The sequence below is a fragment of the Cupressus sempervirens genome, chromosome 9, assembly GCF_028749045.1.
Source record: "Cupressus sempervirens isolate cs-2001-9-10 chromosome 9, ASM2874904v1, whole genome shotgun sequence".
Lineage (NCBI taxonomy): Eukaryota > Viridiplantae > Streptophyta > Pinopsida > Cupressales > Cupressaceae > Cupressus > Cupressus sempervirens.
In genome coordinates this window covers 459,088,197-459,232,375 of record NC_143126.1, presented here as the reverse complement: position 1 = coordinate 459,232,375, position 144,179 = coordinate 459,088,197, and the positions used below count along the sequence as shown (strand labels likewise).

The 144,179-nt window shown below is 34.2% G+C and overlaps 1 protein-coding gene across 1 annotated transcript; it reads left to right on the top strand.

Moving 5' to 3' along the window:
• Window positions 1–64,222: 64,222 nt before the first annotated feature.
• Window positions 64,223–117,275, top strand: LOC149539315 (histone-lysine N-methyltransferase family member SUVH9-like). Its single transcript, XM_089800620.1, has 3 exons — window positions 64,223–64,488; window positions 64,981–67,905; window positions 116,909–117,275. The coding sequence occupies exon 2, from the start codon at window positions 65,105–65,107 to the stop codon at window positions 67,841–67,843; it is 2,739 nt and encodes a 912-aa protein (XP_089656746.1). The 5' UTR covers window positions 64,223–64,488; window positions 64,981–65,104; the 3' UTR covers window positions 67,844–67,905; window positions 116,909–117,275.
• The last annotated feature ends 26,904 nt before the right edge of the window (window positions 117,276–144,179 follow it).

The following is a 144,179-nucleotide window of genomic DNA, read 5'->3' as shown; positions in this document are numbered from 1 at the left end:
AATGCAAGCTTCATATTGAATGAGTTCAATAATATTAAGAAAAATTAGAATGAGTCAACATTTGATTTTATTGTAAGATTCCAGAAAGGAATATATAGATTATTTCAAGTTATGAGACTAAGTGAGAATGTGTGTCTCACTACTTGTTTCAATGCCTTTGATAGCAAAATGGCTTATATTCTAAGAGATAAAGATCCCAGAACATTAAAGGATGCTTTCAAGATAGTTGTCAATGTTGAAAATAATGGAAAAGCCTTTAGTAAATTAGGAAGGAAAGATGACCTAAATTGTTCAATCCTAGGGAAAATAAGTAAGAAGGTGACAAGTCTGTTACAACCAAAAAGCCTAAGGATACCAAGCTAGATCAGGTTTTAAATTTGCTAAAAAAAATTAATCCTTTTCCAAACTATGCAAATAATCCTAGTTCTGTTGAGAAACCACAATTCAATAATAATTATAATAGGCAGACAAAATTGCAAAAATATCCATACAACACACAATGGAAGGGTAGTATACCCATTCCTAACCCTACGCAGGCACAGAGGACAAGAACACACCAAATCCATTATAGAGGAATTCTATAAATATGATGGAGGAGATGCCTTGGTGTATTATTTACCAATCTCCTCATTCCTTTGACTACTATGTTATTGCCCAATCATTTTCTACACATCAACAAACATAGTCTAAAGAGGGTGAGGAAGAAAAGAGCCATGATGTTGTGGCATGTAATATGGTTAGTTTATGTGATTGTGGTGAATAATTTGATCCAGAAGAGTTTGAGATTGATGTTATTCAATAGAGGTATCAGTTACATCATCAACAAGTTTTTCAGATAATGAAGATCAGGATGAAGATAAGATCTATAACATGATATTAGATGTTGAACATATGAATTTGAGAAAGCCATCCAAGGAAGAAATTGATAGAATAATTGTAGCAATGGTGGCCCAAGTTCATAGCACATATAATCTATGAAACAAAATTGTCAATAATACTATTGGAAAAGCAACACATGTTTTAATTAAAGACATAACCCATAATATGAGTGATGGCCATAAAGAAGAGAATCTAATAGTTGTCAAAATCAAGGACAATAAGACCAAAAAGTGAGAACCTAAGAAAAAGGTGCAATTTCAAGGTGCAAAGACAGTAGAGACAAACACAAAAGAAAAGAAATTAAATCTTGATGTTGTCAAACAAGTGGAGGAGCTTGTTGTTCAAGTACAAGAGAATAGAGGTAATCCATGGAAATCTCTTATTTATGATCTTGCTGACATGATTTCCATGTTATCACAAATTATTGTTAAAGTCCCTTTATCTAAAATGTTTAGGATAGAGAAACATAAGAGTAAAGCCCTTTCTTGGTTAGGGGGAATTGGGAACAATGATATTGTTGAAAGGGAGTTATCAATAGGGCAAGAGGCGCCACTTGTAGTAAAAAAGAAGGAAGACAAAAGAGTCATGTTCCAAATACCTCAAATGTATTTGGATAATTTATTTTATTCCTATATAGAAAATATTGACCCTTTCTTCCTTAGCCTAATCATAAATGGAAAGACCTTGAAGAATTACAGGATTGATTTGGGAGCCTCAAATATTGTTATGCCATTTAAGATCATGGAAGCCCTTGGTTTAGAGGTAGATACAAAACATGGTAGGTTTAGAGCTATAGATGCTAGAGAGATCCCTATTATAGGTATAATTAATGCACTGCCATTTAGACTAGTTGTCTATCCTGATGTTGATCTGACTATGATTGTCCTAGTAATTGATATTCCTCCACAATATGGAATGCTACTCTCTAGAAAATGGAGTATTGCAATGGGAGGTAGTCTACAATGTGATTTGTATTTTTCCACTTTTCACATAGGGGAAAAGCCATCAAGGTTGAAAGAGAGCCAAGGGTTATTTACATGATTAAGGATAATATTGATACGGATAGCACATGTTTTCTAGATACATAAGTGAATGTTTTTATAGCTGAGATTACCATTCAAGAAGTTGAAAAGATAGCCCGATTACTTTCACACGAAGCAACAAAATTCATAGATTCTCATAATCGACAATGTATTTTGATGGGGGGGCTGGAGTAGTTTTTATTTCTCTAGAGAAAAATACTTTCAAATACTCATTTACCCTAAACTTAACTTGTACTAATAACATAGCAGAGTATGAAGCACTTTTACTTGGGTTAAAAGTTGCTGCAAACCATGGTATAAAGAAGTTGCATGTTATTGGTGATTCAAAATTAGTCGTGTCTCATATTAAGGAGACATGTGCATCCAAGAACAAGAGTTTGAAATAGTACAGGAATGCTATATTTGATCATATTGAAGCATTTGGAATTTCTTTGATGGATAGAAGCAACAACAAAATGGCTGATTTGTTGGCTAATGTAGCCATTAAGCCTAATGATATATCATTTGTTGGTGTTTCCAAGATTGAAGTGCATAATAGACCATCAGTTCCAAACAACATAGAGAACTGGCAAGTATTTGAGGATGATAAAAATATTTTGAATTTTCTTTTAAATGAAGATAAATACAATGGCTAGAAGATGGATTGCAGCACTTTAGTTGAGAATATAGATGGGAAGGGAACCATCTTTGACCAAGAAATTATACAGTTGAAAACAAAAAAAGTACCCAAAGGGCTAGTGGTGTTAGAGAGTGTTTTTGGCAATCAGGACAGGATTTACTTTGAAGTCAAGGACAAGAAACCACAAGAACTAGAAGAAATAAATATAGGGACTAGTGAGTCTCCCAAAAAGGTATATATAGGTAAGTCTCTCTCTCCTGCAATAAGAAAGTCCCTAGTTGATCTATTGAGGAAAATTAGGTGTATTTTTTCATGGTTATATGATGACCTTAGGGCTTATAGGGAAGATTTGTTTCAGCATTTTATGCCACTAAAAGGGAATGTCAAGCCTTTCAAACAAAAGCAAAGACCTGTCAACCCCACATTAGCCCTCAAGATGCAAGAAGAACTTATGAAGCTAAGGGATGGGGGGATTATTAAGCCCATAAAACATTCTTCATGGGTGTCTAACTCAATGCCAATTAGAAAGAAGAATAGTGGCATTAGGTTGTGTGTAGACTTTAGGAATTTGAATGTTGCTTCCTTGAAAGATAACTATGGCTTGCCAAACATGGAAGGTATGCTACAACAAGTTACTAGTTCTAAACTAATGTCCATGATGGATGGCTTTTCTGGATACAATCAAGTGTTGATTGATGAGAAGGAATAGTTTAAGACAACCTTTATTATTCCATGCGGGATATTTTTATATGTTCAAATGCCTTTTGGTTTGATCAATGCAGGAGCTACTTTTAAGAGAACCATGGATGTTTCTTTTAAAGAGTATATACATAAATTCATTCATGGTTGTCTACCAAGATTATTTAATAGCTTATTCCAAGAAAGTTGTAGGCATCTAGAAAAAAATCTTTGTAAAAGCTTTGGAATACAGAGTTTCATTGAACCCAAAGAAGTGTAACTTTGGAGTAATAGAGGGGAAATTTCTTGGTCATATAGTATCCAAGGATGGAGTTAACATTGATCTAGAAAGGGTGGAAGCAATAGATAAGGTCACTAAACCAAAAAATGTAAAAGTTATACAATCCTTATTTGACCAAGTCAATTTTTTAAGGAGGTTTGTGACATGTTTTGCTAAAATTAGTAGACCTATTTCCAAAATGCGTAAGAAAGGGGCATTGATAAATTGGGAGGGTGAACCATCAATAGCATTTTAGGAAATCAAGGATACAGTAAAAAATGCTCCAATACTGAGGACACCAGATTATGCGAAACCTATGCATATCTTTTCATTTGCATCTTTTCATATTGTTGCAGCAGTCCTCCTCCAAAAGAATGAGAGGGTTTTGAACAACCCATTTCCTTTTTTAGTAAGTCACTCCAGTATGCAAAGTTGAAGTATGAAATTAATGAAAAATAGGCATACACTCTTGTAAAAGTTGTCAATGCTTTTAGGTGCTATTTACTAGGTGCTACTATTATAGCTTTTGTGCCTAGTGCAACTATAAAAGATATATTTTCCCAACAAGAAGTATATGGTAGGAGGTCTAGATGGATTAATAGAATCCAAGAGTTTAACATTGAAATTCAAATTACAAAACTAGTAAGGGCTAGGGTTAGCAGAAATTGATGGCTCAATCAAATTTGGATGCTAACCAGATAGATATTGTAGATGAGGACCATAGGTCAAACATATGTGATATGGATGGTTGTGGTTGGTATAGAAATGTTATTTACTATTTTCAACATATGGAAGCTCCATCTCATTTGACTGATAATGAAAGAAGCTCTGTGAAGTTGCAGGCAATTAGATATATTATTGTTAGTGGGACTTTGTGTTGGAGAAATTTTAAAGGTGATGAGAGCTAGCTTTTGGTGGCCAAGCTTATTTAAGGATGCACATTCCCTAGTCAGGAAATGTGATCCTTGCCAAAGGTTTTCTAGAAAGTCAAAATTCTCTAGAAATACCCCTTTAAAATTAGTGGAAGTGCAAGAACCTTTCTAGCAATAGGGGATGGACTTCATAAGTGAAATATTAAATAAGTTAAACACAGGTTATTCATGGATTCTAGTAACAATAGATTATTTTACAAAATGGGTAGAGGCCATTCCTACTAGAAAAGCTACTAGCAAAGTGGTGAATAATTTTCTGTCAAATAATATAATAACCAGATTTGGATGTCCTAAAACAATAGTAATAGATAATTCTATGGGCTTTAGGTTAGAAGAATTTATAAAATTTTGTGACAAGTATGTCATTATAAGGTCAACATCATCTCCTTATCAGCCATAAGGGAATGGGAAGGCTAAATCTACTAACAAAAGTCTTCTAAAAATTATCAAGAGATCCTTGGATGATAAGAAGAAGGCATGGAATTCTAAGCTTCATCTAGTAGTATGGATTGATAGAGTGATAGCTAAGAAAGAAATAGGTGTTTCACCTTTTGATCTAGTGTATGCAATTCAAGCTAGAATGCCTTAGAATAACCTGATAGGCCTCTATAATTACATCCAAATGTATGATGATGACAATATAATAGATGACATGCAGGAGAGAATGGATGAATTGGTAGGATTGACTGAACATAGGAAGGAAGCCTCTGCCAAGAATGCCAAGTTGTAGTTGCAGGCAAAACATTTATATGACAAGAAGGAAATGGCAAGGAAATTTGAGCTTGAAGATATAATCATGATGTGGAATGCAAGGATTGAAGACAAAGGCAAACATGGAAAGTTTGGTCCCATTTGGCTTGGCCTATACTTGATAAAATCCACATGGGGTGAAGATTCATATAATTTGAAGGAATTATCAGGAAATATTCTTGAGTTGCATGTTTATGGACAATTTTTGAAGAAGTACTTCTGCTGAAGATACTTGTATTTCCATGAATAGTAGTTTAGGTCTGTGTATATTTTGTAAATCCTTGTATATATGTGTTTTTTCTTTGTATATATGGGTTGTGTTGCTCTTGTTCTACATAGCTCTTTGTAAAGTTTGTCATTTGCCAAGTATGTGGTCTGCTTCTACATGATATTCTAAGCCCTCATATGAATATGGATTATTCATTGTCCCCAAATAGACTCATTGTTAGCCCTTGTATTTGTGCCCCATTATTTCAAAAATGTTCTACAATTTTTTTAATTTTTAAGCAGTTGTATCCTTTGATCAGGGCAGGAATTTTGAATTAAACCCCAAATAAAAGAGTGAAATACCTTGACAAACTCTAGTATTATTTTATTTTATTTTTGGGACAATTTTTTTCATGTAAATTTTCTAAATCTACGTAGAATAGGGTATTTTTATTAAGTCATGTCTCTATTCAACCCATAGTTTCATCCTAGTTAGCCCACATCCTATATAAATTGCCCTTGTTTAACCCAAGTGATGAGTTATTTGTATAACCATTGATCTTCCTATAGATCTATAACTATCTCATCCCTTCAATTTGAAGATGTAGTGTGTTTAACCAAAATGAGAATGCTAGGAGCTAACACCTATTATTTTCAACCAAAAGAAACACAACAATTAGCAATTTTAACAATCCTTAGATCTTGCTAAGATTAATGATTCTCATTTTCTCACAAAGTAAAGATGTTCAAAGCTTAACTAATGTAACATAGCAAGGGTTTGATACATGGACAATGTGGGCCTGTAAAAGACTCCTCCAAATGCTTTGTCATCATATGCAATTGTCATACCACGATTGGTTCTCAAGTCAAACTAAGTCTTCTTTCCTTGTTATTTCTTGATCATTGATTAGATTGAAAATCAAGGGTTGTTACATCCTTGCAAAATAAAAATAATCAACTTTTAAGAAATGAAAGAATGCAAAGGATCACCATGTGTCTGTGTGGGTCCCCGAAGACGGACTAATGTGCAATGTTTGCAACTGTTGATCAAAGAGAGGATCAACAATTCTCGTATCGTCACAAAGTGAAGAAGCAAGCTATTTAGAAAGTGCAAAAAAATGAGAAGCTGACAAGTATCCTAGTTGGCCCACATTACATTGAACAAATCAACAAAATGAGCACTTTTCTCAGTCGTGAATTTAGATGAAGATCTACGATGGTCATATTATCACAAAAGAAACATGAAGGTTGTTTAACCAAAGTGAGAATGCAAGGGAATGACATGTGGATTTCTAGGTTTAGTTTGTGTTACAAGTTGCAAAAGGGATGATGTTAGCATAAAGTATTATGTATAACAACATTAATATCTTTTTTCAACCATCAGATCAAAACGTGATCTATGTTTCTCGCTTTCTCACAATATCAAGGTGTTCAAAGTTTAACTAAAGCAAGAATATGAGCGAATGGCACATGTCTTAGTGGGCCCATTTTCTAAGAAGGATGTTAAGAAGATGTTGATGCTTCCTAATCATTTGATGTAGGATGGATCAAGGGTTGTCATAATCTCACAAAATGAAAGTGTTTGAGTTTTAACCAAAGCGACAATATGAGAAATTGACATGTGTCCCACTAAATAAAAGGTGATGCAGTATTAGGTTTGAATCATAGCCACCAGATTTTCCCATATCAATGATCATTTTTCAAATTCTTTGTGTAACATGCACAGTTCGATTGTTAGAGCATTAATGGTGTTTTAAGGCAACCTTGTGCGAGAAAATTTTGTATAAAGTTTGTAACTCATTCCATGATCTAGTACAATGTAAAATAGAACTGAAGCAAAGTAAATAGAGCTCAGATTTTCAGCCTCCATACTTTAAACTATGGTGAAAAAATTGTCTTGTTGAGATTAGAAGAATTTTGAGTAAGTGTTTGAACATTTGATGTGGAAAATTTTCAATTTCAAATATTTTTTGAATTAATAAGATGCCTCCCTGAACAGATTTTTCTAGGAAGACAGATTATCAACATAGGAATGCACATGATGATTACCCCGAACAATTGTCCCTTTCTAAAAATGAGACAATGAAAGGAAAGGAATTGGTTCCAAAAAACCCTAGACTGAGAATTAATAAGGGTTTCTACAACAAGGAAAACTGGTTGAGAGATGCGAAGACATTGATGGAGGGTTTGGAGTTATTTAGGAAGTGATTTTTGTAGAGGAACCATGACACACTAATGAGAAATGTTTGGGAGTTCGACATTGGGAAGCTGGTCATGCTAGGAGTCTTCATGGATAATGATTTGCTAATAATGTTGGCGAAGAGGTATAACCCTATGTTGCAGGTCATAAAGAACCATGCTGGAGACAATTTGTTTAGGATAATTGCTGAGGTAATTAGACAGGTTTTTATTCTAAACACTAGCCTTTCTCTATATGAGAAGATTGATTTGGATGATTTGCAGTCAAGGTATGATGCTTAGAGAATATACCTTTGAGGGTGACCACTGAAAGAGAATTTTACAAAGGTAGGGCAACTAACACTTGTAACACCTTCCACCCCAGAGCCCTTGTTAAAGTATTTCAACCCTAGGGCACGGGCCCTCTATATTTCCCCTTGTAATATTTTTGGCATTAATGAGCAGGATCACATCCCAGGGTCATTAATGTTCATGATGGCCCAAATTCTACAGTATGGAATGAGCTCCATCTTTTATTTTGCATCCCATTTAGCTAAAGAGATACACAATGAGTTGATTGGCACAAGCAAGGGTAAGGTTGATAAACCTTTTTGTTGGTATTCTTTTTTGATGCATATGTGCCTCTATAAAGGTATTTTTACCTTTGCTAGAGACATGAAACTAGAGCAAGAAAAGGATGGAGAGAAGTTACCAGTTCAGCTCTAGAGTGTAGATATGACTTGGGAAGTCACATATGCCAGTTTTCTCCACTTTTACAAGTAGTTTGCATCAAAGATGAGGATATTGTTAAGTGGAGACAACCCTCAAATTCCCCAATCCTTACTGGAGTTGATCAAGCCTAAGGATCATGCTAAGGGTTTGAAGGTTAGTCACAACTGGGGAGATGTTATCTCTTATTCAATTTCTACTATTTTTCAAGTGTATGTTTCCAAGGGAAGCCTCATGTCATGCCATACCAAATTCCTTTAAAGGTAGGAATTGTTGAGTTCTTATGGCAGATTGGAGGACTTGAAGAGATGGAATTGGTGGGAAGATATAAGGAAACAATCTTTCCAAGTTTTATAGTTATCCATAATTGTGTGCTAACCAAAGGGGGATGGAGGTATTTGGGTAAGTTTCTTGATAACTATCATATGACCCAATCCCATTCTTGTTTTATTGATTCAAAAGGATTGTATAAGAGGTTTAAAGATAGAACTAAAGGTAAATCCTATGAAGAAATACTTTACTTTCCTGAAGAGGTGATTAGAAATGATTTTTCTCTACAAGAACATGAAGTAGAGAAAGAAAAATGGAGGGTTTATAGTAGGGTTTTGGAGTTTATTAAATCTTTAGATAGAAAGTATGACTACTTGGCTGATATTAAGTTTTGGGGAGACAAGGTCAATAAATTGATGGCACAGTTTGCTGGGATCAGGCAAATCTTAAATAAAAAGAAGGAATCTTTGATAAAAGCATATCCAGATGAAACCAAGAAGGTAGAGAGGACAATGATGAATAGGATTATTACCAGTCCATGATAGTATACCCTCTAGAGGAAGGCCAAATATGTAGTTGTCATGAATGTAAGGGTACATCCTATGCCAGTTTATAAAAGACAAAATTCAAAGAGCCCACCCTCAAAGCCAGCAACAAAAAGGAAGAAAATGGAAGAGGGATCCTCATCAAAGGTAGAAGATTATTCTCCCTCCCAAACTCCTATTCATTTTGACATTGAAGACTCCTTCAGGGAGCAACTGAAATGAATAGGGAGTCAAGATGATGTTCTGATAACAACACTAGAAGTGGAGGAAGGAATGACTAAAGAACCCCTAATGCCACTCTTAGCCCTCACTATTGAATATTTTGAAGGAAAGAGATGGATCCTATTGTAGAACATGCTACAAAGAAAGTTTTGGATGATAACTTTTAAAATTCTAAGGCTTTTGTCCAATTTTTGTGGAGAAGCAACATATCCAATTTTGAGGCAAAATGTAAAAAGGAAAAGGTAGAGCAACCTGATAAACAAGATTCTGAGATAGAGGAAGAAATAAAAGAAAATTTGATGCAGGAGTTCAAGCAAATAACCCTTGGAAGGCAGTTGTTAAAGGATTCAGGTGTATTTATACTTTCGGAGTGGGACATTGCGAATGTAATGGTTTTTTATGCCATTAGCAAAGAGAAAGAGACAAGGTTTAATATTGAAGAAGAAGTTAAGGAAGCCCATAAAGGGTTGAAATACATCAATGATCACAAAGCCCTAGCAATATGGTCTATTTAAAAGAGAGAAAAGTCAAGACTCTAGAAAGCTTCAGATGCAGAGCATACATGAAGCCTTGTTGTATATAAAGTGGGAGATGTAGACAATGAAAAAGTTGCCCACATGAATAAGGAAGTAGCAAATTTTGGTGTAGAGACAGTAGTAAAATATAAGAATAAGTTTATTGAGCTCAATGCCAAGTTTGAAAAGGTATTAGAAGCTTATAATGAGAGGGGAAGAAAAATCTATGAAATAGAAAATATCATTGCAAGAGTACAGAAGTAGAAAGGGAAGAGAAAAGTGGAGGAGAGATCCAGCCATCTCATGATTGTAACTTCTCTTGCTCCACATCCTTCCACTTGGCCAATTATCAAAATACCTAACACACCTCAGCATCAAGAATTTTAGACTATAGATGAGGTAAGTGAGGAAAAAGCCAAACTTAGAGCAACACTAGTAGAAGTGAAAATTTAGTATGAAGACAGGAGTAGATACACAATTTTGTTGTTGGTAGATAGAATAAATTGGCCTCTTTTCTATTTGGAGATGTCAAGGTTAGTAGATTTTTGGAGAGAATTAGAAAGTAATAATACTACCTTGAGGGAAATTTTGAATAAATGGATTAGTAGGGAGGATGATATCACTACTTTATGTTTTACTATTATTGACACGATTGATGATCAGATTAAGAAAACATATAATCAAGCAAGTGATCTACTGGATTTTGATAAAAAAAAGAGGTGTGTTACAAAGAAAGATGAGAATGTATTTCTCTAAATATCCCAATAGAAATTTTGATCTTTTTCCTTACATGTTAAAGGGAATTGGCATTATTAAGGATAAAGAGGAATGGGGAAATGAATTGAAAGAACTAATGAGCATTAGGATGAATATTGTTGTTAACAAGGAAAATTATATTTGGTTTGTAAGAACTATTAAGGAAGTAGTCAGTGTCCAACTATTTTTTAATTCTTTCAAATGAGATCTTGAACAAATAAAGAAGTTCAGAAAGGATATTTTAAAGAAGGAAAAAGAAATCCTCAATTTTAGCTGGCCAGATGCCACTATTTTTCAACAAGTGGATGGTAGAATATTCCTTAGCCTTAAAGGTATTGCAAGTGGCATATGAGGATAAACTTATAGATAAATCTACTACTACTGTGGAGAGAGAAGTGTCTAACAAGGAAATTTAGGTAACTATGCTAGAGCTGGATGAGATGAGCACACAATCAACACAAGAAATTGAAGACAAGGCATTAGAAAGGGTTGAAGAAAAGGAAATCTAGTTACCCGCTACAGACACTACAAAATCAAATCAGTGAAAAATTGAAGAAGAAAAAGTGTCCCTACAACTTGAATAAGAGTAGAAAAATAAAGACCAATCATCCAATATTGTGGAGGAACAAGAAACAGACAAAATAGAACATTACCCACCACCAAGTAGTGAATGAAGGAGCTATTTTGTTATCAAGAAAAAATACATTAACTTTTTCAGTTTTCTCATACAATGAAGAAAGTGATTTTTTGTCTTGTGTGTAATCTTTTATTTTAAGGATAGTTGTCCCTTTCTCTCTAGACCTGAAGTTTGTTGCAACTCATGCTATATAAGTGAGTTCCAAAGGCTACGAGAGCAGTCCCAATTTTCTAATTGGAACAAAGTATTGTTTATTTTTGTGTCGATCCATGCATACTATGTAATTTTATTCTAGAGTTTGAACAAAAAGTTAACTGGGCTTGTCTAATATGTCTAATAGAGTTTTTTTTTGATAGGAATGATCATTGAATTGTATACAATTTCAAATAAGTTAATGCAAAATGTAGAAAGCTAGTTTTTCATCCTAGATCTTATCTATTCTTTTATCTCCATCTTGTTCTCTAAGAATTAATGGAAAAGATTATTAAATTTGTGTTGTAATTCATTTTGAATTATATTTTAGTTTACTTTTTCTAATAATCTAATGGATTATGTAAAGGCTTAATGTAAATTGGAAGAACTTTATGGTTTTCATTGAAGATTTTGATAAGTATGAGGTCTAGAAATGAATACTGATACTATTTCCACAAAGTGTTAAGGTCGATCAAAAAATAGATATCTAATTCCTATGAGTTATAGCCCAATAGATAAGGCATTGATCATCCTCTAAGGTTGATCTAGTTGGAATATCTTATACTGTTAAAAAATTCATATAAACCAATCATTTTAATGTTCTGTTATTGAAGTTTTAAAATATCATCATGTACTTGATTCATGGAGTTCTATATTTTTATAAAATAGCCATTTATCATCTCTTTTACTATCCAAGAGTTATGAGGATTAGGGCTAAATCATCTATTATTTTGGAATTCACGTTGAGTTTGGATTTTAATGGAGTGAATTCCTAGGTATACCTACTTGAATCTTGCAAAATTCATGGTGGAGAAGACATCATAGTCTTGTTAGTTTGTCCTTTAGGTTTATATTTTAGAATGCCCATCATGATCTCTAGCTAATTCCTAGGTTTTTTCATTATCTAAAAGGTTTTTTTTAATTCTATAAAATCATAAGCCAACACTTATGAGGAAACATTCCATGCATTATGATCCTTAGTTTACTATCAATTATGGAGTATTTATTACAATTCTCAATAAGATTAAATCAATACACATGAGTCTAAGAGTCAAATAAAAATCAATGTTCACACAAACAATAGAGTCTATCCTACTATCTTAACAAGAAAACCCCCAAGTAAGCTAAGCAATTAAAAAAGATAAAATGTACAACTATAAACAAGAGTCTGAAAATTCAAGTGTTACAAATCCAAGTTTCATAGTTCAAAAGTTCTACTATCTTCAATTTTATTGTTCATATTTTCTATTAATAAGTCTTGTTATTTAATCTTTTTACAAGTTTTACTACTTGATAACTAATGGTGCACAATATGCCATAGTTCCTAGTATAGAAACTCAGGCTCTGATACTAGATGTAAGGCCTCGCTTAGGAGTCCAAGAGAAATTAACCTACTATGTTACAATGTTTTACCAAACATTTTCATTTTAAAGTTTAATCAACATTAAAGTAATAATACAGAAGCAATATACATATACACATCAAATACACATAAGCAATTACAGATATAGTTTCCATTCCTCAAGGGTTCCTTCACGTTGAATCACATTTAAGAATATTTTATTAATTAGTTTCAATCTTAAGTACAATGTCCATGATAATAAATGAATAATAGATACATAACCTCATAAAAAAATACATAAATATAACTGATATGATAAAGAACATCCAAATACAACATCTATTGTACATGTTACAGGGTTTGCACTAATAAATACAAGTACATCAAAATACAATACTACATCCTATTGGATCTCAAAATACAAGATACATGATATATACATGCATCAACTAAATAGAAGTCTCCAAGATAAGAACACGAATAGTAACATGGTACAACTGCATCAAAGAACATCCAACATTGGTGTCAATCTATGTGGGACCCAAATAGTAAGAAGTCACTACCTCCCAATCGCGTGGTCACCTAATCAAGCTCTCACTCCCACCATGTAGGGGAGATAATGTATGATCCACATATGGATATCAAATATAAAATCAATCCTAGGCAAGGAATCTTGATAGCCCATTCTACCTCAACGATAACACAAACTACTGATAAAGAAAACATAACCAGAGTTAAAAGATCACTCATTCAATACCAACATCACATACCAATTCATCATCCAAATACCAAATCCAATAAAGTATCAAAACAAAAATGATACAGTCACCTAAAGAATACAAACTTATGAATTAATTTCAAATATCAAAAGTACAATAACCAATAGATAAACTACTTCTGTAAATAAGAGTAAATTAGGAACAATAACACCATTGATAAGAAAAACTTGCAATAAAAACACCACCAAAAGTGACATCTAGGAAAATATAAAATTCATCAAAGAGACTCAAGATACATATTAGGGAGTGTCATCACATGGTCAAACTACTTGAGTTACCTTGGACTGGTCTTTCAGTAGACCCTAGACCCTCAAGGGTTGAGTTACCTTGGACTAGTCACTCTCGGCCTAGGACTCTCAACGTAATACATGCAGAACTAGAATGCCCTCTCATGATGATAAGGAAAACTAGTCATGCCTCTCACTATCGCCCCATTCTAATCCTTAAAATGTACAAGCACTCGAGGCATGGGTGGGGCAAAGTCTCTATCTTATCTTTTTAATGTGTGTCTAAATATTTTAAATTACTATGTTATCACTTATTATACAACTTACAATGAGTTACTCTGACATGCACTTTGGGCTTTGACCCCCCATTGCAAGCCACTCCCATTGGATGCACCTAGACTACCTTCCCAAAAACTCACAAATCACAATTATGTCACCTACCACAAAAGTACTGATAATCAAATTTGGTTACATGAAATGCAATTTGAAATGCATTGGTTCTCAAGACTTAAGTCATCATAAAAGCTCATAAATATGAATCTCCTAATCATGAATCACAATTTGAATTATAAAATACATCAAGACATCTAGTTAAATAATCATAAAAGAAATCCCAAAAGCCTCTGGTGCACATCCTAATTGGCCAGCTAAACATTACACAACTCACATAAAAGCATCACAAAATAAATATCATAATATTGTAAATAAAATATAAATGTTAGAGTAAAGGATTAATTTAATTTAATTTATTAAATTACCTTTACTCCCTACTTAATATTTCAGTTTATGCACATGCATTTCCATTTAATAATTAAATATTAATTATTAAATATCCTTTACCTCTTATGGTTTTGCGATCTCCTTTATTATGACTTATCTATCATATTCTCATTCATTCTTTCATTTTGATAATATATTCTTGCATATTTTTAGAGCCAAACGCTTGCCTTCTCTTGTCTTTTTCTTCTCTGTGATAGGTTCTTGCATGCATGAGTTCTATTGGATCTGTGGATTTGTTCTCATCAAATGCTTCATAGTATCAGAGTCAGATCTAATGTAGCTTGTTCTTATTTGGAGAAAAAGAGGAACAAGGGTTTGGCGGACGAAATTTGGGATTTTTTAGCTAATTTGAGAGTTTTTGGTTGTAGTTTTTTTAAGATTTGGTATTCTTTGCATAGCATTATTTTTTGTTTCCAAAAAGAAAAAAGAAAAAAGAAAAAAAAGAGCACCTTTTTATAGGCACATGCATGTGAATAAGCATTTTTTGGGGGAAGGAAATTGATTGTTTTGGAAGGCATATTGAAGATGAGTGTATCTGCAATTCACAGTGGTGTCCTTCTCGATGTCATTTACCAGACCTACACCTTATTCTGTCGACTGTCATACATGAGCCAACATCTGCGTTGGCAAATTTGAAAAGGCAAAAATTCAAATCCCCTATGGGTGCCATACTTTGACTTGCAATATTTTTTACCTATGATTTCTATCTAATTCTATGGTTATTTTCATTAGTATTTTTCAAAAGGTACACGTAATTCTAAACTGAAGCTTTTATGCTCTTTTCTTGTATACGCATTCTTTCTAGCATGTGGGGTTCCATTTTTTCCATTGTGGGGGGTGTTTTATATTATTGTTTCTATCATTTACATTAGTAAACCAGAACTCTTTAGAAACAAACACCTTCTAAAAAAATGGTTGAGACCTCTTCTTGTAGTTCCTCTAAACCCACATAATGATGACACATGGACAACTTCTATGACACGACTTCTCTGTTCAAAGGGTTTGTGTTCGTGTTAAGATGAAGTACAACCAATTTTATAGAGACCTCTTGAGGTCATGCAGCATAGGAATAAGATGGATGAGGCCATGGGTTTGATTTCTTTGAATGTTTTAGACAACTTGTAGTTTCATCTTGATGGGTTAAATTCCCCTCAAGAAATGTGGGCCAAGTTCAAGGACTTGTTTGGTACCATTAATGAGTTCAAGGCACTTCAAATTGAGGTAAAGCTTCCATCACTTGTACCAAACACTTTTCCCTCTATTCAGGAATTTTTGATGAGATTTAAACAACAGGGATCTTCAGTTGCATGATTGTGGAAAAGTGAAGACTAATAAAGAGTGCATTTATCTAATTCTGTCAGAGTTTCACAAAATATTTTAGATTTTCTCTTCTACCTTCCATTCCACTGTGGATGCTTTGGGTCCTAGATTTACCGTGCCCACCTCTGAGGTATTATTTGATCATTTGACTAGAGAGAATTCCAAGCTTACATAGTTGGATACTCTCACAAGATCAAAGAATAAAGCATTGGTTTCTTAGACATCTATAGGGAAGCCAAAGCATAAATTGAAGCCCAAATTAGATTTAGTGAGAAGTAAGAGTTCCTCCAAGCCTTCTCCTAAATCATATGCTTGAAAACCCACTCTAAAGGGTAAACCTTCTAAGTCTAGTGAGTCTTCCTCCAAGACTAAGGAGTTTACAGGTGATCCTTACAGTTTTTGTGGTAAGGAAAGACATCCAGTTTCTAGGTGTTGTAAACATCTTGGGGATTTAGAGGAGGTTATGCAGGAGCATAGTATTGCTTCTCCAAAGTGACCACCTCCTCCTTTAGGGAAAGGACATGCTCTTTCTGCATGGTCATTGTCTTCTTTAGCTACTTGGATTATTGATTTAGGTGCTTCCCACCATATGACATACTCACTTGATTCAGTTACCTCACTTCCTCAAAGTGTTACTACATAGATTATAGTTGGTAACTCCACACATCTTTTAGTTTTAGGTCCAAGCACTATCTCTTTAGAGGGTGGTTCCCAACAGGATTTCTCTTGGTTTTGGCCATTTCTATGAACCTCCTATTTGTCTTTCAGATTTGTCATTCTGGCTTTAGTAAGATAGTTGATATCTCACCACATGATGTGGTTATTTAAGATCTCCATGATCTCACTTAGTTGTTGCTACTAGGAGTGTTGATTTATATTCTCACTTATATCAGTTTGATGGCTTCAAGAGCTTATATTCTACATTTGTTTCTCTTATTGTACATGTAGATAAAGTAAGCAAGCTTTGGCATGAGCATTTTGGCCATGTCAACTATAGATATCTACATCATATGAGTACATAGGAGCTAGTGATTGGGCTACCTCAGATCTCTTGTACTAACAATGTTTGTCAAGGTTATACAATTGGAAAACATCACTGAGATCCATTTCCAATAACTAGATCCAAACGTGCTAAGACACCATTAGCATTGATACATAGTGATCTTATGTCATTCCCCACTCCATCTTTTTCAGGTGCTTGATATGTACTTACCTTCATAGGTGACTTCTCTAGATGCACATGGGTGTACTTTTTTAAGTACAAGTCTAATGTCTTTGATTCATTTCAAATCTTTAAACATTTGTGGAGAAGCCGGTTGGTATTTTTGTCAGATGTATATGCACTGACAATGGTAGAGAATATGTGAATCAATCTTTTAGAGATTTTTGCATTGAGCATGGTTTACAGCATTATTTTACAGTTCCCCATACCCCTCAATAGAATGGGGTTGCAAAGAGAAAGAATAAGAGATTACAAGAGATGGAAAATTGTATGATACAGTCTCAAGCTATGAGTTCCTCATTTTGGGTTGAGGCTATCAATTGTGCCAACTATATTCCAAATCAGATGCCTCACAAAGTATTGCAACATTTGACTCCTAGGAGGATTGGACTGATGTCAAGCCCAATGTTTCTGCATTTTGCAATTTTGGTAGTGAAGCTTGGGCATTTATTCCAGATGCTCAGAGGAAATCCATGGAGAGGAAGATCTAGCCACTCATCTTTATTGGATACTATGAGGATGTGAAGGCATACAAGTTGTTTGATCCTAATTCTAGAGAGGTCTTGTTTCGGTGAAATATCCAATTTGATGAGTGTTATTTTCAAATGGAGCCTCCATCACTAGTTTCTCCTTCACTACCTAGTACTTCTTCTTCTCATCTATAGGATTATGTATCCTCTGAGGATGATCTCGATGTTGATCTACCTTCTCCACCTTAACTAGATTTCAAATATTTCCCAAGTGGGCTCATGATAATGTTGATGTAGCTAGACCTATGGCAGGAGATCCTTCATATTCTCATTGCACTTGTACTTAGACATTTGGTATTGGACTATTGAGTCATCCCATTTCAACTGATCCATAGAGTAGTTCATAGGTGACAAGATGCTCAAAGTGGGATAGGGCTATGGATGAGGAGTACTCTTCTTTGATGAAGAATCACACTTGTGATCTTTGTCCTCTTCCAAAAGAAAGAAATTTGGTTTGGTGTTGGTGGGTGTATCATACTAAGTATGTTGTAGATGGTTTTATTGATAGGTACAAGACACATCTTGTTGCGAAGGTCTTTTCACAAGTCAAGAGCATTGATTACTCTCAGACCTTTGCTCATGTTGTCAAGATGAATTCTATTCACCTTGTACTCTCTCTTGCAGCTTCTCAAGGATGGAAAATATTTCAAATGGATGTGAATAGTAATTTTTTGCATGGATACCTACATGAGGAGATCTATATGGAGAAGTCTCATGGTTTTGTGCAAGACTCTTCTATGGTATGCAGACTTTGAAGGTCTTTATATGGTCTCAAACAAGCCCCTCGGGCTTGGTATGAGAAGATGGATTCCTTTTTGCTTACTTCACACTTCATTTGTTTCTATTTTGATCCTATAGTGTACATTTAGTGTCATGGGGCTGATTTATTGATACTTGTGCTATATGTTGATGACCATATTATTATAGGTATCTCATCCTCTATGATTCAAAGTGTTCAACAAGCTTTGAGAGAGCAATTTGAGATGACAGACCTTATACTTCTACACTATTTTTTTGGCCTACAAGTTGTTCAATGTTAGGATGGGATAGCCATACTCCAGTAGAAGTATGCTCTTGATATGCTTCAAAGATTCAACATGCTTGATTGCAATCCTACTCCCACACCTTTTCAGTCAGGTGTTATTTTATCTACCACTTTAGCTACTCCTAGAATGGGTTCCACTTTATACAGACAACTTGTGGATAGTTTGTTGTACCTCACACATAGGCACACACACACACACATCCTGATATATCATTTATGGTTGGATGTGTCTTTAGATTCTCACATGATCCACATGAGAGTCATTGGAAAGCTTCCAAACATATCTTGAGGTACATATGGGGTACTACATGTTATAACATTCACTACACATTAGGGGATCCTCAGATTGTTGTTTATACAAACTCAAATTGAGATGGTGGTATTGATGATCAGAGGTTTTATGTCTTGGTTAACATGGTCTTGCAAGAATTAGCATGCTCACACATTATCATATATAAAGGTAGAATATAGGGCAGTTGTGCTAGCTAGTCAAAAGGTTTTACGGCTTTGACAGTTGATGAAAAAGTTTGGATTTCCTTCTGATAGTTCCACCTTTCTTTGGTGTGACAATCAGAGTGCTATACATATTTCTTGCAACCCAGTTGAGCATCAGAGGACCAAGCTCATTGAACTTCACATTCACCTCATTAGGCATTTTATTTAGGATGACTCTCTTAACTTAGAGTATATTTCCACTATTGATTAGGTTGCAAACATCTTCATTAAGCCTTTTACATCCCTATGGTATCTTCAATTGTGTTCTATGCTTGGGGTGAAGGAAGTTGTCCTTGGGGGGTCTCATTGATTAGTCCTTCCTTCTTTTTTTATTTTTTAGCTTCTTCTATCTCTTTTTGGAGTAGAATTTTTCCCATGTGGTTTTCCCTATTTCTCTATTTTTCAAAGATTTGGTTGTGTTGGGTACCTCATCAAGCCATGTTTCTAGGACCTATTTTTGCTTTCAGCATTGTAGTTTCCTTGTTTTTTATGCATTGTTGTTCATCTTAAGTGGGGGTGTGTTAGAAATACTTTAGAATAACTGAGAGGGGGGGTGAATCAGTTATTCAAGGTTCAGATATCCTATTCAAACTTTTCACTAAGTATAGTGAGCCCATTAAATCATTTATTCATCCAAGCTTTAACTTTCTAATCAACAAGTTACTATAAATCAACATGCAAGCATAACACACAAGAAATCAACACATAACATAGTGATTTATGTAGAAACCCAATTTGGGAAAAACCACCAGTAACATGCTACTCAATTCTCACTCTTCTGAAGTGATGCCCTATGAAAGGCCTACCTTGTTAAAGGCTTACAACACACTGCTAAATGTGACTTTGTTAGAGGATTTAACCACCCTGTTAGAAGTGGGTCTGGTTAAAGGACTTTAGAACATTCACTTGGAATGCCTCCCTATTAAAGGATTTACAAATGGCTATTAAACCAACCTAAGTCCATAGGATTTTCATATTGTCATGCCCAAACTACGAGGGAAAAACACACAATTTTTTTTTTTTTTAAATGATTAGAATGCTCAAGTTGATAAGTTTGCAATCCCATTTCAAGAAAAGATTACTTCATTTCAACATAAGTTTATAACTCTTGTGGAGGAAAAACATCGATGAGATTGAATTTTCATTGTTAACATGTTGTCAACATAAAACACGTAATTTTATTAACTACACAACAAGATATGAAGGTTATTTAAATAACATCCTATAAGAGTTCGGTTTTAGATTAACCTGAAAACATCTGACCAAATAAAATCTATATTTAACTTAATTTAGATAGCCAATTAACCTTAAAAATTAAAACTACTTAATACTCAAAATTTAAATTTTATTAATTAATGTAAGACTAATTTAGAACTATATTAATTTAACTATCATCACAACTTGCAAAATTCTAACTAATAAAATTTAAAACTAACTTAGTAGTAAACAATCCTGACTAATTATATGTGTTAAAATTTGAAACAATTAACCATAACAAATAACAATTAAACAACACAATGGATAACTAACTTGACAAAACAAAATGAAAATCGAAATAACTTAAATAATTACTTACTAACTCATAACGTTAACTAAATTTAACTAATCATTAAATTAGAACTTTCTAAAATAATTAAGCCATTAAAATTTATTTACATGACATGAAATAAATAAGTAATTCAAAACAACCAACTAACTTATCTAGAAATAAACTAACTAACTAAATTATGCTAAAAACTAAAACTACTAATATATATAAAGTTTTAAAACAAAAACTGATTTGAACTAACTAAATTATAATTTAACATATTACTAAATTATACTAACCCATCCCCAAACAATACTATCCAAAACCTAAACTCTATACCTATTCTAGGCCTGCGCTCACCTTTCCAAACCCTAAGGTGGCGTCCAACACATAAACCAATACCCTATCATCTGGTTGTAGCGCTTCCCAAGCGTTTTTGAATCTGCACACCCTGCCCGAGGTGATATGGACGCTGACCCAGGGTGGAGTGTTGTGGGCGGCCCAAGAGGATGGTCTTTACAAAAAGAATTTAAATTTTAAATGCAATCCCAACATGCAACGTGACTCAGCGCTTTGCAAGGACGCATGACCCAAAGTTGAGATGAGGGGACAGGGTGACGTCCCCCCTCCTAACCACTTGCAAACAAAGATAAAATTTAATAACAAAAGGTCTTATCAAATCATCTAGCAGAGCTACGTCCAGCAAGGAAAGGAAGAAACGCATTTAAGGCAAAAGTAATATAGGTAAGGTTTAGGATATTTTGTATATATATATATATATATATATTCAAATGTAATATATTCTATTTTGTTTAATTCTACAATTTTAAATAAAAAGAATCATCTTGGAATATTCTCTATTGTTAAATCCATTTAATCTCTACTCCCATACAAAGGGCAGAGAGTTTTACTCTCTTACCCCACACATTTTTTTTTTGAAATTTTCTTAAAAGTAAAGAATTACAAGGCAAGTATAAGTTTTTTTTTTTTGTCTAAATTTTTGAATAGAATTAAAAAATGGGCACAATAGTTTGAGGTATAATAATACCATATTTAGCATGATCCTCTATGAATTTTAAATTGCAATGTATCAACCCTAGATGTTATTTTCCTTCCTGAACTTGATTATCATTATTAACATATAAAGAACATGTAAAGAACTTGAAAATTTGCTCAATCAATTTGAATCTACATCCATGATATAATTTTCATTTTCAACATAGAGGTAAACTTGAAATTTTACCAAATTGAACATCCTCAATTCCATCCTATTTTTGAGATTCATCCATCTAAATTTAAATCATGAACAAATCACATGACAAACAATTATACTCAAAATACCAATTTTATTGGCATACTTGATTCAAGGCTCAACCGGGAAAGAATCAGGAAGAAAACTCGGCTTCGTTGCCATTTACAATAAGGTTTAAAAATACAATTTACAATAAGATCTCAATCCCAAATTTCAAAAATTAAATCAAATTTTCTTCATGATCATAATCAAGGAGTTTGTACTATTTTCTGAATCTAATTTCAAGAACCATGGAGGAAGCAAATATCTGATCGGGTGACAACCAAGCATAACCAAGAGAAAATCAAACATGCATAATCACACATGGTTTACACAATAGGATTCACAATGAATCAAAACTAGGGAAAGGTGGATTCTTCCTACAGGAGAAGTCAAGCACAACACCAATTCAGATGCCCAATCGGGGCTAATAACCAAGAACTTTCGTTCTTCCATTTAAACATGCCATATTCATACCAAGTTTGTGCTGACGGGTAGGGGCCCATAACACCCTACCCTTTATCCCTCTTCTCATCCTGAGAAGAGACTCTACACTGGTTGGAGTCCAACTAAACAGACCTTTTTCAAAATTGGTCACTTCTGCCCTCTCCAAGGGTGAGTAATACCAAAACTCCCATGCAAGGAAAAATCAAAAAAAAAAAATTGCAAACATAACCATGAAAAGAAAACAACCAAAATAGCATGGTTATCAAATCTTCCCAACATACCCACAACCATACAAACAGTGAAACAACAACAAAGTAGCATGAGCATGAAACAAAACATAAAAACTGAATAAGGGAGATGAGAATTTCCTACCTTCACAAGAGGTAATGGCAATGAACAAGTTTGAGTAGAGTATCCCTTTTCCTTCCTTCAACCTTCAAGAATTCCTCTCCAAATGTAGAGATTGGGTAACAACCAACTAGTCCAAGGAAGGCCTCTAAATAAGCCTCCAACTCAACCACCCAAAAGGAGCAATAACTATTTCCACCCACTAGCAACTCTAGAAACTCCTAACCCAACCTACACTATGGTTAAACCCTAAGTGGAGATGAGGTGAGGTAACACAAGATACCCATGGTCAATTTTCGCACAAAGGCAAAAACGGACTTTTTGAGTGACCTCAAAAGTCAAAAAAAGGGGCTTAGGGGTTGGAAAAGACCCCTAACCCATACCCATACCCTTTGGTTAGAATAATAACATGTTGAAAAGCCTTAGGAAGGAGGTTTAGAGCCGAATAAAAATCTAGGAATAAAATAGGACCATCTAACTATTCTAATACTGCGGATTAAGCACTAATCTGGATTAGGGATGACTAACCTTAATTAAGAACCTAATAGTAAACTGACACTAACTTAAACCAACTTGGTCCAAAGGTTAAACAATTAACCCTAAACAGCACACCGAAGCACATAAACATTTTACGAGTGTCAAGCGACACTGAAAGAACATAATTACGAACATTAACATTCACTGAACAAAGAAGATACATACATATATCTCACAATACAATACGTGAATTACGAACAACAAGGCTTCCAAAAATTAGCACAAAGAGATCAAGTTATGTTCCTCCGTAGGGTTTCTCGGCTAAATATTTGCACACTCATTGCACACATCAGTAGTCTCGTAAAATCACATGTACATAAATGTATACGTATTCAAAAATTCACATAAATTAAAACATACATCAATAAGTGTTTCTTTATCCTACTTAATTCTTAATCATTTAAAATCTCTTAAATCAAAGTCTCAATCCTACATTTACTGATTTCATCAACATACATATACATGAAACATTAAATGACAATCATCAAATATATCTGAAAATAACATCACACAACATGAAATAATAAAATATGTTCTAAGCATCAGATAATGTCTCGACATCTCGAGTCGTGAATATCAAAAAATAATAGTAATGCATCACTATGCTATGATGGGTCGGGGCGAGGCCTCACACATATCTAATACAATTGCTAGAGAGTATTAGAAAATCTTGACCTGACTACAACATACAACTTAACTTGCAGATCTCAGATCACTTCTTAGCTCATACCATTGCCTAGCCTTCAATCACTACAACTCTAACAGCTTGCCCTCCTTTCAAGCTTAGTCTCCTTGAGTCTACATGCTCAATGTACCAGTGCAATCATCTCTTCATGACCACTTGTAGAAGTAGAGCTTTTGTGCTCTTCCTTCTCCTAGATGTCTTCTCCTTAACACCCTTCTAACCACTTCGCAAATTTGGCTTTTTAGTAGCAACAGTATCAACATCATTTGCTTCTTGGTCTATGACTCCTTAAATAGAAGTCTTGGAGTCCTTTTCCCGCTCAATTCTTCCATTCTTTAATTTTAATTCGGATGGATTAGGTAGGATTCATTGCATCTAACCCATATTTTGTTTCCTCTAGAAACTTCTTGAATAATCCTTTAGAATTTGCCCAAAAATAGTTTACATAGAATTATGTGCCACCAGTTCATCATCCTTATCTTCCAACTTGTTCACAAAATTCAAGCTAATCACTTTGTTGGCTCAGATTTGGTGAATCTTCGTCATTTGAAATAATGCAGCAGCTTAACACTATTGAAATATTGGTGCTCGACACATACTGTGTTACTCGGCATCAACTATGTTTTCCCTGACGCTCGACACCTGAAGATCACTCGGCACCAACTAGGATTTTCTGATGCTCGACACCTAATCTTTACTCGACACCTGAAGATCACTCGGTACACACTAGAATTTCCTATTACTTGGCTCCAACTGAGAATTTGCTTGGCTTCAACTAACTTGCTCGGCACACGCTAAAGATCTTAGTTTAAGCTTTGCAGTCACCCTTGTTACAACTTCTTTCTCCAATGTTTCTAAGTGTGACCAACCTTTGTATCTTTGAGTATGTTATCAATACATTATTTGACCATTGTCTTAATTGATCCTTGCACTTCATTACAAAATTATAACTCAACCTTTCCCTTAGGCGTTCTTGTTATATCTTGTTGATCAAATCCTCTTCATCAATCAACTAAGTGATAGTACTTGGATCTTATAAGAAAATATCATCCCTACAAATAGCAGGTTTGACATCAATGACAAAACAATGATTGAAAACATTCTTTTAACAACAATCTTCTTTCTTTGCAACAATCTCCCTCTTTGATCTTCAGCAATGTGCTTTTCAATCAGATTTCCAACAGGGTGTTAGAGTAAAGGATTAATTTAATTTAATTATTAAATTATCTTTACTCCCTACTTAAGATTTTACTTTATGCACATGCATTTTCATTTAATAATTAAATGTTCTTTACCTCTTAGGGTTTCCCTTTTGGGGTTTTATGATCTCTTTTATTAAGATTGATCTATTATATTTCCATTCATTATTTTAGTCTATAATATATTCTTGCATATTTTCAAAGCCAAACCCTTGCCTTGCCTTGTCTTTTCCTTCTTTGTGATAGGTTCTTGCATGCATGTGTTCGACTGGATCTGTGGATTTGTTCTCATCAAATCCTTCATAAACAAATAGTTTCAACTATATGATGTAGTTCCATAAGTTTCTATTGTTTAGTTTGAGCCATAAAGGTGTGTTTAACAATAAAGTAAGAGTATACATATTTATATAAATTATTTTGTTAATTTACTTATTTCAATTAATAAATAATTAAATATCAAATCTCTTTGTGCATATAAAATATCATGTTATTAATTTAAATAATCTTAAATCATAAATGACTTATATTGTTAGATCAAAAATTAATATCAATTTCATTTTTTTAAATATTAATTTGATTTCAATTTAAGTCCAATATTAAGATTTACTTTTCTTTTAATTCACAATGCAACTGCAAATAACTCAAACTTGAAATTGTAATTAAATTAAGTTATTTATAATATCTCACATAATACTAAATATTCTTAACTATATGATTACATAGTGAACTCCACCATAATTTCTCTTAGAATATAACAAAATAACAAATATTCATTTATTAACTTTCCACTTGCATTAATAAATATATAATCCCTTATATGCAACTAATAGTTTTACTAGACTTAAGAAATCATTAATAGGAACATCCACTTTACAAATAAATGAGTAATATTTATTTAATTTTTGAAATTAATAAATAATATTTTTTTATAATTATTTTTAATTATTTTTAAAAAAATTGAAACTAATAAAATTATAATTATAATTGATTTTTTATTTTTTCAAAAATCTAAAAAATTAAATTGTATATTTTCCAAGTAATAATAATAAGCATGCAATTATTATTTTCACATGTCTGTGATTTTCTCAAACATGCAAGTATAATATACTTAATTTTCTATCTTGAATGTATATATTTTTCATAAAGATTTCCAACCAATAATTATGTTTGAATCTAAGGCAAATGTACGTTTTGTTTGATAAATATTTACAGGGTTTTCTGTAGAAATTTTCAAATGGTTTCTTTCATCAAACTCTAGTAGATAATATTCATTTTACTCTAAAATTTAATGTTGAATTTTCACTGGTTGCTCAAATCTAGATTTCCTAAATCAATTTTCAGTAGCATAATCCTACAGTTCACATTTGACAGTTGTTTCCAAACAATGCATAAATCAAATTTCATTTTCTATTTGCAAATCAAAATTATTCTACATTTTTCATTCTATAAATTTAAACAAATATATTTCAACAACATCACAGACATGAGGTAGACAGATATTCTAAAATAATTTCTACAAAGGAGTTCTCAAACCCTAACTGAATCTAATAGCTAAAATTCTAAACAATATGGTGAAATCATACAATCCAAATACTCTTAAACTTTTAACAATTCATTAACTTCAATTCTCAAATTGCTATCCCAAAACCTATGTGTCAAAAAATGAACTACAAACCCTCTAATAAAGAGTTATAACCCTAACTAGGGTTTCTATTATCTAAATTACAAAAAGCAACTCATATTTAATTAAATATTAAATTAATCAATTTACTAATTATTTCATGCACACTTATGCATCTTTTAGTTAAAATATTTTTTATTTTATCTTCTCTACTAAATTATTTATTGAAAGCACTTTTAAAAGCATAATTTATTATTTTTAATTAATAATAATAATTCATTATTTAAATGCAACTCTAATTTAATCATTTTTAATTAAATAATTATAACAAACCAGTATTAACTATTTAATATTTTAATTCATTTTATCCAATTTCTCAAATTAGAGTTTTTAATTTAATCTTTTAAATTAGAGCATGTATTTAATTAATTAAATATCATAATATTTTTTTTTAAAAATTATTCAAATGATATTGAATAATTCTAATATCATAAGATTAATCCAAAAGTCTTTAATTAAATTATTTACCAAATAAATCACATAGCCTAAACTACAGAAAAACACATAAGAAAAATTGACCAAAGTCAAAGTCAAATAACACACATAAAAAAAGACTTGTAGGTTTAAAAAGCGTAGGTAGTTAGATACATGTCCTCCTTCTCAAGACAAATACTTCAGCTTTGGCTAGGATTGGACTCATTATCTCTCCATTTTTACCATTGAGTTATTATGATAGGACACACTCATCCTGGCAATTTAGGAAAGTCAATGTTCGATACCTACAAACCTGTATAAAAAATGAGTGCATATATATGTGTATATATATCTGAGATAAACAAGAAATGGTAAGGAGCAATACACTGTGTATATCCTAACTAGCAAATGACTACGACTTCCTCCCCTAACCATATCAGACACGTCAAACATATATGTACACCATACACATGCAAGAATGGAGTAAGTACCATAAATAAGTCATGAATACAAATAACATCAAATTTCACTATAACAACTCATCATCATGAAACTATAATAATCTTCATTTAAAGACATCATATGACATCATCAAGAAACTAATTACATTTACATATTGAAGTATTTACATTCATATATCACTTAAGGGCTAACACATTCATCAGAGATTCAAATAAAGGTTGACAGAGAATACACAATGATAGCAAAAGGGATGGGTATTACAACATACTCGACAAGGACAACTTCCTAAGGTAGGAGAAAGGTCATCCCGAGCTCAACCAAGTACACACATCTCTCACAAGTAATCTCTCTCTAGTTTTAGGCAAGCTATGTAGTTAAAACATATTTTAGAGACCTTTCCTCTTACTTGCTTGATTTTATTTGCTATCGGGTGTGCAATAGTTGATAATGGAAATGTTGGACTAGAGGGAACTGAAGTTGAAGCAATGGATATTGAAGAATGTCCATCACAAGGTCAAAGAAGTGTGTGCATAGAAATCTTTAGTTCATCAAAAGTTAAGTTTATAATATTTACATGTTGGAATCTATAAAAATATAGAATATTTCTTTACATGTAAATGTCCCCTTAATGTCTTATATCTTAAGACATAAAAAAAAAAAATTATTGCTTGTTCATCTAGCTCAAAGATTAAAGATAAAAATTAATCATTTAATTAAAATGGATGTGGGAAAATTGAGGTATTATGCTACTCAACCTACACATACTACGAAGAGGACATTGAATACAAAGTCCAAGGAAATAATTACACAATTTGACAATCTTGATACAATGGAGAAAACTCAATTGTTATCAATTTTACTTCTTAAGATGAATTTAAAAAGCCATTAAAATTGTTGGATATAGATACAAGTATGAAAAAGAGGAGGACTTCTAACCTACAAAAATATATTGTTGAAAGTGTTAAGGAAGGATTACATTCCATTAGTAAAACAACTAGATCTTCAGATAGATCCATTTCATGAATAGTGATACTGGCATCTATTTTAAATAAACAAGTATCACAAAAAAGATAAATCTCTTCACTTTCATCTCATACCAAGTATAGTCAAAAGATAGTATCACATTATCTAGAAAGGAGAAACAATTTAAATGATACTACATTAGAAGGCAATTGGGCACTAATATGTAGAGATCCTCAATCTAATAGGATTGGGGAAATAGTTAAGAACTTGGTTATTCAATTTTAGATTGATAATAATCAACCTTCACCAAATATAAGAGATATCATCAAGTAGAGGATTTGACCTAAGGAATATATGCAACACACAAAATATTGGTTGGATTTCACACAATATGAATTGTATCTCTCATTTTGTAATATAAATCCTATCATTAAGATAGGACAAACAATTTTTGAAAGATTGAAGCCCTATTTTGTGAAGATAAATAAATTTTTTGAATTATTTTTTTTGTCGATATCATGTTGAATTTGATCTATACTATCGAGGGTTCCAAAAGATGATAGAAGAAAGTGGTGGTTCTCAAAAATCTTTTCCTAAATGACCAAGCCAATTCATAACATCAATCTTATGTGACAAATAAGATAATCGTGCAATAGGTGAAATAGATTGCATAAGAGGAACTTGTGAAACATGTGGTAATTTTAATAAATTTCCTTTGAGAGATGAAGATATTGATATGACGAAGATACTAAAATTTAAGAGATATAAGTACATAAAGTTTGAAAAAAAAGATGGGAAAGAATCAACAAGGTTGGAATATGTAGAGGACGAGATACCTATTAGAGAATTTATGTCAATTTTTCTGCAAATTGATTCAACCTTATATATGTCATGCCTTTTTTTTCTAAGTGACAATCTTTCAAACACTGGGAGAAAATTTTCCACTTGGAACAATTTTACCGATTGTTGACTTTGCAACAAATTACTCTTTCATCTCTCAAAAAAACTTCAAGTAGAATAGTACTTTATAGAGTGGTTCACTATTAGGTCCAAGTGTCTTATCAATATGCACAAATATATTTGGATGGTGTAGAAAAAATAGATCAAGCACGAGTCATTAAAAAAGAGTATCACTTTTACATTAGCGATGATAAAAAGCATGACACACATTTTATGAACCATTATTTTAAGACAATTTTTTGAATATGCGGAAAACAAAGGCATAAAAATAGAAAAAAAAGTTGTCTGGTCATATGGATGTGCAACATAATGTAAATCAGTCAGGCGATTTTATGCATTATGCAGATATCATTGATACCAAAATATACCACACATTTGGAATTTTTTCAAGAGTGGACATGGAAAGCGGGAGAATGATGGTGCAAGAGCTTGTATCAAATGTGCTTTAAGACATTATCAAATAGACTATCAAGGATATCATATTAATAATGCTCATGATGTAGTTGAGAGGTGCAAAACACACTGTATGGTGGCAAATATGGATAACACATCATCACAAGTGGATTGAGTCATATCCACTTTCAATTTATGGATTTGATTGTGTATAGTTTTTTATCATCAACATTTTAGATCATACTACATGATCCATCATCTTATGTTCTTTTCTCTCTAGCATCCAAATGATGGATCATGTAGTATGATCTAAAACATTGATGATTAAAAACTATACACAATCAAATCTAGAAATTAAAAGTGTATTATCATGGATTGTGGAAATCTATTAGATCTCATTGAGTCATGTCATTGAGAATGTTTTGGAAGGTATCAAGTATAGACACATAGCACGTGTTAAATTAATTTAAAATAAATTGAACAAAATTTATATTTAATATATTTGGTGAATAAATTATTTTGAATATCCATATATATTATATATGTGTTTAACTCATTTTTTATACATGTGGACCTTAAATTCAAGTGTTGATAGAAGTTCAATGTATGTATGCAAGAGGGTAGACAAGATTTGATGTTTGAATTCAATTATGAGTACATATAGTAATGTGTGGTCATTGTACACTAGAGATTACTCATGTTTTTGTTCTGATTGCATTGATCAAAACTATGGTGATTGCATTAATCAAGAACATGGATATGTGGGTGAGTGGACTTTGGTACCACCAAATGTTACTAATACAAATGTACATGAGGATGAAAACTTAGATAATATTCTATTGATTTCTACCGATTATGACCATATTTCAGGATTGATTAGAGTTGTTATGTACATATAATTTTGTGTTTCATAATTTTGCTTGATTTATAATTTAAATTAGTGATCATGTTTATTCATGTGTATATTTACTCATGTACATGGAATTTATACATATACTCTATGCAAGCAATGTTTTTGCAGCCATGACAAAATTTGAGAATGTAGAAGATGTTAGCTATTATTTATTGTATTGCACCATGGAAAGAGAGAAGCTAAGAAATACATAAGTAAGTGATGGAATTATGTTTCCCATGGGTTAGTATAGTTGAACATACATCTATGTTTTTTATGAATTCAAATTTATTGACTTATATGATTGATGTACATGGATATGTGTACATATATTTATTAAGTAATTAATCTATGGTATTTTTTGAATGTGTATGTAGGTTACATTGTTGTATAGGCAACATATCTAAAGCAAAAGAGAGTAATTAAAAATGGAATTTATTTCATTGATTGCCAACCTAACAAGAAGGTTTATCACTATAGAAACCATGCAATTGTCACAGCTCTATCTCTTCGTCTAGTCAAAGGACATGGGATACATAAGTGGAGGCTTGATATTGATGATCATGAGAGAATATTACATGTTATCCAACAACAAGCTGGCCCACTTGACACAAGATAGAAATAATTTGTAATATATATTACACGTTTTCTTGAACTATGCACAAATTTTGGTTGAACTATTTGAAATTTGGCCAAGAACTAGTGCAATTAGGACATGCGTCTTAAGGGGATGAAATTAGAGCATGTGTATTAAGGGGATGAAATTAGGACTTTTATTAAGGGGATGAAATTAGAACATGTCTCTTAAGGGGATGAAATTAGGATGTCTTAAGGGGATGAACTATATTGCAATACATGTTTTATTCTTTCATTTAACTACTCAAGTTCAAATTATGATTTGTAACTAATTATAACATGTGTCTTAAGGGGAGGAAATTAGGGCATGTGTCTTAAGGGGATGAAATTGGGATGTTTCTTAAGGGGTGAACTATAATGTCATACTATTTTTACTCTTTCATTTAACTATTCAAGTTCAAATTGTGATTTTGTAACTAATAATCTAAATTAGGATAGTAACTAATTAGTACCTGTGTCTTAAGGGGAATAAATTAGGACTTGTGTGTTAAGGGGATGAAATTAGGATGTGTCTTTTAGGGGGTGAACTATATTGTAATACAAGTTTTATTCTTTCATTTAACTACTCATGTTCAAATAATTATTTGGAACTATTAGACTAATAAGGTGTTTTCTTATTAACTCTATTTTACTTAAGCTAAACTTTAGGCATATAATAATTAACTCTTTTATTAGTTATTATCATACAACCTAGGTTAGATACCTTTAGGATTTTAATCTCCTGGATAAGGATGATCTCTCTTTGTGATCTATTTATTCATTTTTTACGGCACCTTTTTATTAATAGCAATTTCTCTTTTTGCTCATCAAATATGTTTCACAGTAAAATTTAAATGACATACAAAAAAAGAAACATTTAGAGAGTGTAACTAATTAGGACACACATTTGAAGGAAATGAAACTAAATTAACTACTTTTTCAAATTCCAATATGGGGTCACTTATTCAAATTCTAGGACATAAATCACATGGTATATTTGAATATCTAAACTAGTTGTTTGAATTAGGACATAAATTGCATTATCAAACATGTATTTAACTTAAAATAAAACAAACATATATAATTTTTAAAGATTGTCTTGAACATGTTTTACAAAAAACACCATCATGCATACACATGTACATGTATGATAAATTTTAGATCAAATGTCATTTAATCATATCTAAATATTGTGTGTGAGAAATGTGAATCTCGTATCTGCAAAACCAACACACTTCAATAAGACATTAGATCATAGGGTTAGCACATATAATGAATCAAAATTGAGCATAAAACCTATGAAACCGTCATATTGCTCTCTAACTAAGGAATGAGTATGTAAATGGAATTAATTGCTCTCAGAATTATGACCAAATTAGTGACAATAACAACCCTAGAATGAGATATTCAAACTAGCATGAATGCAAGATTCAAACTTAGAATTGAAATGAAATTAAGCTAGCATGGAGTAGAATCAAGCTAAGAAACAAAGTAATTAAGCTAGAATTGAATTAGAATAGAAATGAAATGAATTAGAATTGAAAGATAGAATGCTTAATCTAACAGAGTTTCTTTGCTCTAAAATTGCCTCTCTTAGCTCTTAGAATGCCTTGTATTTATAGATTTTTCCAAGGGCTTGGGGTAGAATTGAGAATTTACCATGGTGAAGGTGAAAATGAATTAAAAATCATTTTAAGGGAATCCATTTTGAATTAAAAATTCATAAACAAAGGTTTCATTTTAGATTGTTTTATTCAAAATGGAGAACCCATTTTGATTAAAATAATGAGTATTTTGAATAGAAAACACTTGAAAAGCATAATCCTCGATTTCTGACCAAGACCCTGCAATTCATGGCATGTGCTCTGGGTTATCAACTAACAGAGGAGGTGAAAAAAGTTGCATTTGCTATGATTGACATTTTGGGTATGCAAATCTTTGATGTACGAGAAAAAGCTGCAAAGGTGAAGACACCTTTGGCTACTCCAACACATCTAGTTAGTGAACCAAGTGCTTGGTCGTTCTTGGCTTTTAATGTTCCTGAATTTGTCCATCATGTCTTAGATGAGACTTCTCGGCTTCCCCACTCAGATGTCACCAAACCAAGTGTTTGGGGTATGCCATCTTCTATTGGCATTTCTACTGGTACTTCAAATGTTGTTGCTAAGGGTTCAAGCTTGGGTTAGGATGTTGCTCCCCTATCATGTCCAAATTTTGGATGGAAATTCTCTTTGAGTCCCAGCATGACATTCACCCCTGCTTTCGGTGCTTCAAGAGAGGATATGGAAGAAAGATAGCTTAGCAGTTTCTTCCTGCCTTCTTGGATTATTTTTCCACACTTCAGGCATGTTTTACAAATTGCATCGTGCATTTTAACTTATTTTCGACCCAGAATTCTGGTAGGACCACCTTGAGAGTGATAATTTCCAACCTTGATGTAGATTGGAGGAGATCCATGGTGTTAGAAATTAAAATAGAAACCAAAGTTGAAGGATATAACACATTTCTTATGGATGCAAAGAAGAGATCCTCCCCAATTATGGTTCAAATTGCACAACGAATGTTGTGAGAATGCACGATGAACATAATGTCCAGAACTGCATCATCAAGAGGATGAGAAAGGGCATCTTCATCCAATGTCGGATGAAGCTTAATTCTGAGATTTTTTGGGAGAATGTTACAATGGAATTGGTGACAAAAGCCACATTTTACTTATGGTTCTTGGGGAAGCGACATTGCAGAGGCAAATTAGATGGCAAGCACAACAAGCTGTAAAGATGAAGACTTGAGTAGAGGTCCATTCTACACATTTAAATAAATCCCTCAGCATATGCACACAGTAAGTGGAGTACCTGCAAATGCAAAAGACATTTGAAAAGCATAATCCTCAGTTTCTGATCAAGATCCTACAATTCATGGCATGTGCTCTAGGTTATCAGCTGACAGAGGAGGTGAAGAAAGTTTCATTTGCTATGATTAACATTTTGGGTATGCAAATCTATGATGCACAGGCAAAAGCTGCCCAGGTGAAGATACCTTTGGCTACTCCAACACATTCGGTTAGTGAACCAGGTGCTTGGTCGTTCTTGGCTTTTAGTGTTCCTGAATTTTTCAATCATGTCTCAGATGAGACTTCTCAGCTTCCCCACTCAGATGTCACCAAACCAAGTGTTTGGGGTATGTCATCTTCTACTGGCATTTCTATTAGTACTTCTGATGTTGTTGCTAAGGGTTTGAGCTCGGGTTGGGATGTTGCTCTCCTATCATGTCCAAATTTTGGATGGGGATTCTGTGTAAATCCTAGCATGACATTCACCCCTGCTTTCAGTGCTTCAAGCGAGGATATGGAAGAAAGATAGCTTAGTGGTTTCTTCCTACCTTCTTGGATTATTTTTCCACACTTCAAGCATGTTTTACAAATTGTTGAAAATCTTGTTTTGACTGATTTCGAGTCCTATCCTTTATGCCTAATGTGTGATGTCATTGTAAAATTCTACAAACTTCAAATTTTGATGGTGTTAGTGTTTTTCACTGATTTAGCAAGATTGTAAATATTGATGTTAGTTAATTGTAAATATTGCGACGATACTAGGTTTTCTTTCCAGTTCTTTCCCAGTTGAGCTCTTGAACCAATTTTTTATTTAATATATATATCTAGTGGCTCGTCCACTTTTGCCAAAAAAAAATTAAAATGATTTATGAGTCCACCTCGAATAAAATATGATTATGCACCCATTATGAATAAAATATGAATTTCCATCCATTATGGATAAAATATTAATATCCATCCATTACGCATAAAATATTAACTTTCGTCCATTATGAATAACATATTAATTTCCATCCATTATGAATAAAATATTAATTTCCATCCATAATGAATAAACTAGCAGTTGTGTGTTTATGTACACTCAACGATCAGCTGATAAGAGTCATTTGTTCATATGAATGTGAAAGAAGAAGATTTCTACTAAGACCTTTAGATTATATATAGCAATAAGTAATATATTTAAATATTTTTAATTGTTAAATCTTGGAAAATTTATATAATAGTTTACAAATTCTATTAATAAAAAAATATGATCAAATTCTACATTGGAAACGTAATGTGAATGATCTATCAACCCTAATAAATAACAATCAAATTGCCACATAAATAAATGATAATGACAATCCATACATAAATGAAGTTCTTGTAAAAGAAGAAGTTAATTTTCAAAATTAGAATATATTTTTTGTGAATACATATAATTTTTTTAATTGTAGATAATAAAATAAATTTTGATATTTATTTATTTTTAAAGAGTCTTTATGACATAAATATTTTTTCGTGGGTATGGTTAATAGAATTGATTTTTTTCTATAAAGTTGAAATTATAATTATTAATGTTCATATATAAAATTTAGCATTTGACCTAAAAAATAGGAGAATTTTAATTGTCACAAACAATAGCACTATAAATACTAAGATTTATACATAATTACTTGGAATAGATATTAAAAACACCATCTAATTAAAAATAAATAATAAATAAAAAGTATTTGTTACACGATTTAAAAAATTATTTTTCTTTAAAAACATGTGAATAATTTTATATTGATATTAATTTTCTATCAATTATTAAAGAAATAATAATTATTTTTGAAATTAAATTAATTGAAATTAAAAAATATTTATATTAGTGTACTATTGTCTATTTAACAAAAAATAGATTTTGTTGATATTTTATGATGCATATTCTACATTACATGAATATCAAATTGAAGTAATTAATAGTAATTTACAATGTTGTTTACATGTTCAAAATATAAATGAAATTGAATGAACAAATATATATAATAGAAAGTAGACGTGAATCTATGAACTACGAGATCTACAAGAAATCAAAATAGAAACTTGTCAAAACATTAAAACTAAGATTGAGAAGAATAAAATTTCATTTGTGAAAATTATAAAAATATCATTTTGTAAATATTTGATCGAAAAATCAACTGGAAAGAGGTCTTACAACATTTTTGGAAAAATAGTAATTTTTGGAAGCAAAAACTCCCACGATAAGCCTATCGGCTTAAATATTAATTTCCATCCATTATGAATAAAATATTAATTTCTATCCATAATAAATAAAATATTCATTTTTGGAGATAAATGTTAAATTTCAATTTATTTGAAATGAATATTCATGTGTATTTTTCAAATGGGTTGTAATAGTTGATTTGAATTAATTCATTTTATTCTTTCATTCAATTAATTCAATTTGAACCTTCACCATGAGATATAATTATGCATTAAAGGATTGACCAATTTTGGATGATTACAAATATCACTTGCATAGAACAAAAGTAATCACATATGTATACATTAATCAACAAATGTATATATACTAGAACATAATCCAACATGTAAAAGAAATGTCTATAATGTGTATATGTAGATCAATCATCAAATGTATATGAACTAGAACATAGTTACATGTGTCAAACATCATTCTCAAGTCTAGAATATGCCAATCATTGAATATATGACAAAAAAGTATCTATGGATCTCAAAAGATAATGTTAAAATAAATAACATGCATATGCATTTGTAGATCAAATAAAATATAAATAAATTGAATATAAAGTGTTTATCTAGTTTGTGAATGTCTCTCTAGATGCAAGTATATTAGATAATCTATAAAAAAAAAAAAACTATGGATTGTCACCATGAGTCTCATCGTGACGTCTCCTCACTACACAGTCGAAAGAGTGACTATCAAGTTGCTCTGAAGGATGTGTTGACCCTTTATATTATAGACAAAGTGATATAAAGGTCTATTCATAAATAAAATAAATATGTACAACTTGTGCATTTTATAAATGTATCTATGTCTAATGAAACATTTAAAACTCACCTCTCCACTGCCGATATCATCATCCAATAAGTCTTGACGACGTACACAATGAGGCATCAAAGATGGAGCAAAAAGAGGCATGTCCCCCTATAATACATATACATGTTAATAAGATATTTTTTAAATGTATACTTACACATGGTAGATATAACTTATTTTAAAAAATTGTAAATTTAATTTACAAAAATATAATATTTACTTGTGTAGATGTTGGCATTTGATAATACTTAGATTCCTAGCATTGATCATATCCACCAATATATCTAGATTTTGTTGGGCCTCATCTAGCCCCACCTCTCCAAATGTAGCATAACTGGTGACTGCCACATATCCTAATAATAATGACCCAAGTGGACTGACTAGATGACATGACATGAAAGTAGAATCCTCGTGATTCAAGAAGTTCATCCACCCTATGGTCAACAAGCTAAAATCAACATTATCAAGGTCCATATCTAATTTTTAACCATACCCTCAATGGATTAAAAGGTCTATAATATATATCTCTCCCTCTACAATAATAAAGTGTTCAGTAGGTGGATCATGACGTGCATTACCACTATGAACACCACCTAAGCAATGAGAAGAATGTGGTTGGGGATGTGACCTAGTACTACATGTACATGAGTTCAAACATCTAATATGGATATACCAAGCTCTGAGCTACTATGAATGTATATGCATCTAGTAGATTTTTAGCCAAACCAGTCAATATGTCTCATTTCACCTCTCTGATTAGACCCTCTAAGTTGGTTAGTGAAGGGATGCCTATTGCACTGTACATATTCATTGATGATGAGGCATCCAATGATCTAGAACATTGATGATACATCAAGTACCGACCAACCTTGTTACTAGATATGGATATGACATCTACTGCAATGTCCCCAACTCCCTTAATCACCACCCCTCCTAACTAGATGTTATGCATAGCCTCATCGACCAAGGGACCCACTATAGGGGTAATAGCAAGTTCCCTCTCTCCAACAATCACCTTGTGTGTGAGTGCTTGATGAACCGCCTACCCAAAAACATCCATGTCAGCTAGTTTACCACTCCCCATCCTAAATGCTATGGTAAATAAGTGTAATTTAAAAGCCTTCCTAAATGAACCTTGACAAAAAGATGTGAAAAATAAAGTAGAGTTTGGTTGTTATTTGGATAATGACCATGAGCAATGAGGAAGCTTGGGTATATTAATGTAGTCATATGTGGATCTATACACCTCATCACCTGACACCCCTTCACAAAATTTTAATCCACATAATGAGGGAAATATTCCCTCTTTAGGGTCTCTTTGGGCACTAATCCCTATACCTCATGCAAAGAAAGACTCGAAGAGACCTCTTGTATACTCTCAAATATTAACTGTATGTTAGTAGAAATATAAGGAGCAACACCATGAATCTCATCTTGAATGTGCACCAGGCTACCTAAAATAGTTTGGCATGTACTACAATATACAATGGAGCATGTGTCACTAATCAGGGAGTCCTAAAACCTATTGATCTCCTTATTAGTGCGATCATATAGTTGTTGAGGTGGAATAGGAGCCTAATGTGGGGATAGATTGATGACATGGAATAGGTTGATCCATCATTTTATGAGTAGGATGTTGAGCTAGTCTATAAATGTATGTATGTGTGTATGTGTAATTTATTAAAATGACATTCAAATAACTACATAACAACATGTATGTATATCTAATAGTCCTAAACATGAAATGAGCATACACATATCATTTATATGAAGATTTTAAATAAAAATACAAATATAAGTCATATACATGTGAAATGAATGTTCACATATATAAGTACTAAACATGAAATGAACATACAATTATAACTCCTAAACATAAAATGAACATACACATGTAGATCATTAATATTCAATGAACATATACATATCAAATTTATATGAACATGAAATAAGCATGCACATATAAGTGCTAAACATGAAATGAACATACACATAGATTTTTTATATGAACATTAAATTGACATATGTACATATAAGCCCTATACATATATGAAATGAACATATGCATATAAGTCCTAACCATGAAATTAACATGCATGAAAGGGGTCATTAAAGGATGGATTAAGGGGGAAAAATAAAATAAAACATCAATTGAGATAATAATTTTCCAAACTAGGTACGATGATCTCTAGTTTATACATGTGCATGGAAAGTAAGGCTCAAATCAAACCTAAAGTCAAACCTTAATTGACATCATAATTTTCTAAATGAGGTCATCTAGATAGTCCATACGTGTGTGCATACATGTATAAAGGGTCCCTATAGGATGACTTAAGGAGTGAATGAAAATGGAACTTTAATAAATTTCCAAACTAAGCCCTATAATTTTCCAAATTGGGCACAATGATTTGTAAGAATTTGCCTTAGGGAAAATCACCCAAGATCAAGGAACTCAAGCACAAGCAAAAAATAGACCAACATAGTATGATCAAAATAACAATATGATATTCAATTGATGTACATACACACTAGGAGTGCCTGTATATAAAGGCCTCTGGAATGCCTCTAGAATGTCTAGGAGTCAGCACACTGATAAGTCTTACAACCAAGCACATGTCCACCAGGAGTGGATTATCCTCCATTAAGCACAAGAGTAAGTGCGATGATGAGAGGATAAGCTTACAAAGGTGTAGCATGTAAAATTATGTTGTAGACACCATGTGCTTAATTAAGAGTGCAAACTACTGTGTTGTCTACATGACAACTCGGTTAATTATGCAAACTCTAGTGTTGTAGACACCATGTGTTGAATTAGAGTTGCTTACTCTAGTGTTATCAACATGACAACTCATAAGATTAGGCAAACTCCTAAGTGTAAAACTAATAAATAATAAAATAATGCATTAATCTAAGTAAACTTAAGTAAAGTGTAATAAATAAATACTTATTTACACCAACACCCCCCCCCCCCCCCCCTTAAGTGCAACTTAGGGGAATACACTTAAGCTTACGAAAGCTAGAATGAAAATGCATGATGGGTGCCGGCTACTAGGCCATGTTAGGTTCCCATGTACAAAATGCAATGAAATCTCTCATAAAATAGAGAAAGAGGGAAAACCTCATAGGAAAAACCCTCCCCCAAAAAGAGAGATGAAAAGACAAGATGCATGGATGGATGGAGTAATAAAGACATCCCCCCCCCCCCCCACCCCCCCCCCCCCCCCCCCCCCCCCATTACGACATACATCAAGTATATACAATAGAGAAGTATGAGAAGAACACAATCCCAAAAGAGGAAAAGGTCCCCCTCCCCCCCCAACCAAAAGAAGAAGAAGAAATGAGACAAGGTAGTCCCCCCCAATGTAGAATGTTGATCAGTGATAGTTGATCCATGACTGTTGAATAATGTTCCTCCCCTTTGGAAGAAACAATATCATAGGTACATATGAGATGCTTCCCCAATGTGTAAAGAGAATCTTGATGATTAATGGTGTCTCTGAAACCTGCTCAACTGTCCTTGTGTCAATACTAACTGTCACCCTTTCCAATACTGCTGAAAAGAACAATGTTGGATCTAGCAAGGATGGATGTAGAACATATTCCAAAGAACCATGTGTCTCCTCAAATGATAAAGAGACCTCCTGCAACTATTGTACATAAGGATCCATAATCATACCAACCTCGTAAGACTGATCATGTAGAGAATAAATAGGAGGTTCAGAGTGAGCCCTCATAAAAACTGAAGAAGGATCTTCTTCATCAAAGGGAAGATGAATATCATCAAGAATGTCTCCCAAATCTGCTATGTATGACTCCACAAACAAACCTAAGATATCTGCTATGCAGTCATCCACTGATGGTGGAGCTAGAAGACAAGGTGTACCCAACTATACTGATTTGCATGGACCTACCACTGTAGCTATGTATGCATGTGGAATGTGCTTATGCGGTGACATTGTGTTATATGTGTCAATAGGATCCCACATATCTAAATTTGTTGAATCACTACCACTGTTGTCACTATTAGTTTCCACTATGTATGAAGTGCAGAGAGGTTTAGAGGATAAGCTAGGTGAACTTTCCTCAAAGTGAACATTCCTCTCTATAAAGATCTCAAGATTCTCAGGATCCATAAGTCTATATGCCTTAACATTGTCTTCATATCCAATAAAAGTACAAGACCTTAGTGGTGGTGCCTTGCATTCCCTGGAAGATATGTTTGCCCATGCTAGACAACCAAAGACTCTAAAGTGTTTCACAACTTGTTTTCTACTGCACCATGCCTCAAAAGGAGTCTTTCTATCTAAGACATTAAGAGGAGACCTATTAAGTATGTGATTGGCACTGATTATAGCTTCAACTTCAAGTGATGGATCAAGAGACTTGGCTTGTATCATGCAACTTTCCATAGACTTAAGAGTTCTAATCCTTATTTCTACAACACTTGTCTTTTGTGGACTAAATGCTACTGGATTTCGAAGATCAATACCCTCAAGTTCACAAAAGTCTCTAAGTCTTGAGTTCACATATCTACTTTCATTGTCCATACGAAGAACCTTGATTGCTTTTCAACATGACTCTTGAAGGCTAGAAACTTTTCAAACACTTCATTCTTGTGATCAAGAAAGTAGACACATGTGTAGCATGAAAATTCATCAACAAAAGTGAGAATATAGCGACCCTTGCTAACTGATGTCACTACAAAAAGACCTACTAGAACCATGTGAACCAATTGAAGAACAATTGATGCTCTTGAAGACTTCCCTTTATCAAAATTCTCTAGATGCATATCCACTAAACAAGTTGAATATTCACCCTTAGAAAAGTTGATTGTAGGTAGACCTTTGACCATGTTGTTAGAGAAAAGTTGATGAAGATAGCAGAAGGCAAGATGACCATATCACTCATGCCATAATGCACTTTTTGATTGAGATTGAGTCAACAAGGCATGTGAAGGAGACTTAGGCACAAAGTGGGAGAAAGAATAAAGCCTCTTGTCATGATTGACTTTACCTACTGAAAGAATAAAGCCTCTTGTCATGATTGACTTTACCTACTGAAAGAATAAAGCCTCTTGTCATGATTGACTTTACCTACTGCAACCAATGAATCATCTTTAAGATTGTGCACCATTATTGAATCAAGAAGGAACTCAACTTAATTGCCATCTCCATAGTGAGTGATTTGGTCGATTGAAAGGAGATTGGTGCTAAGGTTGGGAACATAGAGAACTTCTTTGAACTCTTCATTTTCCATCTCAATTTGTCCTTTCCATTCAACTTCCATTTTTTTATCATCTCCTACAAAGATGTGTGGTACCTTAGACTCTTCAATGAAGAAAAGTCTCCTTTTGAAGAACCCATATGATATGAGGCACCTGAGTCAAGAATCCATTCCACTGAAGAACTTGAACCTACCATAAGTGCTTGCCCTTTTCCCTTTAAAGTGGGTGGATTTGAATCCTTGGAAGCATTTGGCACATTGATTTTGTTCTTCCTAAGTAGGTTTTCCAACTCATCGATTCTCTTAGTCTTGCAATGATGCTCATCATGATTCGATTTCTTGCAATATGCACAAAATGATTTATCCTTCTTATCATTGTTTCCCTTCTTGTTGGAAGAAGAATTGCCTTGCTGTGAGGAGGTAGATTATTGTGTCTTTGATTGTGATTTTTGCTTCCACTGCTTTTTCTTGCTATTGGTAGAACTTTTTCCACTTTCATTTGATTGGTTCTCATTAGTAGCCACCAATGATTTGGTCTTTGATGACTTGAGAATTACCATATCTATCAACTTGGGTTGTTCCAACATCAACATTTTTGTAAATGCATCAAATGTAGGCTTAGTGAGGGCACTTCCCATGGTCAACCTGTGAGTGTTGTAACTCGAAACATAAGATGCATACTCTGAAGGTAGCCTCTTCAAAATGTGATGAATCAATCGATCATCCTTCATGGGAATACCCCAATCTTTAAGTAGTGCTCTCAATTCATTGGCTTTATTGATATAGTCTTGAATTGTGTCAAAATTCTTAAGATCCAATAGAAGTAGGTCATCCTCAATCTAGTATCATTTTCCTCATCCACCTTACCATACAACCCTTCAAGTTTGTCCTAAGCACCCTTGGCTTCCTTAAAGCTAGAAATGTGGAAGAAGAGATCTCTACGAATACAACTCCTAATAATTCCTAAAGCCTAATTGTCTTTAATTTGTCAATCAACTAGTGTTGTAGCATCAACGAGTTTGATAATTGTATCATCATCATATAGATTTAAACCTTTTTCCATTAATCTATTCCATACAATATTTTTCCATGTAGTATAATTGTGTGAAGTTAGAAGTGGAATTTTAGGTAAACCCATGATGCATAAAATTAAAAGAGCACAAAAGAGAGACACAAAAATAAAACAAACACCCTCCCTATTCACTCAATCAAAGAACACCCCCAAAAAAGATGCTTTTGGCACTTTATATGTAGTGCGTGTACAATAGGCCACTTGTCAAAATGTACAAAGTGGACTTCTGATTTTGCTATTTACAACTACCTTTTAAGGTTCAAATCTGGCATTAAGTACTATAGCTCAGATGTAAAACAATTTTGAAGAGTAATCAAAGCAATACAATGTAGAAAAGGGCCTAATTATAAAAGTGATATTTTTGTCCACACAACCCTATAATCTGATTGTAGATCTGGAAAGTAGACAAAAAAATTAAGCACTTCCAAAAAAAAGAACTTGAAAATGTGTCCATATGAGCCCGTATGGAGCATTTGAAGTTGCAAATGTAGGATTGGATAAGTACAGTCACCAAAAAATGTAATTTTTGACAAATTCATGCACCAAAACTAGAAAAAAAATAATGCCATTGAAAAGTTCAGGAAATTCTACCCAAAATCAAAAAAATTGCACCTGATTTGAAGTTTGGATGACTATGTTATGGCCTCCCAAAGTTGGATTGTCAAATCAAAACTGAATCTGGAGAGGGGTCTAGATAGCAAACTGTGAGGTTAAATTTGAAGGTCAAATAACCATCGTAGTAGTGTTATTTTGCCTGGAAATGATAGTCAAACGATCGTCAAATTTAGCATAATAGAATGCTAATGTCAACAAAAAATGTGCCCTCTGATGACATGGAAGGCGACATCAAGATGATGTTAACAATTGTACGACACTATATGGATCTTCTCACATGTCATACAATCTATCTTGCATGGTAGTGTGACTCCAACTGTCCACGTATTAGCTGCTAACTGGGTGCATCTTACCGAGCTGTCTACTATGTCACCATTGCGACGTGGTGTTGTCAGGACGCCATGTGGCAGCCAAGGTGGTAGTCTTTTTTGTGGTGGATATGTCAGACTATTCAGCTGACATGTACTCGAGAGGGGTGACAAAGCACTATAGGTGGAGATGTGTGTCAAACACATGGGCATTGAGAGTGCGGCTTTGTATACAGTCTCCACATGGGTTGCTTAGATTGCACTAAGGTGTCACCGAAAAGGATTTAAAAAATGTCGACGTTAGAAATTGGAGGATCAGTGTCAAAAACCGGTTTGGTGGGAGGAGAATTTCATTGGCGATCGGGAAAGTTCATTGTCGTAGGTACCACCAGAGAAAGGGTTTGTGAAAGAAAGGATGCCACCAGGGAGATGCCGCAGACTTACCAGAGCAGGTAAATGTAGTCACACAGAGGTCGATGTGGTGTTTAAGTCACCGACAAGAACTTGTGAAGCACTGATAGTCGGGAAAAAATGGCAGGTGGTGTGGGTATTATCACACATGCACCCTTCCCTCAACCAAACTTGGTTTAAATACCAAGGTCCGCAATGTTAAACTAAAACAAGCCATCGTGATGTTGGTTGGTTGTGGATGGGGGATAGTGCAGTGCCAGAAATAGTGGTTGAAACTGTCGGTTAAAAAGGAATATTTTGTGGAATATGCTACAGGGGCTGAGATTTCATTGCCCGATTCCTACAAAAAAAAATTCTCTGCAGGCCCAATAGGCCTAAAAAAAAATTCAAAAAATTCCTTCCAAAATAATCCAAAAAATTACAGATGGAAATTATAGAGAATAAATTTAGATCTAAAAATAAATTTATAGATTTAATAAATGATCATACCGGATTTGCAAATCGGGGCCTTCGGGTGCCGATTTGCAAAAAAATTTGCCTCAAATTTGACTATGGGCCAGGGTAGGTGAATTTATAGTCGAATTTCACCGAATCGATGTTCTAGATGCAATGGCAAGGTTTGTTTTAGCTCTAGACGCTCCCAATGAATGCAATACTCCAGATTTGGGTCAAGGTCCTCCAAGAGGTGAAGCAAGAAAATGGTCTCAAATGACTATGTGAAGAGAAATTCCCTCAAATCTAATACCATGTAAGAATTTTCCTTAGGGAAAAATCACCCAAGATCAAGGAACTCAAGCACAAGCACATAATAGACCAACAGAGTATGATCATAATAACAATATGATATTCAATTGATGTACATATACACTAGGAGTACCTATATATAAAGGCCTCTGGAATGCTTCTAGAATGTTTAGGAATCATCATACTGATAAGTCTTACAACCAAGCACATGTCCATCAAGAGTGAATTATCCTCCATTAAGCACAGGAGTAAGTGTGATGATGAGAGGATAAGCCTACAAAGGTGTAGCATGTAAAATTATGTTGTAGACACCATGTGCTTAATTAAGAGTGCAAACTATTGCATTGTCTACATGACAACTCAGTTAATTATGCAAACTCCAGTGTTGCAGACACCATGTGCTAAATTAGAGTTGTTTACTCTAGTGTTGTCAACATGACAACTCATAAGTGTATGCAAACTCCTAAGTGTCAAACTAATAAATAATAAAATAATGCATTGACCTAAGTAAACTTAAGTAAAATGTAATAAGTAAATATTTATTCACACCAAAATGATCTCTATTTTATACACGTGCATGGAAAGTAAGGCTCAAATCAAATCTAAAATCAAACCTTAATGGAATCACAGCTTTCTAAACTAGGTAATCTAAATAGTTCATACATGTATAAAGGGGCCCTGGTACGATAGCTTAAGGAGTGAATGTAAAATGGAACATTAATAAATAATAATGTTGAAAGGGGTGCTAAAAGGAATGATCTAAAATTAATTATGTTTGCATGTTCAAAATCCGACATCAATCCAGATGTGATTCTCTAAACTTGGTTACGATCTCTCTAGTTCATGCATGTATATGTGCATAAAGGGGTCCTAATTTAGGACATTTCTAAAGGAAAAAAAACTAAAATAGAAATTAAATATAAAATAATGTTGAGAGGGATCATTAAAGGATGGATTAAGGCGAACAATAAAATCAGACATCAATCTAGATCATAATTTTCCAAACTAGACACGATGATGTCTAGTTTAAAAGGGGTCTTAACAAGATGACTTAAGGGGATAATCTAAATTTTAACATGTAATAAGACAAATCATAATAATTTATAAGGGGTCCTAATAAAATATCTTAAAATGGGATAACCTAAAATCAAACCTTAATCCATCATAATTTTCTAAACTAGGTCATCTAGATAGTTCATACATGTGTACATGCACATAGAGGGGCCCTAATAGGATGGTTTAAGTGAATGTAAAATAGAATTTTTTTTTTTAAAATGTTGAAAGGGGTGCTAAAATAATTGGCTTAAAGGGATGCATGTTTATAGGTGTCCTAATTGTTGGAAATATAAGAGGAGTAACTGAGAGGGGAGGGGTGAATCAGTTACCACTAAAACAATTCCAAATCACTTAGATGTCAATACAAACTTCCTTTAAACTCACACCTTGGTTAGAACTAGATATTCACTCTAACTCAATTAACAAAGCAATTTGATATATTAATGTGTATTAACCTTTAGTAACTTATTTGTAGAAAGATAAAGCAGTAAGCAAATAACATGGACACATGAGACACCAAGATTTAACATGTAAACCCAATTTGGGAAAACCACCAAAGCAACTAGTTACAACTTTCCACTCTTCTAAAGTGAGCCTTGTTAGGAGCCAACCCTGTTAAAGGTTACAAAACACACTGTTAGGTGTGACCCTATTAAAGGATTTAAATCACCCTATTAGGAGTGGCCTTGTTAGAGATCTTAGGACACTTCAATCTAGAAATACCGCTTGGTTAGAGGATTTATAAAATGATTGTTAAATCAACTCTGTTAAGAGATTTCTTCACTGCTACAATTGTTAGAGAGTAACAATGATTGACTTGATTTATGAAGCAATTGAATTGCGGATTCATATCACTATTCTAGCTTATTCTTTGGATCCTCCCTGATCAAAATATTCTTTCCATCTCCTTGGATACTCTGCTCTTAATTAGATATCCTTCTCTATTTGCATCTTATCTTCTTCACCACTTTCTCATTTTTCAATCCACAACTTGTCCTTTCATATATATGAAACACAATGTCAAGTCAACTTGAATACCCTTTAAAATAAACAAATAACATCCATTGAGTCATCTTGCACAAACCAACTAATAGATAAAACTAATCTGTTGAAGTCTGGCTAAAACTAGGTCACTTGGTTACCACTGAGTTCCTTGGTAACTGACTTGACTTGGTTTACACATGAATCCTTGAACTTATCTTCTTCTGAACTCGATTCCAACTGGCAATGCTCGGTTAGAGTATAAAATCAATTACAATATACAATTGAATAATTGTTATCAACATTAATATGATGGCTTAAGGACAGAATGTGAAATCAAACATATGAAATCTAGATCATAATTTTCTTAGATAGGTCACATGGTTTCCAGTGAACACGCAAACATGTTTAGTAGGGTCTTAGCTAGGATGTCTTAAGGGGGTTATCTAAAGTTTCAAAAGTTAGTTATAATCATGTGGTAATTGAGGTAATGATCTAGATATACTCCATATGTGTATTTATAAGGGTCTACATAATAATTAAATTGGTCCTAATTTAGGATGGCATGTGTATGCTCAAAATTAAACATCAATCCATCATGAATTTCTAAACTACTTGTCATGGTCTCTAGTTCATACATGCATGTATTTAAAGGAATCCTATAGGATTTAACTTAAAGGAGTATCTAATTGTTTAGATGAATATATCACATATCAACCTAGGACATGATCTACACAGAGATCTATGAACATGTGTGCATGTTTTAATCACACTAAATGGTGACTTATGGTTCTAATAGGATATTTTTATGACATCAATAGATATCAATCTAAATCTATATATGCGCACATGTGTATTTAAAGCATGCATGTCTAACTAATTATGACATACATAGGTTATAGGTTATTGTTGGTGTAAATAAGTATTTTCTTATTACACTTACTTAAGTTTACTTAGGTTTATGCATTATTTTATTTGTGAGACACTTAGGAGTTTGTGCACTCTTGTGAGTTGTCTTGATGACATCACAGGGGTCTGCACCTCTTTTAGGCACATGTTATCTACAACACAGGAATATTCTACACACATATAACACTTTGTCATTCTTATCCATTCATCTAGAATGTTGGATAAGGTGCTTAGTTGTCTTATCTTCTGGTTGTTTCTAGATACATTCTAGGTGCTTCTTGAGAGGCCTTTCTATACAGGCACTCCTAGTGTGTTTGAACACCACATTCTGAACAAAGCAATGTATTCAAACATACTCTGATTAATTGATCATATCCATTTTTGGTCTACAATTATGCTTGTGTTTGAGTTCTTAGTTCCTAGGTGAATTTTGCCCTTAGGCAAATTCTTACATGGTATCAGAGCAACTTGGAGATTTTCTCATCACATAGCCGTTTGAGACCATCATCTTGCTTCATCACCTCAGCCTGAATCTAGAGTGCTACAGAAATTGGGAGCATCTAGAGCTAGATCTGACCTCGCCATTACGTACAGAACGCCGAATCGGTGAATATCGGCTACAAAGCTGTCTACCCTAGGCCAAAGTCGATTGTGAGGCAAAAAAAATTTGCAAACCGGCACCTGAAGGATCGATTTGCAAAATTGGTATGATCATTTCAGATCTGTACATTTAATTCTCAGACCTTATTTTTTTCATTTGCATCTCTGCTATTTTTTCAAATCTGCATTATTTTTTGGAATTTTTTTGGCCATAAGGCCATAGGAGAGATTTTTGTAGGTGAAGATTGAAGCTTGTTGGTGCAAATCTGATATTTGCATCATATTCAGAAGGTCCAAAAACCCCTCGATCAGATTTTGTTTCATCCAAATCAGACATCTGAGGCAAAATCTAGAGCCATTTGTTTTTTGGAGGCGTGTCGGCGATTCAGAAAAAATAATAGCAGCATCGATTTTCAAATAGCGATATCTTCCTCATACGGACTCCTTTTTGTGAGCAATTTTTTTGTTTTGGGGTAGGATTTCACGATCTACACATTGGTGCAAGTGGTTTGAGATCTTTGTTTCTGAATTTTTCTATAACTCCAAAATCTCAAATTTTGCCACTTAAAATGCTTGGTACAGGCTCATCTGGACTCCAAATCAAGTTTCATTTTTTTTGAAAGTGCATTTTTTTTGTCTACTTTCTAGATTTGCAATCACATTATAGGTTTTGTAGACAGAAATACTACTTTCAGAAATATGCCCTAAATTGGCAAGTGGCTTTCAAGTGCCAACAACATCTTTTTCAGGGGGGATTCTTTGATTTTTTTGGAGGTTTCTTTAATTGGTCCATCATGGAAGAGTCAGATTTGATCTACTTTTACACCAGATACCTATCAGGAATGGAGTCAACTTATGGTTAGATATCTATCTCAGCATAATGCACTGCCATATGTGCCAAATCTTGAGTATCATCCTGACAAGAGTCTCATTATTTGGCATACTCTCTTTCTCTTTATGGTTGATGACATTTTGGATACAATGTCTGACACTAAGTCATCTAATCTATATGTTTTTTGGATGTATCTTTGGGAGACTTATGGAGATCCAAACATTCCTCCATTCCCACAAGATCTCATTCCTCCAGTTGCAGCTGACTCCTCTTCAGATGAGATCACACCTCCAGCTCCTGTTGCTCCTACTGATCCTATTTTAGCCACAAATGCTTCGAAATCAGTGTAGCAAGATACTTTATGTCTTCCTACTCTACCTTCATATGAAGACTCCCTTTCAGACATTGCACAGTTGTTCGTGGAGTCTCACATTGAAGATGTGAGAGACATTCTTGGTGACATTTGTCTTCTATTTAAGGCGGATACTTCATCCTTTGCCACAGTGATAGATTCATGTACTTCTGCACTGGAGGGTACACATGGTCTTCTAGGTGATGATTTCTTGCTAGACATTTCAGCTCTGTTCTTGGAGTCACACACAGTAGATATGGGAGACTTTTATGATGATTTCTTGCTTCTCTTTGTTGAGGAGTCTTCTACAGTGGTTGCGAGGGCCCACTCTAACCCTCAACTCCATGCTCTACATGATCAATCCTTCCAGATTGTCGTGATTGTGGATTCTTCTTTATAGCATCTGCAGGAGGTCTCTTCATCAGTTAAGAAGACTGTTGGTTTCCTGAGATAGGTTCTACCTCCTTCCTTGTTCGATATGCTCTTCTCTTCAGCAGTTTTGGAGGAAGCCATCATCAGTATCGACACAGGGATTTTTGAACAGGTTTTAGAGACATCGATCATCATAGAGATTCCTTGTCCATATAGGGGACATATCTCACAGGTACCCTTGCCTTTGTTTCTTCTAAAAGGGAAGAACATCATACAGAGGTCATGGATCAGCTTCTACATCAAAGCATTTCTCACTGATCAACACACTACTTTTAAGGGTGGGGGGACTACCTTGTCTCCTTCTTCTCTTTTTTGGGGGGGACTTTTTCCTCATAGGAGGTTTTGTCCTTCTCCATTCTTTCTTGTATATACATGGATGTATGTTGTAATGGGGGGTCTTGATTACTCCATCCATCCATGCATCCCTTTTATCTCTCTTTTTGAGGGAGGGTTTTTCCCATGAGGTTTTCCCTCTTTCCCCGCTTTATAAGAGATTTGCATCTTCATTATGCACATGGGTACCTAACATGGCCTAGTAGCCGAGACCCATTCTGCATCTTCATACTAATTTTGTGAACTTAAGTGCATTCCCCTAAGTTGCACTTAATGGGGGGTGTTGGTGTAAATAAGTATTTACTTATTACACTTACTTAAGTTTACTTAGGTTTATGCATTATTTTATTTGTGAGACACTTAGGAGTTTGTGCACTCTTGTGAGTTGTCTTGATGACATCACAGGGGTCCGCACCTCTTTTAAGAACATGTTATCTACAACACAGGAATCTTCTACACACATATGACACTTTGTCATTCTTATCCATTCATCTAGAATGTTGGATAAGGTGCTTAGTTGTCTTATATTCTGGTTGTTTCTAGATACATTCTAGGTGCTTCTTGAGAGGCCTTTATATACAGGCACTCCTAGTGTGTTTGAACATCACATTCTGAATAGAGCAATGTATTCCGACATACTCTGATTAATTGATCATATCCATTTTTGGTCTACAATTGTGCTTGTGTTTGAGTTCTTAGTTCCTGGGTGAATTTTTCCCTTAGGCAAATTCTTACAGTTATACATCATGGAAAGGGTTTAGGTTTGGGTAATAGTTAGGGAAATGCTTAGAATTATTCATTAGAGTTAGGACATAGTTTTGGATTATTGTTAGGGACACCTTGTTTAGGATTATTATTAGGGTTAGTATTTTAGGGTTTAGGTAAATGTTAGGGAAATGCTTAGAATTATTCATTAGAGTTAGGACATAGTTTTGGATTATTGTTAGGGACACCTTGTTTAGGATTATTATTATTAGGGTTAGTATATTAGGGTTTAGGTAAATAAAGTGTTGTGATTAGGGTAGATAAGGATATGAGTTTTCTTAGAGCAAGGCTTCACAATATGTATCTAGTATTACATGATGAGGTTTGTTAACCCCAATTGATAATGTTAATATTATATGTAAAAGAGTCATATCAGTTGTTATGTTGTCATTGATGCCAAGAATTAGCTGATTAGGCATTATGCTAATTCAATAGAGTACGAGATTATTTGATTGATGAAGAGGATTTGAAGAAAGTTTGATGATGAAAGAGTTTATAAGAGTATAGTTTTCAAAGGGTACTTGAATGAATTGGACTATGATAATATAATGTTGATTTGATTATTTTACAATCATATAATGTTGTGATTAAGTGATGCAGATCATGTATATGAAAGAGAGTTTACATGGTGAAAGAAGGAATCTGGTATTAACCGAGCTACTACAGTTGTCACTGAGTGATTGACATAGAAAAGTTAAAAGTTTAACATTAATTGAGTGATGTATTGCTCGTGTAAAGTTGTAATGTTCACTAGGAAAAGAACAAAAGAAAAGATTAATCTAAGGCTGACATTTGATGAAAATAAAGAAAGTTTGAGAAGTTCAAAGAATGAAGTCAAAGTTAGTTAAAAGATCTACAACTAGAGAAATGTAAAGAAGATCTAATGAAGGACATTTAACAAGATAAGAACGAGCACAAATTTTAAGGATGAGTATATGTCGAGTGTCTAAATAATTGAATCTGAGTTCTACAATTGTGATTAAGAGACAAAATCTAGAAGAATTAGGAAGGAAAAGGTTTCCTATTAAAGGAGACAAACACAACAATTTTTGGTTATCAATTATTGTTGATGACGTGTTAAGTATCTGAGTTGAAGGAGACAATGAAGACATAAGGTGAACCAAGCCAAACAACAAAAGTACAAAGATCAAGCAAGAGGAAGTGTTAAGTCAAAGTGCGAATGTGTGAATCAACCAAATAGATATCAAAAGGAAGAGACAAAGCAAATAAGAGATCTGAAAAAGCAAGGTAGTGCTAAACCTAGCAGATCACTTGACTATTACTTTCTTACCATTTAGTAGATAACATCTCTTAATTAAGTAGACCTAACTAGTCTATGAAATCCTATATGGTATCATCAATTAGTGATGTTTGTAAGTCCTTTAGAGGAGGTTAGTCTTTAAATTTGTTAAGGATTGATAAGGCATGTATGATCTTTAGTTAAAATCCTCTAAATATGTCACACTAAAAATGTGCACGTAACCTTTAATAAGGTTGGCTCCTAGCAGAGCTCATTTTAGAAGAGTGAAATATTTGGTTTGCTAGTTCCCATGTGGTTTTTTCCTTTATGATATTTCCTTGTTAAATATCTATGTCAAATGTGTGATTCATTATGTGTTGTAAAGTTTTTTTTCATGTTACTTATCTAATGCTAAAACTCGGTATATATACTAAGTGAATACTCTGATGCTTGGTATAGTTAAGTATATTGAGATAACAATTTGAAGTAAAGTGTTTATAAGTCTGATTTGAAAAGTTGGATGTAGTCACCAAGTTATTGATTTGAAAGTTTATGAAGTTGAATTGGTACTAAATTATTTCAAAGGCCAATAGGATAACTGGATACAATTGATTCAACCCCCCCCTCTAGTTATCTAACAATTGGTATCAGAGCTGAGTGCTTGAATGTTGAAGTTTAAAGGGACTCGAGCTAAAGATCTGAAGATGTATAAGAGAGAGAGGTACCAAAGTTGAACAAGGAGAACTTTTCTTCATGGAAAAATAGGATGAGGTTACATTTATCTAAAAATTGGAGACAATGCTATATTCTAGCTAGATAATGCATATATCACTCCTACCCATCCTATGATTATGGAAGATATGACATAGAAGAAAGAGCATAATAGTTTGTTGATTGAGATTACATCTGCCCTGAATGATGTTGAGTTTGATGATATCAAGAACTGTACTAATGCTAAAGAGATGTGGGACAAGTTGACACTTGTATATGGTGGAGATGAGAATGTATAGAGAGCAAGAGTAGAAAGTATTCGAGAAAAATATGATGGCATGAGAATGAAAGAAGGTGAAAATGTTGTACAGTATGTGAACCGAATCAAGGAAGTTGTGAGTACAATCAAAGTTATTGGAGGAGTCATTAGTGATACTTAAGTTGTAAGTAAGGTTATCATAACTCTTTTTCCTATATGTGCTATAAAAGTATCTGTAATTCAAGAAGACATAGCTATGCCTGGTAATGTCCTTAAACTTGATGGTTTAGTTGGTCATGTGACTACATTTGAATTAAGTAATTTTGACAATAGTGTGTGTACAATTGGTAATACTTTAAAAACTTCACTAACCATTGGTGGTTCAAAGAGATATAACAACAATAAAGATGAAAGTGAGTTAGAATCAGAAGATGATATGGATGACATTGAAGCATTGCTTGTAAGGAGGTTACCAAGAGGTAAATGTAAATTCAAAGGTAAATTACCATTGATATGTTTCAAATCTAATGAAGTTGGTCACTTTTCTACTAGATGTCCTAACAAGTACATGAATGTTAAGAAAGATATAAATGATAAGAAGGATCACAAATACAAAGATAACAAATACTATAAGGAGAAAGGGAAGAAATCATGTTACATTGTTGAGGAAGAGAACACTAAGTCAAACACTAAATATAAGAAAGAAGGGGTTGAAGTGGTGTATGTTACTATGAATGAAGACCCTAACGAGGAAAGGTATGAGGATGATAAAGCTCTTATTTCACATATTAGTAGTAATGATAGTTGGATCATTGATAGTGGATGTTCACATTACATGACCGAAGACATTAGTAAGTTTGATAAATCTAAAGAATATGATGGTGAAATTGTTAAGCTAGGGAATGATGTTCCATGTCCAGTGAAAGGTAGAGATTCATTGATGCTTAATGATAAGATCAAATGTGATGATGGATATTGGGTACACGGACTATAATATAATATGTTGAGTGTTGCTCAATTGAATAATATAGGTCACAAGCTAGAATTTTAGAATAAGAAAGTCAATATCTATGATGATGATGGAAATTTAATTGATACTAGAGAGCAAACAAAAGGTAATATATTTTGTCTTGATCCTACAGTTGATATATGTTTGTTTACAAGAGTTGAAGATGTGTGGTTATGGCATAAGAGGTTATGTCATGTTAATTTTGAGAATATTGTCAAAGTCAGTAGAAATACAAGACTTAGAGGCTTACTAAATTTGCATAAACCTTAGAATGCTATGTGCAAACAATGTCAACTTAGTAAGTTGACCTTGTTTTTCAAGTAAGACACATACTTAGTCAGGATCCACACGATGCACCACTCCCCGCCATTGCCTATTTAGATTATATATATATTATATACATGTACATGCTCGTCTTTTATGCAGAATGCAGGTACCAAGCATCGACTTCCCTGAATTGCCAAGATGAGCGTGCCTAATTAAATATACTCAAATGGTGAGAATGAGAAGATAATGATTAGGTCCAATCCTAGCCATAGCCTATAATACTTGTCCTGCAAGGAGGACTCGTGACAGACTGTCTACCCTTTTTAAAAAACCCATGAGTCTTTTGTGCGTATGTTGTTTTATGAGTTTTTGATGAATTTTCTATTAATTAAGTCTAATTAAAGGATTAAATTAATGATTTAATTTAATGGAAAATTATTATGACATCTTAAAATTTAATTATATTTAATTAATTGAGAAATTAATTAAATATAAAGAATTGAATTTGGAGATAAAAGTTTTAAGAATAAATTTAGAACGTGGTAATATTTATTTAATTTAATAATAATATATTTAGAGTTCATTTTTAAATAAATGCTAAATATTATTGTTATTTAAGTTAATAAATATTTATCAAATTAAATATTCAAAAATAAATTAAGAAATAAAAGATATTAAATTATGAAAAAGTTTTAAGTTCGCATGATGCGTGTATGAGTTTAAAATATAAGAAATTAATTACAAGATAAAATATGTGAAATTAGTAAAGATATTTTAAAAGTGCGCATGAGATTTAAAAGTTAATAAATTAATTTAAAAGCTATGTCAAGTGGAAATTAAATAAAGTAATTAAATAATTCATTTGTCTAAATTAAAAGCAAATTAATTGTGCATGAAAGAATTAATTAAATAAAATAATTATAATTTTAGAGTTGTGGAGACAGAAACCCTAAAAAGGTAATTAGATTCTATATTAGAGGGTTTTGGGTCATTATTGCATACACATGTTTTGGAGAGCAACTCGAAGGGTTTGGAAAAGAAGGAAACTTTTCGTGGCTTGAAGAATTTTGCTTAGGAATTTTCATCTAGCTGTCAAAGTTTAGCATCAATATGAGGTAGGATTCGAAATCCTTTGAATGCATTTTTTCAGTTGGAAAATATTTGTTTGCTCCATGTTTGTTTGGGTGGTTGAAGTTATGTTTGTCGTCTTGATTGTTTTTCCATATCTGATTGATTGAAATTAGTCTCTCATTATTTATATTTACAGAAGAAAATCATAGAGAAATTAATTTAAATGACGTAGGGTTTGAAAGAAAAGAAAATTCTAATATAGAAAAATTCGATCATTGCCCATATTCGTCCTATCAGATCAAGATGGCAATTGTTTATTAAAAAAAAAAGTAAATTAATTAATTAAAATATAATAAAAATTATTTATTTGTTAACATTGTGTTGGTTATTTTTATTATTATTAATTATGGAATTAATATAAATAAATTATTTTTGTTTAAAAAATAAAAAGGGGAAAGGAAAAACGTTTAAAAGTTTAGGTGATTTTTTTTTATTAAAAAGGGAAATTTATATATATTAAAAAATATATATAATATAAAGTTTATAAGAGGCGGGGGCCACAACCCCCCCACCCCCCTTGGCATGCATGCCACCGGCAGTCAATGCTGGCGCAAGGATTGTGTCAACAAGCTGTCACAGGCCCTGCGATAGCTGGCCTGCCGCGTACGACAGTCAGCTTTTTTAAAGGCTTGCGAATGGAGTTAAATCATTCGCTTGTTTTTTTTTAAATATATATACAATGCAATTTTAATAAATTTTAACTCGGTTGAAATTGTAATAAATTTATATTATTATTTAAAAACAATTTTATTATTAAAATTATATTATTAATAATTTTACTATTAATAAATTTGCAATATTGTTTAATAACAATTTTATGATTAAATTATATTGTTATTTATTAATAATTTTACTATTAATTTATATTAATGTTTTGTAATTAAATAAATTAATAATGAATGTAATATGGCTTTATTAATTACTAATTAATCTAATTAAATTTTGATTTAATTAAGATTTCTTACTAATGAAAGTTAATTAATGAAGTTGTAATTTATCGTTGTTAATAAAATTGAGTTTAATAAAATTATAATTATTTTACTTAAAACTCAATGAATTGTCATTGCTGTAACTTAATAAGATTATCTTGAGATTATGCTGTTAGGGGAATGAATTTTATTAGTGAAGGGTAACTTTATATGTTTGAGTCAAATAAACGAATGGATTATTGGATGGTATAAACTGAGAATCTTCTATACTTAAAATGTACATTAAAACGTAAACTGAAATTTTACTTGTAATCCAATTGTGTATTTTCAAACCAAACCCAGACTATGAAACTGTATTGTTTTGCTTGTATTGTCTGTGCTTTGGATTTTGGTGTTGATTAGATGTCGACCAATCTAGGATGTACACCAGAGGTTTTGTGAGATTTCTGTTATACCATTTATGTGGCTGGATGTCATGATTTGTCTTGTGATTCAGATTGAAAATTATGATTATGAGGTTTACTTTATGGAGCATTTATGTGTACTTGGATGGGAGAACCATCTTATTATCAAGTTGCCTGTTAAGGAACCAAGTTTGATCTTTATGAGTGTTGTGGTATGGGACACAACTGTGTTTTATGTTCTCAGGAGAGGTTGTCTAGGTACATGTGTTTGGGAGTGGCTTGCAATAAGGGTCCGGGACCCAAAGTAGTCAGTGCCAGGGTAACCTAATGCAAGTTATGTAATAAGTGATAATCTAGTAATTAAAACTTTTGGGGGGATAACACACTAAAAAGATAAGTTAGAGACATTTGATCCACCCATGCCTTGAGTGCTTGTATAGACTGAGGATAGGAATGAAATGATTGCCTCGTCTTCTTGAGAGGGCTTTCTGATTTCCACATGTGTCATGTTGAGGGTCCGGGGTTCAGAGTAACTAGTCCAGGGTAACTCAATGCTTGAGGGTCCGGGGTCTATTTAGAGACCAGTCCAGGGTAACTCAAGCAGCCATGTGATAACACTCCCTAGTATGTAGCCTGAGTCTCCTCTGTAGATTTTGTGTACCTCTGGCGGTGTACTTATTGTTGGATGTGTTTATTGTGGTTATTTACTTTCATTGATGATGATTGGTGATTCATGGATGATGTACTTTTGACATGTGGCTTTTGACTTGAGGTGATTATCTTTCGTTGATTTTATCTTATGATCTTGGTATTTGGTTTATACTTGGTTCGTGTATGATGTTTGGTTATGTGGTGCCGGTATTGGATTGAGTGTTCTTTCTTTTTGGATTATTTTATCTTCTTGAGTAGCATGTGTTACCTTTGAGGTAGTTTTGGCTATTAGGGATTCCTTTGCCTAGGAATGTTTTATGTTTGATTTGCCGTATGAGGATCGTCCATTATCTTCCCTGCACGGTGGGAGTGGAAGCCTGATTAGGTAACCACGCGGTAGGGAGGTAGTGTCTTCTTACCATTTGGGTTCCCCTCACATTGCCAGCTGTTGGATGCTCGTTGCAAAAGATGTACCTTTATCATTCTTATTTCTTATCTTAGAGACTTATTTTCAGTTGATGTATATATGTTATCATGTATTCTGATGTATTGTATCTGTTCTCACATACCCTGCGACATGTGTAGTGGATGTTATTAATTGGATGGATGTACTTTCATTGTATTAGTTATACTTATGCTTTGCTTATGCAATTATGTATCTATTATTTCTTTATGATCATGAGGCATTGTACTTGAAACTTAAACTAATTAATTTAAAATTATTAAATGTGACTCAACGTAAAGGAACCCTTGAGGAATTGAAACTATATCTGTAATTGATTTTGTGTATGTTCATGTTGCTTCCACATTAATGTTATCTTGACGTTGTTTAAACTTTAAAAAAAAAAAAAAGTTCAATAAACATTGTAACATGTTAGGTTTATTTCTCTTGGGTTCCCGAGTAGGGCGTTACAATGAACATGATGGTGAGCCCCAATCAAGTGAAGATAATGATGAAAATCAAAGAACAAAACCTATGCTAGAAAATTATGTGAGAAGGAACCATTCATTTGAACAAATCGTTGGAGATAAAAGTACTAGAGTTATGACAAGAAGAAAGTTGAAAGACAATACTTATTTAATTATTGAATTTGAACCAAGAATTGTGAAAGTTTTACTTGACAATGAAGACTACATTAATGCTATGAATGAAGAGATAGATCAAATTGAGAAAAACAACACATGGATGCTAGTACCGAGACCTTCAGATAAGAATATAATTGAAACGAAGTAGATTTTTAGAAAATAAATTGAATGAGAATGGTAAAGTTGTGAGGAACAAGGCCATATTAGTTTGCAAAGGTTATACCCAAGAAGAAGGAATTGACTATGGTGAGAGATTTTCCCCTGTTGCTAGATTGGAAGGAGTCAAAACTTTATTAGCATATGCTACTTACAAGAAATTCAAGGTATATTAAAAGGATGTTAAGTCAACATTTTTGAATGGAATACTTGAAGAGGAAGTCTACATAGAACAACCTGAAGGATTTTTGTTGAACCTAATTAGAGGCACCTGGTTTGCAAGTTGAACAAAGATTTGTTTGGATTGAAGCAAGCACTGAGAACATGGTATGAAAGGTTTCATTCATACTAGATTAAGATTAGATTTGTGAGAATGAGTGAAATTAGTATTCCATATATGAAGAATGAAGTTGAAAACATGGCATTGATTGCTGAAATATATGTGAATGATAATATATTTGGTGGTAATGAATTGTTGTGCAAATCATTTGTTAATCAATTGAGCAACGAATTTGAAATATCTATGTTTGGTGAGATCAAATTTTTCATAGGATTACAAGTTCATCAAACAAAAGATGGTATTTATGTGAATCAATCTAAGTATGTTAAGGAGATTTTGAAGACATCTGGGATGGAGAGTTAAGGCCAGGCAACACAACTATAGTGATTGGATGCAAATTATCTAAGGAGGATACTACTGCTAAGGTAAATGAGACACTATATAGATTAATGATTAGAAAGTTGCAATATGTTGTGCATAGTAAACCTGATATTGCATATGCAATTGGAATCATTGTAAGGTTTTCTTCTAATCCCAAGGAAAAATACATGACTGTTGTAAAAAGGATATCCATATATATGAAAGGAACTAAAGAATTTAGATTATGGTATAAACAAGATGGTGACTTTGAACTCAAAGTCTACTCTAATGCAGATTGGACTAGAAATGTGGATGATAGAAAAAAGTACAAGTGGTGGAGCTTTCTTCTTACGAAAAAAACTGATTGCACGATTAAGCAAGAAATAATAAATTGTTGAAGTTGAGTATGTTGTTGCTAAAATTAATTGTTCAAATATTATTTGGATTGAGCAATTATTGGAAGGAATGCAAGAAAAGGTTACTAAGTCTATCACTATCTACTGTGATAACACTAGAGCAATACATATGCCTATGAATCCAGTGATGCATGCAAAAACCAACCATATACCTATCAAGTTTCACTACTTGGAAGAGAAAGTACAAGAGAAGTAAGTGAGGCTTGAATATACAAAATCTAAGGAACAAATTGTAGACATATTTACCAAGCCATTGCCTAAGGATGCTTTGAGTATCTAAGACGTAAGTTAGGGGTCTTTCCTCTATCTAAGATTAACTAAGAAAAGTTGCATGTTGCATCAATTCATGGATGATTAGATACATCTTTTTGGAGTTGATGTAAGAGTTCACTTTTAAGGAACTATTTTTTGAAGATTTGTAAGTGAGTGTAATGAAATTGATGTAAACAACACATGTAAGGTACATGGTATTACTACAAGGTTTTATAAGTTTCACATTAGAACTTATATTTACCTTTTGCATTGTGGTCAAAAGGGGAGAGAATGACTAAAACGAGAGAGAATCTATAAGAAGAAAAGGAAGTGACTAAAGTGATTGGGATAGAGAAGTAATAAGGAGAGAATCTTATATGGAGAAGTTAGTAAAGATGAATGGATAAATATACCCAAAGGGGGAGAAATTGTGAACATGAAGTTGTTGAAGATACATAACAAGTGAACTTGATGTTGAAATCTATTGGAGAGAAATTGACTGAAGTCAGAGAGCTAAAAAAATGTATTTTTGTCAATGCATACATTTGATTATCTTATGTGTAATGTTTTGTGATGTACAATCTTATGGTTTATGTTTCAATCAATGCCAAATGGGGATATTTTTAGCCCCAATCGATAATGTTGTTATTGTATGTAAAAGTCATAACAATTGTTATATTGTGATTGATGTCAAGCCTTAGTTGGTTAGACATTATGCCAATTCAATAGAGTACTAGATCATTTGATTAACGATAAGGATTTGAAGAAAGCATGATGATGAAAACATTGATAAGAGTATGGTACTCAATGGGTATTTGAATGAATTGGACTATGATAGTATAATGTTGATTTGATTGTTTTACAATCATGTAATGTTGTGATTAAGTGATGAAGATCATGTATGTGCAAGATGATTTACACAATGAAAGAAGGAATTCAATATTAACCGAGCTACTATAGCTTTCACCAAGCAACCTCACATAGAATAGTTAAAGTTTAGTGTTAACTGAGTAATTTTAGTGTTAACCAAGTGATGTATCGTTGGAGTAAAGTTGTAATGTTCACCGAGAAAAGAACAAAATAAAAGATTAATCTGAGGCCGAAATTTGATACAAATAAGGAATATTTGAGAAGTTCAAAGAATAAAGTCAAAGTTAGTTATAAGATCGACGACTGGAGAAATGTAATGAAGATTTGATGAAGAAGGTTTAACAAGATAAGGATGAGCACAAAGTTCAAGGAGAATAAGTATACGCTGAGTGTCTAAATACATTGAATTTGAGATCTACAATCACGATTAAGTGACAAAATATGGAAGAATTTGGAAGACATAACTATTGAAGAAGATGAACAAGACCATTTTTGGTTGTTGATTATTGCTAATGATGTGTTGAGTATGCAAATTGAAGGAGACAAAGAAGACATAAGGTGAACCAAGTAGAACAAAAGTGCGAAGATCGAGCAAGAGGAAGTGCAGAAAGAGACAGACAAAGACTAGAAGGAAGAGATAGAATGAATCAAATATATGAACAAGAAAGGTACTGTTAAACCTAGAAGATCACTTGACTATTACTTCCTTACCATTGTAGCAGATAAAATCTCTTAAATGAGTGGACTTAATCAGGCTATGAAATCCTATATGGTAGCATTGATTAGTGGTGTTTGTAAGTCCTTTAGAAAAGACCACTCTTTAGAAATTTCAAGGAGTGGTAAGATCTAAATGATCTTTCATTAAAATCCTCTAAACATGTCACACTAAAAATGAACATGTAATCTTTAACAATGTTGGCTCCTAGCAGAGCTCATTTTAATAGAGTGAAATATTTGGGTTGTCGGTTCCCAGGTGGTTTTTCCCTTACAAGGTTTTCATGTTAAACATCTGTGTCAAATGTGTGATTGCTTATGTCTTACAAAGTTTATTTTCATGTTATTATGATACTTAGTATGGTAAATAATAGTATGATAATAGTTTGAAGTAAAGTGTTTATAGGTTTGATTTGACAAGTTCTATGTAGTTATCGAGCTATTGATTTGAAAGTTTATGAAGTTGAATTGGTACTAAATTGTTTCAAAGGCCTCTAGGATTACTGGATATAACTGATTTACCCCCACCCCCACTTCTCCTCTCAGTTATCTAACAAGGTTCAAGGTTTTTGATAATGGTTAAGGGACCTAGGTTCAAGTTATTTGTTATAGATACATTTTAGGGTTAGAGGTAGGTTTATGGTACATGCATATATATGGGTGCATATATGCATACACATATATATACAAATATGCATTCAGTATATGTGTGTACATGCATAATTATATATGCAAGCACACACACACACACACACATATAATTAATCAAAATCGTAAAGGTATCTAACCTAGGTTGCATGATAATTACTAATGAAAGAATTAACTATTATATGCCTAAAGCTTAGTTTAAGTAAAATAGAGTTGATAAGAAAACACCTTATTACTGTAACAAATACAAATCATTATTTGAACATAAATAGTTAAATGGAAGAATAAAACTTGTATTGTAATATAGTTCATACATTTTGAGTGAACCAAATATTTTATTAGCTATACAACTATTTTATTTACTCAAATATATTTATATTTTTTTGATCGGTAAAAGGTCGAAGCATAGATTAATTATTATTATTAGTTGGAATTAATTATTATTATATGTTAAGCGAAGGTAGATTCAAACTCAAGACCTCCCGCATGAGAGGCTCTCAAGTTCTCGTTGCGTTGTAGGCTTTTACCTATTTACTCAAATATTTTATTAGCTATACAACTTTTTTGTTTTTTGTTTTTTCGGCTATACAACTATTTATTTGAGTAAATAAAATAGTTGTATAGCTAATAAAAAATTAGGTTCACCCGAAATGTATGAAAATTTATTATTTTTCACATTTATTGTAGTAATTAATACAAACCGACACTATCCTCATATTATGTTGACGAGCCGTGTAATTTCACTTGTGTCTGATCAGTCTGTATTTATTTGACTGGAGATGGAGAGAGCATTTCTTGCTATTTCGTTCCAATCAAACGTAATAATCACAGTTTGCTAAAATTTATCAGAACAATTATTTAGCGAAGGCCAACATAGCGAAATGGTAGATACTTTGACTCGAAAATAAATCAATCAGTAGCCTGCCAAATGACTTTGTGGTGAAATTAAGGAGTCTGTAAACTAGCACTTAAGAGGACCTCACATTGATTTTGCTGTCAGCTTTGGATGCAGGTATTCTATGTTGTTCCTCAGATGTTTATATGATTTTGTAGTGGAACGGATTTTTTTCCCCATTTCTTCCAGTTTTTTACGTGAAATGTTTCTCGAATATTTCACAGTAAAGGTTTTTGTTAAAAAGCTGGCTTTAAATTTTAAGATATTATTGTTATTATTGGTATAGTGGAAATGAAAAGGATCTGTGGACATTTCGTAGTTGTTCATAGTAATTGGGAAATTAGGTTTTCAAAAAGCTTTGTGAAAGCTCTGAACAGGCTTTTTTTGTACAATTTTTTCCAGAAATCTGTTGTCTGTAATTGTTACAGTTTAATTTGTTTTGAACGAATAACTTTGGATCTCCATTTTGTGGAAAAATTAATGTGAAGTTAGGAGGTCTTCAGCGAAGTGTCGGGGCAGGCGTAGCAATTTTGTAGCTAGAGGGTTTATGCTAGATTTGGCTGTTTTGTCTGTTGATGCAAATGATTTTTTGGATCGGATGGCTTTCAGGAATTCTCAAAACACTGAAAATTTTAGGGTTTTAAGGTTGAGACATTTGGTATGAAGGTTTCTGTCGAAAGTTCTGGAGAAAACATTTTAAGGTTTGCTACAATATAGAACAGGGGATAAACAAATGGCGTCGACAACATTGAAGAAAAAGCCTTCTGCTATTCGAGACTTCCCCTTAGGATGTGGGAGGTTTGCACCGCGGATGACAAGAGAAGAGTTGTCTGCAATTCGTAATTTTCCCGAAGGAAGTGGAAGGAATGCATCCGTTATAACTAAGAAAGGTTTGGAAGAATCGACAAAGGTTAATAAAACACGGCAGGAAGGAGATGCTGATGCAAGAACTACAGGTTTTGGAGATAATTCGGTGCTGTCTGAGGCAGCTCTAAAGGTTGCTGAATTAGACGACACTGTAGAAAAGTTGACAAGTCTGAACATGGAGGTCTGCAATGAGAAAATTAACGCCATGGCTTTGGAATCAGAAGCACAATTAAATGCAGCAAAGGAAAATATTGATAAATTAGAAGACAATCAACTTTTGCCAGATGTAAATGTTAATGATAACACTGTACCGTCAAAATTGGTTGCGTCCACAATAAAAAATGACAGAAACAAAGACAGTGAAGAGGATATTAAACCATCTAAGAAGACTTTATCCAAATCAAAAATTGACACGAGTAAAGATTCTAGAAAGGACAGTATGCAAATAAAGACAATGCCCAAACAACCTGCATCAAAGGCGAAGATTGACAAGAAAAGAGATGATATGGATATTGTAACATTGAAGTCTCAAGCTAAACAACCTGCCACAAAGAAGAAAGTTGCGAGCAATAGTGATAATGACGAGAACATCATAGCATCAAAGCAGTCAGCATCCAAAACAAGAATTGAGAAGAAAAGAGATGGCAAAGGTAATGCTAAATCTTTGAAACAAGAAGCTAATCAAACAGGCAAGGAGAAAAAGAGTGTTAAAAGAGGAGATGCAGTTGGGGATATTAGTCCTTTGGAAATCAAGGAAGCGAAGGAGAAGTTTGGCAGGGAAAATGCTGACAAAGATGATGATGTTGGTGATGGCGCAGAGCCAGATTATGCGGACTCAGAGAGTACTCCCACAAAGCTTAACATCAAGGAGGGGGACAATCCTGAGTCAGAGAACAATAAAAATACAACTGCCAGTGCTGAAAAAAGTAGTATAAAACGCAAGAAGACTCCTCCAAGCAAGCGTAAATCCAGAAACAAGAAATCCAAGGTTTTCCGTTCTGGTGATGGAGATGATAATGTGGATGCAGGCTCCAGTAGGAATGAAGTTAGAAAGACTCTTATGATGTACGATGCTTTACGTCGACACTTTGTGCTAGAAGATGAAGCAAGCAAGCAAGGAGGTAAACGTGTAAGTGGTGGGTTTAAAAGACCAGACATGGAAGCAGGTACTAACCTGATGGAAAAGGGCCTCTGGCTTAATCGAGATCGAAAGGTCGTGGGACATCTTCCAGGGGTGCAACCTGGTGATATTTTTTATTTCAGATTTGAAATGTGTGCGATTGGGCTTCATCCACAGGTACAGGCTGGTATAGATTACATTGGTGCAAACAACAGTGAGTGGAAGGACTCAGTAGCTGTCAGTATTATTGCATCTGGGGGGTACGAAGATGATGAAGATGATGGTGGGGAAACATTGGTTTATACTGGACAAGGGGGAAATAGCAAGATGGATGGCAAACAGAATGATGACCAGAAATTAGAGAGGGGAAATCTTGCCCTTGAGCGAAGTATGCATCATGGCGTTGAAGTCAGGGTGATTCGGGGTAAGAAGGACAATGGGAGTCCTTCTGGAAAGATATACACTTATGATGGCCTGTACAAGGTTGAGGACCATTGGATGGACAAAGGGAAGTCTGGATTTGGTGTTTTCAAATACAGATTGCAGAGGTTATCTGGTCAACCTGAGTTATCATCTGATAGACTAAAGGCTGCTATTAAATGGAAATTGAATCCATCTTTAAGGCAAGGACTTATTTCTGCAGACATATCTTTAAAAAGAGAGAACACACCTGTTTATCTTGTGAACACAGTTGATGATGATAAAGAGCCAGAACACTTTGAGTATATAAGTGAAGTGAAGGCTCCAAAATCTGTTCTTGATTGTGTACCATCTAAGAGTTGTGATTGTAAAGTGAGCTGTGCTCCTGGTGGAAAATGCTCATGTTATTCATTAAATGGAGGGCAGATGCCCTATACTCATAATGGGTTTCTTGTTAAGTGGAGGCCAATGATCTATGAATGCAGCGAGCTTTGCAGCTGCCCCACAAGTTGCCGTAACAGATTGACTCAAAAGCGACTCAAGTTCCATTTGGAAGTATTCAAAACTGAAAATAGAGGATGGGGTGTGCGTTCATGGGACCCTATTCCAGCTGGTTCTTTTATCTGTGAATATGTGGGTGAAGTTCTCTCAAGTAAGGATATAGATCAGCAGGTTGAGGAAAATGAATATCTGCTTTATGTGAAGCGTGCCCTGGAACATTCAACTGACTGGGGGGATGTTTCTAATATCCTTCCTGAAAAGAAGCAAGATGACACTGTTCAAGCACCCCCTTCATTGATGTTTGCCATAAATGCGAAGAACTTGGGAAATGTTTCTCGCTTCATCAATCATAGTTGCTCCCCAAATGTTCTACTTCAAAGTGTCCTTTATGATCACCATAATACTCAGTTTCCACATATCATGCTTTTTGCCATGGAACATATTCCTCCATTGACTGAATTGACATTTGACTATGGAGTGGTTGATGGTGGAGAGGGTAAGAGTTATGTCAAAAAAAAGGTCTGTTTGTGCGGATCATTGAACTGCAGAGGAGAATATCCTTAAAAGTACATGGACTTCAATCAGCTAAAAAACTGAAGCATGTATTCAGCAGCTTCTATGCAGAGGTGAGGCCAATTTAAGCATATTTGGAATCAGATTGGTTTAGGGATTATTTTCTAGCGTGGTATAAGACAATTATTCAGTCAGTGGAAATTATTGTTGTCTTAGTCATTGCTTTGCATTTAGACTTTGTAAATGAAGTTCAGTTCAATTTTTCTAAATATGCTTGATACACTTTCGCTGTTACCAGCTCAATCTGAATACATTTTTCAAACAAATTTTAGTATTGCAGACGTAGATGTCTTATGAAGGAAGAGGAATGTCCTTGTTAAAAGAATGTTGAATTGTTTGCCACTTATTTTGCATCCCTTTGTCTTTTAATAAACTGCAAAGCTCAGCAGTTTGCAAATTTCTGGAGTATATGATCTTTGTTGTGGGGATCTGTTTGTGTTAAAAATTCTATCTGAGAGTTTATTGAGGTTGGAGATTTTCTTAAGTTCTTTATTGGTATGCCAATTGTCAGTGAGTATAGTAAATGTTTTAATTACTATTTTCAAGGGGCTTTCAATACCTTAACATTTTAAGCAGCAGAAAAATAACAATGAGGTGTCTAACAAAATTGGTCGAAGCTGTGGTTGGCTACAGACAACAAATAATGCATTCAGGGAGCAGTGTTCATGTTCTTTATTGTTACAGATCAGCTTCCCCTGGATGTTACATGCTAAACCTGGTGTAGGAAGTAAGTGTGCAATGTATCTATTTGTTCTAAGTGGATTGTGGTGGTTATGGCAGTACTAGGTACCATTGAAGAGGTGAGAGATTATGGCTGTCAACAATTACTTATTGACAATTTACCCATGCTTAGCACCACTTGATATTCACCATCAATTGGGTGTGGGGTTATCCATGTATATCTAGCTTGATGCATCCATGCATGTGCCCTGCACACAAATTTGCTGCTGGTTTCCCAATCACCATCTTCCAGCTTGGAAAAGTTAAATAGTGGTGAAACAGGCTTACACACCCAGCTAAAATGACTTCTCTAAATCAAGTGCTTCAAGCTGTGAGAAAAAATGAATGAACCTGTAAAAACGAGAACCATAGAAGCTAAATAGGTGAAAATGATAAAGTGGCTTGCTTTTAGACTTTTGATGAATAAGATTGCCGACAGGTTTATTTGTGGATTTGACGAAGGTAAATAATTTTTGTAAAACAGCAACATTGTACATATCAAGTGTAGTATAACAATTAGAGATTATCCAGCCTGGTTGTCTCTTGAAAGGACAACATCTTGATCCCAGAAAAGATTTCTGTCCTCTTTTTCAATATGTTGGGAAGTTTGGATTACACCATACCACCATTTTATATTTAATAGAATTGTTGATATAGATAATTATCAAGGTGGGGTCATAGTTAATAGGTTTACGTAATATTCTATGTAAACCTATTCCAGTAAAAATAAATTAAAGTCTGTCACTCTGTTGCGTGATTAGTTTTACACCTACATAGAGTTGGATTTTTTGAGGAATAAGAAGAATCAGGTAGTTGTGCATCCCATTTACTTGGATCACAAACTAACCTACGGAGTGTAGAAATTCCTAGATGTTTGAATAGTAGTGAATATCAATACTTGCATGCAATTTTCGCTATCATTTTGTATCAGAGCATGTCTTATTCAACCCTTGTGATGGGAGATTGATTGTTCCGAAGGGGATATCCCCTGTTTTACTCATGCATAGTGTTATATTCTAATTATTGTGTATAGCAATAGTTAGCAATTAGACTAAAGAAATTTGTTAGTTTATTTGTTGAATTGTCCGAGTTATTTGTTTGCTTAGAAGTGAAGAGCTTGAATGGTGGAAAGACTTTTTTTTTTTTTTGTGGGAGAGAAGATAGTATCTTGTTCGGGCCCCTTTTATTGCCCTCACTGATGGAGATTTATTTATTTATTTTACATGGCTATAGTAAGTTATTAGTTTTAAGAAATTTGTTAGTTTATTCTTTGATTTGCTTGAGTTAGTTTGGGGATTTGGAAGTGAAAAACTTGAATGGCAGAGAAACAGGATTTCTTTTTTGAGAGGAAAGAAGAGATCTTGTGCTTTGAAATGTGTTGTTATTTGCATTTTAGTGGTTCTTTAGTACAGTTTGAGACAATGTTACTAAAACTGTAATATCTTTTTCTAATTCTCAAGTACATGGAGTAATTTAAACTGCTCTGGAAAGCTAAGATAGCAGAGAACAAATCTACATTGAGCAATTTAAACTGCTCTGGAAAGCCAAGACAGCAGAGAACAAATCGCAGAGATATTTTAAAAAGATTGTTTGATTTGAATTAGCAGTTCACTGCAGAAAAGAGAGGATAATTACCAATCTTGAGCTTGCTACTATCTTGGGGACTGGTCCAGTGGTTTAGTAGCAGTCCACCTAAAAGAATATATGAGGTGAGCTTAAGTCACACCTGAGCACTTGATGTTCAGTAAGGTGCAAACTGACAGACACACAGTGGTGTTGTTCCTTGAGGTAGTGCTCACATGAGGAACAGCTGACAAATGAAGTTTGGTGTGCTCCTATTGAACAAAGTTGAAACTTGATTCTACCCGATTCTGCATACTGTGTTGTAAGCTCTATTAACCTGAGAATTTTAGGAAATTTGCATTACATCATAGTAGCCAAAAATTTTTGGTGATCTAAAGAATTATTAAGGTGGGGTGATGGTAATATTTTAAGTAATAGTTTATGTGAACCTATCCTGGTCAATGATAATTAAACTACTATAATTTATGTTGTTTAGCATTTAGTTTTACACATTTGTAGAATATGTTTGTTGGACAAATAAGAAGGATAATGTAGATTGTGCTTTCTGTTTTCTTGAATCAGAAACGTGAATAGCATACATTTTGATACCTGGATGCAGTTTTCTCTATATTTAAGTTGTTGCCCAAGGAGAGGAGTCTTATGGTGGAATACTCAAAATTAAGAGCAGTGCTTACTTACAGTGAAGGATGATTGCCAACCATAATGAACATAAAATTAATGGGACACAATTTGATGGAGAAAATGCATAGGTTTTGGTGATATAAATAATTATTAAGGTGGGGTCATAGTAAATATGTATTTTATGTAAACCTATCTAGTGAAAGATAATTAAATTATTATAGTTGAAGTTGTTTAGGGATTTGTTAGCTATGTTGAGTAGGTTTGTTTGAGGAATAAGAGGGACTAGGTCGACTGTACTTCTTACTTTCTTGAATCACAAACTAACCTATGCAATATACAATTCCTATGATGTTTGAATAACATAAACCTGGACATTTTCTTGCAATTTTTTAATCCATAAGTGCTGTTCAAGGAGACAAGTCTTAAGATTAAATATCCAAAACTAAGAGCATTGTGATAGATTACAAAGCAACACTTCTAAACCAATTTAACTATTTACTGTTGAAGATTGTAGCTGCGATAGAGATCTTTATCTCTAATTTTATGAAATAGATACATGTCAGCTATGATCATTATGGTCATCTTCTACTGAAGAAGATATTTGTAATAATATTTAATAACATGTGTCATGCGAAGAGGCATGTTAATGGAAATACAAAGTGTTGAATATTTGGAAATAGGAAGAGGCTTGTATTTGGAATTTGAAGATACCTTTGTGTGTAATATGAAGAGTCTCATTTCAATCTATTTATGTGATCGCTTAAGTGTATTGTAAAGCAGTCAAGTGAAAGCTTTGTGGCTGGGTTTTTCTTTTCAAGTGGAAGAGTTTTCCCAGGATAAAGTTACTGTGTCTTCTTGTGCTCTGTTGATGAGCATTGATCTTTCAAATTCATTATTTTATTCTTCCAAGCTCCTGGATGTAGTTGCAACATGTTTTTCTTTTGTGCTCAGCGCTAAATCTTTCCTCAAAGTTTACTGTTCTCATTTTCAAAAGTTTTTTTTGCCTTCGAACTTTATGAAGGAAATTGTCAGCATTTTTTTGTCGACTTCCAATTTGCCTGTTTGTGAAGACTGAATCATCATTGGGCATCATATTCATTTTTTTTTGCAAGCACGGCTCTTTGTGTTTTGGATGTTATGACTCAGAAATTATCTGAGTACTGTCTAGCAAAATTATTATAATTCTGAACCTGACAGAACACATTTGTATCGGGTATTATATCAAAGATAGGCTTTGGACGATCATAGAAATAATCTCTGTCATTAATTTCAAATTCAGAAACTCTGACTTGCTAGGAGTTCTACTGCCGCTGCTTGTGCTAATGTTCTGATCATTTTCAAGCATTCTATTATACCCTTCTGGGAATATTTTATACCCATATGTCCTAAGGGTAAAGTGCCCCCCCCCATCTGCTGCAAATACATTAGCAGAAATTAGTATTGTACCCAGTTTGATTTTTATACACCATTGATGTTGGACTGTTGAAAGTCTTTCTGAGTCATCAGAAGTGTATCATGGTCTGAGATAAGTAATTTCTAACATTGTAATGATTTCTGAAGACCTCTTTTAGTAAAATTCCTCTCTTCTGGGTTTTCTCGTTTGGGTGTTTTATCCCTGAGATATTGCTCAATTTTCTATGTTATTTTCGATTATCTATTCTATCTGCAATAGTGTTTCAGATTTATGTTAATGGTCTGTGTAAAGGTCTCAATGTTCAGATATCACTATTTATTCATCATATCTTTTACAATATTTCTGTGTGAACATGAATCTGAGAAAAGCATGTGAACTTAGAGCAAATTGATGCGAAAGTGAACAGTGCAGTTAATCACATCATTTTCAACACAAAACATTACATGGTATCAGAGCCACTAGAGGCATAAAAGTCTGAAACTACTGGAGGCATAAGGGTTAGAAACTAAATTAATTTTTTTGTTGATTAGTTTTCTTCCGAGAAGTCTTGACAGTCATGACTTCTTCTGGACTTAGGTATGATGAGTGGGGCAGAAAATTGGAGTGCTTGGAAGGCTAGAATTGTCCTACTCTTGGAGGAGAGTGAACTGTGGGATAGCGTGGAGAATTCTGTAACAATACTGCAGGATCCAGCTTTACTTGCAGATTTCAAGAAGAAGAATGTTGAAGTTAAAAGGCAAATTTTAGGTGCTGTAAAAGACCAAATCATACCTTATGCAAGTATCAAGGCTTATGCATTTGACATGTGGGAGGCCTTGAAAGGTATTAACTATAGTACATGGCAGAATGGGAAAATGTTTGTTAGGGAGGATTTGAAAGAGCTAAAATGCCAAATTTTAATAGTCACTTCATGTCTCACCAAGATACTCAAGCTACAGTATGAGTTAACTGCTGTTGGTGAGAGTGTTGATTCAGCTGAGCCAGTTAGGACAGCTTTGAATGGCTTTTCGAAGTCATGGGAGAGCTTTGGGAGAATCATTGTAGCATGTGAAAACATTCCTAGTTGAGAGAGACTTTCGGATGATTTTTTGATGTAGGCGACTCTTGGAGGAGTTTGAAACATGTTTAGTTAGAGTTTTAGGTGACTCTACAACAACCTAAGATCAAATGAAAGACCAAGATAACTTCCACAAGAGATTGGCAAGACAATTGCATTAAGATGCAAGAATGATATTATTGATAATGAACATCAATGGATTACATGGACATAATGAAAATGTACATAATAGGCCTCCTTACATAGGAAAGGTGATAAGAGACAATGATAAGGAGAACATAACCTATCACCTACACAAGGTGGAATCACATCTGCCAAAGGTTGATCATCCTCCATTATGCAATGACGTATGTGCAATGATGAGGATGATAATGTGATATTTGGACTAAAGGTGGATTGAGATAACAACTTTTGCTACCTAGACTAGAATTCTCCTACACTATGTGCTTAATTGAGGTGCAAAATCCTTGGTGTCTCAATGACAAACTACTATGCAATGCATTATCCTAAGTAAACTTAAGTGTAAGTAGTGAATATTTAATTACACCAACAGATTTAGTTTTGGATCTTCAAGACAACAATGTGGTGGGGATGAGGAGGAGAATGTGGATCTTGTAGCCAAGGGCAAGAAGAACACCAAGGGAAATGGCTTAGACGGTGGAGCCAAGCAACAAAAAGGTTATGAACAACCAAAGGGAACTTAAATAAACTAAAATGCTTTGCTTGTAGGAAGATGGGATACTATGTTAGTCAATGTCTTAGCGAGAAGAAGGGTGTGGCAGCTTTAATTGATGTGAATGAGTTTGCCTCAAAGTTTGAGAATATGATCTCACTAATTGTATGCCTATCTACGCGTGCCATATTGTTGAGTGTGTGGTATATAGACAATGGAGTGTCTTCTCATATTTTAGTTGTCAGAGATTGTTTTCTTTAGATCTCACAAAGGTAGGAAATGACATTGAGATTATACTTGGAGATGATACTAGTGTCGGGGCAATATGACATGGTACTATATCCTTCTGGATGGAGACTATCTCCTACACCATGTGCTTAATCGAGGTACAAAATCCTAGGTGTCTCAATGACAAACTACTATGTAATGTATTATCCTAAGTAAACTCAAGTGTAATTAGTGAATATTTAATTTCACCAACAGATCTAGTTTCGGATCTTCTAGACAACAATGTGGTGGGGATGAGGAGGAGAATGTGGATCTTGTAGCCAAGGGCAAGAAGAACACCAAGGGAAATGATTTAGACGGTGGAGCCAAGCAACAAAAAGGGTATGAACAACCAAAGGGAACTCAAGAAAAATAAAATGCTTTGCTTGTAGGAAGATGGGACACTGTGTTAGTCAATGTCTTAGCGAGAAGAAGGGTGTGGTAGCTTCAATTGATGTGAATGAGTTCGCCTCAAAGTTTGAGAATATGTTCTCACTAATTGTATGCCTATGTACAAGTGCCATATTGTTGAGTGTGTGGTATATAGATAATGGAGCATCTTCCCATATTTCAGGTGTCAGAGATTGTTTTCTTTAGATCTCACAAAGGTAGGAAATGACATTGAGATTATACTTGGAGATGATACTAGTGTCGGGGCAATATTACATGGTACTATATCCTTTTAGATGGAGACTATCTCCTATGGTACTATGGGATGTCATTTGGAATAGGTGAGTTGAGGTGATTGTTGAAAGAGGACAAATACTTATTTAATCCCAACGAATCCATTGTCACTTCAGCTAATGTGATTGAGACTCAATATGGGGCTTTGTTGGCTTTTTTTCTAGCCTATACATGCCTTGACCAGTAGTACTAGCGATTATCACTTAGGGCATTGGAGGATGTTTCACTTGCATCATGGAGCTTGGAAGGTGTTGAGGGAGATAGTATTAGTATTGCCACAGTGTAGTACCGAGGACTAGGTGTTACATCCCAAATTTTGACCTAATTAAAAATGTTCATATAGTTGTTGAGGTGTCACATGAAGTCAGTTGATAGTTGAAATTTGTTATAATCATGTGAAATGGTAAGATGGTTAATCGTTATAATTTCATATGAAGATGACATGCTAGTTAATCGCTATGATGCTATTTTATTGTTATCTTGAAATCTTAGAAAATTGGTTATTCATCATGGGAAGTGGGGTGGTGGTTTGCCATTATGGTGGTTTATGAATAATAATTTGTTATGGTAAATTGTTATTATATTGAGGAATATAATATAATCATAGAGAATTCCCTTGCAGGAGCATGTCGAAGGGGGGAAGCATTGCCAGAAAGGAATTGGGCATGGAGGGGCACCGCCATCACTGAGCAAATAGGTATAAGCCTTGAACCACCAGGGCTAAGGATAATGACTGGGCAAACAAGAGTGTACGTTGGACGATCATGAGTTAACTTGTTAAATCACATGTCATTTAATAGTAAAAAGAGATGACTAAGCATGAATTGGAAATTGAGTGAGTTTGTAGCTTTGTAATTGTGTTGTTGGTTGGAGCCTTCTAATGTATAATCATGTCGACATCATGATACCTACATATCCATACATTTACATACATGTACATGTGTACATACGTAAACCAACTTTATATATATAAAGACGTATACGCATATTTGATATTTGGCGTATACGTAGGATATATATTGTTGGAGCTTATACATGTATGCATATATGCATACATACATATATAGGTATCTATAGATACCATGATGCTATATACTAAGACATTATTATTTCTTTCACCTTTGATTTGGGGTCTTGATTATTATTTTGTTTGCCTTGAGCGGCTCTCTATGTTTCTTTCTTCTTTCATTGGGCTTATTATTGGGAAGATAATGTGTCAAATATTTGAATCGGTGGCTTCAATTTCTTGGAGCGTTGGCTTTGTAACTCTTTGCCACCCACTTCTTGATAACCAATGGAGCACGCGAGAGTTATATACACTTTTTGCTGCCTTTAGTTTTTGGCTCTTGGAAGTTCAATTTCAAAATAGCAGCTTATTCCAATTTTGTGACCTTGATGTATTTGTGTTCGAATTTTGCTTGCAAGGGTTGGAGATTCATATTTGTACTGGAGTAAATATTAACTGCTGGCAATATTGCTAAGGTCACCATCATGTATAATCATTGCTGTCTTGCATATTGTTGCTGTAAACAAAAATTGATACGAACCAACAAGTGTATAGAGATTTTATGCGGTATGTGTATGTCATGAAATATGTTTAATCAGTCCCCATTATACGCTCTCAACTTGCAGGTAGTCGAAAAGATATATTTTCACTAGGAGTACACAAGGGGTGTACTTTCGGGAAGCACACCAAGACAACTTTTCCAACTAGTGATAGTGGCTCAAATGAGTTTTCTAGATTTGATACATTCTGACGTATGTGGGCCCATGTCTACAATTTTCTTGAGTGGTTATGAGTACCATGTGACCTTCATTGATGACTACTTGAGGTCCTAGATCTTCTTCCTCAAGATCAAAGACAAGGTTTCAAATGGTTTCAAGAGTTCAAATTGCTTGTAGAGAACTAGATAAGGAAGAATATCAAAGCCCTAAACTCAAATAATTGAGGAGAGTATACCTCAAATGAGTTTGTAGGCAATTGCAAACAAGAGGGCTCAGATGGGAGTTAACAATACCTTATATCCCTCAAGAAAATAGGGTTATAAAGAGAAAAACATGGCAATTGATGGGGCAACACGAGCTTTGATACATGGTTAGGGTTTTCCACTTTTCTTGTGGGTAGAAGCTTGAACATGACAATTTACCTTCAAAATAGGAGTCACATAAGGCATTTAGTAGCAAGACTTTAAGGAGGCCAGATATTAGACATATTTGCATCTTTGGTGCGTGACATACTCACATGTCCTTTTAGAGAAGAGGGTGAAGTTGGAGCCCATTGTAGAGAAGGGCATTCTTGTAGGCTATAGCGAGACCTCAAAGGCCTATGAGACCAATGTTCTAGCACAGACAATGATTGTTGTGAGAAGGGATGTTAGATTTGAGGAGCAAGCTTTAAGAGGTTATGTGAGTTGAGAGATAGTGATGATTAGGCTCCACAGGTACAAGATGGTACATCATTTGTGATAGTTTAGTTTCAAGGACATAGAGTTTAGGGGTTATAGTTCTAGTACAGTTACTCTAAGTATACAAGGTATAAGTGTTCGGGTATACATGTGACGCAAGGATGGTTGGCAAATTAGGGCCAGAGGCACACCTAACAGTTCAAACACACTGCAAAGTAAACACAACGAAAGCAACTAACAGGGAACAACACCAAGGAGAGAAGAAACATTAGTATCTTTATTGATTCATCAAATTATCCGTAGACATGCCGATTGTGAGGCCTTCCGAGTTGCAACCAATATAAGAAGATTACAAATTACAACTTCGGGATCCATGATCTCTACAAAAGCTAACTCTAGACTCACTCCCCTATGATCATCTGCTCTTTTCCAAAACTCTCTAAGCATTGCTTAACCTAAGCCTAGACACCTCTACTTATACTTGCCAAAAGGACTTACAGAAGATTCTAGATCTTTGCATAAGAGAAGACCGACCTCATAACAGTTTGCACACATTCCAATGCACAATCCTTTCATTAAATTCATGATTCAAATTGAATAAATAAGTCAGCTCATACTAGGAACCAATCGTAGACAAACTTAGTCAAAGAAGGAACCGAGCATCAGTAAGCCAACAAGCTCACTCTGCACATGAAGGAACTCGATAGCAATAGAACTTGGCCAAAGTAGGAACTCTACCATCACAAGAAACTCAATCATCACTGCAACTCGACAATAATTGTGCTCGGCTAATACGGGAACTTGACAATAATTGCAACTCAACAATGACTGACAGAATGCACAAAGATGAGCAAGATAGCTCAGTGGTTGAAAGAAATGATTCTCTTGAATCATTGAGATGTCACAGCCAGAGCTGAATCCAACTTGAATTGAGAAATCGATTTAGCATCTTCAACTGGTTTATTCTTCCACTTTACCAAATATTCACAGTAATATTTTCTTCTTGTTCTTTTACCAACACTTTGCTCTAATATCTGTTCAACCTCTTCAATCTACTTCTTAGGATAGTCATCTGGTACAATCATGTCATCCTCTGACTCATGATATAGCTCAGTGGTTGAAAGAAATGATTCTCTTAAATCATTGAGATATCGCAACTAGAGCTAAATCCAACTTGAATTGAGAAATCCATTTAGCATCTTCAGCTGGTTTATTCTTCCACTTTACCAAATATTCATAGTAATATTTTTCTCTTGTTCTTTTACCAACACTCTGCTCTAATATTTGTTCAACCTCTTCAATCTGCTTCTTAGGATAGTCATCTGGTACAACAACGTCATCCTCTGACTCATGGTACTTATACAAATCAGCAACATTGAATAGAGGAGATATATCCATGTCATCAGGGAACTCAACTTCATAAGCATTACCATTGTCAAACTTCATCAAGATTTTACAAGTTCTAAACTTCTTCATTTTCAGCATACTGTATGTTCCAACAAGAAATCTAACTTTCTTGAAATGAACTATTAGCTTATCTCCAACTTCAAAAACATGATGTCTTCTAGACTTGTTTGGATTCTCCTTATACTTTTGATTACTTTGTTCCAACCTCAACTTCACTTCCTAATGCAAAGACTTCATATAATTAGCAAATACTTCCCCTTAACACTTTTCTTCTCTTCACTAGCAACATCCCTCAAATCTGATATGCCTCTAGGCCGCATTCCCGTAATAATCTAAAAAGGTGTTTTTCCATTTGTCTGTGGATGGACCCTAGAACTACACTTCAACTTAGTATCCATCTTCTTCTACAAAGTCTTTAAAAAATAACCAACAAACTTGCTATCTTTGTTAGAGATAATACTTTTTGGTAATCCATGCAATCAAACAATCTCTATGAAGAAAAGCTCTACAAAATGCACTGCATCAGATGTCTTGTTACACGGTATGAAATGCGCCATCTTAGAAAATCTATCCCCAACAACAAATATGGAATCATACCCCCTTGCTGTCTTAGGTAATTTTAAGAACAATATCCATACTGATGTCACTCCAAGGTTTCTCAAGAACAAAAATAGGTGTAAACAATCCAGTATTCTGACTTATGCCTTTTGCAACTTGACAAATTTCACAACTTTTGAACATCCTTATACATCTGCGGCCAATAATACTTAAGCAAACTCAATGCCTTATTAATTCCAAAATGTCTAGCCAATCCAACACAATGCTTTTCCTTAATCAAATTAACTCGCATAGAACTTGGTATACACAACTAGATTCCTTTGAACAACATACTTTCTTGAATGAAATTCTCATCATACTTAGTTGATTTTGATAGTTCGATGCTCTGCACTCTCTCTACACCTCAGAAAAATCAGGGTCAGTATTATACAACTCCATCTCATCAAAGCCAAGAACTTCAACCTTCATCTTGATCAACAAATAACGTCTTCTGCTCAATGCATCTGCAACTCGGTTAGTGACTCCACTTTTATGCTTTATAAGTGTGAAACTTTGCAAGTACTCAACCCACTTCATATGTTTTTGATTCAACTTATGTTGACTTCCCAAATACTATAAAGCTTTATGATCAGTATACAACACGAACTCTATAGGAATCAAATAATGTCTCTACTTCTTCAAGGCTTGAACAATAGCATAGAATTCTTGATCATACACAAATTACATCCTTTTAGCATCATTCAACTTCTCATAAAAAAAGCAACATGTTTACCTTCTTGATTCAACACAACTCTTATTGCACTACCACTTGCATCACATTCTACTTGAAATACTTTATTGAAATTAGGTAAAGCCAATACAAGTAACTCAACAACCTTTTGTTTCAAAGTCTCAAAACTCTTATTAGCTCCATGTGTCCATTTAAAATCCTTTTTATCTCCTCTCATAGTCTCAGTCATAGCATTACAAACAAAACTGAAATTCCTTATAAACTTTTTGTAGAAACTAGCCAAACCATGAAATGATCTTACCTAATCGACATTTTCAGGTGTAGGCCACCCCAGGATTGCTTTAACCTTCTCAGGATCCATTATCAAACCATCAACTGAAACCACAAATCCCAAATACACAATCTCCTCTTGCATAAATGAATATTTTTTCAAATTAATCAACAACTTTTCCTCTTTCAATCCTTGTAATACTTGTCTAATGTGCTCAAGATGTTCTTCCTTAGTCTTACCGAATATCCTAATATCATCCAAATAAACAATCACAAACTTACCCAAAAATTGTTTGAGAACTTCATTCATAAACCTCATGAAAGTACTTGGTGCATTAGTCAAACCAAAAGGCATAACCAACCACCCATACAAACCATCTTTTGTCTTGAAAGCAATCTTCCACTCATCACCTTATTTGGTTTTGATATGATGATAATCACTCTTCAAATCAATCTTGGTAAAACATTTTGCTTCACACAAACAATCCATTATGTTATCCATCCTCTGCATAGGAAACCTATACTTTACTGTTATCTTGTTAATAGCTCTAGGATCAGTACATATTCTCCATTCTCCATTCTTCTTAAGTGCCAATACAACAAGTACAATACATGGACTCAAGCTTTCCTTGATCAAACCTTTCGGCAACAACTCCAACACTTGTCTGTTAAGTTCTTCATTCTTAGTAGGTGTTAATCTATATGGTGCTTTATTTTGCAAACTGGCTCCAGGAATAAGATCCATACAATGACTTATACTCGTTATTGGCGGTAAACTATCAAGGATATCTTCTGCAACAATCTCCTTGTACTCATTTAACAAGTTTTCAATTTTTGCTGCTACTTCTTGTGGTTTCGCAATGCACACCCCATTTCTAGGCGAAATGGGGACCCCCTAGTATAATTTTTAGCTTTCTAGATCCCTAGTCCGGGGTTTGAGTCTTTTTTAGGGTTTTACCTAGTGTTTTTGCCTAATTTGGGTCTCTTTTTGAAAACCCAGTTTTTAGAAACCATGTTGTTGAAGGAGAAAGTCAAATTTGCATATAAAAGGTGCACTAGCGCACCTAGCACACCTCACCAGGTGTGCTAGTGTGCTAGTCATAAGGTAAAGCGCATTCCTCTTGGAAATGCGTACATAGCTGCACACCTCCAAGAGGTGCGCTAAATCTCGGGACCCTCGTCCCTCTCCTCATCATTCTTTCCTCCTCGCTCTACTCTCCTGCACCTTCGCAGCTCCTGAGGTGCGCTACTCCATCCTTGCACCTGTACACAACACGCCAAAAACAATTTTAAGCATATCTAAAAACCTTGTATTTATAAAAACTTGTTTTCATTAACCAAACTAATAAAACTAAAAAACCCTAAGCTAAACTTTCCCCTAGTATAACTGCGCAACTATCCAAGGTGCACTGCTGTGCACTTTATACTAAGATTAAACACCACCTTTGCAAAATAAGGGTGTGCATCTAGTGCACCCCATGAGGTGCGCTAGATGCACATCCTTATTTTTAAGAGCTTTGTTAAAGAAAAGCGTACCTAGTGCACCTCTAAGGTGCGCCAGGTACACTCTTTTTTGCTTATCAGAGGCTAAAATGAGATTTTTGCGTGTTTTGCAATGTTTTTGTGTTCTCGGTCTTTTTTGTTGTAATTAGGGTTTGTTTAAGGTTTATTTTTCAACTCTCTGGGCTAATGTTTGCTTCTTTGTGCAGATAAAAAGACATCCTTAACTTGTTGGGGTCATAACTTTTGACCTAGGGCTCGGAATTCAAAACCGTTTAAACCGTTGGAAAGAAGAATTATAAATCTAATTTCAGTCCGTAAAATAGTGAGCCTTTGGTTGCCTAGTTTTAGAGACCGACAAAGGTTTCAACTTGAAATTTTGAGCCAAAGACCTCCGAAAAAGCTAGTTAAAAAGACCTAGGAAAAACTTGTAAAAAAGTATGAAAAAGATTCAAACATTTGATCGTTTTGGATAAATCTAGAGCACTTGGTCTCTGACCAGGAAGGATCGGGCAATCGGAGAGAAGAAAGAATCAAGCAATTTATACCAATGATCAAAGATATAGAGGTTGGATACATGAACCAGAATAGGTTCATCTTATGCAACTATTTATGACAAGATTTAATAGGTGCCTTGGGATTTTAGAAGTAGGAGTTCAGGACTATGAACATTTTTGGCTATAAAGAGGGTATAAATCATCAAAATGATCAAAGAAAGTATACAAAGCAATCTAAAACCCCATTTGAGCAAAACCCAGAAACCATTTTTAAAACTGAGAACTTTGATTTTTTGGAGAATTGAGCTTTTGAGGTGCGCAAGTCTGCAGGTGCACTAAAAGTTTTTGAAGAATTTAGAGGTGCGTCGATAGTTAATTGCTAGTTCCAAATTTAGAGCTTTCCATGCATCGAAAATGCATTTAGATGACAGTTTAACTCCTACAAACATCTAGTAAAGATGGAGCTTTTATTTTTGACACTTCCAAAACACTCCATCCTCTAAAGGATTTCTTCTTCTTATTTTCTCATGCTTTCTTTGTTTTAAGATATGTAAAGGCTCATGCATCCATTTAATAATATAAATAAGGATGGAGTCCTACTTAGCACTTGTTAAGGAGTTAGTTTGTATATAAATAGATTTATTTTATTAGTTTAGAAGCATATGTTTGCATGAAGAGATCCTTCACTCTCAACACAAATTGAGGAGATGATTTCTTATAAATTCAGGAATGTAATATGTATTCCAGGCGGCCATTATTTTGATGCAATAATATATGCTATTGGTGTTTGCATTTGGAGTGTAGTGATTCTTGCCTAAGTGTGTTATATTTTGTGAATGTATGTTCATGAAGTGTCATTGAGCCAATAGTTTTATTGCGTTGTTCTAGTTGTGTGATCTTTTAATTTTGGTGTTTGCTATGGGTCTACAAATTCCACTGACGTACTTAGTTCGAGAAGAGATCACCATATTGTTCCTGCATAGCTTTTCGCCTTGCATGAGTGCACTTTCCGTGGCCTTGCGATTTGATAAAAAGTGAAACATCTTACGGTTACTAAATTCCCATCGACGATTGCATCAATGGAATTAAGGAAGTGCTGCTCCTATTTTCATTGGTTACCCATTGATCTTTTCAAAGGCTTAACTCGCAAACGCATTATTTCCGTGGCTTATGTTCGTTAGGATTTTACTTTCATGTTATTTGCTTAAACTTCTTGATGCCCTACATTTTTTATTTGCTTTACTAACCCCTTGATTAAATTAGGAATTCATATAGTTGCATTGTTAGATTGCATTTATTAAAAAATAGAAATACCAAGAAACATATCTCTTTTGTGGTTAATTTTGAAACAGCAAGTAGATTGATCATTTGATCCGAAATTGGTTCGAACCAGCAAAGGCCTCCTTGTGAACAAACACATTTATCTTCAATTGAGCGGATTCTAGTAGGTCGCAAGATCGCCTGGAGCCTTGGAGGTGATCCTAGATCAACTTTTCAAGAGAGGAGTTCGAAAGGATTCTTGCCGTTAGGTATCGTGCAAAACGATAGCTCAACAGTACTCGGCCAACACTGTCAGCTTTGGCACTCGGCCTCTATTGTCTTCTATTGCTCGACCGTTACTGTTGTCTATCATTCAACTATTACTATTGTCTATTACTCGGCCATTACTATCACAACTCGGCCCTCTAGGAATTACAACAAAACAAACTTGGTTCTCTTTCGTAGATTGTTTCCCTTTAACCATACAAACTCTAACAGTAGTACAATTTTTCTCATCTAGAACTTCAATTAAAGGCAACGATGTTTTCTTTACTTCATTCACCCAAAGAGTATATTGATTCAATCTACCATCATGCACAACATGTCTATCATACTACCAAGGTCTACCCAACAAAATATGACAATCCATAGGCATAATATCACATAGAACTTCATCAAAGTAGTTTCCAATCTTGGATTTTGCAACACATTGCTCGCTTACCACCAACTTATTCTCATCCTTGATCCATGAAACATGATAGGGTTCAGGGTGTCTTAACCTTTGCAACTGGAACTTTGTAACTAGCTCTTTTGATGCCAAATTTGCTGAACTACAACTGTCAACGATGACTTTGCAACATTTTCCTACCATCTTACATCTGGTTTGAAAAGACTTCTCCTCAGGATAGGTTCTTCATCAATTCTCTCACTACACAAATTTCTCCTTACTATCAGGTTCTCTCCAACCTCAAGTCCACTTGGTGAACACTCAAGATCCCCTTGAATCACAACATTCCTGTTATCATTTTCATTCTCACTAGAGTATTTACACTCAAAGGATCTATGCCCTTCTTTACCACATCTGAAACAATTACCATGAAAACCACCCCTAGGGTAAGAGTTACCTCTTCCTCGGTAAGAATTAGTACCTCCTCGGTAAGAATTACTACCTTTCCACTTGCTCTTTCTCACTCTTCCATTCACATTTACCTTTATCTGGCGCAAAATTGTTAGATCTGCCACTTTCTCCATAAGATTTGCCTCTTCCTCTCTGGAATCTACCACCTCTACCTCTCTGTCTTTGCTCATGCTTCTTTGTCAAGATCTCTTTAGCTTTTAAGGCATATTGATATGCTTCTTCCACACTATCCAATTTCACAAAACTTATTTCATCTTGAATTCCAGATCTCAATCAATTCAGGTACCTTGCAACTTTCTCAACCTCATCATCCACATGTCCAAATCTGATGTATAATCTATAGAATTCCTTACTGTACTCCTTTACGATCATGTCCTTTTGTCTCAAATTTTGCATCTTCTTCAACAAGCTAACTTGGTAATCAACATGAAGGAACTTTTTTACCTTGTTCACCATTTTCAATTAGGTTTTGATCTTTTCTTTTCCTCTTCTTTGTCTATCAGTTAAGATAGAGAAGAGGAAAAGACATGACCTTTCAACCTAGTGACTGCAATCTTCACCTTCCTATTATCAGGGATGCTTTTAAACTCAAAGAACTTTTCCATATCAGAGATCCAATCCAACACAATATTGGTATCCAACTTTCCATCATAAGGAACAACTTCCACAATAGGCTTTGAATGTGCCCTAGACAACACACTCAATAGTCTTTCCTCATCTTGAACCCTAGGTTTAGGATTAGAGTCTGGTGTCATTGCTTCATCATCACTCACATCATCAAGATGCACTCCTCTCCTCTGGGTTGTCTCCACAACATCTAATCTAGCTACAATTTGTTTTAACGTGTCCAATATGGCATTATCAACATTTCCTCTACCTCAAACCATTTCCCCTACTCGCAAGATCGTAACCCTCTGCCAGTTATAGGCCAAATCCGCAACTTTGCCACCCTACAACCAAAATCAATTAGGGTTCTACACGATCCAATCTTCAGTAGGTCAAACTACAACTAATAGTCCAAACACCCCGCATGGTAAACACAATGGAAGCAACTAACAGGGAACAACACCAAGGAGAGAAGAATCAACAATATCTTTATTGATTCATCAAATTATCTACAAACATGCCCGATTGTGAAGCCTTCCAGGTTGCGACCAATACTACAACTCTAAACTCACTCCCCTAAGATCATCTGCTCTTTTCCAGAACTCCCTAAGCACTACTTAACCTAAGCCTAGACACCTCTACTTATACTTGCCAATACAGATTACAAAAGATTCTAGATCTTTACCGACCTTATAATAGTCTTTACACATCCCAATGCACAATCCTTACATTAAATTCATGATTCAAATTAAATAAACAAGTTGGCTCATACTAGGAACCAATCACAAACAAACTTGGCCAAAGAAGGAACTGAGCATCAACAAACCTGCGAGCTCACTCGACATATGAAGGAACTTGGCAGCAACACTCAGCCAAAGTAGGAACTTGACCATCACAGGAAACTTGATCATCACTGCAACTCAACAATAACTGCGCTCGAGCAATATAGGAACTCGACAATAGCCGCAACTCAGCAATGGTTGATAGAATGTACAAAGATGAGCAGGATAGCAACGAAACCTAGGATGCTCCTGCATCAACATGGTGCAGGTCTTGGCACAAGTTCTAGAGATACATTTGCTATGACTAGACTCACACAAGAGACTAGGGGGCATGAGGATGTTCCTCCATAAGAGACCACTTTAGGGAAGAGCAAGTCAAGAATATGAGATGATTTCATGACACCCTGAAAGGGGCCAAGGAGTTAGTGGGTGAGCCTCAAAGGATGGTAAGAGAGAGTTGGGAAACTGAGAGGTTTTTTAGTTATCTGGCCATAGTGATAGATATCAAAGACTTCGAGCCTTCCACTTTTGAGGACGCAACAAATCAGAGTTTTTGGAGGGATATCACGGTGGAGAGGAATGACTCCATCACAACAAATGATGTTTGAGTGGTGTACTTAGACTAGAGGGGAAGTCAATAGTAACTTCCAAATGGTTGTATAAGATCAAGTATGATGTATATGGACAAGGGAGTCTTTGAGATGGAGGAAATTGATTACGATGAGACTTGTAGTTTTTTGTTGTTACAACATACAAAATCAAATACTCAATGCTTTGAGATGAAACGCCAAACATTTAATCCTCTCTTGAATAAGGTCATCTCATGCTAAGCTTGCAAAGTAACATCATGAAATGACTTCAAGGTTCCTCCTATTGTGGATTCTTGCTTAGTGAAATAATATAATATGCTAGTAATCACCTAGGGGGCTTATGCTTATTCATTCAATGGATATCAACTACACAAACTCCTTAAGATTCAATTTCACAATGCATTGAAAAATATAGTTTTGATTTTCCAACTTCAATTCAACTTCTACTGCTGCTACTTCCAACTATGAATGCAAGCAAGTATGAATGAACTTGAACTCTACTAGATGTAGCTTTATTAGTGACTCCACTCATCTAGTGTAAGCTTCTAAGAACTACTTAAATAGTTTCAGACCAATATCTCCTCATCTATCCCATCAAATGAATGCAATCTAAAGATTAAATAATAGTTGAAGTTAAGTGCTTTCAATCATCGGCTAGCCACACAAGTCACACCTACAATCAGCAAGAGGCTAGTGGCTCAATTTTGTTTGAGTCAAGCAAGTAAATATCCATAATTACTTTCATTCAACTAAACTATTTGAACATGAAATGCTGTCTACCGCAATTGAAAGATTGAGGAAACTTGCTACACTTCAAAGTAACATTAAGTAATTCACCATAAAGAACCATCAAGGAATTATCAATTCTGTTGACAACATCATAACAACTATTTGATAAAGTCTAGCCCTTAGCTAGCCTACTCTACTCCTACTATTATTTGTGTAGCTTCAACTCCACTACTAACTCCAATCAAATGAATTACAAATGAGAAGGCCCCACCTTTATAGTTGTTTAGTTACAATGAAGGGCTTCATGCTCCCAAATAACTTCATCTTTCAGATCTTCTTCATCTTTTGAAATTTTCTCATTGCTTGACTTGAATTTGCGGCTTAAACTTGTAAACTTGACTTGAATTTGCTTGTATTTGTGAACTTGATGATATCTTCATGTGGTGGGATTTTACAAAGCAATTTTTCCGAAAATTTGAATTTGATGAAAATTTCTCCCACTTGTGGATTTTGATTTATCTTGAACCATTTTGATCTTGAACTTCAAATTTGTCTCTTGATGAGTTGATTTGAATCTATCATCTCCTTTGGATTCACCGAGCTTGTGAGAAGCCAACTTTCCTATAGCATCCACTTGCAATCTTAGAGTCTTGAGCATCTCCTTGCCTTTCAATTCCTCGAATGATTTTCCTTGCAAAACAACAGGAAAGAGAGAATGCATTAAGATTATGAAATGACGAGATGAACCAAAATGAAGAAAAAAATTTGAATTTTCATGATTTTTTTCCTTATAGATTCCAATTTTCTCTAATTGCAATCATGAGTTTTCTCTAATTTGAGATTTAACTTTTCTTTTCGTGTTATGATTCCTAAATTTAATCCTTTCGATAAAATGATCTCCTTGTTGCAATCTGAAATGAATTTTATTAAATCGGGAGTTTTAATGAGTTTTGGGCTGTAATAACATGCCCACATTTTGTTTTTACTACATCAGATTCTCATGATTTAAAATCTTCTAATGCACTCTTAACTTCCTTTTATATGAGATATTGATCATATTAGCATGGGGATTCAGAGATTTGATAATTTGGGTCTGTATTGCAAGATCAAAATCTGGGAAATGATAAATGATCTATAACATCATAACACATCTACATTTCATTTCCCACCCTCCTCCAAACTGACTTCTAAGGGTGAATCCACTTAGGACTTCAAAGATTATGATGATTTTCTAATCGTGCAGCAATCCACCACCTTCTAAGATACCTGGATGTCCTATGGAGGATGTAGCTCGCTGCCAAATTAGGAGATAAAAATATGCTGGTAGTCTGATGGAAATTGGTTGTCAATGCAGAGCTTAATTTTCTTGTTTTAGATGTTGAAATGAATCTCCCTCTTTCTCCTTAAATAGGTGATGAGGTGCCTAGAAGAATATGCTTCAAATAAAGGCTGATATGGCCCTGATTGGCCGATGAAATTGATTTTATTTAATTGTTTCCTAGCCATCTAGGTGACTTGTTAAGGGAATTAATAATTATTTAAATTATTTGATTTTTCCCTTAACAAATTGTTGTTTAGGCAACTCACACTCTTGGGCCGAATTTTGCAATGCTAGAGGATTTTCAGGAATCCTCACTGACTGGCGGAATCTGCCTAGCCTAAAAGATTCTCATCTTGTTGCACACTTTATCACCACAACTTGCTTCTCTATCAAATCCCAACTTTCAAATTTCACCAGCTTTTTCATGGAATTCGTTTTCTTCTTGGCTATCAACATTGTTTTCACTTCTAGATACCTCATTGCTTGCGTCACATAGTCTATGTTTGGCGATTAAAATGTTTTTTTCTTTGCCTTGAAACGCAAGGTGGATACCAATAGGTTGGCAAAATCTGCCCAGCCTAGAGGTTTTTTCGTCTTAGCATTTCACCCCCTATGATTCGCTCCTTGACTCTTCTAATCAACCAAATCGATCACCCCTCCTAGCCTTCAATATTGCTCACCATACTCTAAATGTTAATTGCTTCATTTTGAGGAGGCTGAATTCTTGTCTTCATAGCCGTTGTAGCAAGTTGGATATTCACTTGCAGCGAAGACTATCTCCTTGGGGGATGGCATATTTTGCTATCTCTTGAGGAATTCTCCACCTCTTTACCTCTACATGTTCGACTGTTTACTCGATTGTTTACCATCTTAGACAAGTAGGCCTCCTTCCATGTTCTTTCTATTCCCGATTCATGCTAAGGTGGAACTAAGGAAGCCTTGAGGATTACCTCCACTAGCTGTGCAAAAACTTCATGCTCGTTTAGATTTTGTACTTTGCCTCCTTGTTCACTCTCACCATCTTACTCGCCTGTGCATTAGTTTGGCTTATCATCTACTTAGTTGATCTTTTCTTGACTCATGATTCCAAATCCTTGCAAGTTTTGGCCTTCATGCAAAGTGGGACTATGCTTTTTCGAGAAGATGAAGGATTCCTCATTGGGTGATGGAATTCATCACCCTTTAAGGACAAATTCTTGATGCCACTCCAATCCCCGCCATGATACTCCATGTTAAAATTTGCCTAGTCACTGTAGTTTACTTTTTTTTGGATCACTTATGCAATTCGGTGGGGAAATAACTCATGTCTTAGGCCTTGGGTGTAGGGTAGATTCTAGCATGGTAAGACAATTTTTCTCTCATCTCTCCGTTTTTTGTCAACCTACATTGCCTTCAAGCTTGCTTGATTTAACTCCAACTTTGCAATGATTTGGTCCGAACCTATTAACTTACCCCTCAACAACAAACTTTGTTTCAATCCACATCGTGCCTCTGAAGGTTGAACTGTCAAGCCCAAAGGTTGAATTGCAGAAATCAGGTATATGCCAAGATTCATATAGAAGGGAGGGCAAAAATATTGCGTTGTTCAGGATAATGAATCTTGGGTGAGAGGTGGATTTCGTCCTATCCAGGATTCATATAGAAGCGAGGGTGGAAATCTTGGGTGAGACGGATTTTGTCTTGTCTCTAGGATATGCCCTATTCTTTTCCACGAACTCTTTTGGGCTTCCTCTAGACCTACTAAAGCTCATCAACATGGGTCAAAAGGGAGTTCTCTTGTCACTTGCACTTAGCCTAAAGTTGATGTCATCTCTAAGTTCATCAAACTCATTTTTACCCCCAAACAAGGCTTGAAGATTTTTGCTAGCTAAGTCCCCTAAGGGCAACACTCCTATAGCAGAAGAAAAAAGAGGGGCCCATTTGCAATGGGGCGATGGTGTGAAACCTCACAACAAGACCTTCACTCTAGTAGCAAGATATGCTCTCATAGGGAGTATCATAGCTATTGGTGTAATTAAGTATTAACTAATTATACTTCACTTAAGTTTACTGAGGATAATGCATTTACATGTTACTTGTCATGTAGACACTTAGGAGTTTGCACTTTATTTGAGCACATGTTGTCTCACACCTCTTTTTGTGTGATACACCTTTGTCTTCTTATCCTCTCATTGTTGCACACACTTCCATGCACAATAGAGGAGGATACTCCACCTTTGGTGAATGTGTGCTTGGTTGTTATGCATATCACTTCATTACTCCTAGTAATCTTGCATTGCCTATATATTGAGGCACTCCTACATACGTTGTATCTAAACATTGATTGGGCATCCATTGTCATTTGATCATATCATTTTGTCTCTCTTGTGCTATCAATTGAGCTTATTTTCATTGTTTTCCTTAAGCAAATTCTTACATGGTATAAGAGCTGAAGGAGTTTCATTGGTTTACCATTGGAGAGCATCTTTGTCTCACATTTTGAAGGGCCACTATTTAAATCCGGAGGAGCAACAACTATTGAGAGTGTCTACAACAAAATCTAATCCCGCCATGGCATCTGGATGGCTGTTTCCATGAATTTTGACTATAGATTTGCCTATATTAGGTGAAATTCAAAATTGAAGCAAATGTTTTTTGTGAACTGGACTTGGAAGTACGATTTGCAATTTGGTATGAAATTTTGGAAATTATTTTTAAGATCTATGCTTTAATTTTTGGATCTATGCCTTTCTATGAATTTTGTCAATTATTTTTGTTTGGCAAAGATATGTTTTTTTGGCCCAATGTGTACTGTAGTTACTGCAAGCTAAAAAAGACAGGGAGTCAAAATTGTACAAGTTGAGGACACGTTGGGCCCTCTAATGATGCACCACACACGGAATTAACTTTGCAAGTAAGGGTGGCACATTCTATTTAAAGAGCATTATATTCCCCTTTACAACAAATATGGGACAAAACCCACTATAGCTTCAACATCAACACCTGTTGCCTACCTCTCGAGTCACAGTCACCATTTCAACAATGATCCAACCCTCGATCCCACGCTCAATCATGTGAGCCGAAGTGATTTGAGCCCTTGATCCGATAGTTATTCCTTTGACATGAGCTCGCCACCCCTTTCATTTTTCAAATCAAACATTTTGATTTTGCTATAAGGCGAAGTTCAACAATTAGATCTGATTTGCATGGCATGAGCCACTACATGCAATCACAATTGCTCATCAACAATGAGCTCGTTATTCAGCCATTTCTCTGGAGAACCCGAGCCAATTGCTCATCCAACGTGGGCTTCCTTCTTTGGTTTGATCCGACTTGCGAGACATTCAAACAAAAACCATTCTGCCAAACTTGGCCAAGTTTGGATCCTGTAACATACCATTTTTACTAAGCTGAAAGTAGAGAACATATTCTAGGATTACAACTGAATATCATAATGGAATGACATAAAGTAATTGAAAACCCATTGCATCATATAGAAATGAAACTATGAACTGAATTTTTTATACAAGATATAATCAGAATTTAAGTAACAACTCTATCCATTTCATATGAAAGACAACTAATTTAACTTCCATAACTAACTTCTATGATTACATTTTGAAAGAAACAAAACAATTTAACTATATTTGCAATTATACATTTCAAGTAACATAAAAGTAAGTACACGTGAAGGATTTAGAACTCATACATGAACTAAAATAACTGTTGATGTCTTGTGCAAACCTTGACATCTGGCAAAGAGGAGAACCATTGACATAAGCTTAACCTCCCAATTGCGGACCTTATCATATCCCCACACAATCTCTTATGAGAAAGGCCCTTCCTACCCCTTGTTAGGCTTGGGGCACTACAGTCCTGCCATCCGAGCATTCCGGTGTTAGAGTGTCAGCTAAGCAGCAGACAAGGCTAAGGAATTCCTCCATCAACCTTCCCTCTGTCAGCTAGCACTCTTGACCTCTAGTGATCATTCGTGGCAAGCACGCCTCTAATCTACCTTGGCCAAGGATTTAGATGGGCAATTAAACAACCCGATCACCACTGCTTGACTTGACAACTAAATATACTTTGGACAATCATGAGCTGACTTGGACTAAACAGTTTTCCCTTTTTCTTTAGATATTCATGCTCTTTGGTTACTAATTTTCAGTTTATATCTTGTAGGGATACCTCTCTTCTTCACCCATTTATACTCGACCCAACTGGTCTTGGGTGCATCCTGCGCAATATGCTGGTATCTATGTATTGTTTTATCAATCAGAATTTATGAACATGAATCTGATTATTATCTCAACTGGTATATGGATAATACCATTGTATAAGTCATATATATATTCTTTGTGAAATATAAAGAAATATTCTCAACATTAAGCATTGCACAACAGATAAAATAGAGTCTCTTCGGGTTTGACTCTGCGAACTCTCAACATTAAGCATTGCACAATAGATAAAATAGAGTCTCTTCGGGTTTGACTCTGCGAGCCTAGACTAGCACCTGACATGTATGGAACAAGAATGATTACATAAAATAGAAAGCAGAGTTGATGTTTATCAGAGTTCTTTATACTCTTGAGCCTTGGTATCAGCTACAATACTTATTCAAATCATGAATGCATATAACATAATGTTTCATCATTCCTTGCAGAATTTATCTAAAATAATGCAACATAAGAGACATACATATAAAATAAGAAATAAGACCAGTCGAATGATTTCATGACTTGTTATTGAGTTATCTAAATGTGAACCTCCAATAGTGATGTTCTAAAAAAAAAAGGTGCAAAGGCAATAGAGGAAGTTTTGCTTCAAAGCAATCGCGTGAGGAAGGAAATGAATTTCGAATGTCTCACTCTTGCTGTGGGGAGAGTAAGTAATGTCTCTTGTGGCTTCAGTTACAAGAAGGAAATCGATGAAACCCAATATCAGTTACAAGAAACTTTCATAATATTGAATCTTTTAAAAGAAACAAGAAGGCCGATATGAAGGTGGTAGCGCTCATCGATATGAAGCCAAAACTAAGACATAAAGATTACACTTTCTCATGATTTAAATATCAAGTATATATATATATATATATATATATATATACTGTCATCATGCCTATTGGAATTTTACCTATAATTGTACATACATATACACGTCTATGTGTATAATTTTGAGAGTATGCATAATTCCTTTTTATCATTATATTCTCATGATACTAAATGTTAATGTTTCCTCTTGTTTTAAGAACTGACCAAGTAGCTCATTATTGTCCAAGGTGTACTCTGTTGCCTAGCCGTTAAATCCTTTACCAAGGTAGTTAGAGCCCATACCTGATGTTTTGATGATGGACTGAATTGGTGCCCCATTCCTTGAATCGCCTTTAGCAATGCTTCCCTTCCTTCGTCTGCTCTGCAACCAAAAATGCATATTTCCACCATAATAATATGTTCCTCCATTTAAATTGAAAGAACAAGGAAATATAATAAGTGATAACTGTCACAATGGCTAACCACCACTAATATTTATCTTAAAATATAAGCATTCATTTATAGTTGAAATACAATAATCAACTTGCAAGTCATTTACACATGAATCAATTGGGTTAATCATAACTTCCATTTCACAAGAGCATGATAGCCGAGAGTTTTAACTAACCATTACAACAACTACAATATTATTTTTTAAAAAGTAAAAAATTTGGGATGTAACATACCCTCCCCATTGTTTCATCGTCCCCGATGAATTTTACAAAGAGAGAATCCAAAATTCTACTTGAGTAAACAAAATCAAGTTTTTAATGATAGTCACAAAAATTATGCTTCGGTCTTGGATTAGAGATGGGGAAATTTCTGGAAGATTTCATCATAATCTTCCCAGATGACATTTTCCTCAGTATAGTGGTCCCACTAAACTTTGCACTAGGTTATGTCTTGATTTCGTATGTGGAGCTTTTGCACCTCTAGTGTTTTGAGTGGCTCTATTTCCACCACCCTTGAGTCTCATATCTGCAAAAGGTTCCAATCAGTTACATGCTCATGTTGGATGAATACATCATGCATCTTGGCAAGGGCTGGGGGTAGTGCGATCCTATAGGCAACTAGGTTTATTACTTCAACACCTCAAAGGGTTCCACGTATCTTGGGGCTAGTTTGACATTCTTTCTGAACTTCATAGTACTCTTTTGTGGTTTTACCTTTAACAAAACCTTTTCCCCCATCGAGGATTCTCTAGGTATTCTTTTTGCATCTACATAACTCTTCTGTCTATCATTTACCACTTTCAGCCTCAGACGGCTTTGAACTACCTGTTCGTTCTTCCATCTCTAATAGCATTTCTAGCCAAATGATAATTCTGTTCTCAATTTGGTTCCAACTTACTGGAGTTCTGCATTTACGACCATACAGGGCCTTGAAGGGTGCCATCTTGATAGCGGATTGATAGGAGTTATTATAAGCAAATTCTACTAAGGGAAGGTATATTTCCCACTGGTATTGTTGATCCATACAGTACACTCTTAAGAGGTCTTCCAAAACCTGATTTACTCTCTCTATTTGACCATTAGTTTTTCTGGATGGTAAGCGGAACTAATATTTAGCTTGGTTCCCGAGGCCAAAAATAGAGTTTGCCAAAACTTGGATGTAATCCTAGCATCCCTGCCAGATATAATCTTTTCGGGAATTCCATGAAGTCTGAAATTTTTTTGAACAAACTTGTGAGCAACCTCAGGTGCTCCATCTGTTAAGTTACCTGGTATGAAGTGAGCCACTTTGGCTACTCTATCTACCTCTACTAAAATGGTATTGTGCCTAGTTCGGGTCATGGGTAACCCTTGAACGAAATCCATGGTAATTATCTACCACTTCCGTTTGGGAACCTTGTTCGGGTATAGTAGGCTTGTTGAGCAATGGTGTTATGCCTTGACTCTCTGATACTCAAGGCTTCCAACTACGTACTCTGTTATTTTTCTTTTCATTCCCTTCCAAAAATACAAGGGTTTTATATCTGCCATCATCTTGGTTACCCCAGGATGTCTAGAATAGGGATATGTGTGGAATTCTTCTAAAATCATCCTTCAGACTTCCAATACCTTGGGTATATACATTCTACCTCTGTATCTTAACAATCCATCCTCTTCTAATTGATAATCTCCATACCTAGGATCTTGAGGGTCTTTGTGAATGGCTTGGCTAACCTATCTATAGAACTCGTCTCTGGTTTAGGTGTTGCAACATTTGCTTCCTAAGCCTGATAGTTATGGCTACCATAGCTGACACAGGCCTTCGTTGGCTTAAAACATCTGCTACCTTGGTTTCCTTGCTCTTAATGTAGCTGATCTCAAAGTCATAATCTGCTAGAAATTCCAACCATCTCCTCTATCGAGCATTAAGGTTAGGTTGAGTGAATATATATTTCAGACTGTGATCATCTGATTGGAGCTCAAAGGGTTTTCCTATCAAATAGTGCCTCCACATTTGGAGGGCATGAACTATGGCAACTAATTCTAGATCATGTGGAGCATAATTTTGTTCACAAATTTTCAGCTTCTTACACTGGTAGGCAATAACTCCATCTTCTCATATTAGTACACCTCCTAACCCCTCCCCAGATGCATCCATTATAACCACAAATTGGCCTTGGTGGTCAGGTACTCTAAGTATTGGGGCAATAGTTAACTTCTCCTTAAAGTATTTAAAAGCCACTTGACACTTTTCGTTCCAAATGAACTTCTTCCCTTTTCTTGAAGTGAGGTGATGGGGTAAGCTATCATGGAGAAATCTTTGACAGATTTTCTATAAAATTTTGCTAGACCCATGAAGCTTTTGATCTCTGTCACGTTCCTAGGTACAAACCAATCTCTAATTGCCTTGATCTTAGTGGGGTCTAAGACTATCCCTTGGGCTGATATAATGTGCGCGAAGTAATGGATCTCTTTTTGATAAAATGAACATTTGGATAATTTTCCGTATAGTTTGTGTTCCCATAACCTCTGCAAAACCATTTTTAAGTGCCTTCGATGTTCTTCCTCATTTTGAGAGCATATGAGAATGTCATCGATAAAAAACAACACAAATTTATTTAGATAGTCTTGGAAAATGCTATTCATAGGATTCATGAAAGCTGCTGGAGCATTGATCCGAATGGTAGTACAGTAAACTCATAATGACTGTATCGAGTTTTGAAAGCAGTCTTGTGAATGTCTTCATCTTTAATGCGAAGTAGATGATAACCAGACCTCAGGTCGATCTTAGAAAACATAGTTGCATCTCTCATTTGATCAAATAAGTCACCAATTCTAGGAATGGGATACCTATTCTTAATTGTGACCTTGTTAAGCATCCTATAGTCCATTCACAGCCTCATGGTCCCATCCTTCTTTTTGATACACAACATCGGAGCTCCCCAAGGTGAGACACTGGGTCGAATGAGTTTCTTATCTAATAAATCTTGCAACTGTACTTGTAACACCATTAACTCGGTAGTGGCCATTCGATAAGGTGCTCTTGATATAGGCTCTGCCCTAGGTACCAAATTTATGGAGAAATCAAATACTCTAGATGGAGGTAATGTAAGGAGTTCTTCTAGAAACACATCCTGAAACTTCTTAAGATATGGATACCTTTTCTCAAAGGGTTCCCTCAGTTTTCCTCTAATTTATCCATCTTCGTAAGTGTAGTCATCTCCATAAGCAGTATCTACAGGTTCTCTCAAATCTTCAATCTTTATCGTGAAAATTTCACACCCCTTCCTTCTGCATCTTTTAAGTTGCATGGCCGATATCTAGTGTGATTTGATCTCATGTATGGTCCCCTAGATGGTCACAAGATTGCCTTGGTCATCTAAACATTCCACTGTCTTGGCAAGGCAATCAACCTTAGCCTTATTTTCACTAAGCCAATTTCTACCCACAATGGTGTCACAGGACCCAAGAGGTGCTACATAAAGATTCAACTTTGTTGAAAAATTTGGAAAGTCAACTAGAGCCTTGAACATACACTGCTCTACCCTAGCCTTTGATTGGTTTGCATACTCAACAGTTCATGGGTTTTCCATAAAACTAGTTCTTCTAGCAAATCTACTCAATAACTTTGGGAACATAAAACATTTTGTTGCCCCTGTATCAATTAATATAGAGATAGGGTATTTGTAGATTCTTCCTGAAGTTTCTATTGGGCCCAGTTGCTATTCTGCTTGTCGATTGTCCAGTGCTGCATGAATCCTTTGCTGGTAGACAGTTTGGTGTGGTGGCAATGAGGGTGGAGGTAGCTGATTGGTATTTGGCTTGTTAGGGCACTTTTTTGCATAATGATCCCCATTACAAGTGAAACATCTTAACGGTGGTCCTTTATTTTCATTTCCTTTACTACCTTCGTTTAAGTTGGAGTTACCCTTGCATTCTTTACCACCATTTCCTCTAGGTTCTAGTTTATTGGGCTTGAAATTTTTGAAATGCCTTTTGTGGGATCCTGAATCTGATCATTTCGTGTTCCAGCTAGTTTTCCTTCTGTTATGTCGGATAGAGTCATCCCTTTTTACCTTGCGCTCCTCACAGACAACTCTCTCTCTCTCTCTCTCTCGCTTCCTCCATAGTTCTGAGAGCGAGAACATCCACTACTCCCCTGATCCTATTGTTCAGTCCCATAATGAACTTCCTAATTTTAGGTTCTTGTCTTGCTGATACGGGGGTACATACTTAAGCAATTGAGTGAACTTCTCCCAGTACCTGTGTATCGACATATCCCCTTGTTTAAGGTTCTAAAAGTCTAACAATTTCTGGTCGTAGAAAGTCTAGGGTAACCATCTATTTTTAAAGATGGATACGAACTTGTCCCATGTAACCTAAGTTGTCTTAATGTTGAGTTCTATCTTGGTGTTTCCCCACCAAGTAGCTGCTTCACTTGAAAGGTGGTATATTTCACATACTACCTTTGAAGTTTCAAAAAAGATCCTGATTTCAAAATACTGTTCCATCCCAGTTAACTAGGCTTTTGTATCCTCTCCAGATTCAAAGCCAGAGAACCTAGGCGGTTTGATCTTTTTAATATCGGAGGACAAGTCGCTATTTATTTCAAGTTTCTTTTGTTTTTAAGTTTTTGTGGGTGAGACTTGAACACTCCTCATTGTGGCTAAAATTTTCATGTTCAGTTCTAGGTAGAGGCGAGGATTGCATCTCCTCTTGACCTTGCCCTATCTGGGCTGCCAAATCATTCATTTTTCTTTCCATGTTTTCCGGCTTTGTTTGTGTGTCTCTCAAAACCTGAAGCAATAGGTCTGAGGGAATCTGTGGGTTGACTTCATTGGTCACTTCATTATCTAAGGTGTTCCCGTTGCTATTCATGTTTCCTATTTTAAATGCCCTTGAAATGTGAATAAGTTTCTTAAATCAATTCCATGTCTATACTTAAATGTTTATATATGCTTGTTCAAAGGAAAGTACAAGGACAAATAAGATATTACCAATTGCTTCTTTTATTGAATTCATCAATTTGCTAGTTACATCTATAACAATTTAATTTAAAAAAAATCTCCTCTTTTGAGGATACTATAAAAGGGAATACTAATTTGAATGCCTAGATACCCTATTCTCGGGTATTTTGTTCAGTTTCAATCTTGTGCTTGTCCCACACCATCCAAGTTTTACTTAAGATCATGAGGAGATTAGTCTGTCGGGCATTCCATGCCTTGATAAGTTTGTCCCTTAGTACCCTTTCCTTCTTCATTCGTTTCATGGCCTGAGCTAGGTTTTCATCATCCTAGGGTATGGGGCAATAGGAATAATCATGCTTCAACATGTTCATTATCAAATAAAAGAATATGGGATGCCGGGTTTTCTTGTGGGGACTCTTTAGGATATACATTCTGCTACATTTAAATTTGTATTTTCAGTTTTCCTAACTTTGTTAAGCGATGAGCCCAAGGTTCAGAGTTGAACCTAGTGCTTTGATACCATATGTAACATACCATTTTTACTAAGCTGAAAGTAGAGAACATAGTCTAGGATTATAATCGAATATCATAACGACATAAAGTAATTGAAAATCCATTACATCATATAGAAATGAAACTATTAACTAAATTTGTTATATAAGATATAATTGGAATTTAAGCAACAACTATATCCATTTCATAACTAATTTAATTTCCATAACTAGCTTCTATGATTACATTTTGAAAGAAACAAATCAATTTAACTATATTTGCAATTATATATTTCAAGTAACATAAAAGTAAGTACAAGTGAAGGATTTAGAGCTCAAACATGAACTGAAATAACTATTGATGTGTTGTGCAAGCCTTGACATCTAGTGAAGAGGAGAAGCATTGACATAGGATTAACCTCCCAACTGCGGACCTTATCATATCCCCACACAATCTCATACGAGAAATGCCCTCCCTACCCCAAGTTAGGCTTGGGGCACCATAGTCCTGCCATTCGAGCATTCTGGTGTTTAGAATGTTGGCTAAGTAGCAAACAAGGTTGAGGAATTCCTCTATCAACCTTTCCTCTGTCAGCTAGCACTCTTGACCTCTAGCGATCATTCGTGGCAAATATGCCTCTAATCTACCTTGGCCAAGGATCTAGATGGGCAATTAAACAACTCCATCACCACCGCTCGACTTGACAATTGAATATGCTTTGGACAATCATGAGCTGACTTGGACTAAACAATTTTCCCTTTTTTTTTTAGATATTCACGCTCTTTGGTTACTGATCCTCAGTTTATTTCTTGTAGGGATAGCTCTCCTCGTCACCCATTTATACTTGACCCAATTGGTCTTGGGTGCATCCTGGGAGTTATGCCGATAACTATGTATTTTTCTATTAGTTAGAATTTATGAACATGAATCTGATTTTGATCTCAACTGGTATATGGATAATACCATTGTATAAGCGAGATATATATATTCTTTGTGAAATATAAAGAAATATGCCTATAGCAACTCTGAACATTAAGCATTGCACAACAGAGAAAATGGAGTCTCTTTTGGTTTGACTCTGTGTCAGTACGAGCACCTGACATGCATGGAACAAGAATGATTACATAAAATGGAAAGCAGAGCTGATGTTCTATTAGAGTTCTTCATACTCTTGAGCCTTGGTATCGGCTACAATACTTATTCAAGTCATGGATGCATTTAACATAATGTTTTATCATTCCTCGTGGAATTTATCTCAGAAAATGCAATGTAAGAGACATATATATAAAATAAGAAATAAGACTAGTCGAATGATTTCATGACCAGAGATTACAACTTTGGATTTGATGTCATGGTCTGGCAATACGACTCCAACACAAAAAAACTATGAAGCCTGGGCGATGCTGCTAGCGTGGTATCTAAATGTGAACCTCCAATAACGATGTTCTCAGAAAAAAGGGTGCAAAGGAAATAGAGGAAGTTTTGCTTCAAAGCAATCATATGAGGAAGGAAATGAATTTTGAATGCCTCTCTCTGGTTGTAGGGAGAGTAAGTAACGTCTCCCATGGCTTTAGTTACAAGAAGGAAATTGATCAAAGCCAATAATGGCTACAAGAATTTTTCATAACATTGAAATTTTTAAAAGAAAAAATAAGGCCGATATGAAGGTTGTAGCGCTAATCGATATGAAGCCAAAATTAAGACAAAGATTATACTTTCTTATGATTTAAATGTGAGTTATATTATATATATATATATATACACACACATACATTGTTATCATGCTATTGGAATTTAACTGTACATACATAGACATATATCTATATGTGTAATTTTGAGAGTATGTATAATTCCTTTTTTATCATTATTTTCTCTCTAGGTAAGCACGCATATATGTATATATACATGTAAGTGCAATTCTTAGATTTTACCAGAATGTCATGGTGACATTATATATATATATATATGTATGTATGTATGTTGACCACTTCCATAGTCTCAAAATAATAGAGGTAATAATTCTTATGATATCAAATGTTAATGTTTCCTCTTGTTTTAAGAACTGCCCAATTAGCTCATGACTTTCCAAAGCATACTCTGTTGCGTAGCTATTAAATCCTTCACCAAGGTAGTTAGAGCCCATACCTGATGGTCTGATGATGGACTAAATTGGTGCCCCATTCCTTGAATTCTATTTAGCAATGCTTCCCCCTCTTCGTCTGCTTTTGCAACCAAAAATGTATATTTCCACAATAATAACATGTTCCTCCATTTAAATTGAAATAACAAGGAAATACAATAACTAGCAATCGTCACAACGGCTAAGCACCATTAACCTCTATCTTAAAATATAAGCATTTTTATAGTTGAAATAACAATAATCAACTAACAAGTCATTTACGCATGAATCCATTCGATTAATCATAACTTCCATTTCACAAGATCATGATAGCCAAGAAGTTTAACAAGTACAACGACTATAATATTATTTTTTAAAAATTAAAAAAGTTGGGATGTAAAAGATCTGGTCATTGAGAATTTCGATCTACGACATACGCAACCCGCCTGCTTGAGCGCGATCGACATAGATCTTTCTTTGTTGTCAGTGATCAAATCTAGATTTGGGTTCCTTCGTATAGCTAGCTTGTCAAAATATGTAGGATCTAGTATTTTTCATAAAACTTCTTCATTTTGTGCAGATTTTTGCTGTGTTAAATTTTACACCCATCAAGCTGTCATCAGGCTCTTTTAATTTTTATTTCACAAGCCACAAACCGTTAGTTTTTATCTCATTTATGGATCTGTTTGTCTATATTTTTGAGCATCAACGTTTTGGATCACACTTTGTGATCCATCATTAGGATGAGAAAATGCAAGAATAAACATTATGATGATGGATCATGGAGTGTGATTTGAAATGTCAATGCAAAATAAAAACGTGCACAATCGAAGCCAAAAATAAAATTACACATTTCAAATGGATTGTGGAAATCTGATATGTTAATTTTAATCTGATAATTGCATCAACATATTAGATTGTTAAATTTGATTGCCCTTTAACTGTTAAAATTGGACACTGTTTTTTGTGTTGGCCATTTGACCATCAAATTTATGCTCATAAAATTGCTGATGTCAGCGGGTGCTTGCCTCTCACCATATTCAATTTTGATTTAGCAGTCCAACTTTAAGAGGCCATATTTTGGTAATTTGGACTCCAAATTGGATTCAATTATTTTTATTTTGGCTAGAATCTCCTAAATTTTCTATTGGTGCAGCTATTTTCTGGTTTTGGTGGACAATGATTGCACTTATCCAATCCTGGTTTTTGTAACTACAAAGGCTTCGTTTAGGCTCATATAGATACATTTTGAAGTGATTTTTTTTGGGAGTGCATGGTTTTTGGCCCACTTTCCAAATCTGGTATTACTTTGGAGAAATTGTAAGTGGACATAGTACTTTCAATAGTTGACCATTTGTGGCCTTTTGGCACTTTTTATTGATTAGATCCTTGAGTGATCTGATGTCTTATATTGTCTAGTTTTCTATAATTTCATATTTGCTGTTGTAACTTTCAAAATCAGAAGTCCACTTTGGTTCATTTTGACAAGTGGCAATTTTATATGCACTAAGTATAAAGTGTCAAAAGCATCTATTTTAGGGGGTCTCTTTGCATTTTGGGGGATGCATTAATTTTTTTCTCTTTGATTCATGTGAGAAGTGCATCATGGATGGTTTAATTAAATTGAAAAAAGGGAATTATAAGCAATGGAGTAAACTAGTTATTGCTTATCTTAGTGAGCAAAATCTATTACCCTATTTGTATGAGCATAAACCTCCTTTTGATTGGGACTCTTGGACAAAAGTTCTCAATGTTATCTATTGGAATATGGATATGGATGTTATGGATTCCCTTGATGACTATAACGACAACATAGAGATGAAGACTCTACCTTGTCTTTGTATCATTCTTTGGGAAGTGTATGGAGATCCAAATGTTCCTCCACTCCCAAAATGTCCTAACCTCTAGTTGAGATCACATCTTTTGTTGTCCTTGATGATGGTTGTATTTACATAGTAATGGGTTTTGGGTGATTCAATGTAGTAAGACATTCCTTGTCTTCTAGTTACAAGTCCTTGGGATAAGTTCTTTACAGATATTGTAGGGTTGTTTGTGGAGTCCTACATTGAGGATTTGGGAGACTTCATTGATGACATTCATCTTCTCTTTGATGAGGATGATCTTTCTTTAGTTGTTGTGAGGGAACAATTTGACCCTCATCAATCTCCACTTTATCATTCTTTCAAGAGAGACATTTTTGTGGATCTTTTGATACGTCAGTTGGAGGAGGTCTCTTTCACTTCCCTGAGACATCCCACATTTTGAGGTTTCTTCCCATTGATTGGGCAGGATTCATTGATACACATATGGCATCATTTCTTCCTAAAGGGATAGACACCATTTGGTTTTCTTGGTGCAAGTTCTACATTGATCAAGGAGCATCTATCATGGGGTATACATTCTACATTGAGTGGGGGCTTCATTGTTTCTCTTCTTACTTCATCTTTTGAGGGGGCATCTTTTTCTTTGGAGTTTGATCCACGTTCCTACATGAAGCTGTTACCATTGGTTTGTTGTTCACCACCTTCTTCTATTGGGCTTGATTTTGATTGGTTTGTGATATCTTCGTCAACCAAAGACATTGCAACACATCATCAGACTTCAAAGACATCATACTTCGTTTGGATTTCCCCTCCTTCCTAGTCACAATGGGAAGCATTCTTGCATCTGTACTTGGTCTATATTCTTCCTAAGGGGAGAAAATGTTGCTTCCAGACATTAGACTATCTTTTGTCTTCAAACACTCACCATCCTTGCAGGAGATTATTTATTGTGGTGGGGGGAGGGGATGGGGGGATATCACGATGTCTCTTGATTTCCTTTCTATGAAGTGATTCTTTATTGTATATGCATGATGTATTTCATATTGGGGGGATCTTGATTACTCCATCCATCCATGTATTTTGTTTTTTTTTTAATCCCTCTTTTTGTGGGAGGTTTTTTCTCAGGAGGTTTCCCTCTTTCTTCGCTTTATGAGAGATTGCATTGCTTTTGCATTGTAGTTTCTACACGGGTACCTAACATGGCCTAGTATTAGGGACCCATTATGCATTGTCATCTAGCTTTTGTGTAATATCCCTCGGATAATGGAAAACTTAATATTCCAATTTGAAATAAACATTGATAAAGCTATTGAAATGATTGTAATAAAATATTTGCAATAAAATGATAGTTTAAATAGTTGTAATAAAATTATTGCTAAATGATTTTATAAAACTCATATTAATAAGTTAAACATAGTAATTAATCATCAATAAAATAATCATCAACTACAAAGGAGTATATAGCTAAGTTACCAAGCAACATATAATAATAAACAAAATAAATGAAATAAAATAAAATAATTTTTATTTATGATATTTTCCTCCTAAAATATATACTAACACCTATTTGCTAAAGACACCAAGAAATAAATGCACTAATAATCAAATATGTCCTAACTATGGTTGGTCACCCTTGGTATTTTTTGTGCTTGTTTCTTTTTCCCTCTCTCTAAATCTCTTTGGTCTCTTTGGGCAGCTTGCATCAACTATCCTTCATAGGTTGGCAAGAGTTTTGCTCTGATACCAATTGTAATGTCCCTTGTTAGGGTTGGACATAAAATTACACAATTAGGTCAAGTTTGGCCTTATAAGATTCTCAATAATTTTATGTTTACAAGTAAGAAGTAAATATCCTTCCAAAATAGCCAAATGTTATTACTATTTGATTAGTGGATTCAAGAGTATAGATGTTATGCAAGTTGCCTAGATACCATCCTTGGATGCCCTTAAAGTTTACAGGTCCAAGTTTGTTTCACGAAGATTTATGAATATTGAGCCCTACCCTCTATTGGGATACGATCCAGAGATTAGATTTATTCAAGCTCCTCCTTGATAACCTCATATACCTCTTACTCGAGACCAATTAATAGGAAAATAGGAAATAATTTTATTTCAATTATTCGTAATTGTAGCTTATAATTAAGCCTACTAAAAGGTTCCCATGCTAATTCATTATAAGCATATATAAAAATTCATTCTCTCTAATTATTTACAATAATTTAAGAAATGCTCAATGGTCATTCAAATCAATATTGATAATCAAGGTTATTACTATAGGGATTAGGTTACTCCCTTATAAATAGGAGCGGTTCCTTTATGAACCCAAATTTATAAAAATATTACATATATTAATTAATTAGAATTTGTATTTTAATGATCTATGATAAATCAAAGCAGTGATATGATATAATTGTGCTATAATAATAATCAACTTTAATAGGAAGTTAGTCAATACACGATAATAATATCTATGCTAAACAATGATCATAATAAATAATATAATGATAATAATCTAAATAAATAATATAATACTAATAAGTATCAAATATATAAACCACACAGTGTAATATTAACAAGGATTTAAATAATTAAGTGACGTGGTGCTAAGACCAAGCGTCCCTTAGCCAGTTATTAGGGCCGTGTCTTATAATTCAAATGACCATAAAAATATGTGGACCAAAGAGGAATGAGTTATAAAAAAGGTACGACAATACAAGATTGCACATCAAAATCGAGGGGAATTAGAAAATACATAGCAGATCAAGTACGGGGTTTCCAAAGGATCGAACCCTAACAAAGGAGCCACATAGATCAACTTGCCACATCAACACACAACCCCACACAAGGAGAAGTGACCGAGCATGAGGTCTTTCCAATGTGAGCACATGTGGAAATCAAATAGGAGGCCAACATGTTATAAGGTCCTTGTCATTGAGTAAGAGGGGACATGACAGAGAAGAACATACAGGTGCATTCCTTTGAGAACTGGATCAAACCACAATACAATAATAATGAGGAGTTGTAATGAGCGGAAAATAGATGCAAGGTGGATGTCATTAATAAATTAAACAAAGTCATTTCCAAGCGGGACCAACATCCCTTGGCATAGGAAAGATAACTTTAATTTGAAAATGATTTCATTGCATAGAGAAATAGACCATTAAACAACTACAATCCAACATCACCGAGGTTAGTAGGCACAATAGTTGAGATATGCCACAATATGTATGGATAGGATTGTTAACTTATTTAGGTTGATAGTAATTATTTGTAAATATTAGTTCTTCTAAGTGGTGTATGTGGGGACCCATTGGATAACTAATAATGATAAGCTAATAATAAGAAATTAAGATCATTGAACTAAATATAAGATGGATTGGAATATTAAGATCAAGAGTTGTAAGAAATAGTGATTGACCTTAATATGAGAATTGTAGTGGGTTTGGTAGACAAACCCAGTAGACCTTAAGGATACTCCCTTCAATAGGATGGCTAACTAATTGAGGATCGTCCTATGGAACATAGGGGGTCCTTATAGAGGATTATGAAGCCCGACTTGAAAGGTAGTTTTTAGAAAGAAGGATAAATAATTAAGGGTTGTTCCTCAGGATAGAGAGGATCCTCTCAGAGGATTAGGAAGCACGATTGAAGGAAATCTTAAGGATGGGTAGAACTAATGTCATTCCTAGGTATTAAACATTAGAATTGAATTTAATAGTCTATATTGCTAATAATTTCTTTAGGTAAATTCGTCCTAGTTACTCCCTAATAAATAGGAGTGGTTCCCCCATACCTTTGCTAACATCCTATAATACTATGAAGTTGATTGCAAACGTCGTGACCCGCTGACTTAGTCATACTCATCCTTAGCTCTTTCTTTGTAGAGTCCATGTGGGGCCACATAGCAAGGCACATTATTCAAACAGATTATATTCTTTCCTTATTTAATTACCCCTCACTAGGGGTATCAGCTAATAAACTTGGGAAACTTTAATTGTTTGCCACCTTGATACACAAATTTGTCTACTTTGAATGTAGTAGCTAGTCAAATCCGTAGTACTGGCTCTTTCTATATATTTCTTATTTTCACCTTTTTTGGTGTCTTATGTCCCTCGAGCGATGAGGTATTTATACCTCGGAGATTTCATTAGTTGCACCCTTTGTAAGTGATGCGCCATCCAACATGTGCAGTTGACCAACCATAGTTAGGACATACTTCATTATTAGTGCATTTATTACTTAATGTGTTTAGCAAATAGGTGTTAGTATATAGTTTAGGAGAATTTGTTTATAAATATAATAATTATATTTTGTTTCGTTAGTTATAATAATTATTTTGTTTATTATTATATGTTACTTGGTAACTTAGCTATATATACCCCTTTGTAGTTAATGATTATTTTATTGATGATTAATTAGTAAGTGTTTAGTTTATTAATATGTGTTTTATTAAATCATTTAGCAATAATTTTATTACAACTATTTAAATAATCATTTTATTGCAAATATTTTATTACATTCAATTAAACTGTTTTATCAATGTTTATTTCAAATTGGAATATTAAGTTTTCCATTATGCGAGGGAGATTACATTTTTTAAGCTTGAGTGTATTCCCCAAAGTTGCATTTGAGAGGGGTGTTGGTGTAATTAAGTATTTACTAATTACATTTTACTTCACTTAGGATAATGCATTTGCATGTTAGATGTTATGTAGACACCTAGGAGTTTGCACTTTATTTGAGCACATGTTGTTTCACACCTCTTTTTGTGTTCTTATCCTCTAATTGTTGCACATACTTTCATGCGCAATTGAGGACAATCCACCTTTGGTGGACACGTGCTTAGTTATTATACTTATCACTTGCAACACTCCTAGTTATCTTGCATTGCCTATATATTGAGGCACAACTACATATATTGTATTTGAACATTGATTGGGCATTCATTATCATTTGATCAACATTGAATCATTCATTTGATCATATCATTTTTACTCTCTTGTACTATCAATTGAGCTTCTATGTAAAGTTTAATTCAGATTTCTCTGACAGTGCTGAAGAATGAATATTTTGTTTCAGGTACAATCTCTGCAAAAGAAGGATCTGATCTGCTCCACAATATGTATAATTTCAATGCAAATATGAGATACAATCTCCTTCAGATTTGATGTCAGTACTACCTTCGATCTGCCTGCATTAATCAATTTTGATCCTTGCAATATCGGGCGGCATACCTATTTATACAAAGGTGGTCGGGTGTATGGGTGAATGGGCATGTCTCCAAATGGAGACATGCCCATTCATCGATACACCTGATCGGTCGTATGGTCACACCTGTTTGATTTAGTCATAACAAAACTAATGATTACAAGACTTAACAAAGTCTAAAGCAATCGATAATGATCAGAATAAATATGATCATTTTCTGAGATCATTCTCAGATATAAACACAATAATTATATGCACAGTCGGTTCTAAATGCTGCAATCACAATAATAATGCAGATTATATTCATGCATACATAAATATTGATATTCAAATCATATCGACATGTATATATACATGAGTATATTCTCATATGATTAGCGCTATTGTCTGAACCAAAGCTACATGATTCAACACTCCCTCTTAGCTAGGGAAGACAAAGTGCACATGAAATCTTCTAATTATAAGAAGTAATATCCTCCAGATATTTTAAGAAAATCAAGTCTCATGATATTCTTTCAATTTTGTGTGTACACAGATATCAAGTCTCATGATATCCTCCATAAAGGATCACAACATATCCATAGATATTAAGTGACATAATATCCACCATGAGCTTAAACATATTGATCTTCAATAGATATCAAGTGACATGATATCCATCAACATGCTCTTTTAACTATTATGACTTTCAAGAATATCAAGTCACATGATATTCATCATAATAGTAATCTAATAATTTAAAGTCATCATCTTTTATTATTAGAGTCAACATTTCAATATAAAAGATTGTCTCCATTTAATACTGAACATAGGGTAGGCCCATGAGTCATAGAGTCACACTACAAAGTTACAAGGTTTGAGACTCAATCTCATTCACTTACATGTCAACCAAGCCAAGTTTCTTTCTGAAATGATCAACCTTCACTTTAGGAAGTGCCTTGTTAAGAATGTCAGTGGTTTGATCCCCTGTATTGATATATACCAATTGAATAGCTGTTCTTTCCACCATGTCTCTTACATAGTGGTAAGGAATTTCTATATGCTTGGATCTATCATGAAATAACGGATTCATGGATGACTTGATACAAGTTTGGTATTACAGTGAATAGTGGTAGGTTTCATAGGCTCACCAAACAAGTTAAAAAACAACTTCCGAAGCCATACTGCTTCTCCAGCTCCCATTGCTGTTGCAATATATTCTGCCTCAGTAAAACTTTGAGCAACTAAAGCTTGCTTTCTGCAGATCCAAGAAATCATAGCTGATCCTAAGCTGAAACAACATCTTGATGTGCTTTTCCGATCTTTCACACTTTCGGCCCAATCAGAATCAGTATATCCATGTAACTCCAAGCTGGTATTCTCATACTTAAGTTCGTACCCAATGGTACCTTGGAGATACCTTAATATATGCTTCAAAGAAACAAGATGAATCTCACGAGGTTCACACATGAACTGACTCAATGCATTCATAGCACAACAAATGTCAGGTCGAGTATTTACAAGATACATTAGGGACTCAATTATCTGTCTGTATAAAGTAGGATCAACTAGTTTGGATTCAACACTTGCTTCTTTAATCTTGTGTAAATTGGTTTCCATAGATGTAGACATAGGTCGAAAGTCCCACATTCCAAATCTTTTCAAAATATCAATAGTGTACTTCTTTTGGTGTAGAAAGATATTCCCAGACTTCTGACAAACTTTCAATCCAAGAAAGTAATGAAGAATTCCTAAGTCCTTAATTTCAAATTTAGAAGCTAAATCTTTCTTACATTGATTAATGAGATATTCTTCGCTTGTAATCAGAAGGTCAATAACATAAAGAATTAGAATTAGCATATCACCTTTAGTTACCTTGAAGTAAAGATTTGGATCAGCCACATTCTTGGTGAATCCAAGACTTAAAAGGTATTTGTCAATCCTTTCATACCAGGGTCGGGGAGCCTATTTGAGTCCATATAGAGCCTTCTTCATTTTACATACATAAGAGGCAACATCATGTGTCACAAAACCAGGTATACTTCTTCTCGATTTTTCCATTAAGAAAAGCAGTTTTAACATCGATTTGATGATTTTCCAACCTTTGGCTTCTGTGATGGCTATTACAGCTCTAACAGAGGTGTACCTGGCAACTGGTGCAAAAGTTCCTTCAAAGTCGATTCCTTCCTTTTGAGAAAAACCTCTAGCCACAAAACGAGCTTTATGTTTTTCAATGCTGCCATCTGCAGCATACTTAACTTTGAAGAGCCATTTTGAAGATACAACAAATTTTCCCTTAGGTCTAGGAATTATGTCCCAAGCATCATTTTTTAGTATAGTTTGATATTCTTCTAGCATGGCATCTTTTTAAGCTTGATGTTTAAGTGCTTTAGAAGTACTTGAAGGTTCACGGTTTGGATTCTCACACATGAAAGTATTATATGTCAATTTTCTAGGTCTCTTTCTTTCTCGAAAAGTCCCTAAAGGTGCTGCAGATCCATCTCCTTCTTGTATAACTTTTCTTGCCCAAAGTGGGCTTTTAGAGTGATCAAGACTCTCTTCTTGAGTCTTAGGATGGATCTTAGTTTCATTTGAAGTCTCTTCAAGGTACTCCCTCTGAATCTTAGGAGCAAGAGCCTCTTCTCGAGACACATCAAATGTATCTAGTGCATCAGAATTTTTGGCTCTTCTGAAAGCAATGTCTTCCTAAAAAATGACATCTCTGCTTAGTTCTATTTGTTTTTGTCCGGGTATGTAGACTTTGTATCCTTTTACTGTTTCACTAAAACCAATGAGGATGCCCTTTCTTCCGGAAGGTTATAACTTTGTCCTCTTCTCCTTAGGTACATGAACATACACAGGACATCCAAATATTCTCAAGTGACTGATGTTAGGTTTCTTTTCAGAAAATGCTTCTTTAGGGGTCTTATTTCCAAATATGAGTGAGGACATCTATTCTGAATATAGACTGCTGTGTTAGATGCTTTAGCCCAGGAAGACATACTCAAGTTTTGATAAAAAATCATAGCCCTAGCAGCTTCTGCAATAGTTTATTCTTTCTTTCAGGAACAACATTTTGTTGAGGATTGTAGGGGACTATGAACTCCCTCTTAATGCCAACGAGTTTGCAAAACTCTTTAAATATTTCAGAAGTATCCTCTTTCCCATTATTTGTTCTCAGAACTTCAATGTTCTTCTCAGAGGAGTTCTCAGTAATTGTTTTGAATTCTTTAAACTTAAAGAGAACCTCTTCAGATTCTTTGCACTTAAAGAAGTATATCCATGTCTTCCTTGAAAAATCATCAACAAATATCATATAGTACAAGAGCCCTCCTATAGATGGTAAAGACATGGGTCCACATAGATCAGAGTGTACTAGTTCCAACACATCTTTAGTTTTGCTCAAACTATGAGAAAATGGCTTTTTAGTGTTTTTCCCTAAGGCATAGCCTTTACATGATTCATTGTGACTATGGCTTAATTTGGGCAATTCCGGTTACTAACTTCTCCATTGATGTTAGAGCACGAAAGTTGAAATGATCTAATCTTCTATGCTATACTTCATTTGAATCTGATTTCTCATTTACAAATGCAAGGTTTGTCTTAGTGCATAGCTCATATAAAAGTCCTTGTCTCACTCATATTGTTAGAGCCTTCTTTATTGCTGAATTCTTAGGCCATGCTAGTACTTTACCTCCCATGAATGCAATTCTATAACCATCATCTTCAAGTGCATACATAGATATTAAATTCCTCTTAATACCTGGTACATAAAGAACTCTAGAAAGTTGAATAGAACTTCTAAATCTCAATTTTATGGTGCAGGTCCCAATTCCTTTTACTAAATGTGCAGAATCATCACCAATTGTAACTTCTTCATTTGTTTCTATTTGCATGCTTTCTAGGCTATCCTGATATCCAGTGATGTATCTTGAAGATCCCCTGTCAGCTATCCATGTATTAGATTTGGTTGAAATCTGGCTGGACAATGCTGAATAGAAGGCATATTTCTCAGATTCATGTCCTTCATTTGACTTCTCAGGTTTTGCAAAAGATGCTTGAGGTTTAGATCGATCGGATTGCGTAATGTCCAAATAGATCACATCTAAAGCATTGTATTTTGGACAAGTCTTTCTTCTGTTTAGATTGTCCTTTTCCATGAAAGTTTTTTTTCCTTTTGTTTTTCTTCTTCTTTCCCTTCTTATGAGAGTTTGTATTAAGAACTTGAACATCTTCATCTAAGGTTTTGTGTTTTCCCTTAATCATTAATCTTGATTTTTCTTGAAGACAGTCTGATCTTAAGCGATCTAATTTTGGGATTTTAGACTTGACACTTATTCCTTGTACAAAAGATTCCTAGGAGTTTGGAAGTCCTCCTAATGCTATTAAGGATAATTCTTGATTGTCAATCTCATAACAAAGTGCAGATGATCTCTTAAATTTGTGATCCTCATGAAGAAAGCATTTATAGTTTCTCCTTTATTCATGCTAACATTATTCATTTGCCTTTTAAGAGAAAGTTTTCTGCTTGTATTATTGATTATGAATGCATTTTCAAGAGCTCGAAACATACGATATGCTGTTGTATGTTTTGACACAATAGTTATTATGTGGTCTCGAACAGTGTCCACAATTATCTTCATGGCCTTTTCATTTTTCTCCATCCATTCTGATTTCTAAGGATCATCTTTAGGTTCCTCTTTGTACTCTCTTACAAAAGGATTCCAATTTGTTTTCTTTTAGCAACATCATTATACGAAGTTTCCATGATTCGAAGTTATCAGCACTTGCAAGGTGATATTCGAATCTCAATACATTTGTCGTCTTTGTAGAGAGAATAGATTGTTTATTTTAAAGTGAAATCTGATCTTTATAAACTTAATGTGATCTCTCCTTAGCCTTGCTACAATACCATGTAAAGTTTAATACAGATTTCTCTGACAGTGCTGAAGAATGAATATTTTGTTTCAGGTACAATCTCTGCAAAAGAAGGATCTGATGTGCTCCAAAATATGTATAATTTCAATGCAATATGAGATACAATTTCCTTCAGATTTGATGTCAGTACTACCTCTGATCTGCTTGCATTAATCAATTTTGATCCTTGTAATATTGGGCGGCATACATATTTATACAAAGGTGGTTGGGTGTATGGGTGAATGGGCATGTTTCCAAATGGAGACATGACCATTCACCGATACACCCAATCGGTGGTATGGTCACACCCGTTTGATTTAGTCATAACAAAACTAATGATTACAGGACTTAACAAAGTCTAAAGCAATTAATAATGATCAGAATAAATACGATCATTTGCTGAGATCATTCTCAGATATAAACACAATAATTATATGCACAGTCGGTTCTGAATGCTGTGATCACAATAATAATGCAAATTATATTCATGCATACATACATATCGATATTCAAATCATATCGACATGTATATATACATGAATATATTCTCATATGATCAGCGTTATTGTCTGAACCGAAGCTATATGATTCAACATTCTAGATCTTGGTATTTTTGTTCTTTGCCTTGAGCAAATTCTTAATATATCCATTGCAAAAAAGATGGATTGGAGGATTCATCAAATGGACATGAAGACTGCTTGGTATGCTAGGATTGTCTTACCTGCAACCGATTGGATTTGAAAATAAGGCAGATCTGAATCTCTACTACATAGTGGTTGGAGATGATCCACTAATTCTAGTACTTTATGCTGACTACTTGTTCACTACAGGAGTTGGGCTCATAGCTAGTTGCAAGAAGGATCTTGCATTAGAGTTTGAGATGGACATATGACTGATGCATCATCTCTTGGAATTGGAGGCTTGGCAAGAGGATGAACACATCTTTCTGGTACAGGGGAAGTATGTTGCAGACATTTTGAGATCTCATATGGAGGGCTACAAACCTATGTCTGCACCCATGACCACCAATTAGAAGACATTGAGTGCGTTTGAGGCAGAGTTGGTGGATCCCACTTTGTATCGTCAGTTGACTAGATCTTTGATATATTTAGTCAACACTAAACCAAACTTTTTTTTTGCTGTTAACACTCTTAGTCGGTGCATGTTGGAGCCTAGGAGAGTGAATTGGGTTGTAGCAAAATACATTTTGAGGTACTTAACAGGCAGAATAGATTATGGGCTGAACAATTTCAGAGGTCTTGGAGTTAGACTGGTTGGTTTTACAGGCTTAGATTGGGTAGATGTGCTATAGACTGGAAAATCACTTTAGGGTGCTGTTGTCTGCCGGGCTTGGCAGTTATGTCTTGGTTTAGTCGGACAGAGAAGTTAGTGCATGAGTATAATGGTGATGTGAATTGGTTTTAGTTTTTGTCCTTGTTGGCTGTATTAACCTGTAGGATTGAGTATTTATTCAAGGCTGCATAGGTTAGTTGCCTATTATGTTGGACGACCCTGCATCAGTGAAGCCAGCTGAAATTTGCATGCCATCAACAACCAGTTAAATAGAATCTCAAATCTCAAACTCAAACATTTTGCAAGAAAACTTACTTAGTTGAGCATCTCCCAAAAATCTTTTTTCTGTATGCCTTTTGTTTTTTGGTTCATCTGGGCTCGGAATGTACGTACGCTGGGTGTACCCATCCATGAACTGGGCCTGGTTCTGAGTCTGGATCTGTTTGGGCTAGCAGTTGAAATGTTATCATTGATGATAACCTTAGGCTCCTGTTTATGTATGCTTTTTTGGGAATCCGAAATTATCATTTGCTTGCAATGTTTGATATTTGCATTCATATTTGTTACTTCCTACTTTTATGCTATCATTAGTGTACTAAGGCCTGTAAATGTAAATGAATGTTCTAATTGGTAAACCTGATGTGAATTGAACACAAAATTCGGATTAGGAAAGAGAGAGAGAGGATCTGATAACTCATTAAAAGGCACCACAGAATCAGGTTGATATGAGGGACTGCTTTGTACAAGATTCAAACCTATTAATTGGGTTAGGTATTGAGTTTGGCTCAGGAGTTGACCATAGTGGCTCTCAGTAAATCACCATTAGAACAACACTCTGCCAACCTCAAACAGCCAGGAGTTTGACAGTGAGGAGTCTGACTAATGTGTTCTTTGGAGCTGGGGAACATTATGGGCATCCTGGAGGGTACTTAGGTGCACTAGTTCTTGCTAGCACCAAGAAACCTGGTTTTAATTAAGCTGCTGAAACTTATTACCTAGTTTACTTATAATTATTTTTGAAAAGGTCTTCATCAAAGTTTGCATCTTTGATGATGCCTTAGAATCTCCTATGTAGGCCTACATTCTATTTGTGGAAAATGAGATCATCAGCATCGAAAATGAAATCACCTTTTGGTTGCTATCTATTCCTCTTTTTTGCATTCCTAGCTGTTTGATTGTTGCTGTTACATGTGCTGCTATTTTTTAATTTATCATGATTAATATGAATAGATTTCACTTGCCAATAAATGACAACCAACATAGCAGAATTATAAGTTGACCTCTGCTGCAAAGAAAAGGAGACACATTGATTGTATGACTTACAGATGGAGTTGACTGTCATATCCTTGTCAAAATTTTCATGGATGCACTGCGCATAAATTAAAGAAGTTTCTTACTTTTTCATTCAAACGAATTTTTATATATAGCTAATTGCTTTACCAGAAGGGTGCTTGGCACGTTGGATCATTATTGTATAATCTTAAATCAACAGGCATCAACCAGAGTTGCAATGTTCAACAAATTCAATTCATTTGAGAGGTCAATGTTTAAAATATGGAATAAAAAGGTAATATATTTCATATGGAAATTAATGTCTGGACCAAATCAGGCAAATCCTGCCAGTCCAAAAAATTTCTACTATGGACCAGGTTTTAATCAGTTCCATCCAGATTCGATAACAGTGGAGTCAGTTATATAATTTCCATAAATACAATAGAGACATTGAACATCAGAAAATAACCTACAAGTTAGCCGTACAAAACTATTTACATCTAATTAACCAACCTTTTTGGCTTCCTTGATTTCTCTCACTAGTGTTGCTTCATCTGGTTTATCTGTGAGTTGATTATGTCCAGATAATCAAATGGCTGGCCAGTTGGAATTCATGTTGTCATTTTGTTAAAACATGCTATTGCATTCTTCAAGTTTGCACTTATTGCTGCTTGATGCCATGTTTATATTTTGAAACAATCTGATTTATATTGGGAATTGCATTTGTTTACAGGTACTCCTGATTTTGCTTCCAGGTCATTATCAAGTTCAGACAACGTGTGGTACAAAAAAGTAGTGTTGACTAAGCTTGCTCAAACACTGATTTCTTAGATTTAAATGGGTGCGCTGGGTCTTGCTGCAGCTGTACCATAGTTCTTTTGTCATCTTAGACCCTTATACTACTATCACTATCCATTTTCTGGGATAGTTGAATCTTGGCATCATAGGCCGCTTGCACCATCATGTTCATTTTTATACCTATCTGCAGCAATGTTATTTATATGTGCCATTGATGTAACATGCTTGTTTGTATCTATTGATCATTCGCTTGTACGTTATAGTCCAGCCAAATTTTGAAGAGGTATTCTTTTTCCACAGCAGTCCAATCTTAAGTATGAAGCATCTTTAGCGTTAATTGTCTGCTGTCTCTTAATTTATCTTAAACTAAAATGTAAGATAATTTCTTCTGTCACGTCACTCCCTCTTTGTTACACATCCACAGACGATGAAATTGGAGCATGAGCACATTATTTAATGTTCCTTTCCATTCAATTTTAGCTTTGGTGCTTGCACGTTTTTGACATTTGTAGTCTTTTTAAATCTAATTTTGTTAAGGAAAGGAAGATTTATTTATTTGTTTGTTTTTGACAAGGCTAATGGTAGAGTGTTTGATAGGGCCCCATCTCATTTTGACAAATCAATAGAATACATCAATGAAGCCCAACCAACATCGAAGAGCAACGAGGAGGAATGAGAAGCTTAAAAACTGCAACACATCAACACCACAACCTAAGGCACTGACCACAACAAACATAGTCCATATAAACCCCATGGACCGAAGTAGGACTAGACTTATCTTGGTGATTTATAACTAAACATTCTAGGGAGCATTGAACAATCCTTTCCAGTGGATTCTTAAAGCGAGTTACTGTCTTGGCTGGTTTTGTAATTTAATAGCCTTTCTTTATTCAGCAAGAAAGAAAGGACAGCGAGAGGTGGTATCTCCTTTGATTCCGCTGCCTTTTTTACTTTTGTTGGTTTGGGGGCCTATGCATAACATTTGATTCTTTGAAAGGTCCGAGTCAACTTGGGTTTCTCCTAAGCCTGTATCTTTGGGAAATTCCTCTCCCTACATTTCTTCTCCGACATCTCTTGTTGAGTCCTTACATTGTAACGGCTATTTTGTGCTCAACATTTGGTTTTAATAAACTTTTAAGTGTTGAACTTTTATTAAGGCGATAAATGTGGAGATATATCACATTTTAGGGATTAAGAAGAATTTAGACATCCGGGAGTATTAATAGGATGGTTCTTTTGTATTAAAGAGTGGAAATATGGTTAGGTATAATTTTTTTTAACATGCTTAGATTTCACAGGATGATCGTGGATAATAAACTGCAATGCAGTGCGTTTGAGTCTTTTAGGTCTTCTAGTTTATGATGAAGAGTATTATGTTGAGATCATGGTTGATACATAATTATTTTAGCTCCAGGATTTTAGGTTTTCAGATGTAGGAAGGGAGAACTAGTTTTCAGATGTAGGAAGGGAGAACGATCTTAACATAATCTAATATTCTTTGATTATTTTGTTAGTTGAGTGTATAATTATTGAATTTAATAATCCTAACACGTAGTTTTACTATTGACTCAAGACCAAGTGGTTTAGGGTATTGGTTATATTATGCTAAGACCTTGTTGAAATGCATAAAATGCATTCTTTGATCCATTCTAATTCATCTCCGAAATCTCCTCGTTGAGTCAACAACATTTTCAAATGAGTAAAACACAAAAAGAAGCGATAATATTAATAATAGAAGGAATACAAAATTTATTAATTAAAGGTGATTATATGAAAGGAATAGCCGAAATATTGCAATGATTATCATTTTTTAGTGAGTTTTTAGAGTTCGAAGAATTCTTTAGATTTGTTGAGCCTATTGATGTACAAAAGATGCTCATTTTTAGCTAGTAGGTTAATATTTTGGTAAGCAAGTTTAGAATATTTTCTTTCTGAATGACTATGAAAGGTTCTATTTGCAGCTTTCAGTTTATTTATTTATTTAAACTATAGCAAAATAGTGGTATAAGGAGTGCTTAAGATTGTATAAATATTTAGATTGTAATGGTGATTTTTTGTTAAATTTTGGTTTTAGTAAAATTTCAAAGATCAAATATTTAAGAATTATGAAGGCGATGTATGTGAAGGTTATGCTATTGTAAGAATTTGCTTATAATAACAACTGCTCAAGATTTAGAGGCAATGAATAACCCAAAGATAAGAGAGATGAGATTGAAAAAAACAAATTCCATTCTTCTCAATATGCAAAAATAGAAATGAATTGCAATATATAAGATAATGGATTGACTCAATTGGATTCCAATTATATATAATGTAGAAGTCCAAGTATATATAAGCAAGGCAACAAGAGACTATGATAAGGAGATAACTTATCATCCATACAAGCTGAAATCACATATACCCCAAAGGTGGATCATTATCTATTGTGTAATGAAATATGTGCAACCTATGGTGGATGGTAAGTGATAAGTCCATTAAAGGTGGAAATAAAGGTGCAATCTTGTAGGTGTAATATATCTCACACCTACCAACATCAAAAGTGTAATTTCTCTTACACCATGTGCAAACTCACATGTGTCTCCTATGCAAACTATTAAGTATGCATTATTCTAAGCAAGTTTAAGTGAATATTTAATTACACCAACAACCCTATTTAGTGAAACTTAGGAGAGTGCACTTAAGCACACAATGCACGACAGGTGTTGACTACTAGGCCATGCTAGACACCCATGTACAATATGTAAATGTAATGAAATGTCTCATAAAGTGAAGAAAGGGAGAAAACCTCACAGGACAAAACTCCCTTCTAGAAAGAGATGAAAATACACAAGGCATGGATGTAGGACTTAAAGACCTTGCAAAGACTAAATCCATTATGTATATACAATCATCTCTCTATAAGAGAGAGATGAGACAAATGAGCCCCCCTTAATGAACAATCACATGCAAATATTTTAAATGTTTAAGGACAAAACATAATCCCATGCCTACAAACACCATTTCTCCATTTGGGAAGATGATAGTCAAAGTACAAGTGCAATAATGCTTCCCATTATTGATAGAAATTAGGAAGTATCCAACTATAGTATGATGACGATGTTTCTAACATTTGCTCATGTTGCCATGTCCTATCTTTTTCCACTTTGATCAATATATCTTTTAAAGGAAAAATAACTAGTGCACTCAATAAATATGCATTGACTTTAACTTATGACAAAATCTATGTGCATGGAATCACAAGAGCTAACTACTTCTTTAGCCTTATTATTCTCCTCTTCATACTAAAGACTCTACATCTTCATGTGCTTCTCTCTCAATCATGAGATATTCACATGCCCCCACTTCAACTTTCAAATCTATTACTTTTCCTAAAGCATCTTTGTTGTTTTGGTTCAAAAACTTCCAATGATTGTGGAATTTGGATTTACAGATGCCAATTGAATTTGTTTAGAAGTTTCTAAATTCTTTTAAAGATTTCCATCTATTGCATATCCTACGATCATTCGAGTCCATAAGACAACATTTCTTTTAAGAATTTTCTCAAACAATTGACATGCTTGTCTATTGTTCTACATTTTAGTAGCACTTCCAACTAGTACAACATCTAACATAAATGCTTATTTGTTATATTTTGGTGGATGTCCACAACCTACCCCAAATCTCCCTTTTGAACAAAGACATAATGCTAGCATAAATTGGGGAATCTTCCTTTGCACTTGCCAATTTCATTTTCTTCAATGTTTCTAAAGTATTTTTAACAAACCTATTTTGTCCATGTCCTATAATAGTTGCAATCCACAACTACATTTATTTTAGAACATTTTTTGTCAATTAGTTCACATGCCTTCCCTATGATTCCAAATTTTGTATACATGTCTAGCATAGCACATATGGGGTGCCTATACCACTCTACTAATTGTAAGGATAACATTTCACATAATACATGGAATCAAAGTCCCTCTTAATTGTCATGGATACACACTCTCAATGATGGGGAAAGATCACTACTTCTCAGTGCATGTACTCCAAAACCTAAATCCCTATAACTACGCTGACATCTTTTTCACAAGGTTTGGATAATTCTATTTGTGAATTGCACCCAAAGTCATGTTTGCACATCATCCACCCCACTCATGCCAAAATATAAGATTAAAATAGGGAAAAACATCCATCAAAGCATAATAAGAGGGATATTTCGTCAATTTATTATAGTTGCAAGTACTTTGGTAGGTGCATATGCAAAATGTGAATTGCACAAATAATCTAAATGAGAATTTGAAAAATTTGTCAAAGAGTTACAATCTCATGAAATGTGATAGATATAGGATATTATACACATGTTTTGTTGAAACTTGTTTACAAACTTTCAACCATATACAAATTGACCAAAACGACATATTTGCTAGGAGCTATCATGTAGTGCCTACAAGGAATCTTTGAGGTAGCATACAAGTATCCATCGAAGTAAAATAGAAAATGAAGTTTCATCAGATGTTATATTTGTAATTAAGTCTTTAATGAAAATATGGACACATGGACAAGAGATGTGAGCAGTACAATCTTAGTGAATACTTACTCAAGTGTCATCCAAATAAAATGCTAGGATAATAAGAATATTTAAGCTTGAAAATTGTCCAAGAATTTCTTAGCAACATGCAGAGAGAGAAGCAAGATTAGAGCTCATGGCCATTCTTAATACAAATACTTATTCAATCAATCCTTTGCTTCCTCTACAATGGGAAACATGACTTTATTCAAAATCCGAGTCAAAAGATCACTACAAACCACTTTTGTATGCTCCTTCCTCTCTTGTATGCTCTTTTTAATCAAATTATGCAGAGTTCTCCTATCTTGCAAGGCTAGAAAAATAATTTTGAAAAATCTATGTAATGACCATCGACTAACAAAAACATATTCCTCACCTTAATTTCCTAATTGCAAAAGGAGTGCCCTAGATATTGATGGGGGTGGTTATGTTCACTCTTGCCAATTTTTTTGATTTCTTTCCTATCCTCCTCTAGATTCAAGTTGAGTAGTTTCTTTTCCATCACATCCAAAACAATTTAGCCCTCCACTTGTAGATTCCTAATTCAAGGATGTCCTGGATACAAATTAAAACACCATAGTATATACTCAAAAAGTCAAATGTTCCTCTAAAGACCTTATCTATGTGAGCCTAGAAATATATGTAGGTTATTAAACCAAATGACATAGTCATCTATTCATAATGACCAAGAGGATAATTCCATGCAAATATGATTGGTGTAAATATAGTGAGATCTATTTTATAACATGTCTAGAAGGTTGGAAAAATATACAAGCACTTGCATAAGTTTTGAAACAAGATGAACATTTTAAGAAACACTCATTTTTGGACAATTTATAATTAGATAACCTAGGCAATTTACGATGAATAAAAAATCATTTGTTTAAGAATGTGACGTTGAACATCATTACTATCAAAGGATTGTTCATATTTTTAAATATTTAATTAGACTATTACTTTTATTAAATTTTGTAACAAATCATTGAATTAATTACATGCTCATTTAGAGACCATGTATTCATTTTGGAAGTCCTAAAAGAGAGAGTTGAGTGATTATGTGGAAATGGATTCCTATAATTTTAAAAAGAACGATTTTTTAGACAATGTACAAGAAATTACAACGAGACTTTGCGCTCATCCATGAAGGTTAGATGATAAATTAGCTCTTTATGCCTATGCTTTTTTAATGATATTAGATATGAAGTATGCAAAAATATATACTCAAGAGTTTATTGAATATCAATTTGCAGAGGACTCCAACATATTTACATCACATTATTGATAGTACTATAGATCTAGTGCAAAAAACACTGATAAGAGACTACTAAATAATAAATATTTGTAACAATAGTTTAAAATAAGACTAGAGTGGAGCATCTAGATGAATATATCATATCCTCTTCTCTCAATCCAAGAGATCCAACCACTTTTCCATCTGTCCACCTGAGAACACAACCGTTTCTGATCATTTGTGCGTAAAGGTGCACAATTCTTCCAGCCACATGCATTGAGGGTGCTCTTGCTACTATAGGTACATATGAGTTGTTGTAAAGTAATAGGAGGATGTGTGGCTAAAGGTGGGATAGCCATTGGAGGGACTATAGATATATGGGGAATAACCACTAGAGGGGCAACAATTGTAGGTTAAGGTCTCTCATTATTTCTTTTTCTTTTTAATTCTTGATTCCTTATTTCTACCAATTTATTTTGAAGGGAAATTGCACCATGATTTCTCTCTGGAGTGGTCCAGTCAAAGTATATCCAATAGATATTTCTTCCTAGATGTTGTTCACAACCCCATCCTGCAAAAGTCTTTCAAATTTTGTCCTAGAGAGCTTCAAAGTGATGGTGACTTGAGAACCAATGCCAAAGTATGTGAGTCTCCTTAGAGACATAGTAAAAAAATCTAGGAACACCATTAAAAATATTGCTATTTTAAATTTTCCAAATAGACCACAACATATCAACTAATAAAAGTTAAAATCACATATTGAATTCTCTTTTAAGGTGCACAATATTGCCAAGCACAATTTTGGGAACAAAAATATTATAATGCACATATAAGCCAAACAACCCCCATATCTCCTTGGCAACTAGACAATGAAATAAAATGCATAAATATCAAGAATTTTGTAGACTAGAAATATATTTAGCTCATAATTAAGTTTCTTGACAAGGAGCTTATGCAAAAGAAACAAAAAAAAATCTTCTTAGGAGCATTCAGGCTACCCCACATGTTCTCCAAACTAGACTTTGACTACAATAATTCCTTGTCATTAGCTACCTTATTGGATCCATATTTTTCTTCCACACACTCTTTTAATGTATTTTTACTCTATTTTTTTCAAAATTTGATACTATTCATCGGGTTAGTGCCACTCATCACGTTCTTTGTACCGAAATGAAGATAGTTATGCTACTTAGGGTGCAATGCAATGCTTATATTACTGCCCATATTACTATCTGTATTGCGACCAAAATAAATTCCACTTGGATGAGTAGGTGCAAAATTAGGCTTTATGTTAAGTATCCATTTGTGGGTGTAGAATTAGGGGCCATGCTAAATTATCCATTTGTAGGCACATAATTAGGCACAATTTTTTTATTGTATCATTGCATGGTTAAAAAATTGGTATGGTTTCATGTCACGGTTAAGAGAGGTAGTGACAATTAGGTAAGTTTGCTATGATGATGTGCAAAAAGGGAGGGTATAAGTGGCCTCTTTATTTCTAAAATTGGGTAAACCTAAACTTCAAAGAGACATTCAAGTGTCTTGCACTCAAAATGAAAATATGTGTAATAAATAACAATTGTAGTACTATGAATCTAGTTTCTATGCTAATCATTTAAAAAAAAAAGATTAATAGGGTCAAAACCTTTGTACACAAAAATATGTTTTCGATTTTTTAAGAAAAAAATATAGCATAGCTATTTCCATGTGCTCAACAAATGATATAGTTAGAATCAACATTTTGAAAAATTATTTTGTAGGACAATAGGTAAGAGTGAGGTCTAGAAGTTGTGTATTTTTTTGACATTTTCTTTTGAGTACCTTTTTTAATGATTTTTTGAAGTGATTGCATATTGAAAATTTGGTACATGTTCGTGTGCTGGGCATAACTTACATCAAAATAAAAAATGCAATCTTCTTTTTTAAAAAAGTATATAGATTCAAGTATAGAACAACAACATGTAATTTATTTTGTAATTAGTCAAGTAGATCAAAATTTATTAGAACAATGGTAGACATATGTCTGTAAGGCATGTCAAGATAATGGTAAAGAAAATTAAATTTTACTTTGTTAATTTTGTCCAAAAATTTAAAAAACTTATGTGGCTAGAAAGATGAGAAGACACATGAGATTATGGTGGCAATTTTAGATATACCCATTTGATCATTTAAAAACCTGATAAGGGATAAGGTTGCAAACCTATTTTAAAGAGAAAAACATGTGAAAAAGGAGAGAAAATAAGGTAAATGAAGCTACCAAGCATCCTCCCCATTATTCTCCTTTTTAACTGACTTTGTAATTAGTTTATTTATTTACCAAATCTAATCCTAATTGGTGTATTTGAATATAAAGTAAGTTTATCATGCTAGGGTGTTTTATTGTTTTTCTTTTTGTGTGGGTGGCTACTTTTTTGAACACCATCTTAGTGTACTTACTAGCTTTTATAGAACTTTGGTCTCTCATCCTCACAAAACTTAATTATAATTAAGGAAAACGGTTGTGATCTTGTGATATAATGAATTTGATATCCATAATAATAAATGAATGAATAAATTTTTTTAGCGACCTAGAGAGATAAGAGAAACATTATACCACATCACAATGAACTCCTATGCACAAAAAAATTACTTAGTAATATGTAGAGACCAAACAAAGATCACAATGTACCACTATGTGCTAGTTTAGATGACATGGCATAGGTCAATAATGCAAGACAAGAAAAACTTTACACCACACCACCATGTTGTTGGTCCTACTGTAGGTCGGTATACTGAGAGGGGGGAGGGGGTTAATCAATATACTTACTATTTTCAACTTTTTACTTTTAATCACACTTCACACTTATCTACAAGTTTGTGTTGTCTATAACTCAATCAGTCAGGATTAAGAAAAATAAAGAAAATGAAAATAGAAATACATAAAACAATATTTATCTCATGGAAACTTAGCCAGGGTAAAAACCACAATGTGTGAGTCGATCCTCAAAAGTCTTGCCCTTCTAAAGTGCACCTAGTCAAGAGATTATCCCTGTTAGAAAATTACAAAGACACTATTTGGTGCCACCCAGTTAAAGGTTTTTTATGAGACTTGTTAAAATATTTCCCTCTTAGGAGAAATCTAGCTAAAGGACTTTAGAACACAAGTTAATGTGTCATCTTGTTAGAGGATTTATAAAAAAATCTATTAAGTTTCACCCTCGATGTGATTTACTATTGTAAAGGTAAGTAAACAACATGGGATGATCTAACAAATAGTTACTACACTTAGCTTGGAATAGATCCTTCTTCATCTCTTTTGACCAGTTTGGAACTATTCTCTACCTTCTCTTGGGTTTATAATCTTTAGCTCCTTTCTCTTGCACATGATAACCTTGTGTTATTCAGGCTTGCTAGCTTCTCCTCAGTACAAAAATTCTCTAAAAGTGTCTTTTCTCTTATCACTTTCCTTCATTCCTTGAGCTTCCACTTAGCTTGTCTCTTTTGGCCCTTTGACTAATCACTTGACAATCTAAACTTTCCTCTTTTGAGTCTGCCCCCTTTTATACTTTCTTCCAGCTTCACTTGGAATTCCTAATCAGTGCATTCAAAATTTGAATTCTCACCCCCATCACTAGCTCATGTTCTTATTGCAATAATGTGCCGCTCTTGTCAGATGTAGAGTTTTTGTACAAAATTTATAGGTGTCATGTGTCTGCAATGACTTTCTCTTTGACTATTCCTTAGTCCATTTCCCTATCATCATTAAATACGATGTTGAGTGCACTCTTACCCTCTACATGACTTGGAAGTTATAGGTATATTTATCCATGCTTTCCTTGTTGACTTGACCAATCCAACTCATTGGTCTACCTTCTTTCCCTTCCACTTGGCTTCCTTCTTCTCACACAAGTTTCACTTAACATACTTTGTCTAAGTTGATCACCTCTATCATTGCCTCTTCTTGGCCCACACTTCTCTTCTCCAATCACCCTTTTGAACTAGAGGTGCACAATCATGTGTTTTGACATTCGTTCCTCTCTATCGGTCTTGGTTCATTTTTATGTGTTGGCATCGATAAAAAATAATTTAATGACTAAGTCTACCTGTTTGTCTACTGGTCATATTCAAGATACTTATGCTTAGTCATTTTAGCACTCTCTGTTTTGGTGGATTTCTTTTCTTCTTTCAACATCTTCCCCTGAGATAGTGCATCTTCATGCTTTGACTATTTTGCAAGTCCTCTCATATTTTGCACACTTTCTCTTTTTGTTGTTGTTCTACCCCTTTTTTCTTCTACTTATGCTTCTCTCAACTTCTCCCGCTTTGACGACAATGCCAAAGGGACCAACTTATCTTTTCTTTTGGTCTCTTGATTTCTCCCATAAGGAGTAGTCTCTTTCTCTAATCAATCCACCTTTTCTTCTTCATTTATTGATCATGAATTGATTATTTCCTATCTATGCTTTGTTCAAGTTGGATAGGGGTAAGACTTCTAACCTTTCTCATAGATACTTGAAAGTATCCTTCTGAAGATGCTTTGTAAATATATCAACCAATTACTCCTTGGTTGGTACATATTCCAACTTGACCTCTTTTTCTTGCACTTGTTTTCTCAAAAAATGGTACTTGATGGATATGTTCTTTGTCTTTGAGTGCATAACCTAGTTTCTAGATATATTGATTGCACTAGTATTATCATAGTTGATAAATACTAGTTCTTCTATTTTCTCTTGAATTGTTTCAAGCAATTGTTTGGTTCAAACAACTTGTGTGTAATTTACTGCTACATCGACATATCTTGCTTCAACTATCAACTAAGATATGTAGTTATGCTTCTTGCTAGTCCATGTAACTAGTCTTCCTCCAATAAAAAACATACCACCAGTTGTTCTCTTTCTATAATCTATGTTTTTGCTAGTCCATGTAACTAGTTGTGAAGAGATTATCCATGTATCTAAAGGGTGCTAAAGAATATGACCTATGGTATGCTCGCAAAAATAACTTTTTGATCAATCTCTTCCTCCATGAACTTTCTCCACTCTTCATTTTTTAGAGCTTCCCCTAAAACTTTGGGCTCTATATGTGAGAGAAGACATACCATCACTCTCATCTTTCTTTGAATTATCACTCCAACATCCTTGTGACAAATGATCTAGTTTGTTGAGTGGTGCCTCCTCACATACTTTGCTAGCATTGGTTCTCCTTTAGGTTCCTCTTCTCTTTGTTCTTTATGTCAAGCTTCTTTTTCTTGAGCCGATACAACTTCTTGTAGAAGTTTCATCTCTATCTGTACTCTCCACTATATCACTTAGTGTGATGTACCCAAACTTATTATAATCTTCCAATTCTTTCTTGCTATCTTCCTCATTATTTTCTAAGAATTCATCCAACCTTACATTGGTAGATTCAACAATGTTGTTCATCCAAATATTTAGACATCGATATGCTCTGCTCTTGGTAGAGTATCTTAGAAAGGTACCCTCATCACTTTTAGGCTAAAAATTTCCTTGGAATTGATCCTTCTTGATGTAGAATTTTCTTTTGATACCTTGAAGTAGCTGACAGATGGTGTGTAACCAAAATAAAATTTATAGGGAGTCTTCTTTGTCCCTTAATTCACTTGTACCCTATTCAAGGTGTGTGCATATGTACTTGCAACCTCTCTCTAGTAGATTTGGGAAATATTATTTTGGATCATCAAATTTTTAACATAATCTATAATGGCTCTGTTTCTTCTCTATGTAACACCATTCTGTTGAGGTGTCCTGGGAGTTGACATTTGTCTCCTAGTTCCATGCTCCTCACAATAGATTTCAAATTTTTGTGAGGTGAACTCACCTCCCTGATTTGATCTCAAGCACTTTAATGCTCTACCAATCTCTCTTTCCACTTTTACTTTGTAGACTTTGAACATGTGAAAGGATTCTGACTTTTCTTTCAAATAAAAAGTCCACATCATTCTAGAAAAATCATCAACGAAGAACATAAAGCATCTATCACCAGCTATACTCTTTGTCAACATGGGACCTCACAAGTTAGTATGAACTAGATCTGGTAAATGTTCATAAGTAAGTGACTTTCTAGAGAAACTTGAACTTGCCAAATTTCCTAGTTAATAGTATTTGCACATACCATTTTCACATTTAATGATAGGGGGTAAACCCTTTACACAATTTGTCCTTCCTACTTTGACAATGCTTTCAAAATTCATGTGACATAGCCTTCTATGCCATAACCAACTATTATCATTTCTATCCACCATGCAAGTATTACTAGAAATATTAATGTATAAAATATTATCTCTACTTTGTTCTCTTGTGGCTAGAAACTTGCTTGTCTTGTCAAATATTTTGCAAAACCATATGTTAAAATTGAACTTGTAACCTTTTTCCATCAGTTGAGCCATGCTCAACAGGTTATATTTCCACTAAGTATACATCTTTGCAAGTAGTAGATTCATTTAAGGCTACAATAACCTTACCTATCACTGTGCATGGTGAGTTTTTACTGAACTTCATCACTCCTCCATCATAGGCCTCGACCTCGTGAAAATTTCTTCTATCACCAGACATGTGGTGCAAGAAACTTCTATCTATTATCCAGTTCTTGTGGACACTAATACTGGCTATCAGGACTCTCTCTACCCTTTCTTCTGTGATAGAAACAAAGGATACTTCATCCTCTTCCTCATCATCATTACTAGTTGAATCTTCATCAATCACACCTTCTTCATCAATGTTACATCATCTCTTATCCTTTTCCTTGAAGTTTGACCACTTCTCACTAGATCCCTTCTAGTTGTCATTCTCCTTTCTTATAGGTTGTGTACGTCTAGCAACATAGTGTCCTGCCTTCTTGCAATTAAAACATGTGAAAGGAAGCTTATCTTTGTAATTCCATTTTCCTTTAACCATCATCTTTATGGACTGTACAAAGCCTCCAAATCTTCTTATTTGGCTTCTTCAACATACTAGCTCTCTAGTTCTCTCCTGTATCTAGATGCACCTGCCTCTCTTCTTTCTCTTAGTGTTTCAACTAGTGCAAAAAAATGATTTAAATATAGTTTCACCCTTGGGAGGTTGACTTTTGTCAAATTTTCTATGCTCAAATGTAGTGAGCTTTCCTACCAAGGCATCAAGTGACACCTGCATCTTGTCTATTATTCTAATCTCTTGAATGGCTAACATCCTTATGGAATACTTGGGTAAAGGGTTCTCAATACCTTGATTACACACTCTTCTTCTTGTATTACTCCTTTGCATGCTCAAATGGATAACATTTTCTTTTCCTTGCATCCTCATGTCATTGAACTTTCCTCTTAGACTCTCTGCTTTAGCCCTCAAGATATGCTTGTCACTACCATAAATGACTTTCAACTTATCCCAAACCTCGTATCTATATGAACTCAATAAAAGAAATGATATCATCAAATAAATGCACAATATCTCTAGAGAAAATTAAACAGTATAACTTTACTCTTCAACTGCACATCAAAAATGAAGGTTAGGAAGCCTCCTTTTAGAGGACTCAAACATGAGTTTGAGTTGAGATCAACACATGCACCTCTCTATCTAGCTCCTCTATATCTTTGTATTTGGAGTAGGATGGGATGCTCGCTAGAACATCCATTGTAGTCATATGAATCTCCTTCTCTTTCTAGTAGTTTGGGCTGAGTTAGCTAGCTGGTTCAATATATTTGACCTTTACATGGATCTAGTAAGTAATTCCAAGAGTCTAGAGATGCAGGCACATCTTTCTACACGATGAAATGTAGTTTTCCCTAAAAAACTTTGGCGCATCTCTTTTAAACATCTTGATCTTTTCTTTTAGTTGTCAGAATATCTTCTTTTGAGGACCTAGATTTTGATACCAAATTTTGATCCTACTACAAGATGGTATACTAAGGGGGGAGGGTGAATAAGTATAATTAATAGTTTCAATTTTTTACTCTAGATAACACTTCACACTTATCTATGGGTTTGGATTATTTGTAACTCAATTGGTTAGGATTAAGAAAAAATAAAGAACATGAAAATAGCAACACATATCATAGTATTTCTCTCATAGAAACCCAACTAGGGTAAAAACCATGGTGTGTGATTTGATCCTCACAAAGAGTACACTCTTCTTAAGTGTGCCCGGTCAAGAGCTTATCCATATTAGAAAATTACAAACATTATTAGTTGCAAACCGATTAAGGAGTTTTTAGAAGACCTATTAAAGTCTTTCCCTATTAGGAGCATGATAGCTAGAGTACTTTAGAACAAGAGTTTGTGTATCACCCTGTTAGGGGATTTATACAAAGAATCTATTACGGTCTACCCTCAATAAGATTTAGTGTCGCAAAGGTAAGTAAACAAAAAGGGATGATTTAATGAATGACTGCCACACATTTATCTTGGAATAGATCCTTCTTCAACTCTTTTGACCAATCTGGAACTATGCTTTGCCTTCTCTTGATTTTGTAACCTTTAGATCTTGATCTCTTGTGTGCTTGGCTCTGCTTTCTTTTGCACATGATAACCTTATGTTGTTTGGGCTTTCTAGCTTCTCTTTAGCATGATAACTCTCCAAAGCAACTTTTCTCTTATCACTCTCCTTCACTCCTTGAGATTCCACTTAGCTTGGCTCTTTTGGATCTTTGGCTAATCACTTGGAAATCTAACCTTTCCTCATTCAACTCTTCCTCTGTTTATACTTTCTTCCAACTTTACTTGGAAGCCCTAATCTGTCATTTTAAAATTTGAATTCTCACCCCTACTACTAGCTTGACTTCCTATTGTATTAGTGCACCATTCTTTTTAGATAGAGCATGTTCGTACAAGATTCATATGTGTCATGTGTCTTCAATGACTTACTCTTTTTGTAAAGAACTCAATTTTGAATTCTCTTAACTATTCCTCAATCTAGTCCCCCATCACTATTAAATGTGACATTGAGTACACTCTTACCCTCTATATGACTAGGCAATCATATGTATCTTTCTCCATGCTCACCTTAATGTTGACTCAACCAATCCAACTTACTAGCCTATCTTATTATCCTTCCACTTGGCTTCCTTATGCTCATGAAAACTTCACTTAGAATACTTTGTTTAAGTGGACCACCTTTGTCATTGCCTCTATTGGGATGACACTTCTTCTCTTCTCTAATTGCCCTTGTAAATTGGAGTCACAAAATCATGTTCCTTGCCGATTGTTCCTTTCTACCAGTCTTAGTTACTTCATATGTGTTGACATCAATGACAAAAACTTTGATGAGTAAGTTTACTGGTTTGTCTACCAAATCTTCAAGATACTTATGCCAAGTTTGACCTATGATGAATTATACATGTGCATTTGTAAATGGGGTCATTTGTCACATACTCATAGGCTTAAATCAAAGTTAAGGAAAATAGTTACGATCTTGCAATAAAATGAGTTTGATAACCCATATTAATTAGTGAATGAATAATGCATCTTAGAAATGTAGGGAGGCAAGGTAAATATTACATTGTGTCACTGGGTACCATATGAAATCAAAAATCCTATTTACAAATAAATTACTCTATAACATGCTTAGACCAAAAGAAGCTCCCAATGAGCCACCACTTGCCAATTAATATGAAAAACACAACTTGATAACATGGGAAGACAAGATTTTTGTACACTGCACCACCACAAGAGACTGATAATGAATTATACACATACATGTATTAATGAGTTAATTTATCACATCCTTGTAGGCCTAAATTTCAATTAAGAAAAATGGTTGCAAGTTTTCAATGAAATGAATTTATAGTGCAAGTTGGGTAAGTTGCAAACTTGTGAACTTTTATGCGGGTTACTCAAAGCTATTTTTCAATATTTTAAAAGTAGGAAGAATCTAAGAAGAGATTTCATGACTAATAGAATGTTGCAATTATGTTCTAAAAAAATCATTCCCTCGCCAGAAAATCATTCCCTTACGACTTGCAAATCAACCCTTTGAGTAGCACATTTAACTTTCTATAATAAAGGGAAAAGACCACAATGAAAGGTGGTGTTTGGATAGGTGCAAATATTGGGATAGCTATTGATTCTTTTTTGTAGTTTGAGAGTGTGACCAATAGCTTAAATACAAGAATTTAGAATGTGTTATATGTGTTGTTTAACTTAAGGTATTTCATGATTGAAAGGGAGATTTTCTTTGTTTGAATGCTAATGACGGGGCTTACTAAGATTACAAAGGTATTTTATTGTAACAAGAAGGGGTTAGGCCAAGCCATGTTTCAGAAGATTTACAAGGATTGTTGTGGTGAACTAGTTCATAATAAATTTTGTAGTCATAGAGATACTAAAATTGTCTTTGGTAATCCTCAAGATAGTGAAAGCTTTGGAATTTGTTGAATACTCTATATATGGCTTGGGAATGCCTCCAATATCTTAGATTACTACCTTTTTTCCATGTTCTAGGATGAAAAAAAATAAAAGTGTGGTTGTAGATACAAAAAATGAGGATTTGGATTCATTTATTTCTTGTTGTGTTGGGATAGAAGAAAAAAAATTTGAGTAAAAGATAAAAATGAAAAATCATTCTTCAAATAAATATAAATGGATATATATGCATACTTAGAATTATAAGTAAGAATAATTTTTGATTGAGATACTTATATAAATGGCCTTAATTATACAAACATAGTAAAACAATGGCCTAAAAATTATTTCTATAAAAGATGAGAAGAAACGTGTCTTAAGTTTGATTGACAATTTATTTAAACACAACGAGAATAATTTCTTGAGGATAAGAAAATTCAAAAGAGCCAACCATCATAGCCCTATATTTCCATATTGTTAGTATAAATATATTCAAAATATTTAATATTTTAAAATATAAATATATGTAGCTAAACATATTAATTAATGGATAAACTCTACAAGATGACAAAATTGACACCATTAATGATCAAATATTGATAATGATAATAACCTATGTCAAGGGATATATATATATATATAGTTCAATAAACACAAATAAATATCTTGTGGGTAGTCAGTATAGATTAATTGATCAATAATAAAAAAGTTGTCAATTAAAGGCAAAAGAGGGTTTTGAGGGGTCCCAAAGCCCAATTAAAAAAATTTACAAAAATATGTTCAATGAGAGACCCAAAATTAACTATGTCATAAACCAACAATACCAACATAAAAAATTCCCACATAAAGTAACAATCAAACCCAACAACCCAGAGCCAACAAAAGTTAGAGAAAACATATACATGAGACCCACTCTTTGATGCAAGCTATCATGTCCTCTTTGAGACCCAACATGTTACACACAAAATATTTCATATCAAGGAGAGCTTAAGGATCATTATTTTCTAACTTTCTTGTCACCACTCAAGTCCATTTACTAGGGCCAGAGAACTTCCTAGTCACATCATCAACTTCCACATCTAGAGTTAGAAGAAAACCAAATCCAACTTTCAGAATACCCAACACATTTTTGAGACTATCAACTGAGGACCCAAGAATTTAATGAATTTTCTAGATGAGGTTATTTATACTTATTTCCATGTTCCCCATCCTCTCCATCAAGTCATTGACCTTCTTCTCTAGTCCACCTTCCCTAGTGTTGTCCTCTACATTCTTACTAGTGTGAAATTGGTCATGAATGTCATCAAATTTGGCTACAAGGGTCCTATAGTTAGATGTACACACTTTATTTATTGGAAATTCCACTTCTCTCGATAGAAGGAGTGTATGCTAAAAAAGTGATACTACTTCTAAAAACTATCATTCTCAAATAATCCCATGGATTAGGAAGCTTGAGAGGTACTTTATAGCTCTCTATCCATGATGTACAAGGAATCAAATGATATGATTGTGGCTCTCAAATGAACCTAAACATGGGGACCCTTTCAAGGTGTACCATAGAATGAGAGACTCGAAGAGTATAATCAATAGGCATGCTAGTATCCAAGAATTCAAGTGGGTATGTAATACAAAGTAAACTAGAATGAGAACACAAGAACAAGGAAAACAAACTAAACTACCAAGATGCAAGATTACTTCCTCCTAAATAAGTTATATGTGCTATGTTAATTGCAATGAAAGGAAATGCTAAAATATAATGCAAGAATCCAATAGTGAAAGGTGGGTGCTCAAGAAATCTAGAATCAAAATGACAACATAATACTAGCATGAAGATATAAGGTTATAGAGTGAGGAGAGAGACTCCTTTTAAAGAGATTTGGATAGTAGAGATTATGGGGAAAAAATAGAATGATGGAAATTTATTCTTTAGTTGATCTATGTGCTCAAGATTATCAAGAGGCAAAAGGAGTGGATGAGATCAAGTGGCAAAAGAACGAGTGGTAGAGATAAAGAAGAACATGCATTTTTGGAAAGTCAAGACATTCTACTGACTTTGGAAAGTGTGCATTTATAATGTAGAAAAATTAATTTTCCTTTTATTTTTAAATTAGAAAATGCTCTATCATGTGCACATATGAGAAAAGGAGTTTTTTATTTAATTAAAAGTGGGAAAGTTCTTGTTAAATAAAACTTAGGATAAAGTGGTCAAACCATAGGGTAAAATTGAATAAATGATTAATTGATGACTTGATCAAGGATTAATGATTGATTAATTAAAAAAAAATTGATTCAACCTATTATGTGTACTAGCATATAGATTTAAAATACTCAAAAAAAGGTCTTATTGTTTAGTAGACCAAAATTGGGTGATTACATTTGTCTCTCTTTGAGTCAGTATGTGTATAATCTGAGTAGGCACATTGAGTCAAATAATGATGATGTCAAGCTGACTAATAAGAGATCTAAATCTATACTAGCAGTAAATGAAGTTTAACAAGATAGTAATATAATTCTTATGCATAGCTTGAAGTGAAAATTGAACATTAAAACATAGATTGATAGGTAAGACAATATAAAAATTGATATGATGCAATGAGAATTGATATGTCCAAAAAGTGAATAGAATAGATCAAGTGTCTACCCCAAGTGCAGATAGGTTTGAAGGAACTCAACTTTATGTGAAGTGATGAAGCTGAGCTTCTCCTAGAGATTAATAATATAACATAATTGATTTGAGGATTTTAAAGACTGATGATTTATTTTTCCTACTCCCTTAGGATTGAAATTGAAATCATATGGAAGAGATTCCAAAAGAAGATAGATTTGATCAAATTGAGATAAGAGAAGGTCCAAGATAATTTATGATTTATTCAAAAAGCACATATCCAAGTTTGAAACAAGTTGGACCACCAAGCATTGAAAATGTGTTCCAGTTTGAGTAGAAAGATAAAGCATTAGAATTAGGTCAAACAAAGAAGAAGTGAGATGAATATGATGATGAGGAGATGATAAGGAAAGGAGAATGATTAAATGAAGTTTCCTTGAAATATGGGATTAGCCTCAAAAGGGTCATCTAACTGCGCAATGAAAGAAAGAAATTTTAAATAAAAAATTTGACTAGAAAGATGAATCTAGAGTTTGATTTTGATCCCAAAAATGAATCCATGATGTCAAAATTAGGTTAGGGCGAATTTTTTTAATAAAATGAGACAATTGAAAATGATTTGAAAGATTAAAATTTGAATACATTAGATGTGATGGTAAGATTAACCTCCAAAAATTGAAGAGGTGATGAAGACATGGTCAAAAGAAGAAGAAGAAGATGTAATATGATCAAGAGTAGTTGAATAAAAGAAAATGATGATCAAAACATGTTTGGTGATGATGAATAAGACTCTCTCCTCACTTGATGCAAAATACAAAACCTAAAATGAAATCTAGAATGAACATGCTAAGTGCAATATGCAAGGGTCTTTAAGTAGGTCCTTGTTTTTTCTAAATTATCATTGAGCCTTATTAAGGAACATCATAAGATCATACAATAATCAAAGACACGATGAATATATGAATATTATCTATACTAGATAGGATGTATGAACCTAACATAAGCATCTAAGACATAGGGGTCAAGATGACTTTCTATTAGACTCCAAATTAATGTAGCAAGATAATGGTTGCATTGAGATATAGATGTCAAGATGGCCATAAGCATGGCCTTGTAGAAAAAACATGATGTAAGATTCATAGACATAGTCTAACTCACCTAAGTGTCCAAATGAATTAGGTTGAGGTATATATGGAAATCAAATCAAAAGGAGACACTTATCATAAACACCTGATACATTAAGATGCATAGGATCATCAAAACTACACCCATAAGTAGAAGATAAAGAAAATATGCCCCATGCCCCCACTTATTTATTTGAGTGACATATCAAAGAGAGATGGAGGGAAAATTAAAAAGAAAATATCAATACAAATCAAAACACAAAGAAAATTTTTAAGAATGTCTTAGTCATTTTAGTTTAAGCGCGATGTGAAAAAGAAAATAATTGTTGATTTTCTAGGACTTATGCCTATAAGAGAGATATATTGTACTACTTGACTACTAATAAGGTGTTTGTTTAAAGTAGATTATTTGTGTATTATAGAGAAATTCTTAATATTAGGGACGAGAACTATTGATAAATACTAGTTGGGGTGGTATTATGAAACATGTGTGCATCCCTGAGACCAAAGATGACATAGGTCATGCCCCCTAGACCCAGACATAGACCAATTCTAGACCAAGGAGACAAGTGTGCATGATGAAAGTTGAGTAGTTCATGGCCAAGATTATGAGATGACAGATAAAAGCACAAAGGTCTCAAGTAGCACTTGTTCTTAGGTTTTCACCACTTGGTAGGATTATTTTTTTAGATCTTTTGTATTTTTTGATATTTAAATGTTTATGATATTTCAAAGTTCCCATTGCTAAGTTTTCATTAAGATGATCATTTTTAAGGACATTTTATGATTTTAAGAGGTTTGTCAAGATCATATTCTTTGTATAAGAACTTATGATTGAAAGAGTGTCAAGCATAAACTTCTTGAGATGGAGAATATTGATAAGCTCAAGGAACTAGTCTCCCTTGAGTGTTGAGAGTTGATATGCACTAGATCCAAAAGCAATAATAATTATTCAAAGACCCAACCAATTAGGTAGAAAAATTCATTTTTATTTTTTATTCTACTAATTCTTAGGGCTCTCTCTCAAGACCAACTCGCCACCCTAAAAATCCTTGTGATGCACTTTCTTGTTGTAGCTCTTAGACATTGATTTTTGGTAGACTCTCATGTAATAAAAGGAATCTTGTCTATGTTCATTCAAAATTTATAGTTATTGTATACGAGATATGGAATAGTCCTCATTGGTGATAAGTCCTCTTAGGGTGACTCTAAGTGATGGTAGCTTAACCTTAATAGGTAAAATAACATCAACCCCATAAACAAGGGAAAAATGAGTAGCTTCCGTAGGTCTTCGTATGCTAGTTATGTAAGGTCATAAAGTAGGATTAATTCAAAGATGCTAATCCCTACTAGATTTACCAACTATTTTGTGAAAGATATTGAGGTGAGTCTTGTTTGAAGTTTTAACTTGTCCATTTCCTTGAAAGTAGTAGATAGAGAACTAGTGTTGTTTAATCTTGAACTTCTTACACAATCATTTCAAATATTTGTTCTTGAATTGCCCCCATTATCAATAAATATGGAGGATTCTATAATTGAGGATGAAACATAAAATTTCTTTTCCTATAGAATCTAAAAGAGGTACACCCTCAAGCCTTTTAGTAAAGTACTCTATGGCGGTGATGATGAGCTTATATCCTCCTAATTAGTTGGGATGTATATGGACAACTAGATCAAAGGCTCATTGATAAAAAAAATCAATGTGAGAGAGACGAGATAATACCCCTTCTTGGAACATGGATTAGATTATCATGCATCTAACACTTCTTACAAGATTCAACATATGTAACTCCATCTATCTACATAGTAGGCCAGTTCTAACCATCCATAAGTAGATTTTTAACTAGAGAAATATCATTAGAGTGAGATCCATAGAAACCCTTATAAACTTTAGTGAACATACATGTAAATTATTTTCTCTCAAAGCACCTAATAAGTTTTCCATCTAGACCCCTCCCAAACAGGTCACTAGAGATGAGGCTGTAGTGAGAGACATTGCATATAAGTTGATCTTTCTCATTACAAGTAAGACCATTAGGTATCATTTGGTCATGAAGGTAAGAATATATGTTATTGTACCAAGAGGAATCATGACCAATGGTAGTGCAAATAAAATGATTTTTAGGTGAGTAGTATGCGAGACAACAAAGATCTTAAACTAGGAATTCATATCTTGACACATGCATATATAACTTTAGAATAGAAGAAAACATAGCCATATATCAACCACTTCGTTCTTATTTCTAGGAACTTTCTCAAATGTGACAAAGGTTTAGTTGGTTTTAAGTTCATCAACCATCTTTTTATAAGGTTTCAGATTTTCATCTTTAGTTTGATATTTATTATTTTCTTGATTGATTAAGGGATAAGGATCTCAAAAGATATGAATCTTTGTAATCCTGCATTCAATGGCTAGCTTGATTCCATTTGTCAATGCTTCATACTCAACTGTGTTGTTTGTGCAATGAAACAACAACTTGTAATATTTTGGTATAGTGCATCCTTGAGGAGTGTTGAATAGGACTCAAACACCATCACTATTCTATGTATAGGATCATCAAAGAACATCTTCCAAGTACACTTAGTCATGTACACAATGGAAGATTCAAGAAAGTCTATCTGCATGGGTGTAGTATCTTGTAGAGGGAAATCCACTAGCCGATAAACAATGACTTGTCCCTTAATTTCCTTACAATTAACATACTCAATGTCAATGTGGAAAGAATCATCATCCATTTCCTAATCGAACAATACATGTAGCTTTGATTAATATATATTTTAATGGATCAATCTTAGCAACAAGCTATACAATATGAGCTAGCATATAGTGCCTGAGTTTTTGGGATGCAAACACTACCACAAGAAAATATTTCTCAATTTTATTATAGTTAAACTCATAAGCCACAAGTTCTCTTTTGATATAATATATTTCTCTCTTTAGTCTTGTCTCATCTTGTTGTGCTAGTAATGCCCCTAGGGATGTTGTAGTTGAGATGTATAGTATAAGAGGTCTCCCAAGATTAGGAGGAATCCAAATAGGAGGATTTACCAAGTATGCTTTAATTTGATTCAAGATATTTCATATTCTTTGTTCCATATGCATTTATCTCCCTTGTGAAAATTCTTGTCAAATGGCTATGGTCTATTTGCAATTTGAGATTCAACCTAATGGATTGCAGACATCCTTGCAGACTACTCATTCGACTAATGTTGTGAGGAGCTGGAATATTTGTAATAGCTTGAACCTTTTTAGGGCCAACCTTAGTTCCTTTTTTTGAAATGATATAACCAGCTAGTTTTCCTAAAGTGACTCCAAAATCACATTTCCTTGGATTAAGTCTAAGATTGAATTGTTCTATTCAATGTAAGATCACACCCAAATTTTCAAGATCCATGTTTCTTTTCTTATATTTTTCCAGGGTATCATCCACATAATGTTCCATCGTCTTATGTATCATGTAATTAAATTAGTGTCCATTGCTCTTTGATATGTAGCTCCAACATTTTTATGTCCTAATGGCATGCCATTCCAAGAAAAGATTCCCCATGCACATGTGAAAGAGGTCTTTTCTTGATCTTTAGGAGCTATTTTGATTTTATTATAACATAAGAATCCATCCATTAGAGAGTACCTTTTGTAGCCCATTGTCATGTCTAGTATCATGTTAATTTTTTGGAGTGAAAAGTCATCCTTAGGGAAAACTTTGTATAGATCTCGAAAGTCAGTGCAAATGCGAATGGACTTATAATGTTTGAGATCCATTCAACATAATCAATGACACACATGGATTCAATACTAATAAGTTTTTATAATTTTACTATGACCAAGATAGATGTGTGTTGATGCATCTTTCTTAATGTTTTCTTGTCAAGTTTAACACCAGGAGTTATAGATAAATGATACATAATAAGATTAGTGTCAAGCCTTGGTATGTTTAAATATGTCCAAGAAAAGGTAACCTTCTTTTGTAAAAAGAATTATGTGAATTTATTCTTCTCTTCTTTGATAAGGACTGAGATAAGTGAGTGATACATGGAAGCTTTTCTATCCCAATATTAATAGATTGGGTAGGATCTATCAAAACTAATCACCTTTCTTGAAAGTAGCTAGGTCGACTACCAAATGTATCATCCAAATGTCTCATCCTCAGGTACCTCAAGGAGGTTTTTGCCCTTGGATACATCTTACTTTTTTACTATTTTAGGCTTTGACACCACCACATAGTGGTTCTCTCTATTAGATCACCAGTTCTTTTCATTTCCATTTTTATTTTTTGACTAAGATACTTGGGGTTTGATTCAATCATGTTTGTAGAGGATTCAATGGTGGAAGAGGTTACATGCTCAACATTATTTAGGTAGTAAGAAATCTCATAGTCATTTTGAAAAGTTAGGAGCTCAAATTGTTGGTTTTATTGTGGCTAATCAATAGGGTTAAGATGCATGAGTGAAAGTGAGGTGGAAGGTTCTAAAGTGTTAATGTGGTAGGAGTTATCTTTGGTAACAATAAATTTAGGGTCTATATGGTCTTCTTCAAAGACACTTAATTCAGTCGTTCACCTAGTGTGGTCAACTTGGTCAGTAAGAGCAATATGTGGGTTTAACTCATCAAGCCCTATGGGTGGTCCCTCTTACACCTTAGTTTTTTTAGCATAGTTATGTATGAAATAAACCCCTAATTCATGAGAGAGAATCCCATTCATATTCTACTAAATCATTACTATAGTTCCTTTCTAGCAAGTGTGTAGTTTTCTTGTGGATTTGTTCTATATTAGGATCCACAACATCTGAAGCATCATTTTAGCAGGATGTAGAAGCTCCAACACTAGGATCAACCAATAATTTTTTTAATTTTAAAAGATAGAAGTAAAATAAACAAGGTCTTTATTCTCTTGAGTTACAACATTGATGGGTAGAGTTTCTTCCTTAGATCTATCTATGCTATTATGTTCTTAAAAAATGATAGGTTTCTTATCAATGTTGGAGAGTCCTAAACTCACTGTATCTCTAAATCTGTGTCCATTAGTATGAATTAGTGGTTTAGAAAGATAATGATTTTTATCACTTAAAGGACCATGGATGGGACAACTCATTTTTGCAACAAATTCACATCCTTTACCATTGTTCTTAGGGGATATTTTAATAGTGAGTGTGATTTCATCAAGATCTTCTTCTTCTTGATAGATCCACTCTCTAACAACCTTATCTCCATTTTCATCTTCCAAAGGTATCAAGGATTGAGAAAAGGTACCATAAAATGTCACGGTGGAGGAAAATGGTATCATGTATTGTGAAGGTCTACCATAAGAACATGGAGAAATATGAAGAGTGGTAATAGAATCCAACTGATACTCTCACATCTCAATATTAAACAATTTTGATTTTTCTCACATTTAGAAAGCATATAATTAGACTCTTTAGTGGCTCTATTATGTGGTACAAAGGATTCAATAGAGAGAGCATTAATATACATAGTATTATCCCCAAGAATAGAGACTTCAATACCATAATAAATTAATTTGATGCATTGATGGTAAGTCAAGGGCACTTCTTGCATATCATGAATCCAAAGCCTTCCTAGAAAGATGTTATCAGAAATGAGTATATCCAAACTTGGAGGACAACATATTTCTCAATTGGTCCCAATTGAATAGGTAAAACAATAAGACCTTTAGAAGATCTCTCTTCCTCATCATATTCCTTGATGATGATTGTTATTCAAGGACTGATGGTAAAATCTAATAAAGCCAACTATTTGACCAAATTGTATGTACATATATTCAACCCTACACATCCATCTATCAAGACACATTTGACACATGTTCTATACATTTGGACTTCATTGTATAAATCAAGGTTGTGCACATGACTAAGAGATTTATCATCTTCTTTAGAAAAAGTGATATAGTTGTTGATCTCTAAGCCTATGTTGTCTATTAGTGTCCAGAACTTTGTCATTTAATAGGAAAGATTACATGGTCAACACTACGACCAAGTTATCTTATAAAGATCTATCATACAAAGCTCATATTGAGAAGGATAGTGATTGCCATGTATTTAGTTGAGATCGAGCACATGAAAGAGCCAAGCAATATAGTTAGGGATGAGCACAATGACAAGTTAACAATTTTTGAGAAAGAAATAAAAGTTGTGTGATAGTATGAATTAGCCATCACAATCAAACGTCATAGAATTCAAGTACTGAGCAATTCCATTTTGTCATATGAGTTTGTAATGGCATAAACACATAAGACCATTTTGGCTGACTTCTAGATGACATTTAATATTTGTGGAGCCAACATGTCATTACAGAAGATAATGATCCCTAGATATGCAATTCAACCAATCAAAAAATTAGATAGGAACAATAAAAGATGACAAATTATAAACCATCAATCAAGATCTAGAACCTTCACAAAACATCTATTTAAGGTGGATTCTAAGCCTAGAATCAATGTGAGCAAGTGTATGCATGAAAGAAAAAATGAATGTGAATGCAGATGTGAAGAGAGAAGACTAAGTTTGAAAGAAGATTAGATAGAGAGAAATTAGAGTAGTGAAGGAATGAACAAAGATATCAGATTAGGAGATCAAATTAGAGACATAGCATAGAGGAGACCCAAGACTAGCTTACAGAGAAAACTAAGGGTTAGGTACTGAATCAATTATTGTTAATTGAGTCAGGGTAAATCTCTTAACAAAGTGGTCTTAAAAAATCTATGTAAATCTCCTAACAAAGTCCTTACTTCATTGTGACTGTAAAATCCTTTAACAAGGTGAGACCTAATAGTCTCTAAAGATTTCAACAAGGTAGACCCCTCATAGGGTAGATCATAACTTATGATCAAACATTTTAACCCTAACAGTGAAGATTTGTGGGTGTCATCCCCACCCCAGTTTTACCTTCACATTGAAGTGTTTCTAGGTTACCAAACCATTATTTTATGTGTTGAATCTTTCATTGATATGATGAATTTCATTTATGTTTCAACATTAAAGTTTTAAATGTTAGACCTGAAGTATGAGATGTTATAGGTGTGAATTCAAAATTTTGGTTTTATAAGTTAAATTTTAAGATCCTAATTCACCCCCTCTCAGTATCTTGTTTCCCATTAATATTCCAAAAATTGGTTATTAGAGCTCAATTATCTTGTCAACAAGCCTAATAGCTTGAGAGGATCAGATCATGGAGATGGAAGCATATAAGATGGGAAAAATTATTGAGAACTAGATGATTGAAATCCAAATCATATTGTAATAATTAGAAGTAGAAAAAGAAGAATTAAGGAAATCCTTGGAAAGAAGGAAAGATACAACTATTTAGAAAAATGACACACAATACAAAGAAGTTGACACAAGGATTTCTTAACAGTGGAAAGACTGGTAG

What these genes read in the sequence shown, in the direction of transcription:
- LOC149539315 (XM_089800620.1), top strand. Translation starts at nt 65,105, where the DNA reads ATGGCGTCGACAACATTGAAGAAAAAGCCTTCTGCTATTCGAGACTTC.